Genomic DNA, 121896 nt, shown 5'->3' with positions numbered 1-121896 from the left:
CACAAAACAATAAAAGTGGATTCAACCATATGGGACCTTAAATTAATGACCAGATATATTTGCTATATGTTTGCTGCAGTGTTCTAGGTTCTCCACAGTAAATTATTATTTAATGTAATCCACGGCTTCAATGGCCAGGAGAAAATTTCATGCAACCTGCACACAGTCAACATTAATAAGATGGATGATTGGAGATTTTCAGTGTGCACTGCAGCATCCCAGTCCCAAACATTCTTCTGCTCTGCAGCTGCTCTCAGAATGAACCCTTCAAGAAGTACTTCTACTGCAATAATGACACGACTCAATCAATAACAAGGCAGTGAAACAACCTGTGTAGAACTATGCTTTACTGAAAAAAAATGCTTTAAAAACAATCATTTTTCTCACAGGTTATTACCAACATTGTGCAATGCAACAACATTTCTTTGCTATTAGTTTAAATACAATAAGCAGTCACCTTAAAGTTCCATCTATAATGTCTATTCTAAGGAAGAACCCAAAAGCTCAGAAAGCTACCCAGATATATTGTTAACTTCTACTAGTATCAAAATCACCAGATATACATTTATGTTATTTGCTATTATACCTTTCATAATAAACACGTTTTTCTCTATCAGGACACATGGATGATAAGTCTGTGTTTGAACCTTATTTAACGTCTATCACTCTCTACAGCGTTAGTCTAAAAAAGCTATTCCAAAATGTAATGCTCAGTCAGAGGAGCTAGAAGTTGATGCAAAGTGAAACAGACATTAACATAAACACATTATTTTCCACCCGTCCTAAAATACGATCACAGCCCTACTGGAGGTGTCGGGGCAATCAAAGCAGCATCAATCCATCGCTCTCATCAAACTCAATCACGCTCCCAGCCGAGCCCTGGCAATCTTCATGGAAAGTGGCAAGAAGCAGCGGGGAGGGCACAACAATGCTTAATAATAATTCAGCTGTCTTCTGCTCTCAATGGGACATGCGGTTTCATTTAGGAAACAACAGGACAGGGGAGGCAAAGATCAGTCTCTTGATTTGTGTAATTATGTTCTCAGGAAATGGAAACGGCTGCTTCAGTGAACCAGGTCGAACCGAGTGTTCCCATCAGCTACACCACAATGGATCTGTACAGGACCTTATTTAAGAGTCTTGACATCTGAGATCGGAGTTTTCTTTTCGTGTCTAAGATTTATTTTTTCTCCAAAAGTTGCCAGCACCCAAAAAAGATTGCCAAGGCTGCCTGACGCTTTGCTTGACTCCTTTAAACGAACATGACTGAGGTCTATTGCCTCGTCCAGTGTTCACATGTAAAGCTGAGCTGTTGAAAATATGGTTCAAATAAATACACGGCTTTCGACTGCTCCAGGCAGGTGCTAGGTGGCGCTAACATTCACAGGAATGTGTAGTCTACCCTTTCAGCCTCTTTGGTTCCATTGTAGGATCCAACAACTATGGACATGATGTTAACTCTGAGTGCACCCAGACAGAAACAAACAGCAGTTAGCCCAGTTGATCTACGTCCTACATGCTCATCGATCAATAGAGGTTTATTATGTTAGCTTATATAGTTCATTTTATTGCTGATGGCGATGTTAAAGGAGAGAAGACTGCTGCTGGGTGAGGACATCGACAGGTCAGAAAAATGGCACTCGTCCTCTCTGAATATTAACAATCAGCATTTCTCTTCTCCAGACTTAACCAATCAGCAATGAGACCCTCACAGCAGTTCAGAAGTACCTAGCCCAGAGTGGGGCGTGTTCTTCTCCTAGAAGAGGTTCTGCAGGGGCGGTTCTTGCGGTCAGGACAATCGCTAAAGTTTAGGCTGCACTAAAAGGGCCGAATGCAAATGCTGACTGTGTAGAGTGCAACATGCAACCTGTAACTAATGATGCATGGATCAGTACAGCCTTAGACATCTTAGATCCTTCGCCTGCAGCCTGACTACATCCAATTAAGGAGACAGTTCACTTCAATCACCACTGGAGCTCCTCAGAACTTAGCCACAACCAAATCCACATCTAACAATTATATAAATGTTAACAATGTGGTAATCGGTCAAATCAAAAAGCTGCTCAGTGGTTCGGCCTTCACTCAAACGCACAGCAGCAGAAGAGTCTTGTAGGATTAGTGGAGCTGAGCAGTGAGCTTCCTGCTGTCTTTGTTTCTGTCCATCAGCCACAGCACTGCAAATCAATAGTCATTAACACCCAGCACTGTTACAGACTAATACACCTTAAACAATGCTCCCTGTCTAGTACACACACATATACAAGTTGAAATATTCATACACAGTATATTGCTACAGGAGTAAGATTGTGGGAGAGTGGGTGATGCTGTAACATATGGACGTGAATGTACAACACTTTGAAGGTCAGATCTACCTTGAAGAGGTCACTGCACACAAAAGATAGCAACGATCTCATAGAATAAACCCAAGCAGTCAGGATATAATGCACAACCAAAGGGAAACAGAACCTTAAAAAGCCCTATGCTTAAACAGACATTACATTAACTCTGACATTATGTTATAGAAACAATCTAATGAGCAGGACTTTCCATGTTTTACAAGATTAATATCAAATACTGTAAAAGCCAGAATCTGAATAATGTCTCAAGTAAGAGCTGGAAGTGTCCAGCATAGACGGTTAAAGGCTGCATGAAAAACTGAGGAGAGGTGGAATTACTTGTTCTAGATCACAGAATAAACTCAGCATCAGATACATTTCCACAGCACTGACTCACATCATTACCACTCCTACTGCTTAGTCGTTTTTATGAGTGAATTTAAGTTGGAATGAGTTTTACTCAACACACCCAACAAGAGGCTTTACACACTTTGAGCTTTGGAGAATCTTTTTGTGACTTTACACATTCAGAAAAAAAAAAAAAAACAGAACAATGGAAACTACCAGTAAACAGTAAATCAAAATGGTGTGCAGTATAAAGTACATTATGTCTTATTTATCATAATGACAGGAAAAATTGCAGAAAGTTTTGAGTTTACATGAACAGCATAGCTAAAAAAATACAAAGGTAACTGAGAAAACGGGGGGACTTCGGATAAAAGATCCCCTTACAAATAATTACCTGTTTCTCTCTGCTGTTCAGGTAATTTAAGGACCCAGACAGTTTACAGTCTGGATAAATGGTTCAAACCCTTAGCAATTAAAGTAGCAATCATTTTGAGAAAGCTAGCATTTTTAATCCATACTACAGCAGGACCTTTGCTGTTCTGGTGGTTGTAGCAAATTATCATAATTACTGTGACATTTTCTGTGTTGAGGCGCAGAGATAAGTTAACAGCACTGTTAACACAGACAGAAAACAGAAATCACAGTAACACATAAATATGGAAGAAGACTGCATCCACTAAAGAAACCGACTTTGAAGACTTTATCTCCCCCTAACGATGATTTATCATCTCATTAGAATGAGAACAGATCTCAAAATCAGGAAATCTGAATGTCTGCGTTATGATAATCAACTCTAGAGTAAGAAAATATCTTTATCTTTGTTGTTCATTTCAAACAAGCATCCATAAACCGGCTTAAAACTCCTAGAAGAAGACAGTGAAGAACTGGCCTGAGAATCACCTTTTCTTTAGCATCACAGTCATTCAGGGAGAGTTCTCAGTATAATGGAAGAACTGCTAAAAACAACTTCCACAGGCGTAATCTGTCAGACTGTGAACACATATAGGCTACAGGAACAAGGCAGTAACATACACTATGGTGCTTAATTCATGTCCAGACCTGTGTACATAAAAACATGCACAAGAGAGGAGTCCACAGAGCAGGTCTTCCTCACAAGGAAGCATTTCTGCTCAGGTGTACAAATGTCCTGTCTGATGGGATGTCAGTCAAGTCAAGTTGTCGAGTTGATTTCTGAGACTTTGGAGGCAGAACGGTGGCTGATAATTGGTCTGTCTCTCTGACAGACGTGGAACAAGGACTCAGATTTTACACTCTGATAAAAGTAGTAATATCACAGTGTCTACACTGATTTCAATGCATCCATTTTCACTTAATTAAAAGTGTAAGAGTATCAAAAGCAAAAATGCTCATTGTGCAGAATGGTCCTTTTCAGAATAATGTACACTACCGTTCAAAAGTTTAACGTCATCCAGACGATTTCATGATTTCCATGAAAACTCCCGCTTTTATCCACATGCTAACATAACTGCACAAGGGTTTTCTAATCATCAATTAGCCTTTCAACACCATTAGCTAACACAATGTAGCATTAGAACACAGGAGTGATGGTTGCTGGAAATGTTCCTCTGTACCCCTATGGAGATATTCCATTAAAAATCAGCTGTTTCCAGCTACAATAGTCATTTACCACATTAACAATGTCTACACTGGATTTATCATTCATTTAATGGTATCTTAATTGAAAAAAAAAGCTTTTCTTTCAAAAATGAGGACATTTCTAAGTGACCCCAGACTTTTGAACAGTAGTGTATATTATATTAATTCATGTGTTCATTATTTTATTACAGCTAATGAAGGTGAAGTTAATTTTAATATCTGTTACTGGCTAGTTTGGGTAATTTTATATACATATAGTATTGTATTGTTAGTGTAACTAGTAAAGTTATCGAATGAATGTAGAGTAAAAGTACAATATTTGCCTCTGAACTGTAGAGCTCCTGCAGTAATAAAGCAAGACTCATATTTAATAACTCAAATAATACATCAAAGGATACGCCTGTGTTTTTTATGTGCACAGGTTTGAAACTAATTGAACACCACAAAAGTTTACATCTGTTCACACATGTGAAGACTTTTAACATCTAATGTAACATTTTCCAAAGGACTTTGTTGAAATTTAACATTTCAACCCAGAGAGCTCAACCTTTTATAGTAAAAATGGCATCTAAATGTCGTACTTATCAGAAAGGAATTCATATTTATGAGGTTTTTTCTTCCGTGAATGCTGAGCACTTCTGTACAGATACACGTTAAAAACAGGGAAAACACACATCTGCCCATTCTCATAACTGGAACCAGATAATGCAAACAGTGTTAGTGCTGCTGAGTGAAATCAGATGTAACTCATGTGTTCTCCATCCACTTAAAGGGCTTCAATCCAAAAACCAGTCCAGCCGTGTTGGATCAAAACACACAATCTCTCATTTGACACGCTTCCTCTGATTATTGCCCTCAGTTTAAAAAAAAAAAAAAAAAAAAAAAAAAGGAAACAACTGCTAGACTAGAAAACACTAAGACAGTTCTAATCTCTGACATTCTGGCTGGCTTTAATGAGATGTTACCAATGCCTTGATGTCCCTCCTTGGACTGCAGCTCCCCTTAGAGAGCCCACTGTCCTCCAGGATGCATTAAGATGAATAGTGTTGGCATTCGAATCGTCCATCTGCATCCTGCAGACTAAGAGCTACTCACAACACACCAGTGCCATGAGCACTTCTTCCAGCTCAGTTGACCTGTATGGATCAGGAAGCAGCAACAACACATGGATGTTCTGTAAATAAGCACTGAAAGCGCTCAGCCACCCATAGTCGCAACACAAACAGCGAACATGTGCAGAGAGGCCTGCATATAGGAAGCATGTATGGATGAATAACATCTGTTGTGTTACTGTCCCATATAGAAATCCCTCTCCTGAATCATTCCTTAACTTTCATCTGAATTCAGACATCCAGACTACAATGAAGAGCAAACACAGGCTTCACTTTCTCCTCATTCTTTCATATCTCTGTGAGAACATTTGGTCTGAAGCTGCATCTTTGCAGAGAGGAGGAGGAGGAGGAGGAGGGTGTATGATGAAGAGCACGGCCACCTCAGCACAAGCTGCAGATAAAGCGATGTAGATGTCACTCATCCTGTCTGACTTTACACTTATTCACTGCCGACGTTCCAAATTAGATACAAGTTTTAACACGGTACTCTACCCTAAGCATTTACTGTTAGTTGTGTTAGTTATTTAGTGTGTAGCTCTGCAGTACACCAGGGTGAGCCCTTGCTTTAAAAAAATAGAACAGCTTTTTCAGAAATTCTGCTAAAATGGGTTGTAATAGCCAATATATCCGTAACATCCTGTACAGACTGAAGCCTGCTGGAAACCGGACTTTACTGCGGCGGTATTTGGTGTTCATGATTCACTATTTATTTGTGAAAAGACATTCTAATTAAAAGACACAATCAAGCTGCATGTTGGGAAATGTAGGATCTTGTGTTTTTGGACACTGATCCAAACTACAACAATCAACATGATGTTGCATGACTTCGTTTTTGACTGCTCTTTTCTGATTTGTTTGGCTTAAATCCTTCAGTTTCAGGAAAATGCAACACTAAATCAGAGGAGTACAACTTTCAAATCCTTTCTGTTAATATCGACAAAATACATGTCACTAGCAAAACCATTCTAAAATAGATATTAATACCAGAAATATGTATGGCAAAGACAGTATTTAGTGACACCATTAAATCGTGTGGTATTCACCCAATGACAGCACTGGTTTTAAGAGTATATTAACACAGAATAGGACGTGGTGGTGAGGAGGAACTAAAAGTCAAAGGAAAGTCTCACCTCTAACACTCATTTGCTACTTAGAGTGATTCAAGTCAAGTCTTAAAAAAGAAACACTCCAAAAACACGAGTAAATCATTGAAATAACCTAAATATACATGTATGTATTCTGTCTTATATAATGTCATGGTTAAGAGTACGGTGTCATAGTCTCCACCTGCAGGGGAACTATGCACAGAAGCTATGGACACACACATGCAGTACGAACACACAAAAAGGCTGAACATTTGCTAACCAACAGCTGAAGAAAGGATAGCTAGTGTTGGCTGAAATGTACCGCTGTAATGTTATGAAACATGCACGGATACGTCTGTCTGTTCGGCTACAGCTGACTCGAAAGACTATGGAAATTCAAAAAAGCTCCGCCCTCCACACACAAGTAAGGATACGACATCCCTGACAGTCGCAACGTTCCACTGAAGATGACTCTGTGTGGACGATGAAGGCCTTTGATCCTGATCTACAGTATGTTGTACAATTCTTAGTAGAAAACAAGGGATTTAACCTGAGTTAATACAACAGTCTGTACGAAATACTAACACGTTTATCTGAAGTTTTAAAAAAGCTGTGTTAAATAGCCGACTTTAATATTAAATAAGACTAATTCGATGTCTACATTTTCACATGATAGCATGGAAAGAGATGCTGGAAATCTATTCTCTACTGCTCCTGCAAGCACTTGTTTATGTACATATGAGCTCTGATTCCTTAGTAAGTAGTTTCCACAAGTGACAAAGAAAATACCTCCGTCCTTGTTAGCCTCCATCTTTAAAGAACCGATAGGCTGGCTAAAGGCAAGGCAAAAAACAAAAAATAAACCTGTCACCCTGGAAACTCAAAAAGAGTTCTTTCTTTTCTCTGTTGTCCCTCTGCTATCCAACATCCTGTGTGACTCTAACTCTAACTCTAGTTATCGTCTTTGACACATTTAGGCTAGGATGATGAGTCACTCGCTTTCCCCCTTTTTCCCTCTCTTTTCTGGAGGAGATAGGCAGAAAGTGACAATGGATAGGGGAGAAAAGGTACACCACTGGCTGGATCTACAGGGCCACACCACGTCGCTTCAGAAGGGCTAAAAAAAACAGACCCAACTGCTGCTGCTGCTGCTCCAGCTCGGCCTCAGAGGAGGTCTAGGAGCCGCTCAGAAGGGTGGGGGCTCCGTCAACCAAACGCCCTGTCACCGTACAGCAGTAGGCTCAGACTCGCAATAACCGGCCAACAAGCCAACGGAACACGGGGTGATGTCACAAGAGGTCGTCGTAGTCCAGCAGCTTGGAGTGCTGACGGCTTTTCCACAGGCGGAACAGACGGAAGTCAAAGTACATCTCGATCATCTCTTTGCCTGCAGACAGATGCAAATGAAAGAAACACGGTTACAACAACGTACGCTGCTGGGTAAACCTCATCCAACAGATCGGACTCGTCACGTTGTATTCAGCCTGCTGCCATCATCCTGATCTCACTGCTGTGTATGAGCAGTTCGTCTTTGCATGTTGTTGGTCAAACTCTCTGCAGAGCATAATGGTGTTTAGATGTTTCAGTGAGAAACAGTGTACCGTTTGTTACTCTGCCAAGGAACGTGATGGAGTTATATGACGATTGGTGCTGGTTTGTCTCTCTGTTTGTCCATCTTTCTGTCTGTCTTTCTGTCTGTCTGTTGGGAACATTACTTTAAAATAAACAGATTTAGATGAAATTTTCAGGGAAGGTCAGAAATGACACAAGGACTAAGTGATTAGATTTTGGCAGTGATGCAGCTTATAGTCTGGATTCACGGATTTGTTAAACATTTCTGTATCACTGTGAGATAGCAGCACGCCGTCACTGTAACCATGACAACAAGTGAACACTACGTCAGCTGCCTGCTGATGATCACATGATTGTGATCCTACTACAAATCCACCACTGAGGACTTATCAGGACTAATCTGTCAGAAATGATACAAGGAACAACTGATTAAATTGTGGGGGTGTTTCTGAGTCCCATCAATTCCCGCCGCCTGCTACATATTTAGGTCACGTGATCCGGTATCTGTACATAACACACGCCTGTGCTCAGTGCAAGGTCATTTTGTTTGTGGGTACATCTATATTAAATGGACACATTCTATGTTGCTGTGATTTCTGATCATCAATAACTAATAAACAAATGCTGAATTAATTTTTTTTTAAATGCTGCATTTCTGACAGTGCCATATGGGGGAATGGACAGCCTTGACGGAGTACTGCACTCTCTGAGGGCTTTTTATTGTTCCTTTTATAATAATCTGAAAATTCTGAATTGCAAAGTCCATCCATTATCTATATACACCTTAATCCTCATCAGGGTCATGGGGGGTGGAGTCTATCCCAGCTGACTGAGGGTGAAGGCAGGGGACACCTGGACAGGTAACAGTCTATCACAGGGCTACACATAGAGACAAACAATCACACTCACATTCACACCTATGGACAATTTAGAATCACCAATTAACCTCAGCATGTTTCTGGACTGTGGGAGGAAGCTGGAGAACCTGGAGAAAACCCACACATGTACAGGAGAACATGGAGACTCCATGCAGGAAGATCCCAGGAAGGCCGGGACACGAACAGGTGATCTTCTAGCTGCAAGGCGACAGTACTAACCACTTATCCACTGTGCAGCCCAGAATCGCAAAATGAAAAAAAAAAATTCTTTCAGCATTTTTTAGGAATCCAACACACACACACACACACAACTTAGGACGCTCAGTTTCTATGCTCAAACCAAACTTGATTTTGAAATTTAATTTGTGTGAGCAGGAAGTTGCCTCATGTAAGCTGTGTGCAGCAAATATTTCAGTGTAAAAGAATGGCTGAAGTAAAAAATAAAACAGAATAAATCAAGTAATAACAAAATAACAAATAAAATTTAAAAACAGAAGAAATGATAGAGGGATTAGTGTGCATATATGCAGCTGTTATTTTCAATGCAGATAAACCTGAAACATACTGATTATAGACAGTCTGCACACTGGATTGCAGCTCCAAAAATGGATTGAACTCAAAACAAATGGAGTTATTTCCCTGTCTTTATTCAAGAGTGGAGGGTCTTTCAGTTTGAAAGCATTATATTTTCAGATTTCCCAGCTCAGGTACAAACCACTCAGACATGCTGCTGCCCAGATGTCCTGTTTGTCTCTCAGACTGCTTCTGTATGCTTGTCAAACTTTCAGATTTATGCTCTTGCTCTGTAATCTCTGTGCAGCATCTTCTCTGGAGCCTATAGGATGCCAGCAACGCACTGACCGATGAAATGATCACTGCCTCCATGTTTTACTTCTTACAGCGTTTCTGATGAGCAGCTCTGGAATAGAATAAATTAAGGACGAGACAACTATGTGCTCACAACATCAGATGTTCTTTTTCCATGGATAGACTCTGGGATGTGGCTGTGATTCTGATTATTTCACTGCGTTTGTAGCGAGTCAGCGTTGTCTGGTTAAAGCAGGTTAACCTGCAGGAGGTAGTAGTAGATCCTTTAACATGTCAAACTACGGAGGAGGAAATACATTCAACACCACTGAATAAGAGTTCATCGAGTCTCTCAACATCTTTACTGCAGAAATGACTCATGAAATCCAAGTGCCAAGATTATTTCTGCTGCTCACACACAGTCAGGGAAAAGGATTCTGAATTTCAAGAGCCTCACATTTGTTTTCCTGTGCGCTGGACGTAGCTTCAGCTGTACCTCAGGGAAAAGGATGACTGTTTTTCTGCCTGTTCAGATTTTGAGTATGCAGTATGATACCCCTCCAATCAGGCTGATGGAAACTTATTCAGTGACTGTCAGAGTATTGATGGAGGATTGACAGTCATCAGATCTAGAGACAGTTGTGGGATCACAGCAGGAAAAGGATGTGGGTCACAGAGCTGCCGTCATTGACTTTGTGTCGTGGTTTCATCAGTCACTGCTTTTCCATTAGTAGGTCCAGGGGGGGGAAAAAACAACAAAAAACCCCCCAACAAACCACTTCAGCGATTCTGCATCTGCAGTGACACTCCTCTACTTTCTGCAGGCACAACATGAAGAGTTGGATGGTGTTTGGAAGGTTTTTAATGCCAGTATAGCTTTAGAGGTCCTTTTGTTTAAAACAGACTCAGTTGTGAAGTTTGATGAAATGCTCATTTTCACTCCATAGCAACTTGTGATTTAATTTACATCTAACATTAAAATTCTAATTGAAGCTATCAGTACGTACTAGAAGTCAAACCCTGGGGCCTCGCAGCGTTTTCATCGGAAGCAGCAGTTATTTGACACTTGCTCTCTATACTGGCCTATTTTGATGAGTGTCTCCTGACTGTTCTTCTGATTGCTCTGTGTGCTGTGGGGACTGATAAGAAATATTACAATGCAGCAAGACACACAAATGTGCTGCACTTAAGACCTGCAGTCTCGATCGTGTGTCGTGTGGGGGAGTCTGAATCACTCTTATCTGGTTGCTGACTTCAGGTTCTGGCTGGAAAAGAGTTAAAGCTGTGTTCTAAGGCCGGATGGTGCATCTATAAAACAAAACCAGAATCTTTTAAGTCTTTCGAACTATTTTAATTTGTTCTTATTCTCCATATACACCTCAAAAACCTAATTAACTAATTACAAGTAAATAAGGTCATATTTGCATTGGATGCTTTTATGTTTTGACTGATTGTTGTCATTGAGGGCTGCTCGCCTTGCAGATAGAAGATCCCTGGATCTTCCTGCATGGAGTCTCCATGTTCTCCTGTACATGTGTGGCTTTTCTCCAGGTTCTCCAGCTTCCTCCCACAGTCCAGAAACATGCTGAGGTTAATTGGTGATTCTAAATTGTCTGTAGGTGTGAATGTGAGTGTGATTGTTTGTCTCTATGTGTAGTCCTGTGATAGACCCCAGCCCCCCACCACCCTAATGAGGACTAAGCAGTGCATAGATAATGGATGATGGATGGCTGGATGGATGGAGGGATAGATGGATGGCTGGATGGATGGCTGGCTGGCTGGATGGCTGGATGGATGGATGCTGTCAGTGATATTCTGGCTTTTCTCGCTGTTCAAACAGGTACCATGACTTTCCTGATATAAAAAGCCAACACTTCTGTAATTTCCTTCACTGGTGCTCTGTCTCATCATACAGGGTCACGTTCTGTTTTCAGTTTTCCATTCCACTGCTGCTTTGGTCTCCAGTGTTGAAACCAGTTTGTTGTGCCGCCACGTTCAGCCAAACTAAGTTTTTACCCATTTTACAAAACACAATTTTATGTTATTTCAATGTCAGGCCTTACAAAATAATAAAAAAAGAACCCTTTTCTCATTACTGGAGTAAAAATACTGCCTGTCTTGGTTCCATTTCATGGTCGTCTGCAGCTGCTGAGTGTGTCTGACTAGTGAAGCTCACAGCAGCAGCTCAGGCTACTGTCGTGACTCTAGAGGACACTTTCTGCTCACGCTGCTGTTGTTTGAGAAGAAGCGCTGAGGAGGAGGCATTTTTCACACCGTGTCTAATGATAGATTCTGATTAAACCATGAAATTACATGTATCACACACCTGTGAAAACAAGCTCATGTTGTCCGTTGTTCAAATGTTTATCATGCATTCATGGTGAGTTACTTTTAGACTTTTACTCATTTTTAGAGAAATTAAACTTTTTTGTATTTTGGTTTAAAGCTGACTGCTGCTCCTGTTCACGTGTGTGTCTGTGTGTGTGTGTGTGTGTGTGTGTGTGTGTGTGTGTGTGTTATAAACACAAGGTCAAAAACAGAAACCATAGGCCCTTATGAGGAATGGGCCTCCAGTATAAGCCCCATTCCTTGCTTTGTCAACATATGGAAAGTAGACCTCATGTTTCTCAGTTGCAAAGTAAAATTACATCAGTTAAACCTGCTGAACCATTCCAAACAAGGCAATGGTTCAGAGTTTTGTACCATAAATAAGCTGTCACTCTTGTGCTTTTCAGAAAAAATCTGTACAAATTTCTATCATTTACCAATGACCAGCAAAATGTTTCTTTTATTTTTTTGAAGCTCATAAGAGTCACAGAGTTCTACCAGTCTATTTAAATGGTCAAAAAGCACTGGGAGGACTGGGAGGACTGGGATTGCTGGGAGTGCTGTGATCCTCTGGCTGCAGAGGTAATATTCCTTCAGGGACAAAAGATGGATCTCAGCTGAGAGAAACAATGCTGTGAAGTTTAAGTGGATGCAACTATGCATTAAGAAATCATTAAAAAAAAGATTGAAAATCATAACATTACACACCTCACATGTACAATGATTTAGGAGCCTTCACTGTAATGAATTCTAATCCAATACCTCTGGATCAACGACCTAGAAAACACAAACGCTTAGCTGTGCTCGAGGCAGCGCATGTGCACTTAGCTAACCATTCAATATGCAGAACACAATCTGCACTTTCAAAGCTGACCTGAAAATGCAGTGAATAAACTTAAAAGAGGAGGGCAGATTGGAACTGTGCAGCTGCTGCCTCTAATCAGGTTTAAGAGCTCACCTCTGACCTGCCAGTTCTCTTTTTGTTTGTCTTTTTCCTTGTCTGCATCATATTATTCCTAGACAATGTGCTGAATCCTCTTCCCAGCGGAGTGTGGTGGATCAATAGAGGATGGGAAAACACACGGAGGCCATAATGACGTTTTAATAGAAAATAATTAGCATGGCATCAATAGATGTCGGGAAAATGACTGATGAGGGATGTGTTCAGAGCTCAGTAGAGTTCACACCTGTATGTTTGCTCACACTCCCTAATATGCTCCCTGGCATTGATTAATGGACACGATTAACATTCAGCTGGAGTACTGCTGAGTCCCATAGCTGTGAATCAATACCAACACTTTATATGTGTTTTTTTTTCATGTGTGTGCATGTTGTGGGGCGCAAATCCTCTGTAGCACAGGTGGAATAAGTGTGTGTTATCTGTGAAGAGGCAGCAGAAAACCATTATCAGAGCCCAAGTGGAACTATGACTAAATATGCATGCGGCGCTCTCACCTTGTGCCGACAGCTCTAGTGGGGACTTGAATTCGACTGAGGAGGGTCTCATCAGCCTCTTCAGAGTCTGAATAAGCTGCAGGGAAAGAGGGAGAGAGAGGGAGAAACAGTTACAGAGAGAGAGAGAAGACTTGGTTCCAAATGCCACCAGGCATTGTGAAAGGAAAACAAACAGAGCAGAGATGATGCAGAGATGGGTCTGTGTGCAGAGCTGGAGGAGGCCCGACACAACCTTGATTCTGTTCATGCAGCACAGTGTGTGTGCAAAAGGTCAACGTGCCACTTACACAGCAACAGCAGAATGAAAGAGAGAGGCACTTATGGTAATGTTTTCCACCCATATAGACACATCTGTCTCGATGAGTGGATCTATACTGAACCATAGGCCACAAGAGCTGGATCACATGCAGGGAAGAAGTGAAGGGCAAACCCATCTAAATGCACTGAACCTGCCTTTAATCGCTGGCCCAGACCTCTGTGTTGTAAATTACCAAGATGCATATATAAAACTGATATCTTTTCTCTGAGAGTCTGCATTTAAGGAATGAAAAGTGTTCATTAAAAGGTGTTGGTACCACAAAGCCCCACAAGCCAGATGGTTTGTTACAGAGAACCATTCGAGAAGGCGTCGCTGGAAATGGTTTGGAAAAGAGCAGACACTTTCAACAACTACTTGGCAGGTAGATGGATGAATCATCTGTCAATCACCATCTATTACCTATAAGACACCCAAAGCTGCCAGCAGCTCCTCTATGGTGATGAGGGTCCAACCAACGGTGCATCGGACACAAGTGCATCGCTGAAAGTCTGGAGAATGGAACTCTCCCATGATCATGATATTGTGAATCCCATAAGAATCCAGCTGCTTTGCAACTTGAAGTAAAAGATGAGCTTCTCTGGAGACAGAACAGGGATGAGTTGCTTCTGGAATGTTTGCTATGAGACACCCTCTGATCCAAACAAAGCCAGTTTCCCATTACTGCAATTTTCAGTAAGAAAAAGCGTTGCTAGTAGCATTTTTTTTTAAGCTGGGCTGATGTATGATTTTTTTTTCAAACCTTGTACGATGTGCTAAATCGTACTACATGTTTTAATTGGCCTTCCTGCAACAAGGACCTGTGGATTTCACACTGAACATACAGTACCAATCAAAAGTATCGGGTCACCCAGACAATTTCAATTCAATTCAATTGAAACTCTCGAGATCTGTCTCAATTTGAAAAGTCAGCTTTTTAAAAAGCCAACATGGTTCAGTTCAGCATCTGTTGGTTTGTTATTGCTGTGTTTCCTAGAGATCCTTATCTGTTCAGGATTTAAATTAATGCCTCTGTAGTAAACAAAATAAAACAGTGTCCGGGTTCTAACTTCTGTCATTTAAGGAATGTATAAAAATAAGATGATTTATAGAGAAATCTGTAGCTTTGTGTGATACATCTCACCGTTTGGAGGGTTTCTTTTCTTTTCGTTCTTCTCATAAACATGCTCAAATTTTCAAATAACTTGCCCTAAAAGCTAAAACAGTGCTGCTTTATAAAACCATGCAATTCATGTGCATATTTTCACAAGGGTTTTCTAATCATCAATGAGCCTTTCAACACAATTAGCTAACACAATGTAGCATTAGAACACAGGAGTGATGGTTGCTGGAAATGTTCCTCTGTATCCCTATGGAGATATTCCATTAAAAATCAGCTGTTTCCAGCTACAATAGTCATTTACCACATTAACAATGTCTAGACTGGATTTATCATTCATTTACTGTGATCTTCATTGGAAAAAAATGCTTTTCTTTCAAAAATGAGGACATTTCTAAGTGACCCCAGACTTTGAACAGTAGTGTATAACTCCTTGTTAATCTTCTGTAAATCCTTCTTAGAGCACCCGTTACTTGGTACAGCAAATAACATATAAATGGCCCAGCCACAATATCGCTCAGAACATCCACATGTAGCTGTGTGCTTTTCAGCGGTGACAGACTTCAAAGGATGTGGCCTTCAGGGATGTAGCAGACTGTCTGAGCCACCAGCATAAATAAGAATAAGGATAAAAACGAGAGTAAATCTGCAGAGGATTCATTGTAGCATCATTGCTAGCTCCCACAAACCTCAGAGTCAAAAGTATTTTCACTTTGGAGATTGTTTCGAGATTGAAAGAACTTATGTTGGCTGCAATTGAAGAGCCTTTGAAATTACTTATCAGCAGGATGTGACATATGTCAGCACTGGAAACTGGATACAACACACATGTATGTGTCCTTTCCCAAGTCCAGTATTGTGCGCCTATAGCATATTGTTGGAAAAAACTAAGATGAACACATCTGCTGTTCCCATCCTTTATCCGCTGTACATTTCCATGGTACGCATCATCTGGAGGCCTGTCACTGTCGATGATACTCCTGCCTCTGGCCTTTGTCCACAGTTCCTCCACCTCCTCCTCCCTCTAGTTCCACCTTATTGTCCCTGATCCTCCTACACTCCCTGGGGTTTGGTCCAGTGCCAGCTGGTGTGCCATCACACATAGAGGCCAGCAGTCAAAAGACATTTGCAGGTTTCATCTCCAGAAGACTGTGCTGGACTTGCATCATTTAAAAGAGGATTAGGGTTAGTGAGCGCCGCTACTAGCTGTTCAGTGAAAAATAATACAAAAACATGCTGCTGCCATGACCATTTTAAAAGAAGAGCTAAACCTACTGTATGATTGCAACTAGTTTTGTCTTTCATCGGTTTTTCTACTAATGTTTCTATGTATGTACATATATTTTAACAATGTCACTCAGTAATTTATAAGCTTGATAATTATGCTGTCATGTGTCAAACATTATGGCATTACCTTGGTACCTATGATTAAGTTTTTTTTTTTTTTAAATCTGAGAATTGAAAAACAAAGAAAGTAGCTTGAAAGACGAAGTCCTTGGAAAGCAATTTATGTTTCCAATAAATGAAAAACCAACTTCAGTGCAGACAGTTTTATTACCCAGTGTCTTTGGTATCTTGAAAACATAATACTTGAGATTTTTTGATCAGCTCTTCCAAACTTTTCTTGTCCGATGTGCCCTTTAGCATCCCATCATATGAGCTCCTTTATAGTCTCTCATGATCCAAATGGTTTTAGTTCAATACTTGAAGTAGATCTTATACATTACAATACAGTAAACAACACTTGAACTCTCAGGGTCAGTTCTGTCAAGCGATCGACTGTACTATCACTAGCACAAGCTGAACCTTTAAACTAGTTATCCATCACTGCTACCTCTTTTGCTTATATGCTACTTTCAGCTATTTAACCACTTATCCATTGATTTCAACTAAATGTTCTTGATTGTTGCTTTGATTGATTATTCATTACCTCTGTGTAACTATTTAAATTAATTAACCATTACTTTGGCTGTTTAATTAATTTCAAATGGGTATTCATTACTTTCATCTAACTCTCTGAAGCATTCATCTATTAGGCTACTTAATGCACTGGTTCAGCAAAGTATTCATGACTTTAGACTATTTCAAGTGTTTATCAATTCTTTTTAGATAGCTGTTTTATAATAATGACATTTCAGTCAACAATTTAACCATTTATCTACTACATTTAGCCAACATCTTTACCTCTCCTCGAATTAATTCTAATGTTTTGTTTGTTTGTTGTTTTTTTTCTTCTAAATGAGCTTCTCCATAGTCTTCTAACGTTACTACCCCCACTGGTTGATAATCATTGCTCTATAACAGAGCATGCTACTTGGCCATTTTTTGAAAAGAAGAAAAACTCAGACATTTCAATTATTCCTTGATCAATTATCACAGCTCTTACATTTAGAGAAATTAATTCTAGAGAGGGACTCAGCTTTTTTCTATAAATTACAGGCCCTTTCTCTCTGTCAATAGCATTATTATGATGACCAGGTATGCAGCAGGCAGGCAAACGGTCAGCAGATAACAGTGGTGTACTGAACACAAAGAAGCAGGGAGCAGACGTGGACACGGTTAGAGAGGTGAAAGGTAACACAAGCTGCCATACACTACTTAAACAGCTAATGCAGCCTGCTCTGGTGCTTAACCCTGACATTTCCTGGAGGCGTTACAGTGGCAGGCCATCAATAGACCATGACTTCTCAAGGTGGAGGTCAGTGTAGCTAATGTAGGGAAGCTGTTCGCAAGAAAATGCTTTACAAGAGCCGTGAACCTGAAGGAATCGAATTAATCCTTCTATTGTTAATCAAACAGCGCACCAACAGAGAAAGCACCTTTATGTGTTTGTGGTCAGGCTGGCTTATAGGTGTTAACAAAAATGTAATCCAGTATAAAAGCCCTACTTTGTTTTGTGGATAGTTTTACAGTTTTACAATTACGCTACACTCACACATATACACTCACCAGCCACTTTATTAGGTACACCTGTTCAATTGCTTGTTAATACAACTAATCAGCCAATCACAGAGCTGCAACTCACTCCATTTATTCATGTAGACATGGTCCAGACAACTTTCTGAAGTTCAAACTGAGCATCAGAATGGGGAAGAAAGGGGATTTAAGATACTTTGAATGTGGCATGGTTGTTGTTTGTTGGTCTGAGTATTTCAGAAACTGCTGATCTACTGGCATTTTCACACACAATTATCTCTAGAGTTTACAGAGAATGGTCTGAAAAAGAGAAATAACCAGTGATCAGTTGGTTGGACCAAAACGTCTTGTTGATGTGAGAGGTCAGAGGAGAATGGACAGACTGGTTGGAGATGATAGAAAGGAAACAGTAACTCAAATAACCACTGGATACAACCAAGGAATCCAGAGGATCTCTGAAACACAATACGTTGAACCTTGAATGAGATGTTCTACAGCAGCAGAAGACCACACCAGGGGCCACTCCTCAGCTAAGAACAGGAAACTGAGGCTACAATTCACACAGATTCACCAAAACTGGACAATAGAAGATTGGAAAAACATTGCTGCTCTGATGAGTCTCCATTTCAGCTGCAACATTCAGATGTAGGGTCAGAACTTGGAGTAAATGACATACAGCTTGGATCCATCCTGCCTTGTATCAACAGTTCAGGCTGCTGGTGGTGTAATGGTGTGGAGGATATCTTCTTAGTACCAACTGATCATGATTTAAACTCCACAGTCTGCCTGAGTATTGTTGGTAACTATCTCCCTCCCTTTATGACCACAGTGGACCATCTTCTGATGCTACTTCCAGCAGGTTAAAAAAACATTTATATGGGGCCACAGCCTGCTTTTTCCAAAATTATTCTGGAAATTTGATGTTATTGTATATGTATATTACACTGATGAGTCAAAACATCATGACCAGTTAGACAGTTTAAGCAAATACTGTGGTGGTCAATGTCTGGGATTTATGAGACAGTAAGTGAACGGTTGGTTTTTGAAGTCAGTGTATTAAATATGAGAGAAGGTAAGAACACCTGAGAGACTGTGACAAAGACCAAACAGGCCACGGCCAGATGTCTGGGTTAGAGCATCTCCAGAAATGTTGACGCTTGTGGAGTGCTTGTGGTCAGCGGTGGATAGACCTCCTGAGGGGGAACCATTAACCAGGGTGAGGACCAGAAACAAGCCTGATACAGCTGTGTCCGTTTATGTCCCGAAAAAGTATGATCTTTATATATTCAGTTAAAAAATGACTGAGTACTGAGGAGAATGAGTATGACCTCTAAGCCCTGGGTTTTCGACCCTTAAATAAGATGGCTGCTGGTTGATAGAAGAGCTGCAGCCTAGTGAGTGGATCTATTAATAGTGGTTCTCCAGCTGAGCCTGCAGGAGCGCACACAGGCAGCAGCAGGGGGAAAATTGTTAAATGCAGCGAAAAAGCCCTTCCTTGTTCATCCCCCTCCTTGTGTGATTTGTACTGAAACCCCATGAAGGCGATGCCAAATGTCACAGTGACACTGTGTACTGCTGGGTGTTCTTTATATCCAGAACATACAAGTCTGACGCACAAGCAAACAACCAGGGTTGTAGATGTGCTACAAGCAGCATTTTGAAACATTAATGTATCATTTTCTAATTAACTCCACTACCTGGCTGTGATTCCATAAAACACATAAGGGTGGAGATTAATTGTTAGCCAGATAATAGCTTTGCTTTCTCTCACATTGTTTTCACATCAAACTGTATATTACAGACTTCTTTTACAAACTGATTCATCACGCAACTACTTCAGCTTTGTTTGTATCTGGCTAAATTTTACTGCACAAAAGAAACACAATAAGAGCAGGAGTGGAAGTTGTCTCTAAAACTCAAAGATTCAATTTCACTTCAACTCAGTTTCAATTCAGTCACCTTCTGTTTGTGAAGGAGGAAGAAATACAGTTAGATGTGGGATGCAGCCTCAATGTTCATGATCTGTAACCTCAGCTTTACCATGAGATGAGCAGCAGAAGATCTGAAACGCTGACCAAATATCAGATTAAATATTATTAAAAGTATAGTCTACTAACTGTGAATCAATTTGTACTAAATCCACATGATGAATTCAAGCTATTAGGTTTAAAATATTATACTTCTAAAAGTTCATCGGGACTTTTCACTGCTGACACTCTTTTTATTCTAAATGATTTATGGCTCTCTCAGTCTTGTCAGAACTACAAAAACACATCTTGTACAGTTGTTTAGTGATGTAGGTCAGTGTTGCTTCTAATCTTATATGTACCTAAAAGGAACACTTAACCATTTCCAAAAAAGTTTTTAAACTGGTCTTGCAAAACTTTTTTAGAAAAAAGTCTGTAAGAAACAAGTCACTCAAGCTTCTACTGATGCAGATAAGAAGTATTTAAACTTCCTATCTGTGTGGAGTAATGAGGAAACTACAAGTCCCCCCCTGACATAACCACATTAAACCAACAGGACTGACAGATTCCCATCCTGTGTTTCACTTTCTGAGCTTTGACTGGAGCCCTTGTAAGGATGTCAACTTCTTCTGAAGTGGTTTTGTGGTATTTCAGTGGAGAACTAGTGCCAGCATCTGTTCATCATTTCTAAAGTGGCACTCATTTTTTCAGGAAACCTGGCATATTTCCTAAAGGGCCTGCCTCTTACTAATATTACTATGACTGAAATGGATGCAGCACAGTTGGACTTCATTTCTGTTACTGCATCAGATTTTGTAGAGTTGCAGATAAGATTTTCTAGAACAGGTTTATGACCATCAGTGTCACTGACTCATTGTTCCAAGACTGTTGCTTACTGTCTAAATTATACTTTCATGAACTCATAGTAATTTAAAAAAAAAAAATCTCACTCTGGCCTGGTGATGAGGAGACAGAGACCTATTGTTTTTCTATATTCTCCTCTATATAAGTGCCTTTTTTTCTGTAAAGCCAAGGTTGTCCATTTTGACCTCACAATTGTGGACGTGTTACTGACTGAATTTTCAGTTGAATTTCAAAGAACAGCTGAGGACTTAACTTGTAATGTAGCTTTCAGATTTTCTAGAAATTCAGTTTATATTACATTGCATTTGGCTGGAAATGTAATTAACAATGTTTGTAACAGCTAATAATCTAACAAATGTTATTCATTCTTTAACTCTGTATACTGCACTACGTGACAACAGCTGACAGGTGAGATGAAAAACACCGACCATCTCCTGGGTTCTGCTGAGAAACCTTGGTTCCTGCCGTGGATTTGTTTTTTGACTCGTGCAACCTACCTAAACCCTGCTGCAGACCAAAACCTGCTAAGGAACATCTCGAGGAACACGACAAGAGTTTAAAGCATGAACCTTAAAGCTTTCCAGATCCCAATGTGATTATCTGTGGGATGCACCAGAACAAGTGACTGATCCTGCAGCCTAAAGGACCAAAAGGATCCGCTGGAACCAGACAGCACAGGACACCCCCACAGATCCGCTATCCATGGCCCGGTGGAGAATCTACACAATATCAGGCAGGTGGTTTGAATATTGCTGCTATCAGTGTATATTGTGCTGCAACTTTATACTTTTTTCTGTAGCTTGCAACGCTACATGCTGGTACTGCATTGTCAAAGTGATGGATACCTACTGCGTTGCTATATTTACCAATGAGCAGTTTGCTGAATGCAGCGTTTGTGTATCTCTGCACTTTTGGATAAAAAAATAAAAAGAGATTAAAGAGTAAATGTGCTGAATGTGTCACAATATAGAATGTATATCTGAGGCTGCCAGTCCTCTCAATGATTGTTAGTCCGCCAAGGAACGGCGGAGTTATGTGATGATCGGCGCACTTTTGTCCGTCTGTTTGTCTGTTTGTCTGTCAGCAACATTACTCAAAAATGAAATAATGGATTTGGATGAAATTTTCAGGGAAGGTCAGAAATAACACAAGCAGCAAGTGATTAGATTCTGGCAGTGATGCGGCTTATAGTCTGGATCCACGGATTTGTTAAACATTTCTGTATCATGGCGTCACTGTAACCATGACAACAAGTGAACACTACATCAGCTGCCTGCTGATGATCACATGATTGTGATCCTACTACAAATCCACCACTGAGGACTTATCAGGACTTATCCATCAGAAATGATCTAAGGAACAACTGATTAAATTGTGGGGGTGTTTCTGAGTCCCATCAATTCCCGCCACCCGCTACATATTTAGGTCACGTGATTCAGTATCAGTACATAACATACACATGTATAACACACGCCTGTAATCAGCACAAAGTCATTTAGTTTGTGGGTACATCTATATTAAATGGACACATTCTATGCCATGATTTCTGCCACAAACTTTTTCAAGATTTTATCCATCAGAAATGATATGACTGAGCGGCCATGTAGGAGGACTGCGCTCTCTGACTGCTTTTCTTGTGAGTTTTGTTAGCTACTAAAACAATGTAATGACATTAACCAACTAAATAAGAAACTGTTTTCAGTTTTCTGACTTCTTTCTATAACTCTCATGTTTCCAGCTTCACACTGTGTTCGAGTGCTCTATCAAGGTCAAGAGGTACACACACATCCAACATGCATTAAATGGCCTTTCTGTCTCTGACATGCTGGGATTATTCTCCATGTCAAAGTGAGACTTGTGTGGCAGGAGAAGCTCTGCAGGAGTATTTCCCAGAACATCTAACACTGCGGTGAGCAATCACACAAGTCAGTAGAACAGTGTGTCTAATGTGGCTGCATTGGGCAGTATGAATATTTCAGTGTGTGGGCATGTTTCATGTGCATATGTGAGCGTGTCTGCATATAGTAAGTGTGTGTGAGTCCTGTGGGGGTGGAAGGGTCATGGCAGGCAGGCGTACCAAACGAGTGGGAGAGCAAATGTGTGAGTGTGTGATTGCAGCAGCAGCAAGTAGGTGTCTGTGTGTAGCTGGATTGAGGGGGTGTCAGAGACTGTTCTCCTGTCATTCCACAGTGCTGAGTGTGTGTGTGTGTGTGTGTGTGTGTGTGTGTGTGTGTGTGTGTGTGTGTGTGTGTGTGTGTGTGTGCGTCCTGTTCTTCATCGTCCTCCCCCCTCCCTGTGCTGTGGCGGCCTGACAGCAGGATCAGAGCTACAGCCAGGCAGCAGAAGGTGCTGGGAAAGTTGGAATTCATAAAAAAACACTTACCTTCACATTATCTTATCTTCCACATGCACAAAAAATGCTCGCCCTTTCATTATTCTACCATGCATGTACTAAAAGTATACTTCACCTCATTAGACCCAGAAAAACTCTGGAATATGAAGAGGCAGAGCCAGCAGACTGTCGAGGTGATTTATCTGCTCAGCGCTATAGAAAGCATCTGGCTCCAAGCATGTGTGCACGTTTGTGATTGTGAGTAAGCATTGCTGCACACATTCTAAGTAAACTTCTAGACTACAGTGGTGGAGATAAAGAGTGTCATTTGTTGCTGAGGCTACAAACAAAGACAGCTACCTTTTCTCCGTTAGCGCTCCCCAGCACATAGCAGCCCATGATGTGGATGAGGTTCGGCTCCGGGTTCAGCTTCGTCATCAGCCTGCTGAGCCGCCGCCAGAACCTGGTCACAGGAGAGGCGAGGGATGAAGATGATCAGGGTAACGGTGAAAACTGAACTGATGAAAGGCAGCTATAATCATAGTTCTGAATATATTTTATTCTTTATGGTTGGAAACTTCTGTCCCCTGCATCAATCACATGCAGTCCACAGATCTGTGCGTGAAAAGGTGAAGGGAAAAGCTGAGTGGAGCAGCACTGACAGAAATCTTTGTCACCTTATCATCCAAGCCTACACCACCTACATCATTGCATTTCCTCATTTCCAGAAATCAACTGTCAAACCCCATGTAGCTACAACCCAAAGAGCAGAGACTCCGTGACAGCTCAGAGCTGTGTCAGTTTCTGTTTCAGTCAGCTAATGGTCAACAGTTTATGAGTGAATGATCGTTGATGTGACTGTTCTATAGCTCTATACCTGCTGGAAGCATGAGAAAGTGTGGTTTCCATAACACTAAGAAACACAAAATCTGGACTATTTCATACTATTTAAAATGTTGCATTATTCTGTAATTTTAGGACAGTGGTTGATAAAATAGTTTGAAAATGGTGTTTAAACTGTTGTTGGCAGTAACTAACCAAACGCCTTTGGTTGGCTGCCTTTTGACGTAAAAATCTCCTTGGCAACCAGCTGTGGGATATACAAAGAAAAGCATTTTTTTTTTCAAAGAAGATAACATTAGATGACCGTCTGTGTGACTGTGTGAACATCGTCCATGTAGCCGAACGAAGCCCGATGACACGGACACGACCACTCTACTGCTTCAACCACAGACTGTCTTCCTCCAGGAAGTGAAGAAGTAAACACACAAATATCTAACACACAAAACAGGGTAAACATGAAGCAGCAGGAGTCTAGACTGTTCAGTAATACTGTGATTACTGAGCAAAGCAAACACAGCTCCTCAAACCTACTGTGCATGCAAACAGAGCTCAGGAAGCTGAGAAGAACAGGTAGGTGCTCAGGTGGATCATCACTGAAATGAAACCGTATGGAAATGCAGCACCATATGTCCATTTCTGTTTTCTTTGAATTATTTTCTGGTCGTGCATCTTTTCCACACGGACACTCAACTGTACATACAGAAAACTGATGATTACCTCATGTTTAACATATGATTTCCTCCTCCTACTGTAACTTTAAAATAGAGACTGAATAATCTATGAACCAGCTTCAGAGTGCGCTGCCCCATCTTTGCTCTGCATCACAATAATAGGCTTAAATGCTGCATTTCTTTCTCTGTAAAGACTCCAACAAATAGGCACACATTGTTCCTTCATAATGAAACAAAACTTACTGGATCATGTCTTCCTCTTTCTCCACCTTGGCAAACGTGGCCACTTTGTTCTTCAGCAGGTACAGATGTCCCGGACCTCCCTGGAGAAATGAGTTTGTGTTATGATGGGTTCAGACTGCAGTGGAATTTAAAATGTTCAAGGAACTGATGATGGCAGGACTGTGGCTGGAGGTGTGTGTAATCAATTATGTCAATCACTGCCTACAGGAATAAAAATATAAATGCAACAATTTTCTGTTCCATATCTAAAACATAAAGCCTAAATATTATATTTAATATTAATAAAGCTTAATATATGCTATATAATCACGGAAGGAAATGTGTTACATTATTCAACAGGACCACAAACGCAGCATGAGGGTGGGAAATACTATCAACAGTAGCAATAAAACAACTTCATGATTTCATTATCATCTATAGTGCACATTATCAATAATAAATACATAGAAATGTAGGCAATAAATAATTAAATGAGAAAACAGCACAAAATATATAAACTAAAATAATTTCTTTCCACCATAGCAGCTTTATTGAAATTCTTTTTAATTTTATTTATTTATTTTACAAATCAGCAGTTTATCCTTATTTTCCTAATTATACTTTCTTTTCATAAAACTTCTCCCAGTAATGGTGTCATCACTAGCCTGTCATCTCTGGGTTTAGAAAATGAAACCAACATGTTGTAAGGTTGTCCCTAAAACCACGTCTACACGACCAAACCAGTCTGAGTGACACAATTACTCTCAGCCAGAGGTAAAGCAGAAGTAATGCTTGTGAGAGTTCTGTACCTTATTTTACGGGCGTTTAGAAGGAATCCATGCAGCAGACGTGTGAATATTCAGAGTGAGTCATTTAGAAAGTAGTTTAACAAAATCTAACACTGTGTTGTGCCTTACAGAGACTAACATATCTGAAAAGTATCTCATTCTGTGACTTTGTGTGGTGTGAAATTGTGTAATTTTTTTGTCTCGTTTTTGGCCATGTGTCGCTATTTGTCTAATTTTGTGTCTCTTTTTTTGTTTCGTGTTTTGTCTCATTTTTTGCCATTTCGTGTGTCATTTTTGTCGTTTTGTGTCTCGTTTTTGTAATATTTTGTCTTCTTTTTGTAGTTTTTTTGTCTTTTTTTGTCTGACTTTTGGCGTTTTGATCATAAAGTAAAATACTATATCACTCAGTTCCAGATAGCTGTGACTAAATGTTGTGTTCCTTTGTAGACACTCTGTGATCTGGAAGTTGTAATGTGGAAATGATAAACTGAGGCTGAATGTTGATGAAACTGAACCTATTTTTCTTCAGAAATTTCAGTTTGTTCATAATGTTTTATAAAAAGATAATTCCTTAAATGTGAACATTATGAAAATTAACTTTTTTTTCCACTAAAACAAAGGAAAAATCTGCAGTTGTGGCTATTTATAGGTTATTATGCTGTGATTTTACTACTTGAGATCAAATTGGGCTGAATGTGGAACCTGAACTAGAATGAGTTTAAAGGCTGAAATAAGTTGCTGTTTCTGTAATCTATGCTGCCAAAAGTGAATAATTGTCACAAAATATAAGATATAAGAGACAATTTAAAACATTTCACTTTTTTCAGAGAATAAGAAATAAACATATGAGCTGATATCAGCTGTTTTCCAGTTTCTAATTGCTGGTTAGAAACTGCTGACTCAATTACTGTATCACCACTTCAAAAATGGGACCCAATAACGTCAAAATATTTCTTAAATGTGTCTGTGCTGTCACTGACCTGACAGAAAATGAGCATGTTCCAGATTCTACAGCCTTTTCTGTAGGCAGTCAGCTTTTTCTCGATCTCCTCTGGGGTGAGAGACAGTCAGAGAGAGAGAGAGAGAGAGAGAGGTGTCACTTTTCCCACTCAGCCATAATGGTGAGACACATAAATTGGCCGTCCCTCGAGAGAAACACAAGCACGAGTAGAAAAACAATGAGTCATCTCTGCACTCCAGCAAGCTCCAACTTATTCCACCCTCATCTTTTCCACATTTACACAAGAGCCGTTTTCACATGAGGGCTTAAAAAAACAGAAAGGAAGCCTTGCACTCACCGAGGATGTCATCGAACGTGGCGTGTTCGTGGTCCTTTAAATGGAATATTAAAACAGAATCATTAGTTCATTAAACACTGAACCAACTGATTTTCTACACACAATGTTCATTTACAGTCATTAATGGAAATATTGTTTAGGAATTACTGCAAGAGAGCTGAGTTGGTTCACATTTACAGCTCATAAATCCAGTGTAGACATTGTTAATGTGGTAAATGACTATTCTAGCTGGAAACGGCTGATTTTTAATGGAATATCTCCATAGAGGTACAGAGGAACATTTCCAGCAACCATCACTCCTGTGTTCTAATGCTACATTGTGTTAGCTAATGGTGTTGAAAGGCTAACTGATGATTAGAAAACCCTTGTGCAGTTATGTTAGCACATGGATAAAAGTGGGAGTTTTCATGGAAAACATGGAATTGTCTGGGTGACCCCAGACTTTTGAACGGTAGTGTATGTATAGTCACACAATGCAGGCTATTCCATGCACCTCTAGATCTTAATACCAGATACTTAAACTAAGTGGAGTGCTCATTTTTAGCACAGAGAAACCAGAGAAGTCAACCCATGAACTCATTGGCTCCTACCATTTGTGTTTCAGCCTGATTACTGATGATTAGCTTGAATCTGGCTACATGCCAAGGACAGAAAAATTGAAATCTGTACACTTTTCTGTTGACTTCTGTGGCACCTCATCAAGAAACACAAATGGATGAGTGTGCAGTATTTTTTCTTGAGACTGCTCACCTTTTACATCCAGATATCCAGAGCTATCTAGCCACTCTCTGAAACCATAATGTTTTGTTTTTTAATGCCGAATTTATACCATTTATCAGTGCCAGACACTGTAAAGATAGGAAGAGCTGTTGGATTTTCAACTTCCTGAAGGTCCTTGAACCAATCATGTGTCCTGTGCAGCTCAATGAAATCTGTGCTTAAAATCATGACGTCTTCAAAATCACTTTACTCTACGTGTCACATTTTACAATTTGCCAAAAACAACCGTTCGAGCCAGATCCTGCAAAAACAGTCTGAACTACTTAGCACAGTGAGATTCCATGATTTGCTCAGCTGGGACCAACAGTTGTCTAACAAAAACTCAGAGAAGATTTGGCTGAACTGCAGGCTGTGTTTACACAGAGAGAAAGGAGACAAATATAGGAACAAACTAGAGGGATTGAAAGTAAAATAAAATACACTTGAGCAATAAAATAAATGCAGCATGGCTCAAAAATAGCACACGGGCAAAAGACAGAAAGTTCTTAGAAGATTCATGCAACATGGTGATATATGCTTCTAGGGTTGAAGTGCAGAATTCTGTGAAAAGCACCTGGTTATAAAACCTAAATAGTAAAATTTCAGTAACATGTAGAGACACATTTTCTTCCAGAATTTGTTATGGCTATTGCCACAATGTTGTAGATTTCATTCCATTTTTGTTTTTATTTTTCTAAAATTTAAATATACATTTATCTGATATATATTCAGTGGTTACCTTAAAAACTCTAAAACACTGAAGACAGTTTGCTGGACTGTTTAATTCTATATGTATTCAGTCTTCAGTTTTGTTCTTCACTGTAGTTAAAAAAAAAAATTCAATCAAAAGTTGTGTTGAAACGTAATTTTTCATATGTCAGCTATTTAACTGATGCCCAATTACACTAATACGCTCAACAAATGATTTTAACTATTTACTTTTGGTTGACTAGAATACATAAATAATAAATAAAGTGCTTTATTCACGATGGAGAATGGCTGTTAAGTTTTATAGTCTTTATGTTGGCAGTTTTTGTTTTACAAGGAGAAACGACAGGTGTTGTAAATCATGCAGGATGCAGGAAGGCAGTTAATAACACAAAACCAAGCAGTCAATCAAAACCTCTATACAACGGTGTAAAGCTGTCAGCGGCTGCTACTCACATAAAGAATAGGAATGATGGAGGGGTCGTCCCTACGGATGATGTTGGGAACATATTCAGCCTTCGGTACCTTGGAGGATATCAGCTGTGGAGAACAGGGGAACATGTGGTGAAATGGACGAATGTATGGACGCACAGTCGATGTGGAAGCTGATTGCCAGGATCCTCACCATGATTTTCGGTGGGATGAAGTCCTCTCCTTCGCAGGCCGCTCTCTCCATCTCCCTCTCCTCCTCCCAGTCGGCATCCTCATCCAGCCCTTCATCCAGAGTCCCTGAGGAGGTCTGAAGCTCGCCACCTGGCTCACACACAGGAACAAAGGCTGAGATGAAAGGACAACAAACAAACCACATTAGACATGAGGGTGCTCCATTTAAAAGCAGTGCACCTGGTATTTTATTTTTCCAGGGCAGAGCGGAGCAACGGAAGAGTTAAAATCAAACGGCAGACGACACAAAGCAACACAATAACTGTCTCCTTATGCAACAGACAGATAGGACACAAAGCAACAGGCAGGTGGACAACAGGCTCAGAGATGAGGACGGATGGCAACAGCCGAGTTCACAAAGTAGCACATACCGTCAACAGACAAACCTTAGACACACAGTGACAGGTCAAAAACGACAAAAAGACATAGCCTTTGAGTGTCAGAGTGCATCTGTCAGTGTGTGTCCCTCTGCTTTAAAGCTGTGCATTTTGTGTTTCAGCTCCGATGTGTCTGAGTGTTTGGATCATACGTGCAGGTGTGTATGCAGCATGTTTATTCTGACACGTTTGAAAGTGTTCAGGTATACATAATGACGCATGTGAAAGTGTTTGTGTTTCTGTGCATGTGTGTGAGCAGCTGAAAGACATGGACTCACTGTCTCTGGAGTCATGCAGGGACTCAGGCTTGACAGGGGTGGGGTCACTCCACGAGCGGCTGAAGCTCTTGGCTCGGCGGTCGGCGAAGGCTGATGGAGTCGGGATGGGGGGAAGAGAATCACTCACACACACATACGCACCGGATAATCAACCCCAATAATCAACGGCTCTGTGTATCTGACCCAGCACGGTTGAAGAACATGCACTGATTAAAGAGTCCCTGTCAGAACACTGACCTGGTTGCTTTAGCTGCTGGTAATACAGTGGGGCTTTTTTAGCATTGTATCATGTGAATTGATATTTTACCTATCTACAACATTCTATTGTCCAAATTACGTGTTTCAGGCAAATTCTAATCTCGTGAAAGTCCTTAAAGAGCAGCTGAAATGGTTGCAGTGATATCAGTGTACTGCAGGGTGCATTTTGTCATCACTGTTACAGGTCCAAGAGTAAAAATGGCCAAAGCACAAGCTGATGTCTCTGAACCAACAGACCACAAATACAAAGGACAAACTCAAGACATAAAGCGTCAGAATTCTGAATCTGGAAGCAAAACATGTTTGGCACTGACTGATTATTATCACTTCGCCAAGGAGTGACGGTCGGCGTATGTTTGTCTGTCTGTCTGTCTGTCTGTCTGCCTGTCTGTTTGTCTGTCTGTCCGTCCGTCCATCCGTCCGTCTGTCTGTCTGCTAGCAACATTACTCAAAAATGGACTAGATGAAATTTTCAGGGAAATCCTGCTATAAATCCACCGCTGTGGACTTATCAAGACTTATCCATCGGAATTCATACAACGGCTGAGCAGTCTTCGTAGAGTACTGCACTCTCTGACTGTTTTTCTTGTTAAATTATAGTATTATGAAGTAATTCAAAAGAAAATTTGTGAGAAAAAGAAGCATTACTTGTTCTGGTGAAAGACACCTATAATGAGGTTCCTGTAGTGGAACTATCAGTTACAGTCATTGTTTATGAAACTCCTATTATACAGGTTAAGAAACTGAGATGAGGCAGCTCAAAATTGTAAAAGATTTCACTGGGGTTGGCTCCGTTTTCTACCATAAAAGAGCAAAAAAGAAACATTCTACCCTTTTGCTACAGTGTATGTAATGAATACTGCAACAGAAATGACGATGTGTTTCAGGATTGTTGTTGTTATCCACCAAGTGTGACCTGTCCACAATGAGTACAGTTTTGTTTTTCAAAGTCGAGCATGGTGTCTAAATCAGCTTTTTCAGTCAGTCACTTGGTTATGAAGAAATGATGATCTGGCCCTTAATTTAAAAGAGGCAAACTATTCATTCTGAATAGCAAGGGACTGTCAGCCAAACTTGATTTATAAACGGCAGAATTACCCCACATATTCCTACAAACATGCACAGTACTGTTGGTCCATGCAAAAAGCATGACTCAGGTCTGGTGAACATCACTTGTAATGTCATGGTACACGCTGTAGAGCATGAATGCACGGAAATGTACTGACATTAACCAACACACATGCAGACAGGTTCACTGAAACACTTACTCTGGGCCTTCATCCTGCGGCTGCCAACCATCCTAAGGTGTTTGCGGAAATTTCTACCGTTTTAGGGAAGAGGAGAATGAGAAGAGACACATCAGAAATCTGGATCAGCACCAGAAAGTGAGAATGTCTTAAGTTTAGAGACACAGATGAATACAAGACATACAGAAAACCAGTCTAAATCTGAATCAGAGCTGTCAGGGAGTGCTTTGTTTTAATAGAGGACCAGTTGTTGCAAGTTTTGGCCACTAGGCAATTCATCCAACACTTGACAAATGACTGGTACCTAAATCACCTCTGAGACTCCAGTAAATAGTTGTGCAAGAGCTAATTCATTAGCATATAATATACTAAGAAGTAATTCACTACCTGCCCCAGTTTATGCTTCTCATTTATTAATATTAAGCAACCATTTATCAGCATATCTACTTGCGGAGCCGAACAAAGACTGGAGCTGAAAACACATAGCTACAGTCGACAACCAAAGTTTACGTATGTATTTCATAGCAGTCTTGAGTTTCCAGTGACTCCTACAGCTTTTAATTTTCTATGATGGAATCATTGAAAAGTGCGGATATTTGTCATGAAAACAATCATGCATTTTAATTCTTTCACGGATTCATTGCTGGTCTTCTGGAAATATGGCAAAATCTTCTGAGTCAAACATATACGTGCAGAATGCTAATATTTGGTTATTGGCCATTTCCACCTCAACTAGACACATCTGGCAGCTGTCCACAAGCTTCTGGTGTATCTTTGACCCTCCTCTTGACAGAATTGGTGCAGTTTAACTACATTTGCTGGCTTTTTGACACAAACTTGTTTCTTCATCACAGTCAATATATATTGTAATACCCTCAGAAATTACTTGGTTTGTAAAAATAAAGCAAAGAAAGCTGCCGTTTTAAGAATATACTGAGTTGTACAAACTGGAGCAACCTCACCACTACAGGATGATGGACAGCATGTTTTTAGTACATTTTTTATGTTGGATAGTTTAAGGAACCGTCACAGACATTTGCTCAGGTATGCTTCTTTAGCTTGGTAACTGACAGTTAAGGTAGTAAATGAGCTACTGTGACCAGAACTGTGTTTGTCCAATGCAGTGTTTGCTCCATAGAAGACTCAGGAGGGGTTAAGGACAGGCAGCTGCTGATCATTTTTAGATGCTATTTAGATGTAATGCTGCTACATAATTACGTACCAGCTACTCAGAATTATCTCTAATGTCTGAATATCTGGATCACATCTGGCCAGGCCATAGGCACTACAACATTGCTCTTTTTGATTAGGTACACTCGGTAATTGACATATCTCTCCACAACATTCAAATAAAACTCAATCCTAAATTGTACACATGTACCTTCACATTATACTTAATCTGTACTTTTTCCACCTACACAAGCACGATGCAGCAGTTTCGAAGGAACGTTGCTCATTGGACACTTCAAATGGCCAAGTCGAGTGTTATACTTTACACTCGGTAAGTGTACAACAGTCATGTGGCTTTAAAACTTGAACAACTGAGGAGCTCTATTTCTTGAATAATGAATGATCATTATTATCTCCGATGGCGATGCCCAAGCAGCCGGTGCAGTGCTCTTAAGGCTGCTTGAAGTGACTTAGACGTGCCTTATTAAACTTTTATAAACAATAAGATGAAGTCAAGTATGACCAAATTAAACTGCACAGTGACACAATGAAACACATGGTCCTTCACTGGAAGTCTTAGACTGAATTCTTGTCTTCTAGTTGACTCTCCTTCCTCTTTATCCTTCCTCTGTTTCTGTGATCAGTTGGATGTCTGCCTGGCATTAATTCCATCTGGTGTTATATCCCTTACCGCCTGCTAACAAACGCCTGGATTTTATTATATTTTTCTCAATCAAAGACATTGTATGATTCAGGATTTGTACCACGGGGGGAAGGAGTGGGGCAGAGAGAGAATAAGAAAAGAGGAGTAGAGTGAAGGGAGGGAAAAAACAGAATAAAGGAGCAGCCCTAAGTGGCAACTAGTGGAACAAAACCCAAGCTCTTTAGAATTTACCCAGGCTTGTCTGACAGCCTCTCACTCTAACTCACTTTCATTTTTGTCACTTGTCGTCAGATTTGTTACTTTTTAAATAAAGATGTGAAATCAAGAGCCCAGAGAACGTTGGCACTGCCTCAGCTGAAAGAGGTGCAGAATGGCTGAAGAGCTACTAGGAGAACTAATCAACTGTGAAATCAATGCATAATGGCTTTGAAGGTTTCTATATCAGACAAAATAAAAATGCGCTCGAGCACACCAGCTCTCTCTACTCCAACACTGTAAAATCACAACAATCAAGAAAGCTGAGTCATTAGCTGAGTCAGTAGTGGCTTCTTGGTTGTACTGAGGAGTGCAGAATAGTCATTTTTTAAATGAGCGGTGTAGAACAAAGCAACATTTTTGAAATATCATGATCTAGATTTACTGATGGGTGGTACACCCATCAGTAAACTTTTGGGGAATTAATTAGGACTTTTGGGGAATTAAAAATCAGTTTTTCTCTTTTTACAGTTTCTGACTCTAATAAATGGTGTGATTTTGGCTAACTTTTAATTGCAACATGACTGTTAAACTCACCAGCAGGTTTTCAGGTTCAGAGGATTAACTGACTTTAGTTACAACCATTCCATCAACTGTCTGAACTGAACTGAATAGTTTCGTTATTCACTATCAGGTCGCTGTTCTCTTGACTGTCGTGGTTGTAGATGGCTGATTCTAGCTGTCCCAACAGATTTGTGCTCTTCATATCAACTGGACTTCTCTTGTAGCTTGTTTGAAGACATTTCATCTTCATCCAAGGGGCTTCTTCAGTTCTAACTGACCAATGGGGAGTTACAGAATTTATAGTCACTCCAGGTCACATGGCTAATGGCCCATTAATGACCAGGACTCACCTGCCTCCAGGTGTGATTGTTGTGAAATCAGGTGGTCCACCAACAACGGCAGCAATCATGGTGATGGGGCGTGGCGGTTCACACAACAAAGAATGTGAATCTGCCAAGTCAGGAGTGACTCGAGATGTTAACGATGGTGAAACTTTCTGGGGACACCACCCCCTAACTAACTCCCCGTTAGTCGGTTAGAACTGATGAAGTCTATTGGATGAGAGGTGAAACGTCTTCAAAAACCTACCAGAGAAGTCCAGACGATTTTTACTGAAGCTCCTACGATTACCATGACCTGCAAGACTGAGAATCTTCACAGACCTTTGTGCTCTTGGCTGGCTTTCATTAACAAGATGTTATCTGTGGTTACCAGGGGTGAAGCCACAGAATCTGCTTTGCTCAGTCTGTCCTGGCTACAGTCAAATCAAGTCAATGTAAAAGAATTAAAACAGGAACAACCAATGAATCAGTATGGTTATCAGCTGACATGTTTTGCTGTTTTTGTGCTGAAGGTGATCATCAGATTGGATGCTTTATTTAGTTGAAGCATCTGGCGCTGTGATGAGGTTCGTGACAACTGATAGTCCACTACCCCACCACTCATTATTTTTAATGAGTCCCACCACCTCTCTAGCCTGTTATTCTAGCTTTTATCATAAAGACGCTGTCGTTTCACTCCATAACACTGAAGGACATCCCCCATCAAACAAAAGGACTTTGTCTCATTTTAAAAAAAAACTTACATCAACACAATATCCCAGCGTACCCCTAACTAAACAGTGTCAAAGCAAAATGCATCCTTTAAATCTCAAGATATCTTTTATCCAGGGTGAAGCTACAATCTAAAAAACATGGTTGACATGTCAGTGTTGATTGCAGGCGTCGTGAAGGCAAAGCCTAAAATAGACGGATGACTCAGAAGAGAGGAGGATCCATCAGTCAGGCGCTGTTGTATTTTAATACTGAGTGACAGCAGCTTTTAAAATCACTACCACCCGCACACCAAGACTTTCAGGGCAAATTTCTGTCACGGTGTGTTCATGACTACGTGTGGGTCTGGTTAGCCCTAACCCTCATTACGAAGCACTGACCTTTCCACACACGATGGCAAAAAACAAACAAAAAAACCTTGCTTATTCAAACATGCATAACTCCATTTGTGAAATGAAACTAACTGTGAGATGTACTTTTCTATTAAAAGCTTTGGATTCTCAGAGCCTTGTGTATGCATGCACACAAAGAAAAATAACTTGCATCACACACAAACACACACACAGGGTCAAACAGCGTATGGTGTGTCTCAGCCTTGGTGGATGGGAGGTCTACTGCCAAATATTCATCGATTTGTTCGCTTTGAGTGCCAGCCGCGGAGCACAGAGCTGCTGCACTGTATTGATAGACCCCGCTTTTACACTTCAGTGTTCAGTGAAAAACACTGATTGAACCTGCCACCCACAGCCTCAAGGATTCACGACACACACACATGTACCACAATTTACTGCTATGAGATTTGCGAGTGTCCTGAAACAGCAGCCGAGGACAGGGAGTGCAAAAAAAATGTATTTCCTATGTGGAAAAAAAATGTTCAGAGCAAATGTGTAGTAAATAACAAAAGGTATGGTGGAAATGAAACTGTACTTTAAAATTCTGTCTTCAGGATAACCTATTCTCACTTAATTTTATATAAATTTTAAATCAAGGTCACTGAGGAATATGTCATCACATCAGCTGGGTTATTCAGCAAGCCTGAATTTATATTTTAGTCACATTTCTATTAATAATAATCTTGTTCTTTGTGGATTTATGTAAAACTAGGTAGTAGCTATTTACAGGTAGTTGCTTAGTTAAATGAGAGATATTTATATTGTTTATATTGTGTGTCTGCACGACTTGAAAGATCTAAAAAAAAAATCATTTAATTTACTAAAGTTTGATAGACTTTACATAAGAGAGAGAATTTTGAGGAAAATATCATAAGGAAATGTGAATCTTGCATGCCATCAATTTAATCCCTATGTTTGTTTCTGTTGCACTTTCTTCCAGGGCTTTTTTTTTATATCCCAATTTTCCCACTTCACAAAAGCATTTCCTCTCACAATTTTTATGCAAAAATTGAAAATGCAGACAAAAAAAGGAAGCCAGGCAGAGCTTGGCTCCATTTAGCAAGACACAAGCTCATAAGAAAACATGATGTGTAAAAATTAAGGAAGTGACTGAGGGTGGGAGGGATCTCTAAAAAAATGACAATATGCTGTTTTTTTCCGTTGAATTCTATTGTGGTGTATTTTCAGCATCATGGCTGTTGATTAAAATTAGAACATTGGTGATTGTATGATTCATTCATGATGGTGATTCATCTCGAATTCATTTGCCATCGATGCCATGAAAGTGTGGCACTGCACGGCAACAGCAAACTTTCCCACTTAGTCCGCATGCTGAGTTGCCGTTATTTCAAAAAGGTCATTGGAACACACCAGTTGGAAGAATGGATTAAAATGGATGTAAGCAGCCGTGCACAGAACCAGCAGCACAAAAATGCAACGACATGATGAGCACACACAAGGGTGCAGCAATCAAGCAATATCTACAAGAAGAAGAGGAGGAAGATGTACAATCTCACGAGGTTGAAGAGCCAGCGTGCCTTCCTGACAACCAAAAACTCATGAAAGGTGTGGATTTGCTGGAAGAGATTGCTGTATATTCTACTATTGTTTCCCCCCACCCCCTCACTCTAAACGGTCAGGTCAGACGGCCGCCCTCCCTGAGTCTAGTCCTGCCAGCTCCTCAACTTACGATGTGAAGTGCCCTGAGATGATTAAGCTGTGAATTAGTTCTATGCAAACAAAACTGAACTCATTTTAATTCTTTGCTTTGCTCTTGAATGCCATAACGTATACATAGCTGCAATGTGTGCATGGGGAAGAATATTCATAGCCAAGTACAAGACTGTCTACAAAGAATGGCTGGAGCATTTGACTCTAGACCTTGTTACCCCAGTGACGGGGGGTAATAATGGAGCCAAATGCAACTTCTATCTCCTTACTACCTGAAAAAGCATATAGACCAGCATTTCCACTTCTGTTTCTATGGGCAAATGTAATTATTTACAATAAAAGAAAAGGGCTTAGGCTCTTAAATGTTTTTATTGCATGGATCTATCTGCTTCAGAAGCTGAGAAATAGCTAGAAATGCAAGGTGTGAGTGTACACTGACAATTCTGTCAATTTTATTGCAAAACTCTCAGGATTTCTATGATTATCTTCAAGCATTGCTTAGGTTTTGGAATGGTTTTAAAGAGGATGCTTTAGGTCTTAATGGGCTAACTATTGCATGAACCGTAGCAGGAATAAACAGATGTACTTCCAGACAGGAGGAATAAGGTGTCCTCTTACTGAAATAAGCAGCATCTCTCTCCAGGATTCCTTGCTGCTTTACTCGACTCCTAGCTGCTGAAAGATGCACAGCCGAATCACACATTTCCATTTGTTTTCTTATTCTTATTATTCATATTCTGTTTAAACGGTTTTAACATTTGTTAAAAAGTTGAAAAAGTTGGTGGAAGTGGAGGCCTGTCTCAGCAAACAGATGTCTCCATGCTGCTGAACTGCATTTCGAAGCAAGCTTATTTTCTGAAATGTTAAATAGATTGCTAATCAACATATCTTTAACGTTTATTATATTCCTTTCTGAGTGTATTTAAACCATCCATCTATTATCTATATGCTGCTTAATCCTTATTTTGATCGCGAGGACATGGAGACAAACAATCACACTCACAGACAATTTAGAATCACCAGTTAACCTCAGCATGTTTTCAGACTGTGGGAGGAAGCTGGAGAACCTGGAGAGAACCCACATATGTACAGGGAGAACATGGAGACTCCATGCAGAAAGATCCCAGGAAGGCCGGGACGTGAACCGGGGATCTTCTAGCTGCAAGGCGACAGTGCTAACCACTGGGCCACCGTACAGCCCAACCCAGACCACGATTTTTCTAACATCGTGGTTTTGGTGACTACATCTACCCAAACAGTGAGTGTAAATGAAACTTTAGCCTGACATTTAACTTCCCACACAGAGCTCAAGCTCCAGTCTCCTGGGTGGTGGTCCTGTTGCCATCCTCGCCTCCAATCTGCTTCGGTCGACTTTCTGGCTTCTACGGTTAAATAAATAATGACGTGCATGTAAGCGTGCAAGTTCAGTCACTAGAAGGAAATTCTGGTCAGCTGGAGAAACAAAAAATCGGAAACTGTAACCTTTCTGTCAGCACGACATGAAACAAAGTGGGTTGCTGTATTTCCATCGCATTTTCTACATTCTGAGATTTTACCAGCCGTCTTTCAAATACAGCTGTTCTTCGCCAGCTGTTTATTGGCATCTGACTGGAGAATCTGCACATGTTAGATGAGCCAATTCGTACTAGACAGTTTCAAATGAGAGCTTGGGTCTGTCTGTAATCGATGTAAAGAAAGGTTCAAGTCAGCATTTGAAAATGTAGTGCAAACAGAACCTAGGGTAAGATGACAAAAGAGACTTTAAGATGAGATAAGACACTGATGATGTGTCTTGTCCAGAAGGGCACTGCTTTGCTGAGCAGTAGAGGAACTGTAACACCACACAGGACAGGACAGGACAGCCAGGACACGGTACCTCTCCATCATGGTGGCTGCCTCCTGCTCTCTTTTCCGTCTCTTTCTTTCAGCAATGCCTCGGAAAGCCCTGCCAGGATGTCAAAGTGTTAAGTGGTTTTGTTTTGAAATAATGTTTTAGCTGCGCCTGACCTAATTCTTGTCTGAACCCAATCTGACCCAAGGGGTAGATAATCTTTACAGAGCTTATCTGATATTGCTCAGAAATGGTTGTAGTTTTCAAGCTTTACACCTGACAGAAATGCAACAATGGATGTGAGAAACTGACTCGACTAGAACCCTTTGGGTCTATTTGGGTTCGGGCATAAGATGTAGTCAGGGTGGGATGGGGCAACAGCAAAGGTGTTCAGGGTGAGGGTTTTAGATCCATATGGGTTAGTGGGTGTTTGGTTAGCTTTGATTAGGGTTAGCAGCACAGAGACGTTTGATCCACCAGAGGCAGAAAACATTGTGGATATTCTCACACACACACTGGGAAGTTAGGGGTCTACAAGAAGAGACACTGAGGGAGAAACCAAAAAACTGCACATCCTGGTTTAACTATACAGATGAAGTCACCAGCATTAACCACAGAGTTCCTGCTGGTCTTTCATATAATTTCATTTAGATAGGATTTTTAAACCACTACTCATGGTGTGTGTCTGCCTTTATGTTCATTGTTTCCCATTCTGCCAAGTGTGTTAGTTGGTGAACGTGGTGAGCCTTTCGCAGAGGGGACAGTAATGGCTCTGACAGGATGTCAGACATAATGAGAATCATCTGTGACACCATATGTCAGAAATGAAATCATGTCCTGCAGTCTGGTTGCGACTGATGGACAGATAGACAGCTGATGAGCTCTGGGATGAGGGAACAATGGGCTGAAGTCAGTGGAGCCTGAACACAGCTTATTATCCTTCATAGCTCAGCCTGTGCATTGCTATTACATCATTTTTCCCCTTCATTGAGCCCCTTTCTGGTCCCTGTCCCTGGAAAAACAAACATGTTGGAAGTGACTCTTCCTTCAGCCTGTCGCTCCTTTCACCATCTGCCGTCAGCAGAAACTCTGAAAGCTGACAGCCCTTTCCCTCTTTTGTGCCATAAAGCAATCCAGCACATTTCCCGCCAAATTCAACCAAGTTGTTGGAGGGAGAATGAGTGAAAACATTCCAGTGTCAGCTGGTAAAACTTTTGGAAATAGACTCTCTAATTTGCAATTAGCTTGGCAACAGCAACAAGTTGTATCTTCTGTTATAGTCGTTTAAAGCTATCACTAAATATATAATAGGTAATCTGACTTTTTTGGCTAATTTTGTAATTGTAAATTAAAATTACAATCAGTATTTTCTGCAAATACATAGCGGAGCCTATTTGGTGATCTGCATGATATTTTCAGTGTTATTTTACAATGTCAAGGATCTGATATTTAACTAATGCAACCGTTTGCCCCTGGAGTTGCATGAGCTAACGCTACATACTGACAAAGGCTAACTCAGGGGAAGGATTCAGCAGTTTCAGAGTAGCGGCTAAGCTATGCTACTACAATTTTTGCATTTACTATATGAACTGCAAAATTTGATCAAGTTGGTCCAATAATACAAATTTGTAGAGAAGGAATCAACAGGATGCGAGCTAGCTTCATGGTGGTAAGATGCTAATGTGCATGCTCTTTGCACCCAGGAATAGTTTTATGGCATATGTGCCACTGAGCAACCATCTTCGAAAAGCAGTATCCAGTATTCCTTAACAGATGCATGTGTTGCTAGCCAGAACTATCAAGCTACCGGCTAAGCACAACGTAGCCCACTGAAGAGTTGAAGTCGTTCTGTTCAACAATACCCTACTGTCCACAATCTGCTCATGCAAAATCATAAATGATACAAAATGGTGTTTTTTTCTGTCTTAAAGTGACATCAGTACCAACATGAAGAGAACCAAGAATTTCAGACAACGAATGTTAATAAGCTACAGGTGATCACAACTGAAGTTCACAACTACTAGCTAAAAGTTTCGCCTACTCCAGCTTAAGATAATAACCATGTAAAGCCCCTTTTGGACCTGCACCCCTTTAAATTAATCTGACAGCATGTGAACACGTCGACTTCAGGTCTGAATGTGCACCGTGGTTACTTCACTGTAAAGGTTCTGATAGCAGTTTGACTCTGTCAGACCCAGTAACACTATAATCAACATTTAACTAGTCCCACATAACGGACAGGCGCGTACTAGATCACGACATGTCTGTTTGAAGGGATTCCTCACTCACTTTTCTCTACATTATCCAATATTTTACAAACTAAAATGTCCATCAAAATACATTTTTACTGTCCTGGAGACAGAGACTAACGGGTCAGACTGAGACTCATCAATAATTTATGTAATCCAAGTTTTGACAAAATTTTAAAAGGGCCTTAAGTTTAGTTTGTTGCTTCCAGCTGTTTGTAGAAGTCTTTCCTCTGAGTTTATCCATCACAGATTTTTTTTTTTCACACTTGGAGAGAATTTTCTGTATTTAGGAAATTATAGCTAAACTAGGCTATTAATTTTTAGTTTTATTAGCGGCTGTTAATTTAGATTTAGTATTTTGTTTATTAGTGCATTATTTTGTGTTACATATCACCTGATGTACCGTCCAAACTCATGAGTACAGCAAATATCACATGGATGCCGTGGATTTCTGTCACTGTAGCTGGTACATCTGAATGAAGCCATAAGGAGCATTAAGGTGAAAGTCATGTGTGTCTGTGTTTGTGTGACTAAGCTCAGCGCTGTTTCTAAATATATGAATACACAGCTTTGCTTGATGTGATGCATTGCACGGATTAATATGTTTTTCATGCTGGTTGAGGAGGCTTTTGATTCTAGGCTTCAGGCAGACGTTACGGAAGAAATAAGTCCTCACTGTTGCATTATGATAATGAATACGTCGAAGGGGACTTAAAATAAGCAACTGTCACTATTTAGACAAAACTGCAATACCTAGCATGACCTACTGTGGTGTAACTCATGAATACTTGGTGAATTCAGTATCACTGTTTCTCACTACTGTACAGTACCTTCCCTGCACTCCAGCTGACTATTGATCAAATCTATAACTTCAAACAACCAGTGCAGCAGACACTGAGGTTGTGGGGGTTAAGGACACGGCAGACTGAATAGCACAAAACCACACAAGGAAAAGGGTTCAAGACATGTTATCTAACTGACACAGTGAGAAAAAAGGAAGAGCAGCGAGGACGAACAGTGGGGGCGTTTGAAAGAGTTACTCACGATATTCTACAGTCGTGGTTTGGAAAGTCGCCACACAGAGGAAGAGGAGAAGATAAAAAAGAAAGAGAAGTTAGCAGCAGGGCCAGCCAAATGCTCCACACACACATACACACACACACACACACACACATACACACACACACACGCCAGAGGCTTCTTTATGTTACAGTAAGAGGAAACATTGAGCATAAAGAAAACAAAAGAAGACAAAAAACTCACCTTGAATATAATCGTCCTAGCTATAAACTCAAATTATCAGAGGACAGACGTCTGCATAATCACGACATGCACCCTGAAAGAAGTGAGCGGCAGCAGAGGAGGCATGATGATGAATCTGATCAAAATGTCTCATTAGAATTAGTCCACATTAAGGACTGTCTACAGACAAATAGTTTGATCAATTGGACAGCTACTGTGAAATCAATCAAACTGCAACTTGCTCATCATGATAGAGGTGACAGACACTGATTGGCTGGTCATTTGAATCAAAGACGAGTCAGACACATACATCAGTCTGACCCCAATAGGGACACCAGCAGATGGAAAGAGATGGAAAAGGAGAGAGGAGACGCTGACATATGAACAGAGAAGAGGGAGCGTGGGAGAGAAGAGGAGAGAGATCGTGGTGGGTGAGCTTTGTCTGTTTGAGAGTCATAATTATAAGGTCAGGGTGATAGGTGATAATTAGTCAGTCAAGAGGACTGGAAGGAACTTTGGTGTGTGTGTGTTGGTATGTATACATGAGCTGTACAATCCAACACACAATCTCTACTTTCTAGATGCATTCAGTTGGAAGATTCTTGGTGGTTCAGTCTGAAAAAGGTGTAATTCACATCATTAAAAACAGCTGCATTCTGTTACGCTGAGTGAGTTCGAAGTTCTTGAACAGTGTGACGCACTGTCTCGACTTAATGGGATGAAACTGAGGTTCTGTTATGAAGCAGGTGCAATATGTGTTTAACTTGTACGTCCAACAATGGACGATGCATCACCACTTTCCTCCATCTATATACTAAAGTAAAGCCAAAATATCTCAGAAGCAGGCGCTGCCATCTGGAGCTGGCGACGTCATGGTGTCCATGTCCCGCCTTTCTCAGTGAAAGTTCTTCAAGCCTAATGGTTCGTGTCTACAGGAGCCGCATCTGAAAACCACCCGCTTTGTGGGCGTGTCACTAGGTGGTCACATGACAGCGTTTGAGCTTCAGTCGGGTAGGTGCATCGGACCAACATGACGGCTCGGTCGCAAGCTTTCTCTTTTATTACGAAAACAGTTAAGCAAAAAGTATTTCTGAACGCATTTGAGGTGAGAAATAACCTGTGCAGTTGCTGAATCTGTCCTCATTTTAGTTCGACGGTTAGTGTGGATGTTTGACGAAAGTTTCGAGATGCGTCGGACCTCCATTCACCACACCGAATTTGCATAAAGTAGAGGTCAAGTCTACTTTATGCAACTGAGCTGCAGGTAGTTCCAGGGAAATGCACTGGAATCAGCGTGCAACACGGTGCATTTCAAACAGACAATGAATGGGATGTGTGAAATTGACAAATCCTGTGGACACATATCTTGATTCACATTTATAGCTAATCATTTTCTAGGTGTCAATGATTAGAAACTGCTTGTTGTCTTGTTTAGCTATCTAACTGCAGAACACAAACTTGGTCCGCTGAAAAGAGTACAAACGTTCCCGATGCCTCAGAATATCTGTGTTTTAGTTACTGCAAAAGATCTCATTCTGCGGTTTAAGCAAAGACCTCAGATAAGGTGTATGTTATGATTGACATCCTGTTAATTGTGGTTGTCAATCATAACGTACACTGCCATATTATTAAATAACTAATCAAAATCAAACTTACCAGAAAAATGATCACTTGAAAAAACTTCAACATAATACGGTGGATATGACAGAAGTGATATTTGGGAAATATTTCACTGATTTGGTTCATGTACCCTTCTGCTAACATGTTCTATACTGCAACCAGCCACCAGGGGGATCTAAGATGTTTTGGCTTCACTTCTCGGGCGATGTCATGCCATCTTTATATACAATCTAAAGTTTAACTGTATGAATGTACAGTTGACTAGAAAAGAAAAGATTTGTACGTTATGTTTGTTATCAAATCACCTCTTGTACGGTGGATTGTCCTCTGATAATTTGTGTTTGGTACTGGCATTCCTGGTACTAACACTGGTGAAGAACATGCACTAATGTGACAGTGGATTGGACAATGAATAAAGTTTTATTTGATATCAGACTGAAGACATCAGTGATTCAGTATGGAATTCTTTGGCTGCCAAAAAAACCCCAAAATTAGCAATTTTAAATTTTTCTGTTTCATTTGTGAGCACATGATCAGGTAAAAAACAACGAATAGATCAAACAGCATTCATGAAATGCTCCAAAAAATGGCTTAACGAAAAAAAAATGCAATAAAGTACTGTACATAGCAAAGCAGTGAAAGTGATTGTTCTGAAAACGACACTGGAAAGGAGACTTTCATTTTAATATTTAAATATTAATAATAATATTTTTAGATTTTAAAATTAGGTTAAATATTTTCTGCCATTTAGGACTGAAAATGGACAGACTCTTCAACCTCGAATACATTTTTTATATGATTTTCATTTAGACTTTCTGTAATTTTGCATTTTCAAACATGAAAATTTGATTTAAATGTGTTATTTATTTTATTATATTGACATAATGTTTTGCAATATATTATCATATTCAATGCATTGATTCAAATTGAAAACTAAACAACAATTTGGTACAAAAAACAAACAAAAAAAAAATATTGGCAGCCATTGACTTCCATTTCTCAGAAAGGAACTAAAAACTCTGACCAACGATGTCCAACTTTAGTCAAAGGTGAGAAGCAGCGAGTGAGAAATGTGTGAAAGCTCATTAAGACTTTGTAGTAGAATGCTACATTTGTAAGTCTTGGAAGGGAAAGGCTGAGCCACATCCTGCCAACATGGTGGTGCTGCAGTAGGACACTATGATGCTGAGTGGGAGTGAAGGCGGATTTCCATGCCATACTCACGCCTGCATGGTGGTGGTGGCTGTCTGAAAGCTGAACATATTCTCTTTGGGGAACCAGCTATTAGGATTGTCCTCTGCAAACACAGAAAACAAAAGGAAGGCGTGACGTCAGAGAGCAGAACGATGAACCACAGGTCGCACAATTAGCGGAGGAGACCAGTGAATGCATGATGAGAGTGAAATACAACATCTGAGGCTGATTGGGGAACAATGCATCTTGTTTCATTCGCTTAAAATATTTAGTGTTCACACCTGTTCTTTTGCACATATGATGCACATGCTATTGGTAAACGTGTACACTACAGCTCAAACATTTGGGGTCATCCAGGCAATTTCATGTTTTCCATGAAAACTCCCACTTTTATTCATGTGCTAACAGAACTGCACAAGGATTTTCTAATCATCAATTAGCCTTTCAACACCATTAGCTAACACAATGTAGCATTAGAACACAGGAGTGATGGTTGCTGGAAATGTTCCTCTGTACCCCTATAGAGATATTCCATTAAAAATCAACTGTTTCCAGCTAGAATAGTCATTTACCACATTAACAATGTCTACATTGGATTTATCATTCATTTAATGTTATCTTCATTGAAAAAAACTGCTTTACTTTTAAAAATAAGGACGTTTCTAAGTGACCTCAAACTTTTGGACGGTAGTGTAGATGTTTACATTTCCCTTCCTGTCCCCGCCTGTCTTTCACTTCATCTGTGTTTACCCCTGTCGTCAGCAGACGCTCTGTCCTCGCTGTACATCCTCTCCAGCTTCTTGCGGTGCTTCCCTCCATCTCGCGGTGAGGTATCCAGGTCCAGGGACCGCTGGCTTTGACACGGAGCCCGAATGCAGGCCACACAGTCTGGGGTGTAGTCGTCCCGCGACCCCCCTCTCCTCACCCCCCAGTCCCGGATGTTGCTGGCACTCCCCGAGTTCTGCAGCGGCTGTGACGATGACTGCGGGCCTCCGTGGTGCTGCTGAGCATGGTGATGGTTGCTGCGGTGATGGCTACTACGGTGGTGGCTACCGCGGGCAGCTGAGGGTTGGCTGGTGCAGGACTGGGTGTGGGTGGCAGAGGCAGGGGTCGGGGCCAGAGGCTGCTCCCTGGAGCTCTTCAGCACCTCCAGCTCCAGGCTCTCCTCGCTGCCACGAACCCCCAGAGTCATCCCTCCTTCCCTGGTGATTGTGTACACTCTGGCTGGCTTCACAGCAACGCTCCCCTCTGTGACCCTGGGACCTGGCGGGTCCTCTGTGGAGAGGCTGCGTTCAGCGGAGAGGCGACGTTTGGAGGGACCCGCCGCGGCCTGAGCCTGGATGGTGTTGACCTGAGGCTGAGACTGTGGGCGAGCGCTGGGATTGGACTGGCTGGGCTGGTTGGGTTTAGCTATGGGTAAACGACGACTCTGCGGTGGCAGATTGTTGTTATGCAAGCGGCTAACGTCTGGAGAGTCGCAGTCCTGGCCGGGGAAAGTGTCAGACAATAGATGATCTGGAGATAAAAGAAAAGAGAAGGAGAGAATTCTCAAAAAAGTTAAAGCAAGTGACACATTATTTTTGTTGTTGGTACTTTATAGAGCTTCTGTAAATGAATATCAGATAAATGTCTTAAAAGGAGATGAACATGGAAATTGTTTGCCTCTCTTTGGGATTTGTAGCTTTGGCAGCAGAGTGGCAAACATTTACAAGCCCGCAAAGCTTTCAAGAGGCCGAGAAGAAAAAGGAGAATGATGGCTAAGTGATGGAATGATGAAAGATTTGAAAATGGATGAGCTGGTCTGGGACATGAAGGGCTTTTGGCCCAGTGGTCCTGCAGGGTGGTGGAGGATGGATGCTCCTTCTCAGAGTTAGCAGCTGCAGTGCTGCAGGCTTGTAAATAAGTGTTAGCTCATGGGAATGGCTGAGTTCTTCTGTCTGCTGTAGATAAACAAGTATGGGACATGTCTCTTGCACACTGATCTTGATAAAAACTGAGCAGAAAGCAAACTTTTTCTTCTGTTTACTTCACCTACTTTTACTTTCTGTTTTTAGAATTGTTTTTGTGATCTTTTATTTACTCTAGTTTCATTGCAGGCTTACTATTCTCAGTGAGATTTATTTTTTAAGCGTCTAAAGCTCAGATCACCTAAGAGCACAGTGATTTTTATCTGTGTGTACTAATGGTGAACTTCTGTAGATGTAGAGCTCACTTCTACATCCTCATTAGTTGGGGACATGCTAATGCTAACAATCTGCCAAGAGATAGAGCCACAACTTATACACATCATGCAAGATTTTGATTCATAGTGAATTTTTATTTGACCAATATTTTTTTTTTTCTGGCTGGTAATGACAAACAAGCGGAAACAGCAACAGAAACAGTAATACATTGTGTTGAATATCATACACATCATATCCAAAGCCTTTACTTGTTACCACATCAGTCAAATACTCTGTGTAATAATAATAACTTTATTTATATAGCAGTCTTAAGAACAGCGCTCACACAGTGCTTTGACAGTTAAAACATGCAAAACAGACGATCAAGCAAAACATAAGGAGACGAGGCAGAGCAGTCAATTAAAATAAATAGTAGAAATGATAAGTTAAATGAATGATCGGCTACATTAACACACATATTAAACAAAGGAACTATGGAAAATGAAAGAATTGAGGGTTAAAAGTTAGGAATTAAAAATCTAAAAATTTGAGAATTAGAGAATATAATTGCGAACAAACGTTCAGCATGTTTTGACTGGGATTTTGTTTCACTCCTCTTTGTGACTAAGTCCTATTACCAGCAGGTTCTGGTCAGGTGGAAAATTAGAAAGTGTCAGACTTGTTTGCTTCTTTTGGATGTTTTAATGGAAGAAATCTCAAAACCAAGCACCAGGGAATAACATTCAAAAGTGAGAAGTTATCTTACAATAAGTAACTGTACATCAAAACAGCTAACTTTACTCTAAAAAAGATAAAGGAACTGCTGCCACTTCAACATAGAACCCCTGTTTGAGCAATCAGAGTTAAGATAAGGGTTGTTTTTTGGTGTACTGTGGCATCAAGACAGATGAATAGAAGTTTGTCACAGAAGAAGCCGATATTAGCTGGTGTAGGACAATGTTAGTATGTGTTTGTGTCACTTACCTGCTCCGTTGCGGTTCTCTGGATTGGTGTTGGACAGGTATTCTCCAAATGCTCTGGCTGCTCTGTAGAGACACAGGAGATTAAACAGTTCAAGCTGAGGTCAGCAAAACTCAAATGGCAAAAAACAAAAAAATGACTGAATTTGAAAATATTCAGTTCTCCTGCAGCTCTTCCCTGTTTTAGCTCTCTCAACCAGATGAGTACGCACTTCAAATCCACAAAAGTAGCCATTTTATGACTGGCGTGCGTTTGTCTGTCTGTCTGTGTGCAACATTACTCAAAAACAGTCCAACAGATTTGGATGAAATTTTCAGGGAAGGTCAGAAATGCCACAAGAACCAAGTGATTAAATTTTGGCAGTGATGCAGCTTATAGTGTGGATTCATGGATTTGTTAAAGATTTCTGTATCATTGCCAGATGGCAGCACAGCATCACTGTAACCACATGTGAACACTGCATCAGCTGCCTGCTGATGATCACATGATTATGATCCTACTACAAATCCACCACTGAGGATTTATCGGGATTTATCCATCAGAAATGATCCAGGGAACAATTGATTAAATTGTGGGGGTGTTTCTGAGTCCCATCAGTTCCCGCCACCCGCTACATACTTAGGTCACGTGATTCGGTATCCGTACATAACGTGAACATGCATAACACACGCCTGTGCTCAGCGCAAGGTCATTTTGTTTGTGGGTACATCTATATTAAATGGTCACTTTCTATGGTGCTGTGATTTCTGACAAATTTTTTTCAAGATTTCATCCGTCAGAAATCATACGACAGCTGAGCAGCCTTGGAGGAGGACTGAGCTCTCAGTACTGTTCTTGTTTATTTTTGCTATTGACTTTGTTGCTATTTAAAATATCTCACCTGCTCTGTGGGAAAAGATATGTGATTGGCTAAAATCTCCCATCACAGGCTGGATTTTGTAAGTCTCTAAACAGAGCCAAGATGTTTTGCAAACGTCCACTTGAATTCCAAAGGTTAGTTTCGATTTTTTGCCCAGTAATGTCACAAATATACTGCTTATCCCGGCTTTAACCCTGGGCCCTGCTGCACGACTACTGCTGTCAAACACAGAGTAGTGACTCACAAAGAGTCAAGGTTTCACTGGATTCTCTTCACATAAATAGCTTGTCTGAGATTTTCTCTCTCCGAGGCCTCTTCATTGCAAGGAGATTACACCACCACAGCAGTCAGCATTTAAGCAGCATCTCCTACCACAGTCACAGTTTGGGAAACAGCTTGGAGGCTATGGTTTGCCTGAACTGCACAGCTGATAGGCTCTATAAGGGTCCGCACATCGCTTGTGCCAGCCAGGAGGCCAGTAAATAAATGCAGTCACGTTCACATGTGATGCATACTGGCAGGAACAGTGAGGAATTGGCATAGTGTGCAACGTGGCAGACTGTCTGTAGAATACAAAACATAACGTCCTCTCTTCCATGTGATTCTCCTCAGATAAATCTCCCAGCACTGCTGCTGACAGGCAGACATGATTCCACATTTCTGACACAAAACAACCTTTTTTTTTTTGGACTAAACCATAAAAGATTTAATGGATTTTTTTTCTAAAGCACCTTCACAACCATGAGTGAATTCATTGTCAACACTGGTGGACACAGAACGCCATGTATGGCTCACTGCCTCAGGGCCCGATCTGTATCCTGTAAGTTCAATGTAAAACCTCTGAAACGGCGTACAGCCTTGAATAACGATGATTAGCTCATGAACACAGTATGTGTGATTCTGAAGCCACAAGACCTCCATACCTCACTCCATTTACAAGAAACATCTAGTCCAGTGCATGATGGGGTCAATCAACACTATTGTAACCTTTGCACAGCATTAGGCATGCTGTCTGCCCATTGGACCTTCTGTAAACTGGGATGAAGGATCAATCAGTGCAGTCATTTGTGGATGCAATTGAAATTACACTTTTAAAACGGATAAAAAGACCCAAAGTAGATACTGAAGTTAAAAGAAATGAGTAGAATTGCTTAGACTTTTTCCAGCCTGGTCATTTTTCACCACCATAACTGGACCTATGGGACAGACAAAGCAAGAGACATCATCTTCTTTATATAAGACAGGACGAATATAGACTTCACTTCAACTTTAACTCATCTTTGAATAAAAATATAGTGCTGCAAGTAGCTGAGACAGACTCTTAACTGTTCAGTAAACCTGGCACAAGACAAACAGCAAAATCAGCAGTTGTGATGTGGTGTGAAACAGTTCAGACACACATTACTCCTGCTAAAAAAAAAAAAAAAAAAAGTTACATAGCAGCTAAAACGTCCATGAGGGGACATACAGAGGCAGCAAGTGAACATTTGAAGTTGATGTGTTGGAAGAAAGAAAAATGGGCAGCATAGGAATCTGAGTGACTCTAACAGGAGAAGACTGGGATAATGACTGGGTCAGAGCATCTCCAGAACAGCAGGTCTGAAAACCTTAATCCTGCCATGACAGAGAGATGTTTGACCACACAGAGGATCACAGATGGTTGCATTAGGTGCTGTGTAACTGCAGACTGGCTTTGTCCATCAGTAAAAGCACCTACACTGGGTATGTGAGCACCAGAAATGGACCACAGAGTGAAGGAAGAAGGTGGCTGTTTTATTTTCCAACATGTGGACAGTTGGCTGTGTGTGTGTGTGTGTGTGTGTGTGTGTGTGTGTGTGTGTGTGTGTTGTTTACGAGGGGATGGCAGCAGGATGGGAAGAAGTGAGGCATGCAGAAGCAGTGTGATGCTGAGAAACCTTCAGTCCTGCATTCATGTGGATGTTATTTTACATCTACTACCAACCGAAGCACTGTAATACCACGTACTCCCTGTATACAAACATTCCCAGATGGCAGTTCCTTCTTTCAGCATCACAATGCTCCCTACCACACTGCAAACATCGTTCAGGATCGGCTGGAGTTCAAAGCACTGACTCCGAATTCAGCAGATCTCAGTCTGATCAGGCCTCTGTTGGGTGTACTGGATAACAAGTCCAATCCATGGGGGCTCCACCTCATGCCGATGAGCCGATGAGAGCTGCTCTGGTGCCAGGCTGCTGGTTTTAATGTTCTGGCTAATCAGTTAACTCACAGTACACATGATATTAAGGATATAGGCCACACACAAGCACACGTATAGGGAAACGGTACAGCCTGTAATCATTCTCCTCCCACTCACTCCAACTTGGCAAATACACACTCAGACACCCACATCCTCAGATTGTGCACATGAAACAGCGTGCAAGAAAAAAAAACAGGCTAGGCACAAGCACGACACTTCTTCTAGATGCACACGGGGCTAAAATCTCATGGGGGCTGCAGTGAAATGGAATTGCTGTGTTGTTGCTGCAGCCTATATGCCTTCGTGCTACGGCACTCTAAGTAATTAAATATGAGGCGGCACGTGCACTGCCGTCGCTCCCCGTGAAAACTCTCCTCCCAGCCTGGATGATGGGGAGGAGGAGGAGGAGATAGTGCACGAGGAAGAAAATGCAATCATCTCTGATCTATCTGCTTGACTCTGTGCACTCCTCCCAGTAAAAAATTCCATGTGCCGCACTGAGAGAAGGGGGATGTCAAAATATGCTCCAGCTGCACAGGACAAATCACTGCAGTGAATAAACCAAAAACACGCCGGAGCGCTGTGGGTCGACCTCACGGTTGTTATCGGCAGCTTGCTCAGGATCAGCTCCCTCCATTTTGGTCGGCTCATAGGTCGCTACTGTACAAACAGCTCGCTATTCAGTTGAAACCACTCAAGATGATTTTAAGATGGAAAAAAAATTTGCATAATTACAATTCCCACATGAGCAAATATTCTGATTGCTCCGATTCCACTGCTGTGTAAATGTGTTTCTGTGCAGAAAAACAGCCTCTTATTGGGAGTCCATATCTAAGGCACGGTGCATGGCAGCATGACTGAAACACTGGAACTGTTCGCTAGACCACCGATGCTTCTTTAACTGTTTTCAGGCTGAACTAACTTCATCAAGAAGAACAGAACTTTAAAGCTGTTCTGTATTCTGAAGCTCTTTAGTTGTCGTTAAAGGTTCATCATACGTGCATAAAAGTTCCCTCTTAACATTTGACCTGCTCTGCCTAACAGAGATGGCTGAATATGTGTGAAAGCATTGTTTTTCCTTCTGGAATATAATTGTAGTGATTCTGTATGCTGGTGTGAAATGACACAACTTTAAAGATTTTGAACACGTACGATTAATGTGAGGGGAGTTATCAACCAACCGCGTCGTTCTCCTGAGCTCTACCGAGACTTAAACCATCTTACGGCGCCTTGCTTTGCTTTTATGGCAAACAGATTTACCCCAATAGGTCCACACTGAGAAGAAACAGAACATGTGCAGATGAATATGCCTGTGATCAGATGAGCTGGCAAATGTCCCCAGATGGAAATCATTAATTCATTTACCAAAATGGCCATTCCAATTGCCTAATCCCTGGGTTAACGTTTGGTCATACTTCAAATCAAATCAAAGCCTTTATTGTCATTGTATGACAGTGCGTACAATCAAACTGGAAACGCTGCTCCATCTGGTGCATCACAAAACAACTGAAGGAATAAAACAGAAGCAAGAAAGTGTCAACATAAATATAATGTCTTCTTTATTGGAATTAGTTTGATTCCAAAGTTTTGTCCTTATACTCAACATAATCACAAGCATAATTTCAAAGTTGTAACAGAATCTGAGACAATCAGCACAATATATCCTCAGTGAGAGCTTCCTTATTTTCCTGTCTGTGTGTGATGATTCCTCACAGAGATAGGAGTCCAGGCACACACACATATTCACCTTCCTTCCGGCTCTGGTGGAGTTTGTTCATCGCCACAGCGAAGCCTCGACGTGCTCCTCAGGCCAGAGTGGTTGTTTGACAAGCTTTGTCACAGTCGCTTCTAAATGCATTAATTTTTATATATAGTTTAGCCCAGAGGTCCCTGAAACACAAAACATGTAACACTTTTGTGTCAGAGAGTTTTAATGCATGAATTATACATGACAGAAGGACTCGTCTGGCCGCGGCCCGACACAGCGGCAGCTACACGAGCAGCTCCGCTCTCTGCTTTTGGAGGTTTTTTTCCCCCTTACTGCATGTTTTCAGCCATGTGACATGAGGGAGGGGAGGAGGAAGAAGAAACACAGTGACAAGAGGGAGACGTGTTTGTAAGACCAAAATAGAAAGTAAGGAGGGAGTGGGAAGCGGGATGAAGAAGGCAGGCATAATAGGTAAGGAAAAAGCATTAAATAAGGAGCAGAGGTGGGGGACAGACAGGAGACAGATGACCCACAAATGAGATGATATTCTGCTCTCAGGAGCTGGTCATATGCCAGGCCTCCTCCCTCCTCACGATGTGTGAAGGAACAGGAGGACTGTATATATGAGGAATGGCAGAGCTTATGGACGCCTGGGGAAACGTTTACATCAAATGGCACAGTGGTGAAAGCCACCGAGAAGAGCTTCGGGAGTACAGAAGCAAGATGGAAGCCAGCTGGTCTGAGTGGTTTTGCTTGGTCTGTGTGTGACGGAGTGTTCTGTACACACAGTACATACCGCTGGATGTACAATGGTGCACAAGAATAGCAGTAAGCAAACAGTCTGGAGATAGATGGAGAGAAGCTCTGACAGCCTGTAGGGTAAAACCGGTCAGTTCTGCTTTGGCTGGTGTCTGCACAGACCAACAAATTAAATGTTACGCCTTTTGAGCGCTACATAAAATGCAATTTCATAACAATTTCACTGCATGATTGTATTCATTCAAAAATTGATGCAAAATCAGTAACTAAATATACAAGAAGTCCATAAATGTTCAGTTCAGGCCAGCTTCAGTTGTTGCCGACTGTGTGATAGAAGATCAGCTAGGTTTTATAGATACTGGTAGACAGGTGTCTCCACCATCTCTTCAGTTTCTCTAGGTTTGCTGCTTTGTCATTTTTTGACTCCCTTGTGTAGTTTGGAGCACCAAACTGCTTGGTCAGTGCAGGTGGACGTCCACGATGAAGGCTCCATGTTGAGGTCTTTAAGGTCCCTCTTCAGAACGTCCCTGTACCTGAGACGAGGTCTGCCGACGGTCCTCGTACCCTCTCTCAGAACACTGAAGGATCTGTCGAGTCAGGTGGAATTTAGGCATTCACTGTACGTGCCCAGACCACCGGAGACGGTTGGATTTCAGTTGTGATGACAAGGGATGGTGATGTCAAATAACGCCTCATTTGTCATTTTGTCTTTCCATGTCACACTAAGGATAGCTCTCAGATTCCTTGTGTGAAAGGCATTCAGTCGGTCTTCTTGGTGTCAGTAATGTTGTCCATCAGTACATTCACGAAAGGTGCACCCCAGTAAGCCTTCTACAATGATTGGCAATGAACCGGATCAGTTTTTCACGGTGTTTTGCATGTACTTCTATCATAAATCGATCGCACATTTTGTATGGGCTTGGGAAGGTGACTGAGAAACTGGGACTCGAGGTTCTTCCAGTTGAGAATTTGACTCTACTACTCTGTGAGAATCTGGAGTTTATTTTAGTGTCCCAAAACTTAGCTCCTGCATTTTGTCTCCGAAGTGGACAAAAGAAAGACACAACAGCAGCTCTGAGTTCAGATAGAGGCCAGTTTGTTCCCACAGGCCTTCAAGATGCAGGAATTCATTTTGCTGAACCACTTTCTGGTGTGATCAGGTCTTAAGCAGCTCCTTCTAATCTCCAACCAGTCAGCATTACTCAGATCCCCACATGCTGACCTCCTTCTGCTCATCTCCTCCCAACCGACCCCCATGATGCTCCTCTCACATCTCTTCTTTTACCTTCTCAACATGTGTAGCGCTGCTTCTCCCTGCTTCTTGTTGTTTTTTCTTCTTCTCTTTCTTCTCCCTCTAATCCTTCAGCTTTTCTCAAGTCCAGCAAATACAGAAAAATGACTGGTTGGCACTTCAAAACCTCCAGTTAAACAATTATCCTCTTCTCTCTCTGTCTTCCTGCTGTGGCCTCGTTGCAGAGCCATAACCGGAAAAAGAATTGGACCTGGCAGGATGCCTTTGCTCCGTAGCAACAAAGTTCCTCCCTCATACACGATGAATAAACAGCTGTTTTATGCTGTTAAGGTAGCAGGAAGGCTGCTGGCAGGGCAACATGTCGAACAATGAAGCTGTTTAACTGTCGGATGCAAACTCTTCTTAAGAGTCCATTAAACTAATCTACATCCGTTATATTTCATCAGTGAAACAGCATAAATCCTTTTACAGGACACCAGCAACAGAGCGAAAACTGAACTTGTCTCAGGTACATTACCAGATTTCAGTGACCTATCCCAAAAGGACGAGACCGAAAGTGGAAACCGATTCAAACGTCACTGTATGCATCATTTTCTTTGCCCTGTTCACAAAATGACATTCCTCTATGGTGAAACAGTGGCCTACAAAGTGGATACTGCAAACATGTAGGTCCAATATTCAGTCTTCTTTGAGCTCTGTTTTGGGTTTTGAAAGGTAATGGGATTTAGATGGATGATCCGAGACAGGTTATAGCCAAACGTTAGTATGCAAACCGGTACCAACTACTGGAGACATCACTGGAGGGAAAATGATCCAGAACTGTACATTAAGGGGACAAATAAATAGCCAACGATATTTAAGTCCATTTTAATGCAGTGGAACCACAGTTCTCTGTAAGGTTTGTCACTACAAGCTACCCACTCAGAATACATGTATACTTCTGGCACCTTGTTAAGATGAAAATCACGTGTATAGCAGTGACATGCTGTGGAACATGCACTGTGTGAAGCTGCACAGTGCAAACAGTGCATGCTGATTTGCAATTCAAAGCATAATGCTGTTCATATAATGTATGTAATGAATTGTGCACTGTAGCTCAACCCAGTGAGAGGTTCTGAGGTCCATGTGCTTGCATTTTAAGGAACCTGGAGAGGGGCATTTAAATAAATGATTACTTTAAAAAATATATATTAGTCAGCAGGTGAATGCACAGTCAAAATGTGCAAAGAAAGCTAAATTTGATGAGAGGTTTTCTACACTGAAAAATATGATTCTAGAAGTAGTTGATACCGATGAGCTTATGTTCAATAAAAAGCAGCCAAACTTCATCTTCAAAACAACGTATTGTAGTCACCCATTCAGCAGTTACTCTGCTAAAAGTGAGGCTGTTTCGTGATACGATCGGTGCGTCTGTTTGTCATTGACAGGCTGGAAGATCAGCGCAGCCTCAGTTCCTGCTGACAGAGGAGGTTTGTTTGAGTTTTGACCCCGCTGTGCCCTCCATGCTCCATCCGCTCGCTGAGAGGCGATCAGTTATACAGACCATAATTAGTCAGATCAATGAGAGGACTGCCAGCCATCTTACTGCTCATCTACCTGCTGCTATAACTAACAGGACATCATGGTAGCCCTCTTACTAAAGCACACTGAACTGTTCAACAAAAGCAAATGTAAAGGGGAAGAATAAACTTGAAGAAAATGACAGTGGACAGAAAGTCAAATAAAGTATGGTACTGGTCCTTTACATACCCCTGGATCAGGTCCAACAGTGAGCCTGACTGTTGGAACCTTGTAGTATCTGGCACCAATAAGGCTCCTTTTGTCTTGTACCATAACTTAAAAGTGTCCGTTTCCCATGAAATGTCTCAACAAAATAGTCAGAAATGTTAGCGGTTAAGTTTTGAAGTGTTCATGTTTGCTGGCTCTCACCAGCCAGTCAACTGCTGAGCGGCTTCACGTCCATTTACAATTAAACTGAAGCTATATTTTTACTCACGTTGCATTTTAAATACATTTAGCTCCTCTTCATCCACTGATGCTTCCACTGTTTATCTGCTTCTAGAGTTTACGCCTCAGTGGACAACTTCAAACTCTGTTCAACCACCTTGACAAGTTCAAATCTTTTGCTTCGACATCACTCAGGGCTCCCACTTAAATCAAATCAAATCAAATCAAATCAAATCAAATCAAATCAAATCAAATCAAACTTTATTTATAGAGCACTTTTCATACAGTTAAAAATGCAACGCAAAGTGCTTTACAACATTAAAAACATTAAAAACAAGAAAACCTGTCCCTCCCTCCCTCCATATATACATATATGCACACAACTGCAGAAGCACGCACACGTACACACGTCCACACACACACACACACACACGGCCACAGACACACACTCCCACCACTGACAGTAGGGAGACATGGCATGGCACTGACAATTGTGGAAAACGCCTCCAATTGGGGTCGTCCACACTGGGAGGAGTCGCAGGCCATGACCACTGGGGGCGCCGGCACCCAGACCCCCAGACTCCCAGACCCCGACAGACAGGGGGACCCCCACACCGAGGTGGGGAGCCCCCCCAACCAGCTGGGCCGAAGGGACCCATGGACAGCACCCCCAGTGGGAGACCGGATACAGCCCCCAGTGTGGAGGACCCCCCTGAGGAGAACACTGGAGTTAAATAACTAAAAATTTTAAAACTACAAGATAGAATAAAAGACCTATAACATAAGTAAAAAGGTGAAAGGTTAAAAAAAAAAAGTAAAAATACATACGAAAATAAATACAGAATGATAAGAACATAAAGATTTAAAAGGTTAGTTAAAAGCCTGATTAAAAAGGTGAGTCTTTAACCTTCTTTTAAAAATATCGACAGTCTCTGCAGTCCTGAGGTTCTCCAGCAGGCTGTTCCACAGGCGGGGGCCATAGTGGCTAAATGCCGCCTCACCGTGAGTTTTTGTCCTGGCTTGTGGTATGGATAAAAGGCCACTGCCAGAGGACCTCAGGATCCGCGAGGGTCGATATGTTAAAAGGAGATCAGATAAATAAGAAGGCGCAAGGCCGTTAAGACATTTAAAAACTAATAAAAGAACACTTCACCTACATTCAGCTCTTCTGCCTAACCTGAAAACACAACTTGTTCATTTTAGCTGTCAACTCAACCACATGCACTGATTATATTTTAACTCCCACTGCTAATTTTCAGATGCTTGAATTTTCTTTATATATTCCAGATCCTCCACTACTCTACAGCTGTGATTTATGGATTTTGTTGTAGACATGAATGTCTAAAAATCTGATTAATTTGTTCACAATGGGTTGATCTATTGATTCCTCATAAGGAAGCATTTAGATTGATGCAGCAGCAGTCAGGCCTGTGCTGATCGTTGTCTCCTCGTGTCAGTGTTAACCCTGTCTCTCTGCATACACTGGGAAGGTTGGCCAGTAAAAGGCTGATGACTTCATTAAGGGAGACTTGCTTTGCTACACTCCACTGACAACAAAGGCCACGAATCAGGCAATTACCCACATCTCCCAGGAGGCTGTGAGCGGGTTCATCAATAGGCACTGGAGGGAAAAAAACTGAAATGTAAAGTATTTCATCTAAAGCAGCAGTGTCAAACTCATTCTAGTTCAGGTTCCACATTCAGCCCAGTCTGATCTCCAGTGGACTGGACCAGTAAAATCACAGCATAATAACCTATAAATAACCACAACTCCACAGTTTTCATTTGTTTTAGAGCAAAAAAGTACATTCTGAAAATGTTCACATTTAATGAATTATCTTTTTACAATGATATGAACAATCTGAAATTTCTTAAGAAAAATAAGTGCAATTTCATCTAAAACTGAATGATATAGTATTTACTTTATGATCAAAACGACAAAAGTCAGACAAAAAGAAAAGAAGACAAAATATTACAAAAATGAGACACAAAGAATAACCCATGACAAAAATGTCATGGGACAAAAATGAAACAAATAACATGAAACAAAACAAAAAAAGACAAAAAATAGACAGAAAAGTTACAAAGGGACAAAAAATGCACACAAATGAGACAAAAAATGACAAAAAGAACAAAGCGACAAAATAGACAAAAAACATGAGACAAAAAAGAAACACAAAATGACAAAAACGACACACAAAGCAACAAATAAAGCAAAACACAAAATGACAAAAATAAGATAAAAAACACAAGCGAGACAAAAAGGACACAAAATGACAAAAGAAGAATGAGCAATGTGGTATTTAACTTTATGATCAAAACAACTTGTCATCATCTAGAAATTATTTTCAATTTATAGTTTTCTAAGTTTACAATTTACAGTTTATGTCTTCTCTTTAATCTTTACACTTTAAGAAGTTGTCCTGCGGGCCGGATTGCACCCTCTGGAGGGCCGGTTTTGGCCCACGGGCCGCATGTTTGACACCCTGATCTAAAGGGACACGAGGCAGAATAGCAGCTCAAACATGCTGGGCTTGTATTGGCTTTTATTAGAGGGGAATCAGGTAAAAGGTTTATTAAATGACCATAATCAATTTCCCAGGAAGATGTTCAAGTTATGAATTCTGCAGCTTTAAACAATCACTTCCCAGCCAGTTCTCCCCAACCTCCATGTTCAGGCTGCTCTCAAAACATCCAAACAGAACACACAAAATATTAGCACCCTGGAATTATGGGTGTTGCACTACATTGAAAAAGCTTCTATTTGACCGCTTCTCTAATTAGGTTCTCCTGAAAAATGTGAGAATAATTACTTTGTCACTTATCGGTCAGGAACCATTTCTGTGGCTGAAGGAGACGTTGGGGGGGCAGGGGGCTTCATTGATGTCGCAGTTCTTTCTGGTTGTTGAAGGTCAGCAAAGGTCAGCGATGACTTAATGACCATCTACAAAGCAGGCAGTTAGCGGCATCCATCTATGATCTCTGAGGTTTTTCCCTGAAAGCGTCATGTTTGACCAACAAAGTTAAAAACTTTGTTAAGGTTAAGACAAGATAGTGCTGTAAGAGAGTGCTATAAATAATCAACTAACCGATTAGAAATATATTAACACATGAGGCAGTAGATGGACGACATGCCTCTCACAAAATGTATTTACAATAGTAGTAGTAGTACCTGGTAGCAACAAGCCTCATAAAAGTAGCTCTATCATGAGTAGCTGTCCGCTGTGCTCAGTTCAGTTAGCCATTAAACAACTGATAAAGCTGCAGTAGTAGCAAATACTATTCAAAATTTGCTTCTCTAATTGAAATATTTCCAAAATCACAACATTCAAAGTCCAAATCACAGGTGCTGAAAAGAGCATAACATTCCATTCTAAATGAAACTCATCATCTTCTCCAATCAAAGCTGAAATCATATCAGCTTCTTTTTTCCCACTAAAGCTGGGACTCATATTACTACAATATTACAATCACCAGAACTCCTGAGAAGCTGGAAAATGGGCAGGCAGATAAACTGTCCTCACCTGACTGAGTAACAGCAGACTAGATGGGAAGTATCAGCAAATAAAGGGCACATTAAATGTGACTTTTATAATACTTTCCCTCCAAAGCTTGATGGGCTTGCAGTGAAATGAAAAACCCTGGCATCTTGGTGATGTGTACTTTAAACCGTAACATTCTCTTTTCACATCCAGCTACTGATCTTTGTTGCAAATCATTCCCTATCTACTGTCAGCTGTCCAATAAAGGTACCTGGTATCGTGCACTGAGGCTGGTGCACTGCAGAGTGGAGGCAAAGCTACATAGTGAATGCCTTTACAGTGTTCAGTGCAATGACCCCAAAAACTGTGTTTTCAGGATGGTTACACTGAGCTAAAACTAAGGTTTTAAAAGCCTTTGTGAAGCTCTGAACACAACAAATATCAGTGAAAGTAAAAACATGCCATTTCATTGACTAGCTCTATGGTTCTACTGTGAAGCTGCTAATAAAGCCAACACACCATGACAGTATTAAAGATACTAAACAATCTATTACCACTGCTGGTTAAAAACGTCTCATGTCACATTTGGCTCTCTCAGCCTCAGATATATGCCCTTCCACCAGTGATTCTGACAGGTTTATGTTTTAGAGAGGGGGCCCAGGTGTTCCATAGCTAACAGGCACTTTGGACCATGGCTGGAGCTAATCTGTGCAGCAGTGAGGACAGAGTCGCTGCTGGTCACACAGTCCTGTGGGAAAGAGGCCATGAAATCACATTTTCACCGTAGTGGAAACTATTACTGCCTGACAACTGTTGTGCTGTGCAATTCCTTTCAAAGGTGACTCAAACATTCTTGAAATATTAAAGACGACTTGAGCTTTAAAGTGCTCGTAATCTTCCCCATCGAGTGGCTGATCAAAGCAGACGGCCTGGTTTTGGTCTGCTCTTCTATTTGTCATGAACAGGCCAGGGAGGCAGTTTGGAGCATCATCACTAAGGGCTGCGGGCACAGAGCATAAAACAAGACTAATTTTTCCCCACTTCCACTTAAAAAATGAGACATTAAACACGCATTAAGTGCTCAGTAAAGGAAAGAAAGATCCTGCAAGCCCATAAGCCTTTCACCAACCTCTTTAACCTTTTCCTTCTTTCTTCACACAGTCCTCTTGGTGTATTAAAACAGAAACAGCACTGAGACGCCAGCATTACAAAGGACCACAACGCAAAAGAGACTATCGACTCCAGATGAGCCAAAAGAACATTTATATTGTCATTGTTCCTGTTTCCATCCCATTTTCTGTTCCATATTATAAGAATCTCCTCCCCACTCTCCTGACAAACCCAGCTCTGCCAACAAGACACCAAGCATGCAGACAAAACTAATGTCTTGCACGTTGGAAATTAGGTGACTAGACCAAAAATAATGAAGTCCATATCAGGCTGTTTCAAAACACAGATCCACAACACAACTCCAAACTAGAATATCATAACCAAACTCCAAAATCCTGCAAGGTGTTGTCAACAAACTCTTCACAGCACACTCATGTTTGCCAACCAGTCTCACTCAGTCTACGGAAGAACAGCACAGAGACGAGGGAGGAAACAAACAAGGCATGAGCCCAGCTCTCTAACGACAGAGGACTTCTGAGGAGATGATCCAACACTGCTGATGACAACTGGAAAAAAAAATAAAAATATATATATATATATATATATATATATATATATATATATATATGTTTTGTTTCATTTTGTTTCGTTTTTTGTTTTTCGTTGAGGGCTGCACAGTGGGGTAGTGGTTAGCACTTTCGCCTTTCAGTAACAAGATCCCTGGTTCGCATCCCGGTCTTCCTGGGATCTTTCTGCATGGAGTCTCCATGTTCTCCTGAACATGTGTGGCTTTTCTCCAGGTTCTCCATCTTCCTCCCACAGTCCAAAAATATGCTGAGGTTAATTGGTGATTCTAAATAGTCCGTAGGTGTGAATGTGAGTGTGATTGTTTGTCTCTATGTGTAGCCCTGTGATAGACTGTTACCTGTCCAGGTGTCTCCTGCCTTCACCCTCAGTCAGCTGGGATAGACTCCAGCCCCCCATGGCCCTGATGAGGATTAAGATGTGTATAGATAATGGATGGATGGATGTTTCTGGACTGTGGGAGGAAGCCAGAGTACCCGGAGAAAACCCACGCAGGGAGAACATGCAAACTCCATGCAGAAAGGTCCCAGGCCAGTACCCAGAACCTTCTAGCTGTGAGGCGACAGTGCTAACCACTGATCACTGATTGTATGTTTACCCCTTACATATAATACTGAATACTGCGAGTAAAGTCTGCTTCTATATTTTGAATGCCATTGATAAACGATACACTGTTTGAAAGCAAAGGTCTCGTGATTCAAACATGATTTGAAGATGCCAACACAACAGCACCAGTTCCTTACTCTGTTACAGGGGGTTCTTAACTTTTCTGCCATCTATAAGGACACATATTTGTTGAATCACTGAATGCTGCACGTGTTTTTCACTTTAACAGCACAGTGAACAAATTGCTTCCAAGCTTTACATCTATTTCAATTTAAAAAAAAGAACTTGAAAAATGAAAATTCAGAGAATATGTAGCTGTTTTGAACAATGCCTGAAATGAAATGTATCACTGTTTTGCCTGATGGTGAATAATTGGTGCTTGTGCAGGTAGCACAGATCCCGGTAATGGATAATGTAGGTTTGGAAACCTGACAGTACATGCAGTAAACCATATTCTGTTTACTGTATGGGGTTTATTTGTGTAAACCAGACAAATTCCTCTGCCTTCTTCCCATTTGTATGGATCCATTTTTTGGTTTTGCTCACTTAAAACTCCCACAACCCACATTAGCAGGCCGAGCTTAAATAATTTTTATTCCTTACTGTCTGACTAATATGAGGTGTGATGAAGAAATCTCTGGACTATAAAAAGCAGAAACTGCACCTGATTTAAATTCAGTTGCCATCCCCTTGAATTAGTCACCCTGTGCGGTGACACACTGCTTCCAGAGCTCCTGGAAAAATCTCTGACCACTTCCAAGTACGCATATTTAAAGTCTTTGTCAAACTGGCCCAGCTTTTATGTCAGGGATCAGAGTTACATCTATGGCTACGACCCAGACACTGAAGAAACCTGCAGTGTCCATGACTGAAGAGAGCACAACAGTTCAGCAGCACAAACGAGGGTTCTGTAATGTGAATCTGTCACCCAGCATCAGGCTAGAGTTCGACTGTAACGTCGTGAGGGAGGACGTTTTGCACAAATTACCTCATTTATGGCATGTGGCACTGTGCGAGCAACTCTTCATTAGGTATCATTAGCTAAATGGCTGCTTCTTTTCCTCATACCTTCCTGTTCCAAGGCCTACAATCCAACCTACAATCGTTCTTTAGTGACTTTAAAACACTGGTCTACTTTAACCAAAGAGGCTGCATTGAACAATGTACAACACTCCTTCCCCCTAAAGCTTTCCTTCACTGGAGTTGGCGAGCTTTATGCAACAGCTGCCAACAGTTAGAGGAGACTGTAAGCAGTATTTAAATCTGTAGGTCGCCCCACAACAATACTTGCAAGGATAAATGGTTTGTACAGTTATTTCAAGCTGACTATCACATTTCATCCCTCTCCGTGTGGGAAAAAATGATTTTAAACCGTCTTTTCTGTTCCAGGCCCAGTTTTCAGTTCTTCAATATGATAATCAATGAACATTCCAAACAGATAATCTGATCAGTGACATTAATTCAAGATCTGACCAATGCGCCCTCATTCAACGTGAACCAACTCCACTGAGATCTCTGCAACACGCTCCAGCAAAATAGTGAAAAGATGTGGGACTTGGAGACACAGACGTTGAGAGGTCAAAAGGAGAAGAAGAAGATGATCCTATTAAACACACTTAGTTCCAGAATAATCCCTCCACTGCATTGCTTTTCACACTCACCCCAAGACAAGGATGTAGGATCGGATTTGCAAAACGGAGAGGTGAAACGCTTTGCCCTGCTCATTAACCGCAACGGCAGATAAACTCAGATCATCCAGCGGAGTCGAGACTAATCCCGACTCGGCTTGGACTCAGGGGGAAGAGCTATTGTTCGCTAAGAGCCATTAAACTCCTCGTCAACTGGAAGTATGTCCTGCTCGAGCCTTGGCTGTGATCCATACGCGTGCCTGAGATGCTGGCTGCAATCGCTGTGATTTATGGAGAGTTAAAGCACGAGGTGTGAGAAAGCGAGCGAGGCGGAGAGGGCGGCGATAAACAGACAAACAGTGAAGGGAAGACAGAGACAGATAGACCGGGAGGATGTTTACAAAAAGGAGCATGGGAGGGAATGTTGAAGTGGATGGGAAAGTCACGTGTTGTGTGTTTCAGCATGTGTTGGCTTTCTTAACTGCAGAGAAGCTGTGCACATGATCTGGTACTTTATGGAAGAAAGCAGCTACACAAAAGCACACACATCTAAGAACAGAAGTGCTTCATTTTGCTGCTTCGGAGGTCAGCAAGTGGGCGACTGGGGCGCAATCTCCCAGCACTAAACGTTAGTCATCCTGCAACCTTCACACCAAGAACAAAGCGATCTGACACCCATGACACAAAGATCGTTGGCTTGACTCATACAGTCAAAGCTAAATGTCGTTAGAATTAGTCACAAGTCCAGTGAATCCAGCGGGACGTTTAGGGACGACCACGTCACTAAAGCAAAGGCTGGAGGTCCAGCATGCAATAAAAGGACACAGCAACAAAACTGAAGACTTTCCTTATGTCTTTAAGGTATACCATGGAGTTCACAGCATTTCAACTGTACCTTCTTTCTGTAGAAAGACGTGAATAACAAGACAGCTAAATAAATCAAATAAGACAGCATGAAAATCAAACAAAGGACAGTGTTTTAATGCTGCATAGTCAAACAGTAATATCAGAAACCAGTTTAAGTTCAGAAGTTAATTATTTTCACTGTCAGTTAATATAATAATGTCACTGTTTTGCCTACAGAATGTCACAAGTTATTTAAAATTGTCCAGAAGACTTGCCCAGTTTCCCAGGTGTCATATTTGAAGGCTTAGTCTGACAGCAACTACATGTTCAGTTTTCAATAATCAAACAGAGAAAACCGGATGAAACAACGAAACCTTATAACTGTAGCTCAGGTTTTCCCAGGTCATAAATATGTATGCTACAGTCAGAAGCATTTTTACTGGAAAACCTTCATATTAGGGTCTTAATGAGAAGAATTACATGGACTAAAGCAACCCAAATGAAAGTCTGGAATGAGCCACACTGCAAGAAAACCTCTCCAAATAGAAAGCTGTTTTATGAACTTATTTTCTCCAGCTGCATTTACGTAGTGAGCCTGTTCAGGATGTTTTGCATTTATGATAAGAGCTGCAGTATAAACACACCCTGATCCACCCCAAAACAAAAAGCTTATTAAAGGTTATGAAATATGAACAGCGCAAAAGCTTCAAAAACATTTATAATCAGGGGAGATGCATGTACTTTATTCACGGTTGAGTTTAAACAGAGAATATTACTGAGATAAAATAAGTCAGCAACAGAAAGCGACAAACCGAAGCGAAACTTCCAGAAGAGTCAAACTTAACAGGAGCAGTTTGTTCCTGCTTATGGGATTAGGAGCTAATCAGAACGTATTGGTTTGTCATTTCTGTCTGCCGGAAGCTACCTCTAATAAATTTACATCCAACTTTAATCAGTCTGAACATACAACCGTGTGAAAGTGTCGGTTTTGAGGGCAGCTGGCCGCTCCGCGCTGCGCTCCGGTTCCAGGCAGCAGAGCGCACATCCAGCGGACACACTCACCGAACTTTTGCGGCCACGGAAGAAATCGCATCACTCCTCAGATTCTTCCTTTTGGACACCGCAGTTCCCATGCTGAAGTGGACACGACTCAGGGGAGAAAACGCAGACCATTCCACAGACTGATCGGCGAGGGAAACAGAGAAGAGAGAAAACCACCGGAAGACGGCAGAATCATCCGCATCCAGCGAGCCACGACTTTAATTATCTCATATTTGTTTTGCGTTTGGATTGAGAAAGACGGAGTGTTCCGGAGAGCTGCGGGCTCGGAGCGCAGCTGGAGGATGGAGGATGGAGGATGGAGGCTGCGCTGCGCTGCGCTCTGCTCGGCTCTCCTCATCCAAATGAGCTGCTGAAGGAAGCGACACCATAAAAGGAAGAGCAGCCCGCCCTGCTGCACGGCCCGGACAGGTGGGGGACGAGGGGGGACGCAGGGGGGAGACACCGGCTTCATTACACAGGTCTAAGTGTGAGATGAGGAGAGGTGTGGACGCTTGAGTCCACAAGTAATCTAGCTGCTTATTATCACTTCTCATGCAGGGAGTTTATCTGGACACCGTGTGCCTGAAAAACACGAGGGTAAGCAATATTTGATTTGAAAGTTATTTAACATTTTAAAACTTTTTTAAATAGTTTTAAACATTTGGTGCAATATTCACTAATACCTTTAGGGTGTGTAGATCTCTCTGTATTGAGTCCTGCCTACCTAAGCAGAGCTGTTACCTGAGCAACATTAATGATCTCATTTACAGTATGTCACTTAGGTAGAGCACAGTTCATACACAAGGCAATCCAAGGTGCTTTACAGGTGCAAAGAAATACATTCAGACAAATACTTTGTGGAGAGCCAGGATTCTGGCCTCAGGCTGCTCCGACATGTCGGTGAAACACCTGGTCAGATACAGGTATGGCTGCAGTGACAGTATGTTTGAAATGCAACCAGCTCCTGCCTTCAACCGGCTTCTGCTGTAAGTACAGATATCTGCCAGTTCAGTTCAAAACTCTAATTCAAGATGTCTGTCATTAGGATTGTTTGAGCAGGTTTGAGTTTTAGATCTACAGTCTCAGTCAACTTTCAGATTTCAGGACAACAGTGTGGACGATGTCGATACCTTAAGCCACGGTTCAACAACAATATCCTGAACAAGAATTAAGACTAGCCAGAATTAAACTGTAGCTATCTGACACTGGAGTTCAGCTAGTCATAATTTAGCTGCAGATATCCATGAAACACACTGCAGATATGTGTACCTCAATAATAGATATCTGTATGCACATGAATGGTGAAAGTGACATTTGTCCTGAAATGACAATTGCGGATCTGAAATGTTCTTTTTCCCTCGGAAGAACTGAATTATGGATATGTAAAATACATATCCTTTCTAGTTAAATATTGTGTGATGGAACTAGAAGGAGCAGTTAGGGCTTCCACTCCTCATACAACAAACCAGCTTAATGCTTCCTGTTGTGTAAAAAAACATCCTTGTGCTGTCATGAAGTCAGATTGCACTGTATTATTTCTGACCAGAATTGGATAATTGAAGAAACTGAAATGTAGGCCTTGTGATGGCAAGACATGTAAAGTTGTGGGATCACAAAAGTGATGAGGGTTTCACCTCTGGAAAATATGAATATCTGTAAAAATAAATAAATAAATAAGTGTAAAAAATCTTTTGGCAAAAGAGATCATCACGTCACACACTGCTCAGCTCATCTTGATGCTCTTAAAGCAATAAAGTCACACCATCAGTGCATGTAAGGCCGATGTGGGTTTCTTATCCGCAGTTTAGTTTGGTAGATAAATTAGAATTTTCTTTCAGTTCAACGGCTGCACCAAGCTGAAACTCTGCGGTTCCACTTGAACTGGCCTCTCCTGCAGTATGTGTCAATTAACAAGCTGCTGAGTGGAGCCAGAGTCTGCACCATGGATGTGTTGAGGAGCACTGGATGCTGGACCCGAGACAGAAATGTTTTCTCCTACTGCACTGTGCAGCCTATTGCACGTGTGCATTCATGTTTCATACGCAGCCTACAGACCTTACATTGCAAAGACATCACAAAAATAAAACTCAGAGTTTTTACAAATATGGATACAAACTGAAAGATTGAAAGATTGAAACAGACTTGGTTAACAGTTGGAGGTGTCTTGTCAGCAGTTTTACAGACGTCTCTTTTATTTGTGGTCCATAAGGAAAATGTGTCATTGCATAAATACAGGTGACCACTGGGAAAAATTCTCTAAAGCCTTGATTATGCTCGCTTGTAGATGAGCCACAAACATGTAGTTGTTGTCGTATATGCTACTCTGTAGTCCAACAAATCAAGTTTTCCACCATCTAAAGGGATGTGCACATGCATTTACATTATAGCCAATAGGAACAATGCCCTCGCTCTGAAAACAGCTGATTATCCAAAGTGTCCCATCGCTGGACAGATTTTTTAAAGCCTGCAAACTGATGAAGAAATCTAGTTTCCACTCAGACTATGTAATGTAATATTTTTTGGGTACGATATGCTAAAAATAAGAGATGATATAATTATGGTAAATGCTATTTGACTGAAGACCACAAGTAAAACATATGTACTCAAAACACAATGGTGTAAACTTAAGGTATTATAACTTTTAACATATTTTGGAATAATATGCATAAATCTATCACAAAATAATAAGGGTAAGATGTGGAGCAAAAAATCTGAACATGCCTGGACATGTTCTCTGTAAAAGATGACCTAATGATAACTTAATGCGCATGTCTTCTGTAAAGTGATCTAGGGGTGAAACATGATAACCTGACGTCATGATCTGACCAATAGATGTAGAAAAGTATAACGGTGTCAGAATTGTCACTCCCACCATACGCCCTATAGACGTGGAAAATGACCAACACTCACAGCATAAAAGACGGTGCACGGCTTTTTGGGGTGTTATCAGTGCTAAGAATTACTCCCGGACTTTTTGTTGACAAATAAATCCTGCTGCCCTCCGAATGCTGACTTCTCCTGGTGATTTTTTGAAGATCTGGACACGGTCAAGTCATAGACTCTGGTCTTGGTTTGTAACTTAATTTACACTTCAACTACTGTGATTAGAACATGCTGAAAGGTTAGTGTGGAATGTCCAACTAATGACACCAAACAATACAACCTACCCCCATGTTAATGGTGGGTGTGGATAAGGCAATAAATGAAAAATAAAAGCAATACTAACATGTTACTAATCAGAGAGGGAGTGTCCAGTCTGATGCAGCCAATCAGAGGACAGTCTCAGGTCATCTGCTGCCAATAGTTGAAGGACTGAAACACAATGAATTCTAGAGAGTCGGTTCCTGCAATCAAAACACACTCCAGAAACTGGACGACCCTTAAAGGACCTGCAAGTTCCTGCAGTGGGAAACAGCCTAAAGAAATCCTCCTCCATCTTTTAATTAACAAGGTTTGTGTTAAAACACTGTGAAACAACAATCCACTATAAAGTGTAATTAATTTCAATGGGAATATGATCACATTAGAAACGGGGACAAATGTTTTATCAAACTATAGGCAATTGCTCTTATTTTTTATTCCAGTAACTAAATTTACCTCCTAAAATGATTAAATCCCTTCAAGTTTGTGCTCATACTAATGACAGGTAACATACAACAGAACAATGCCATCTGTGTTGTTCATTCACATCAAACTGCCTGCACACACTGTAGATCAGGGCTATTCAATTAAAAACTGACTCGGGCCGGATTTTCAGACTAAGAACATGAGCTGGGCCGGATGTTTTTAGCAGACAGTGAGCAAAGTTAACCATTTAAAATAAACACAAACAGATCAGATAACAAACACACTGGATGTTTATAAACGTATTGCCACATCCAAAAGGACATAAACACAATAGAAGAGCAGTACTTAAACTAAACCTGTGCTGAAATACTGCTTCTTTAAATTTTACATTTCAAACACACAACTTCAACACATTTTGATAGGTAAATATAAGCACAGGTTAAGGTGCATATGAACATAAAAACTAAGTGCAGATTAGAAACACCATCTTTTGTTTTGGTCACATCTCAAAGTGCATTAAAAAGTAACTTGGTTAACATTAACTTTTCAGAACTTGAGACATTTTTCTTCTTTTGAAATAACAAAAAACAGAGTTTGTCCCTGTCCATATTTGGTCTCATCTGAGACAGTCGCATCTTCAGTGCATATAACAAAAAAATAAACAGTGGGCACAGTGATAGTTACTATCCCTTTGAAACGAAATAAAGCTGACATCAAAGTGCATAATAAAGTGCAACTAAGTGAAATAACTGTCAAAACAAAATGTCTTTCTTAAATATTAAACTTCTAATAAGTGAACATAAAATAGTCACATAAATACATAAAACTACCTTTAGTGTCTGCTACAGCACGCTGCTTTGTTGCACTTACCATGTCTCGAAGACATCTGTGGCCAGAATGTTTGACGTGTCAGAGCTGTTTGATAGCAGATGTCACACTCGTCTTAACTTTATCGTCCGTTAAAACTTCATCCACGACAGCCAACATGCAGTCCTTCACAGTTTCTGAGTCTGTGAACAGCCTCTTTTTCGTGATCCTTTCCTGAGCTGTGCAGGTCCGCTTCATTGTAGTACAGCTCCGGTTGTAAGATGCAGTCAAACTTTGAATTATAGCCGCTCTCTCATGACATCCCTCGGGAAAGTTTGTCCGAAACGCAGCATGTTTTTCCAACGTGGTGTCTTCGGACATTATAATCTTTCAGCGCTGCAACGCACTCGTTGCAGAGTAAACACATTGGTTTGGCGTTCGGACCTGGTGGTAAATAAATAAATACTTGTCAGTCCACGCAGGATTAAACCGACGGTTTTCCTCGCCGATTTGTCGTTTCAGGATAGAAAAAGACATGCTGCCATTTTCTCCTGTATAGAACTGCTTAACTTGTCAAACGCGTCTCCTCAACACAATGCATTGTGGGTTAGTTGCTAGGTTACGGTAAGTGTTGCATTCAATGTTTGCAATAATGTTGGAATTTTTGTAAGAACTTGCCAGTGTTACTGAAAGATGTTTTTCTGTTTTTCTCGGACCCAAGTCCCAATCACTCGGCAGTTGCTTTAGGGCCACTCGAGGGTTGCTTTCGGGCCGCATGTGGCCCGCGGGCCGCTAATTGAATAGGGCTGCTGTAGATTAACAAATAAAGAGTGGTAAACAATAGCAGCTCATTCTACTTTCATTTCCACTCCCATCCAAGTGTCTATTGACCTGAGAGTCATGCTGAATATGTTTTGCTCTCTGGGGAAATGAAATAAATTCCACATCAATATTCAATCAGTGTGAAAAAGGGCCCCTCATTGCCTTGTTGTGATTATGAAAGCATGTTATGTGTATTATACACTGTAGAGGCAACATCGTATCCTGTACACAACGCTCATCACCACATCTCCACATTTCAGAAATATCGCCGCTGTCAGTGCAGTAACAAGTATTCAGACATTACAGTGATGCACAGCGTGGAGCTCCACTCTGACACTGGGCATGTCATCAACACCCCAAGTCCAACACTGAGAATCTCTGACTTCACTGTGAACAAAATGTCCCTGCTGATCGAGTGTGAGGGCACAGTGGACTTGGCCAAGAGTAGGAACGTGAAACCTTCGCTCGTGATCACATTTTATTGCTTGCATATTTCTAATTTCAGGACATATTGACAGGATCGGTGAAGATATGAGTGACTGGCTCAGGCATCAGGAAAACATCCACAAAAAGATACACAGTGTACATCAGCTGGCCCTCGTCAAGATCTGAAAAATGTTAACTCTAAATGGTCTCATCTTGTAGTAACCGTATTGTTTTTGAGTTTCAGTGTAATCAGCTGGACAAAAGGCACCCTGGACTGTACCATCCATCCATCCATTATCTATACACCGCTTAATCCTCACTAGGGTCGCGGGGGGGTGCTGGAGCCTATCCCAGCTGACTCGGGTGAAGGCAGGGGACACCCTAGACAGGTCGCCAGTCTGTCGCAGGGCTACATATACAGACAAACAAGCACTCTCACATTCACACCTACGGGCAATTTAGAGTAATCAATTAACCTCAGCATATTTTTGGACTGTGGGAGGAAGCCGGAGTACCCGGAGAAAACCCACGCATGCACAGGGAGAACATGCAAACTCCATGCAGAAAGATCCGGGAAAGCCGGGACGCGAACCAGGGATCTTCTTGCTGCAAGGCGAAAGTGCTAACCACTACTCCACTGTGCAGCCCCTGGACTGTACCATCCACGGCAAATTTAGAACTGTGATTTCAATTCAGAGTAATAACATGAAAAACAAGAAAATGACAGGAAAAAAACTAAAGTGTGCACTGAAAAACAGACAATCAGTGCTTTTGACTGGCAAAAGATTATCTCCAGACACTAGTGATGCTCAGACAGCATGACTGATGTTACTTGAAGTCAGCCTCTATGGATGGAGGATGTCCAAGAAGAAAACCTTTGCTCACAACACAGCACAAAACTGCAACATGAAAGGATTCTGATGAATATTGGCAGTGCATTCTTTGATCTGATGACAATAAATTGGTTTGGGTCAGAAAAGATCCATGACTGACCAGAACTACCACAGTGACTGACAGTAGAATGTAGGGGTGGGAGTGAGCTGACACGGTGCTGCAAAGGAAATTACATTTATAGTTGAAGTAAAACTCCTCTTTATATCAAAATAGTAAACTAGAAAAGTATTCAGAGAGCGCAGTACTCCCCCAAGGCTGCTCATTACCCCATATGTCAGAAATGCAACATTTGTTTATTAGTTATTGATGATTAGAAATCACGGCACCATAGAATGTGTCCACTTAATATAGATGAAACCACAAACAAGACCTTGAGCTGAGCACAGGTGTGTGTTATGCATGTGTACGTTATGTACGGATACCGAATCCATGACCTAAATATGTAGCCGGCGGCGGGAATTGATGGGACTCAGAAACATCCTCACAATTTAATCAATTGTTCCTTGGATCATTTCCGATGGATAAGTCCTGATAAGTCCTCAGTAGTGGATTTGTAGTAGGATCACAATCATGTGATCGTCAGCAGGCAGGTGATGTAGTGTTCACTTGTTGTCATGGTTACAGTGACGCCGTGCCGCTATCTCACAGTGATACAGAAATCTTTAACAAATCCGTGGATCCAGACTATAAGCTGCATCACTGCCAAAATCTAATCACTTGGTCCTTGTGTCATTTCTGACCTTCCCTGTAAATTTCATCCAAATCCGTTAGTCTGTTTTTGCATAATGTTGCTAACAGACAGACAAATGTATGCCGACTGTCACACAACTCCACCGCATTCCTTGGCAGAATAATAAAATGTAAACTGACAATGCATAAAATAGATCATTCATACAGCATACTGAAGTATGTTTCCCTTTCCAACAATGCATCAATTTTTCCCTCTTTTTTAAATTTTTTGTTGGTTTTCAGCAAAACATCATGGAGCTTTCAGGCAAATCTGTATGGAAGTAAAATTTCAGCTTCATATTGCGGGTCAGAACCTCATTAGACCCACATAGCATCTCCTCAGTACTGTAGAACAGCCTGATTCCACTTCACCATCATCCTGCTATAGAGGAACAAAACCATCCTGCTTGTCTTTATTTCTCTAAACCAATCACAGTCATCTTGGGTGGTGCTGAGAACAGGATGCTACGGTGGAATATTTTCACACAGGGAGGCAGGCCCTGCCATTACCAGAGATAATTCACTAAAAGATGGCAACTTATTGTATGATGATTCTGAGAAACGTTTTAAAAATCACTAAAAGCATACCATTGGAACATGTAGGTTGTTGTTGGTGGACAGAAAACAGTACTACACAGATAGCAGCAAGCTGTGTGAATGGGAGGAATGGGACGTTTATACCTGAAGTCTACATCCGGTGAGTCAGACCTGGCCTCTGAAATAATGTTTGAGAGACTTAGAGATGCTCATGCCACTTCTGCTGAAACACAGAGGTCCTAATTAACACATAATGAACACGTTAATTAACACATACTTCACACGGCATTGATTCAGAAAGTCTGCAGGGGTAGATCACACCATAAATCTGTCCCATCACTAAAAGCATCAAGCCCGTGGTGAAAGATCCGTTCTTTTTATTTATTACTGCCTCAGTTCTGAACTTCAATGTTAAATTCCAAAAGCTTGTCCGGTGTTGCAGTCTTTGAGGAGGGAGCAGTTTTATGACAGTGCAGAGGTTGTCCTACATGTTTCACTGCTGCAACGAGCTTCTGTCAGATGTAAATCAGAAAACAGGCACCAACTAATAAAGCAGGCAGCTGCTAGATCTTAACAAAAAATGGCAAAAGAAATCACATTATGCCACCAGATGTTTCTTTTCTTTTGATTGATTTGAAGAATTGCTTAGTTACTTGTGAAACACCTTAAAAAATAAGGATGGCAGTGAAAAAAAACAGTGCTACGCTAAAAACATCTTGCATTTGTGTCAAGGGTCTGAGTGACTTTGAGAGCTGCTGCATATAAGTTAACCTTTCGTGTTTTATTTGACCAATAAATCACTGTAGACTGGAACTTTCTTCATGTAGATTCAGACTCCAAACCCACAAGCTCAGGGGTGTCAAATATGCGGTCCATGGGCCAAAAGCGGTTCTCCACAGGGTCCAATCCGGCCCTCAAAGTGTAAAAATTACAGAGAAGACATCAAATTGTAAATTAGTAAACAATTTCTAGACCATGAAAAGTTATTTTGATCATAAAGTAAAATACTAGATTGCTCATTGTTCTTTTGTCATTTCTTGTCTTATTTTTGTCATTTGTCCATTTTTGTCACTTTTGTGGCTTTATTGTCTATTTGTTTGTCTTTTTTGTTTTGCTTTGTGTCATTTGTCTTGTTTTTGTCATTTTGTGTCTCATTTTTGTAGTATTTTGTCTGACTTGATGTTTTTTGTCTGGCTTTTGTCTGATTTATCGTTTGTGTCATGTTTTTGTCGTTTTGCTCATCCCTTTTGTCATTTTTTGTCTCATTTGTGTCATTTGTGTAATTTTTTTGTCTCGTTGTTGTTTGTCCATTTTTTATGGTTTTGCAACTTTATTATCTAATTTTTTGTCTCTTCTTTGTTTTGTTTCATGTCATTCTGCCTCATTTTTTTCTCGTTTTGTGTCTCGTTTTTGTAATATTTTGTCTTGTTCTTGTTGTTTTTGTCTCTTATTGTCTGACTTTTGTCATCTTGATCATAAAGTAAAACACTATATTTTTCAGTTTCAGATGCCTGTGACTAAATGTTGTGTTCCTTTGTAGACACTCTGTGATCTGGAAGTTGTAATGTGGAAATGATAAACTGAGGCTGAATGTTGATGAAACTGAACTTATTTTTATTCAGAAATTTCAGGTTGTTCATAATGATTTGTGAAAAGATAATTCCTTAAAAGTGAACATTTTCAGAATGTATTTTTTTTTGCACTAAAACAAAGGAAACATTAGGAATTGTGGTTATTTATAGGTTATTATGCTGTGATTTTACTGGTCCGGTCTGCTGGAGATCAGACTGGGCTGAATGTGGAACCTGGACTAAGATGAGTTTGACAGCCCTGCACAAGCTCTCTGATGAGCACACAAAGTAAACGGCTGTTTGTGGATTCACTTCAGAGCTGCGTACCTGCGCAGCGTTGGCCGTGCTGACTCGGCTCGGTTTGGTGTCAAGATTAAATGCATGAATTTCTTTAATGAGCTCCGAGCAGCACAGAGAACCAGCCCAGGAGGAGGGATCGGACCAAGCAGCTGATCTGACCTCTCCAAGGCAGGGTTACACCTCACTGCACCGATGTAGGCCGCTGAGACACCACAACCCTCAATCTTCCATCCATCATTCCACCCTGTCCTCCCCCTGAGTTATCTCACCATCTTCCTCCCCATTGCTCTGCCTCCTCCTCCTCCTCCACCGTCTGCAGCACGTGAGCAGAGCAGGTTAACAAATCGACAGTATGAATATTTAATCAGTCAACAGTGACAGTTCTCCACTACCAAGGCAACAATCACACACAAGGAATGTGCGCTTCTGCAGAGACAGTAAAAGATTCAGCTTGTGTGGCTGTCACCAAAATCCTACACGCTCTGCAGAAACAGTGTTTATAGAACAGCGAGAACCATGCATGTAGTTTCCTTCAGACTAAACTGACAAAGAAACGGTGCTCCTTTGAAACCCGTTATCAAAAAGCGAGCTGTTTTTTTTTTTTTTTAAGTCTGTGAGGATGATAATGAGTGGCAGTCATGATTTAGCTGTGGATAAATGGCAGCATGATACTGCTGATCAGCTGTTACTGATGTAGTCCACACCACCCATGTGCAGGAGACGCCTTATGCAGAGCCGAGCAGACACCCAGGGATGGAGGAAGAGAAAACATTGCCAGAAGCACATCTTTACCTGAGGTTGAACCTCCCAAGATGGCTGCATACTTTCAGTCTCAACTGGCAAGACCCTCATCCAAGCCTCTACCACTGAAAGTGACTGATTAGGAGAGAGTTTCTGGAGGCAGCAGATGGTCATAGGAAAGTTCAGGAGTAAAAAGACAGTGTAGCCTGAAGCCAGGTCTCATTATCAGTGTTTCTCACACTAATTCATGCCTTCTCGTGAATCCAGCCAGTCACTGTCGATCAATGGCACCATAAATATGAAATGAAATCATGCATTCAATATCCATACTTTCAGCTCAATTTTCTCAGCAGGTTTTGCTGCTTAACTCCATTAAGGCTGCGTAGCAATAAATGATTCATTTAGAGCAATTAGTCTGTTCGTCTTGAAATGCAAGCACCAATTATCTACAGCAATTAATTAATAAATTGAGCATTTTAGGAATAATTGGTCATAGCTGATTTCAACAGAAGCTCTGTGTTCCTGGAGTCGAATAGTAATCAGTACATATTAATGCAACATGAAATTTTTTCATATGTGGAATAGGCTAAGGTCAGTCACAGCATGCAAACATTAGGCTACAGGGGTGTCCAATCAGTAACAGGACTGTTGACTGAACACACTGTCCTCCAAGTAAATCTAACAGGAAAGTGGAATTTGATATTTTTGATACTTTAGGCATTTGAATTTGAGTCCACTTCTTTAGATGTGGACAAATCAGAATGTTAAAAGGAACAAAAAGTGGTGTAATATTTAGTTCAAGTCTACAAGTCACCGACACAACTAAATGTTCAATATCTTCTTTGAAACACTTTTCCAGTCTTCAAAGCAGCTGTCTTCAGTTGATGTTATGTGGGTTTGCTGTCTAGAATGTCTGGACTGCTCGTTTCGGGATTCTTTTTCACAACTCCAAGGATTTTCTGTCATTGTTTTTCATGGGAAGCTTATCCTGTGTTTATGTCTCAGTCCAAGTCGGTGGTTTCTTTTTCTTCAGAACTTCCCACACTGCTCTACTTGATGTATCCATTTCCTGCTCTGGGGTCCTCAGTCACTTCTGTTATTTCTTCTTACAAACTGTTTTTTGTTCTGTATTGGTTCACTGCTAACTCTAGCTGTAATCTTAAGAGATGAAAAGACAAAGAAATGAAGCTGGGCTCCCACTGCTCTGTCATGAGTGAAAAATCCACACCAAAGGAAATACCTGGGCACAAGTTACACCAGTCCTTAAATTACTTTTCTTCATATGAAAAGAGGCTCTTACAAGAAAATGTGCACATAAACAGAGCAAAATAAAAGCCTGAAGTCTTTCTCTATTTTTGGCTAATTGTCGCATTTTGATTTTAAATTCAAATAAAACACCAAGTTTCACTCTACTGTTAACATAAATTTGGAGGTCATTGTACTTTACTAATAGCAAAAATCATACAGTCATGTCATGCATGAAAACTGTGCATGAAATATCAAAAAAATTCAGTATGTCTTTTTAGCTTGGTGTCTGCATTTGTCATTAGCCAGGTGAAAGAAAGCTGAACTAATACTCTGCAACACCAGCAGCAGCACAGAGATAGTATGGATTGTGTTACATTTATTGAACGGTAATGCTGTGGTCATCATTTAGGGACATTTTCCCATTCATTAGATGAATAGACTCAATTTAATACAAATTACAAATTTTATCATTCAGTTGAACAGACGAACCAAGAAATCCAACTAGCAGCTCCACATTTTCAGTACAATTACATAAATTACTAAAACCAGGGCTCCACTGTGGCTCAGTGGTTAGTACTGTCTCTGCACAGCTAGAAAATCCCAGGTTCATGTCCTGACCTTCCTGGGATCTTCCTGCATGGAGTCTCCATGTTCTCCTGTACATGTGTGGCTTTTCTCCAGGTTCTCCAGCTTCCTCCCACAGTCCACAAACATGCTGAGGTTAACTGGTGATTCTAAATTGTCTGTAGGTGTGAATGTGAGTGTGATTGTTTGTCTCTATGTGTAGCCCTGTGATAGACTGTTACCTGTCCAGGTGTCCCCTGTCTTCACCCTCAGTCAGCTGGGATAGACTCCAGCCCCCCATGACCCTGATGAGGATTAATCGTTGTATAGACGATGGATGGATGGACATTAAAACCACCTGCCTAATCTGGCTTAAGTCCCTTTTGTGCTGCTGGTGTTCTGCTGTGTCTGACACCAGGATGTTGTTCGTGAATCTTTGTGTCTTGTTGGTTGTAGGATGTGGCCTCTATGGACTTGTGTCAGTGCATCCCATAACTGCTTGGTTAGATTGGGATCATGTTCCTTAAGCCATTTCTGAGCAGTTATGATATGGTGGCCTGCATTGTCCTGTTGGGGAAGGCACGCTATAAACACTATTTATCCAGGGACCAAGGTTTCCCATCAGAGCTTTGAAATGTACGACATGATCAAAGTTCTGTCCTTCACCTGTCCGTGGTTTTAATGTTGAGATTGATATGTATATAACATGTAAGAATTTTGTTTTAATTTTCCAGTAAAGATACAAAAATATGCTTCCCACAGCCTTCCATTATCAGCTCCAAGCAGTAGAGGAGTTTCTGTCCCAGGCAGTGATGTGTGTCCATACCTGATAAGCTTCTCCATTACAACAGTCCAACACTCAGCGGGATCCTGCTGACTCTCCCCTCCACTGTATTTTAAGTAGAGTTAAAGTAATTCCTCTTAGCTGACCTGTGGAATATAAAAGAGCTGCTGTCCTGGTGTAGATGTTGTTCCACAGACTCACACAAGGAACCTTGACGTTATGATTATGAACATATCTTGCTTTAGCCTTTAAAATTTCAACAAATTCACCTCCATTGACTTGGGGTGATAATAGTTGTTTCGCAGGTGTTTACCTCCAAACCCAAACACATAAAAAGGAAACACAAGTGTGTTGCTGTCAGTGTGGTTGGGCAGCAACATTTTTCAAAGGACCTTTTAAAACGACAAGCTGCTCTGGAGACTTACTGCCTAGGAGAGGAGCAGATAGTTATTTAGTTTAGAGCAGAAAACTGGTGTCATGTTTTAGCCTCTGAGGGAGGATGATAAGAAGTGGGTGAGGGAGAGTAATCCTGGCATCCCCTCCACTTGCCACCACTCCCTCTCACTCTCCCTTTCTCTCTCTGTGTTCCTGTCTTGTGTGTGCTTGTTTGCAGGAGTGGAGATAGAGTACTCCAGCTACTCCTCGCCTTCCTGCTCTGTTATAAATACCTGCTTCCAACCTCAGCATTTGTTCATTATGCAATCAGTCATTGTACAGCCATTTATGTATATCAGCAGTTCCCTACCATCAGCCTTTTACACACTGTACAGGAGGTCCTCGGTTTACGACACCCTCGATTTACGTCATTTTGCCCTTACGCCAGAACTGATTACGCGCCGGTCCTCGGTTTAATGTACACCGTTTCGTTGTTACATTGGAACTTGTTCAGTGGAACTAGTTAGCGTGCGGAGCGGATGAATACATCGTCATGTGGCGAGCGGATTTTTACCGGTATTTTCCTACAGAGTTGTGTTTCAGTGTGAGCTAATGACTGTTTGTCATTACTGTAGTTGCACAAGTAAACTAATCAATATTGTGATGCACATAATGGCTTTGTTTACATTTTCACCGGAGTTCCGACTTACAGTGAAAATCGACTTACGTCACGTCATTCCCCCTGTGTACTCAAAACTGGACCCCACTAGGCCATTTTGTACATCTCACAATGCCATTTGGCTTAGCTAAAGCTCCTGCTGTGTCCCAGGCTCTTGTTAGCATTGTCCTCCATGATATGAACCATTGCTTTGTCAGTGTCTACCTGGACGACATTGTGATTTACTTGTGCCCCCCTCTGAACATGAGCTCCACACTGCAGGTACTCCAATATCTACTGAGGAATAAACTGTATCTAAAAGCTGAAAAATGTGAATTCCTGGTCTCCACTGTGTCATTACTGAGTTATGTCATTGCACGAGGACAGGTGAAAATGGATCCAGGCCATGTTACCGTCATGATGGAGTTGCCAACATCCACCAACATTTAGCAGTTGGAACCATTCAATGCTCATGGTTCAAGAATTAAAGACAGTAGCACGAGCCACAGAGGTCTGTTAGACTCTTTGTTGTTATGATAGACCATATGAACTTTTCACACATTCAGTCAGCTCAGTAGCTAAATTGAAACTAAGCTTGGTTGGTTCTGTTTTTTGACAAGTTTATTTTAAGTACAATGTATAAACTAAACTATTGCTCGACTCTCATCCCACTACCTGTCAACTGGCGCTGATACCATCCAACCTCTTACAAACCATTTCTCCATCACTTAACCCTGCAGTAACACACATTGTCAGTTCTCCATTTGCTACGAGTGTGTTCCCTGCTGCACTTAAGCTCAAGTCACTCCAGTACTCAGAAAATCTACACTCAATCCAGTCTAGATCCTTGTTTGTGTTGGATCTACTCTTAGATTGCTTTGGATAAAAGCATCTACTAAATGAAATTGTAGAATTGTAGAATATGAGCCATAGGTTGTCCTCTGGATACCACTCCCAGACTGTGTCCACCTAGAGCACTTAGCCACCCTGGGTGGAACATGTCTACAACAGCCTACCCAATGCCTGCTTAAGTATGTCCATTTTTTTTTTATTTGCTCCTTTGGTTATCTATCTCCTTCATTCCCAGCACAGGAGCAATAATTACTTGTATTCTCAGCCCAGGCCCACATGTGCCCCTTCCACTGAACCTGGAGACGAGCCCACACTGCCTTGCTTTGCTTCCCAACCAGAACCAGGGTGACCACAACCACATCCCTGCTCCCAGTTATTTTTATTGTCAAAATCTATGGTTCAGTTCCAGGTGTCTCCCTCTTAAAGTGGAGTCCAAAAAGCTGCCCCACTGTTATGTGGGTCCAATTGAATTCTTTATCAGTTTCTGTGCTGTCCATGTCATTTCCCTGCCTCTCTCCAAGATAAATCTGTCTCTATCAGTTATTATCCCATTCTAAACCTCTCCTTCCTGAGCTCTGGTTGATCAACGATCATCTTGTGTTCTCTGGGTGTTAGATGCTTGATGTGTGCTATTGGGGCAGTGGGGACAGAGATGTTATGGATCTGTGGAGAACTGTTGAATTCAAAGTTGTCAGATTATGCACCCAGTTCTCATCTAGGACTTCCATCGATGGCCTCCAGACCAGCCCAGTCACGTTTTACCCATTCTTGTATTTCTGCAGTCCTTTGGCATTACTCTTAGCTAATACTCATCTCTCCTTGCCTACATCATCCCTAGCTTGACTTTTGCACCCATCTTCCTCCTGCCTTGCCTGAATTATTCACTTTGCCTCACATTCTCTGGACTTACTCTGCCTGGTTTCTCCTCTGTAAAAAGCCTTGTCAGCTCAAGTCCCTGCCCTAACTTTGCCCTTTCAGGCTTTCTTTTTCCTTTGCAGTGTAGGATCCAACAATTTTGACCACAATGCTAACTTCAAGTGCACCACATCAACAACAAATAGTAGTTACTAAGTGTAACTCTGGTTCTCTGAGCATGTAGGGCATGGAATATTGGTGAGATTGTTATGTTAACTAGTGTGATGAATTTTGACGTCAGGGAGGTAAAGAGCTGCTACTCAACATGGACATTGAGAGTGCGGAAACAACCAATCAGCATGTGTATTTTGTAAGCTTAACTAATCAGGATTGAGATCCACATAGATGTTTTTCAAGGCTGCTCAAAGGTACCTATCCTGCAGCAGGTACTTTATTCTCCTGTGAAAACAGCTCTGGAAGAGGTTATACTGTGGCAGGTCATGTGGTCAGAACCAGCACAAAGATTTGCACATTCCTGCAGTGAAAAATAAGTGATTGGTACCGATACCATCTCTCCACCCCACAGTGAATACTGCAAATACTGCAAGTGATGTCAGCAGGGAAGGATGGCCGCACCTGTTTCTGCAGAATTTTGGCTTCGTGTTTAAACAATGGGGTGAAAGTATTGCTATATCGCCCATCTTCATTTACAGTCTATGGTTCCCAAAGTGTCTGCTGCTCAGTCACATAGACTCACTAAGAAATAAAGTGAGCATTGGTTTGAAGTGTTCTGGTGTCAGCTTTAGAAAATAATGTGAGAAATCTGAGGCTATGCCTCTCTGCCATCACATGGTACAGACCATAATTCCAAGCTACCAGGTCAGAATCAATGTTGAGCTGTCTGTCTGTAATTCCAACACAGTTGTAATGGGATGTTTTCCACTGGATGAAACAGACACAGAAATGCTAGAAAGTTAATGGCAAAATGGCTGCAAATTCCTGTTCATTGACATTTACAGTAAAATAAAATGAAATATAAAACAAATGCTGTCTCCTTAGCTACACTAAAAGGACCTATACAAACACTCCAGATCCATACAATAGCACTGTAACAGTAGCAACAATTATTTTGAATATTTAAATGATAGGTCTACAAGGCTGGCTGCAGTTGTGATAGAAAAGGGTGACATGCATCAGAGAAGAATCTAAAGAATAACATCAGGTTTCCTGTTCTCCCCATTGTATTGACAATCTAAAGTCCCATAGAGGCCATAACAACACTGATTAATCCTGGCAAAACCGTAATATACATTGAAAATGTGTGCATGCGTGTAGCCTGGAGGAGCAATAACGTTGTGGCATGTGGTCACGAACAACTCCCTCCCATGACAAAACAAGTTTATAGCTGTGATATACCATGCTGCTGTGGAAGGTATACAGGGCTGTAAAATGCTATGCTCACAGGAGAGAGGACACTAATGTAAAGTGCTTGTGGATGGATGGGCTGTGTACATGCCAGATCAGAGCAGAACATGTTGGAGAAAAAATCCAGGAGACATTCTGTCCTACAAAAACACAGTATGAAGTCAGCAAACCAAATACTGGAAATAAAAAGCAAATATTCCTGAGAGTAAAACCGCCTGTTTCTAATGCAGATCAGCGAGCTTTAAATGTAACAGAAACCATGTTAGATAGTGAAGTGATCATCTCTCTCAATCAGCCACAACATTGTGACCACTGACAGGTGAAGTGAAGAACATCCATCATCTTGTTCTAATCCAACGTTCTGCTGGGAAACCTCAAGTCCTGACATTCATGTGGATGTTTGACATGTACCACCACCTAAACACTGCAGGTCAGCAACCCCCAACCACAGTCCTTGATGCCAGTTTCCACCCTCAGCAGGACAATGCACACACCACAAAAACTGCTCAGTAGAACCCAAGGAACATGACAGAGCTTAGGTGTTCACCTGGGTTCCAGATTCCCCAGATCCTGATCTTACTGAGCATTTGTGGGATGGTCCAGGATCAGCCTGAGCTAGGTAGGTCCCACCTGAAACTCACAGGACCCACAGAATCCACAGCCACCATCCCAGCACCACAGGACATCCCCAGAGGTCCTGAGTCCATGAACCACTGGGTCAGAGGAGTTTTAGCAGCATGAAGGGACCAACACAATATTAGACAGGTGGTCAGAGTGTTGTCACTGTATATACCCCTCCTGTACTGACAGTTAAATCCTCATATACATTAAATCTCATGTTAATCTCTTCTACATCTACTACACTAACAGTGCGTATCATCCACCCACAAAGTGAATTACACGCCTGTTCCCTGAAGCTGTCATTTAGAGAGCATGAGTGTAGCTGCAGCTCTGTGCGACTGTGTTAAGGAAAGGTACAACATCATCAGTTCTGCATGTAAGACACATGATTTCCATTAGTAAAGCTGTGGCTACACAAGAACTGTCCCAGATTTGACCTTTAATTGGTATGTGTGTCGTTTTACATCTATTTGATACTCTAAGTATCTCAAGAATCATGTCCGTTGTCCTCATAGTTTATAACCAATCTAATAAACTGGCCTAGGTAACCTCTCACCTTGATATAATACTCTCTGCTAGCGTGTAGTCACATCTCTGTCAGAGTGCATTTGGTAGCATTGTCCATGTGGGCTTGTCATACTGCGGTCACAGCTAGCCCCAAAGGGAGTGACAGCAGAAGCAGTGGCTGTCACACTGAGATTGTATTGGCCAGCAGGAGATATAGAAGAGGCACTCGAGTAAAATGTAAGGTCTTGGATGACTGTAATGTAATTCAAAACATGAAATGTCCATTTTGCCAGGAACAATGGAAATGACAGAGTTACTGAGCCCAAGTGATCCAGCATCTCTCATAGAAAATGACATAGTTCCAGTCTGAGACATGAGGCAGTGTGGATGAATTCTGATTGGGTTAAATGCTTCAATGTTAGACCCCTACTGTGAGGGAAGCCAAAAGCTCTGCAATGCTGTGGGTGAAAATCACAGCATAATAACCTGTAAATAACCACAACTCCAAAATTTTCCTTTGTTTTAGTGCAAGAAAGCACATTCTGAAAATGTTCACATTTAAGGAATTATCTTTTTACAAAACATTATGAACAACCTGAAAAATAAGTTCAGTTTCAACAGTATTATTCCTCAGTTTATCATTTACACATTACAACCTACAGATCACAGAATGTCTACAAAGGAACACAACATTTAGTCACAGCTATCTGGAACTGAGCGATGTAGTATTTTACTTTATGATCACGACAAAAGTCAGACCAAAAAAAGACAAAAAACCAACAAAAGAAAGACAAAATATTACAAAAATGACACACAAAATGACAAAACGAGAAACAAAATGGCAACAAATGACACAACACGAAATGAAACAAGAAAGAGACAAAACATTAGACAATAAAGTTTTGTGACAAAAACAAGACAAAACAATGACACAAATGAGAAAAAATGACAAAGGTGAGAAACAAAGAGACAAAAAAATAAACAAAAACAAAAAATAAAGCAAAACAAGATGACAAAAATGAGAAAAAAAAACACAAGCGAGACAAAAAGGAAGCACAAAATGACAAAAACCAGAAACAAAATGACAAAAACATGAGACAAACGATAAAAGTCAGACAAAAAAAGACAAAAAACAACAAAACAAGACAAAATATTACAAAAACAAGCCACAAAATAACAAAAGAACAATGAGCAACCTAGTATTTTACTTTGGGATCAAAACAACTTGTCATGGTCTAGAAATTATTTTAAATTTATAGTTTTACTGATTTACAATCTGCAGTTAATGTCTTCTCTGGAATTTTTACACTTTGAGGGCTGGATTGGACCCTCGGATGGCCGCTTTTGGCCCATGGGCCGCATGTTGGACACCCCTGGTTTAGAAGGAAGGATTGCTGAAAATCAATAGAGTTCTGAGTGATCGGCTTTATCCCATAATAAACCATTTCTATCCTGATGGGAGTGGTCTGTTCCAGGATGACAGTGCCTTCATCTAAAGGACACGAGGGCTCAGCTCGTGGATTGATGAAAATGATGTGAATCACATGTTATGACCTTCAGCCACCAGATCTCAACCCAGCTGAACACCTTTGATATCTGTCAAGATTGTCAGCTCTAGTCTCAGAGAGCCTTTACTGCACCGGTGCTCGTGTGAGAAAAATCGATTTTCAAATTCAACAAATACCATACTGATGAATCGAGACAAAAATAAAGCCCAGAGTGTTCCTTTAACCTTCTGAATCCCAACACCCACCAGTGGGGTTAAAAGGCATGCTATTTTTTAAATAATCACCAAAATGACACCATTTGTAGGAGCCAGAAACTGGAAAAACAAAGAATCATCACATTTTCAACTTTTTAGTGAACTAGTCGTTGGGAAACTTGATGAAATCGAAGCTTAAAATTGTGATATTTCATCAAAATTCCTTCTTTAGTTTTTTATAATTTATGGCATCATAACTTGTCTCTCTTCTTCTAGGTGTGGTTGTGCAGTTTCTATAAAGATGCAGGACTGAAAAATGAACCCACAGTGAGTAAAATGTGACAGAAAAAAAAAAACAGCCAGAAACTGCTTAGGCTTGAGAGGGTTAATGCTGTTTTCTAGAGGAGTTTCAACTGTTTAAATGCATTCAGCTAGCATTTATACTGAGGCATTCCACTTTAGTAATTCGTCTTTTAAGTATTATTGAATACTTAATTTGTAAGACATTCCTTATAATCATTCAACAGACTCTCTACATCCTCCATTCTTGTTCTGGGATACAAACTAGATTGGTACATTATCTTCTTCTATATTTTTCTATCTAGCAGTTCAAGTGGAGATCTTCTAGTCACAAATCACTGCTACCCATTTGATCCCACTAACACTATTTTCTTCAGGCCACATCATTTATCTTGTGGAGGGAAAAAAGGAGAGGAAAAAGTGTCTCCACGCCATGCAGAAGGATCCTTGTTTCTACTGCCCTGCTGTCTTGTGATCTTCGCATTACGGCTGCTTTTAAATCCGGGCTCATTCTGATTCTGACCTTGCTCAAGGATACGCTGTCCAATCCAATCTCCATAAGTCAGCTGCTTGGAGGTGAACGTTATGGGCTTCCATTTAAATACCTCCCCGTCCCTGTTCCTCATCAAGCCCCTCCTCCACCACCAGAAACATCTCCAGGTGATGAATTGTGCCCCACCGACTTCCACTACGCTGCCGATACTTTGTTGCCGTTCTACAGTGGTGTCGAGCGACTGGATTGGAGGATGGGATGGCGAGATGGGGAGGACAGTTGGGGGAGGAATCATGAGCATGAAAGCAAGGCACGTGCACAGACTGAGGGGAGAGACACAGGATGCTGCCCTGCCAGTTGGCGCTGATCATGTTTGGTGTAGTTTGGATAATTGGATAAGCCTCGAGGCAGCCTGGGAGTGGGTGAGCCATCAATGTCAGCGCTCCAATCAAATCTCTCTGTTTCACACTGTAATTCTAAGGACTTCTCTCACTCATCATCTCTTTTCCCTTGCTCCCTGTGTTCTCACTCTGGCTCTTTCTCCTATTTTCTTTTCCTCTCTCCTGCTCACTCTACAATCATACCAACACACTGACGGGCAGCTCTTCTCTCTCCCTCTCATGCCCCGGGCTAAATTCACATTGTAGCTACAAAATTGGGGAAGTTTAAACTGCCTACAACAGCGGTGTGAAACTAATTTTAGTTCAGGGGCCACATTCAGCCCAGTGTGATCTCCAGTGGACCGGACCAGTAAAAAAAACAACATAATAATCTATAAATAACCACAATTTCAAATCTTTCCTTTGTTTTCATGCAAAAAAGTATGTTCTGTTTACCATTCACACATTACAACTTCCAGATCACAGTTTGTCTACAAATGAACACCACATTTAGTCACAGGTATCTGGAACTGATGATATAGTATTTCACGCTATGATCAAAACGACAAAAGTCAGACAAAAAAGACAACAAAAGTAAGACAAAATGTTACAAAAACGAGACACAAAATGACAAAAGCGAGACACAAAATGACAAAAAATTAGACAAACGACACGAAACAAAAAAAAGAGACAAAATTTGACTAAAAAGTTACAAAGTGACAAAAAACGGACAAAAAATGATAGTGGAACTGCAAACAACAGCAGAAAAAAGCAACAATCAATCATATGCATCCAAAAACACAGCATCCAGCACAAAACAAACCATCCTCTGTCCACTCCTATTCTTTTTACATCAAGCCTACAGTTTGGAATACATGTCTTTCTGCAGAAAGAAAAAAGTCTAACTGCTTATCTGCAACTTAATATAATCCTCTAAATCCAAGCCAACATAATTTACTGCACTATTTTTAAAGATCACCTACAGGAACTCTTAACAGAGGACGAACCTTCAGGGCCAGAGTTGTGACAACATGTCAGCATTAATCCGTTCTGTACAGGCATAGAAATGATTAAAGCCAGCCAGAGATGTAGAAAAAATGTGATGCATTTTGGATTTTCTATTTCACAATTTATTTCCAGTGACAATGAATGGCAGCTTATCAGTTAATGAGTTTCCATAGTGGTTCTAAACACCTCTCAGTTACATGGTTTGAATAATGTATTTTAATAAAATATTTTTAGGATATATCTTGTTGCTCTTCCCACTCTTTCAATGAATACCACTGTAAATGTTTTTTTTTTTTTTTTAATTTAAACGTTTTTTAATTGGACTTATTTCACACAAATATATGCAGAGTTAAATTATCACTCCTTTTATGTCCAGTTATACAAAGAATGAATCAACCATCACATCATCAGATTAAAATTTAGTAGTCCTGCCATCAGCAGCAGTAGAGCTCTAATCCTGGCTGGATGTTCTCCACCAGCCTTTCACACTGTTGAAGGATCATCTGCTCCCATTCTTCTTAAATTACTGCTTTTACTTCTTCTAAACTCTGTGGTTTACGTTTTGAAACAGACCATTTGATAATCCACCACAGCTCTTAAATCACTCTAAGACCTGGATACTGAGCTCCTGCAGCCAACTTCTACTGGTCCTGGATGAGTTCAAGGAGCGTCATCTGGTAGAAACATCCAGTTTGACCTCCACGGAACAGCGCACGTGTAGAAGGGGGCATGTGGGTTTGGAGAATGGAACAATAGTTAGCAGAGTTCAATCTGAGATGACCAACACCAGCAGCACTCATGCATCTCCAAACCGTGCTACTGCCTCCACCATGCTTGACAGTAGGTCCTGTCCATGCTGGAGATAATGCTTTTCCTGGTCTTCAGCGTACTCTCACATTAGCAGGAGGAAAATAAAGCTGGAAACTGGAATCATCTGACCACAGAATCTTCTTCCACTTCCTGTCTGTCCAGTTCTTGGGGCTAACCTCTGTCTCTCATTGGTCAGGAGCTTCTTGACAGCCTTGTAGGACCTTCAGCCATGATCTAAAAGTTGGATGGAACACTGGACACCAGTTTGCTTTGACCACTGCTGCTGAAGCTGTCAGTCGGTGGTTTTCCTGTGGATCAGGATGAGGTCATTTCTTGCTGAAGAAACCTTTGGACACCCAGATCTTGGTTTGTCTTCCAAGCTGCTGATTGGTCTGTATTTCTGCAGAGTGGATCCAACAGCTGAAGGACTGCATCTGCACTTCCTGGATATCTGGTGGCAGCTGGACCTTTCTTGGCTGAGAATCTTGATCTTCAGGTGTGTTTCCTGCATTTTTTTTCAATGAAGATAACGTTAAATGAATGATAAATCCAGTGTAGACATTGTTAATGTGGTAAATGACTATTCTAGTTGGAAACGCTTGGTTCAATTTGCTACTATAGTCGTTACAATGCAGGTAGTTTTATCCTCTGTTGTTTGCTTTTACTGGTCACATACAGTATCTAGTAACTGTTTAAAACACATAGGTTAAATCTATCTCTACTCATTGCACTTAGCGTTTCTGTGGTTATTAGAATGTTATTACTAATGGTAATATGGTTAGCGCAGTGCTTCAAGGTGGATGGTAACATAGAATCTGGCCCGGCTGCTTTGCGAAGGTTCTGTCTCTTGAAGAGTCTGTTGATGTCTCTCTAAAGGATGGTGGGAGGAGTCTCCTGGTGGTGGAGGAAAGGGCCCTGATGGTTGAGATCACTGGGGATGGGTTCAGGACTGTCCCATTGCCTTTCAAAGCGACAGTAGATCTCATTCAGGTCGTTGGCCAGGCGCAGGTCATTATTGGAGGACGGGGCTAACTCTCATTTGTCATGATACAATCCAGACAGAACCCGTTTCGGTTCCATTGCCTTTGTATTCTGGCAGCCAGTGGAATATTTAGGTCAGGATGATCTAGTGTGTGTCTCTGGAGGCATTCAGAAGGAGTTTCAACACTTGCTAATGGGAGGCCTGCCTAATTCTCCTGGCAAACATTCGTCAAAAGAGAGATTGACTGATGGAGACTGCAGGCATACTGCAGGAAATAGCCAAGAAAAGTCTCAAAGTTGACTCTAAAACATTACAGTTTAGCCCACTCAGATAAGAGAAAAATGGGAAATTGAAAAGAAGGATATTTTGAATCTTTAATCTAATTATGATTTAAATTCAGTGAGAGATTTATGTCTTAACTTTGTATGTCAGTAGGTTTAGATCTAAATGCATTAAGAGAGGCTCATATTTGTAGGTTTTTCTGCCCCAAACTGCATCTTACTCCCAGTAACGACCAGTCAATTGTGTACTTTTGTCCTTTGTGTGGGTTCAGTCAAACACAAGTCAAATCAAGTTAAATTTATAACAAAGAACATTTAAGACAACAGGAATTATACCAAAATGATATACAATTATGAATAGCACCTCATAAGACATAAACACGAAAGAAAAAATCTGAATTCTGAATAAAAGCACAATAAAATGAAGAAATATTAAAGATACAACACAATGAAAGATAAAGTCAGGGGGTCAAGCTCTATTTGGATGGAATGTCAAAGAGACGAGGTGTGTTTTCAGCAAAGTCTCAGCAGTTCCTACATAAAGAGTCAAGCTGTTCCTCCGATCAGGTGCAACTACTGCTAAGGCTTGATCGCCACTCTTATTGGAATGGGTCTCAGTCCACGAATCTCCACAGGATGAAGCAGGAGTCTTCATTTATCTTCTTTGCAAAAGACTAGTCTCACGACTGATTAGGTGTAGAGTCTAATAATCTGGTTTAAATCATTTTAAACTAGACTTTGTAACCCCAGCTTGCTTCTACACAGGCTGAAATCTGGCGACGCTACAGAGGATAAAGTGGTCTGTAGATAATGAATGGATGGAGATTTTCGTGCTAGTTTTAAAACGGCTTATCAAGTCCTCTTTGCTCACCTCATTAAGAAATTATTAGTCACAATTTATTGAGATTTTATGTTGTTTCACGTGTTTTTGTCTAATTTTAAAAGGCTGCAGCTTGTTTGAAATAGAGTACAATAAAAATCCAAGTCTTAGTTCAAGGTTATATTGTAGTTCTATATATATACAGTGGTGAAAAAAGTTTTCAGGCACCCCATGCATTTGTGAAATATTTCATTAGAATCACTCTTATGTCTACAGGTGCAGTTTGTTTTAGTTCAGTCACAGCCAAAATACTAAACAAATCCTTAAAAAGTCATTAAAAACTTAAAACTGATTGATTCCATAAAAATACATAAGAAATTTTGAGTATTGGGTCATTTTGGTTCCAGTGATCCACTATTGAAGATCGTGCTTTTTATTAAAAGACATAGTTTCTGTTGCCGTGCTTTGTGTCTGTATAAAACCAGCACATTTGAAAGTTCTTCAGAGACAAAAATAGATACAGATTCTCAGCCAGGAAGGGTCCAGCTGCCTCCAGCTAGCCAGGAAGTGCAGATGCAGCCCTTCAGCGGTTGGACTGTGCTGCAGGGGCAACCTCAGTCCTGCATGGAATAGAGTGTTACCACCAATAGGTGGGGCTACTATAAATGCTGGAGATGACCAAGGGCAAACGTGGGCGGACCCAATCAGAAGTTAAGAAATGTACATATTAGGGCTGGGACTTTGATGCATTCAATTAATTATAGAAACAAAATAATGTGGTAAAAAAATAACACATTTAATCACACTTTTCTCAGTTCCCTAATTTCTGGCACACCAGTAATACTGATGCACACTAAGTGATGTCAGAAAGTTTGGTGAACAGTGAAGGAAGACGAGACCGAGGAGACCGAGCTCCTGATGGCAGTTTGGATAAAAGCCTGGTTGTTTTCTGATCACCGCAATGTAAAACATGTTGCTGTTGGCACCAGAGCTAACGTTAGCTACCACAGTCCAGCTACCGGCTAACGGTGGAGCCATCCCATAATAGACCACTATTCAAGACATTGAAGGTGCTTGAGTTTACAAAAAGTCTTAAAATGTTGAATATAATCGTTATAATGTCACTTTGAGTTTGCAGTAATCTGTGAATGTAGCAGACAGATGAAAAATGTAGATAAATAGAAATGAAACAAACATTTTTATTGTTTAAGTTCACGTATATGTCTATTCATCCATTCAGTCGCCAACCAACATTTACTTAAAATGAAAAACTTTGCTTATTGTGCCAAATAATGCCATTTGACAAAAACATGATTAACCACAATGAATTAATTACGACGCCTCTAATTAATTAGATAATTTTTAATCATGTCTCACCACTAGTATATATACAGTTTAGTTAACTAATGGTACATATGAGTGCTGCTTATAAGCGACTTTAGAATTGGGCTGTACGTCAACCTACCACCTGCCATCCCTCTCTTCTTACTGTACTTACTCAGGCACAAATCTCAAACTGTAAAGAGCCACAAACACTCACTACAGCAGACCCATCCACTGAGGGGGAGGGGTGTTGCTATGACAACTATTACTCTGATGACTCACATTGCACATAAACTGTCCCAGCGCTCGTGAAGGATCACACACTAAACACATAACCTATTCTAACTTGTACATGGACTGGAACTAATTAGTGTTTAGTGTTTAACTTTAGTTAAAGTTGGGTTTATCAGGCTTATCTTTGATGGAGATCCTGTAGAAAAACAGCATCTCAGAGAGAACAGACACCAGCATCTGGCGAGGGATTCAAACCTCTGGGGTACCTACTACCAAGCTGCCCAACTGGTATTTCTACCAGTACACCTTAATACATCAGACTAAAGCCAGCCCTGACTACTGAACACAAACACATTGAAAAAATACAGCAGCAAACAACAATAATTAGTATAAAAAGCTGATTTTAGTTCATAAAAATCACCGCTTTAACAATGACTGAGAGGAGAGTCATAGCAGCAGAGCAGTAACAATGACACAAAAATCATTACAAGGAGGGTAATTAAAAAGACAAAAACAGGAACAATACTCTCAGAAATTATACATGAAGGAACATTTTCATAATTTATGCACAATCACAGTTGCTCTAAGGACCAATGTAGATTGACAGGAGTACTGAGATTTATTTCCGCTCCACAGAATTCAAAGGAAAACTGACTATCAGTGAGGTGCACTGATATCACAGCACTTTGTGGTGTAACACAATAAATACAGAGGATTCAGTGGAGCACTGATGATATGTAGGACATCATACATTAATGTTTCTGCAGCAGGACCAGATTAAATCTAATATATTTAATAACAGCCTCTGTGTGGTCTGTATGCAGCTGTAAATAAGGCTCAGTAGTGGTACGATTTGTGGGAAGGGTCATGAAAACAATTGAGATTGTTCTGTTTCTTTAACACGAGTGACTCCACAGATATTGATGTATCTGAAAAGAAACCATCAGCATCTGGAATGACAGACAAAAGAGTTTTAAAAGCATATGGGAACATGAACATAGTGTTCCAAACCCTCCAGCTGTTTCAGTCTGACCTTCCACACAGCTGATTACAGCTGACTAACCAATCCTCCAGTATTTCCCAGAAGACTCCACATTTTTCTTCCTCACTTCCTCCTCTCATCTGACCAACATTTACAGCAACACTGCTGCTTCTCAACAGGCCACAAATCAATTTCCCACAAATGGGACTGGAATGACACCACATGAGAATAAAAGGTCCAGTACACCCTCACTAGGGAGTCATCTGAGTTTAAGGATAAAGAACAATTACAAGAGGCTGCTTTTTTCAAACAACTATTGAGTCCACAGTGAAATATCTTTACAAGAACTGAATGGATTGGCCATAAAATTTTGTGCACACAGAGTCACGCTGTCCATCTCCAGATGGAGGTGAGCATGGTTTGTAGCGTGCAGACAGGTGCTGCCAGTCTTTATTTTTCTGACCAGATCACTAGAAGGTTGGAGTGATCAGATGCATCTACTCTCCATCATGAAAGGCAGATGCTGATCACAAGTGGACGCTGGACCGTTGATTAGTCTCATTCTGGATCCCCACCTGCCTGCTACTCCCTCACCTGGATCCTCTGCTCTCTGCCTTCATATTGCATCTTCAAAAGTTTGTTTTATTGACCATCAGTACACCCCAACTTCATCCCTTTGTGTGCTGTGCTATTTTGTCAACATTATTAGTAAAGTTGCTAGAAAGCTTTGTCATTTGGATTTAAATATATTTGGGTCACTTAATGAAACAAAGCATGCTTTAATCTTGGGAAGACATTCTCATTCACCCTTAATGACTCTGACACAATTTAATCCAATAAATTACAAAAACCTGCAAGACATACTTCAACATTTGAAATCTTCATCCTGCTGCCTCGATATTCTACTGTCACCATTTTCCCAAAAGGTTTCAGACTGCATGACCTCAGATCTGCTACAAATTGTCAACATGTCTCTGCTGTCAGATGTCTTCCTCCAGGCCATGAAAACAGCAGTAATTTAACCACCTCTGAAGAAGGACAATGTAGATCCATCAGAAATGAACAACTATAGGCCGATATCAGACCTTCTTTTTTTAAGTGACATTATTAAAAGAGCTGTTTTTCAACAATTGAACAACTACCTAAAGATAAATGACAAATATTTTGAAGTCTTCCAATCAGGATTCCGATCACATCACAGCACAGAGACTGCTCTTGTCAAGGTCCTCAATGGCATTCATTTAAACACAGTCAGTGGCAAAATTTCAGTTTTGGTGTAACTTGATCTCAGTGCTGCATTTGACATGGTTAACCACAAGATTCTAATGGACAGACTTGAAAACTGGGTGGGACTCTCCTGCACAGTTCTAAATTGGCTTAAGTCCTATTTAAATGAATTGTGTCTATCGGTAATTACCCATCTGAGCAGATGAAAATGGTATGTGGAGTACCTCAGGGATCCATTCTGGGGCCTCTGCTGTTCAACATCTACATGCTCCCCTTGGGTCAAATAATAGAAAATAACAAAAGAAATTACCACCCAAATGCAGATGACACACAAATTTACATCACCATATCACCAGGGGATTATAGTCCCATACAAACACTGAGTAGAGGCATCAAACATATCAATGAGTGGATGTGCCAGAATTTTCTTCAGTTAAACAAAGAAAAACTGAAATAGCTGTTTTTGGAGCCAAGAAAGAAAGGTAAAGGTTACTGCTCAGCTCCAATCTCTTACAATGACATGTCCAAACCAAGCCAGAAACCTTGGTGTAGTCATTGACTCACACCTCAGTTTCAGCAGCCACATTAAGACAATCACAAAATCAGCCTACTATCACCTTTAGACTATATCAAGGATTAAAGGACTAATGTCTCAGAAGGGTCTACAAAAAATGGTTCATGCATTTATCTTTAGCAGACTAGACTACAATAACGGTGTCTTTACAGGACTCTCTAAAAAGTCCATCAGATGACTGCAGCTCATACAGAGTGCTGCTGCTCCAGTCCTAACAAGGACCAAAAAAGATCACACCACTCCAGTTCTTAGATCTCTACACTGGCTTCCTGTCTGCCAGAGAATAGATTTTAAAATCCTGCTGATGGTTTATAAAGCATTGAATGGTTTATAGCTGATGTGCTGTCACTTTACCAACCATCTGGACCTCTGAGGTCTTCAGGTCCTGGTCTGCTTTCATCCCTAGACTTAGAACTAAACATGGTGAAGCAGCGTTTACTCTTTATGCTCCACATATCTGGAACTCCCTGAAAGCTGTAGGTCTGCTCCAACTCTCACTTCTTTTAAATCACAGCTCAAGACTTTTCTGTTTGCCACTGCTTTCCTATTATAGCTTATTTTAAACTGTTTTAAATGCAAATTGTAATTTTATTTTTAAAATATATTTCTAATTTTCCTGTTCTTTTCTATGTTTTATTATATTTAACATTTTAATTGTGCTTTTAATGCTTGTCTGAATGTTTCCAATGCCTTTAATGTTTTAATGTAAAGCACATTGAGTTGCCCTTGTGTATGAAATGTTCTATACAAATACAGCTGCCTTGCCCTGCCTGGCCTCATAGAGTCACAAGCATGGATGTAGATTTTGTCTTGCTCCCCAATAAATGTAAGATCGATCCATCCATCCATTATCTATATACATCTTAATCCTCATCAGGGTCATGGGGGGTGGAGTCTATCCCAGCTGACTGAGGGTGAAGGCAGGGGACACCTGGACAGGTAACAGTCTATCACAGGGCTACACATAGAGACAAACAATCACACTCACATTCACACCTACAGACAATTTAGAATCACCAGTTAACCTCAGCATGTTTCTGGACTGTGGGAGGAAGCTGGAGAACCTGGAGAAAACCCACACATGTACAGGAGAACATGGAGACTCCATGCAGAAAGATCCCAGGGAGGCCGGGATGTGAACCGGGGATCTTCTAGCTGCAAGGCAACAGTACTAACCACTGAGCCACTGTGCAGCAACTAAATATAAAATGACTGCAAAATCCCTCCTTGTGTTTCAATTTTATGGCTGTTCCAGCACATCTAAGTTTTGCTGCTTGTAGTGCTAGAAATGTGCTCACAAGTGCATCCACATTTTGTTAAAATGTTGAGCACAGACTGAGAACTCTGCTAAGAGAAAGCAAACAATGAAGCAAAAAAAAAAAAAAAAGCTACATTAAAATATGTAAATGATCTGTTTTTGCTGGAAGAAAATGCAATGAACAGACTTGTAGGAGCAAAATAATGTGAAGGAGATATAATGAATGTTAACTGAGAATCTCAGTGGGGCAGTTTGGATCAGTGCCTTGCTTTTATGCAGTGTGTTCAAATTCTGTGCACAGTAGGTCACATGTAAATCAATATATGAATATAGAAGAAATGCAGTTGTAAATCTAGTGTACTGTTCTGTAGGATGGATTTTCAGTCTGTCTTCTGCATGCAACAGTGATGAACAATCTGTTATTCTTCATATTCATCTTCATATTTTGCCAAATAAACCTTTTTCTTTCATAAAAAAAACTAAATACAAATGTGTTTATGTTCTTTTTTTCATTTTATTCTAGGATAAATACATTATAGAAAGTGAGGACTGATAGCTTCTAATAAATGAAGGAAATACTAGCCTTCCTGTCCTGTCAAACACCCTGATCTAAAGATGTATACTGATGAAGTGCTGAACACTGCTGAAGGAATGAGTGCAGGTGAAGAGGACTTCTGAAAATGTTCCAGACTAAATTAGCACTGAGTGGTTATTCAGTATTACCCACCTTTAGTCTTTGGATAATGTTATTTGCCATGATTTAGATACTAGAATCTATTTGCCCTTTACTGATTTAAAAGGGAAATTCTAACCTTGGTTCTTCTTATTCTAATGCATTTATATATCATCGGTCTGAAAGCATACCAGGGATGACTTGTGTGATTAAGCTTTTAAATTTATGCTTCTGATGATGTGTCCTTGAACAGCCTCCTACATTTCAGATATTTTGCACTACAACTTCAGACCACCTCCAACAGGCTGTGGAGAAGTTTTTCACTTTAAAAGTTCACTGTTCCTTCAGTAAAACCTAATTCATGCTGGGTGTTTTGTGGATAATGATCTCTGAAATGTTCAAATCAGTGTCTGTTGTTCTTCCTCAGAAAGCAGAAATATTCAACCTGTGGTTTTTAGCTAAATATCCTCACACCTACACAACAGGCCAGTTAGCATTAGCATCCAAACAAGACTAAAGACCAGTTCATGGTGTCAGGGAAGCAAGTCAGGAATGCTGGTAGAAAACTATTCAATGTGAGTAATATATTATTATTTCTGACAGCTGAACAATTAAAGCTCATTAACTCTAAACTTCCTATATTTAAACATGTTAATGTACTGAAGTGCTTTTAGGTCTGACACCATCCCATAATGAAGGAAATCACTTTAATTTATGGCCAAATCAAATTGAAAATAATGTTGCTGACTGAATATTCTCTGTAAACTGATCAATGTTCTAATCTGTGTTCTATCAGCTGCAGAACCAGCAGTTTAAACGGACCAAACATAAAAATATATTTATACGATTTCTGCATCACCAGCTGAATACATGTTGGGTTACCATGACAACGTGATCCATACAGTGTGTGATACTGTAACTGCACAGCTTCATTCAGTGGTTTTAGTAAATGTACAGCTCAAGGAATTCACAGATGAAAGATTTCCCCTCTATGGCTCATAAATAACTATCAGGAAACATTTTGTCTAAAGGGAGACGCTTGTTGCAGCTGATTTAAATCAGAAAGTCTGAACATAACCTGCTCCACAGCATCAGTTACCATGGTGATCTAACCAGATAAAAACAGAACTGAAAACTCTGACTTTCGGCTGCTAACCCATTAATCTGGCTTCGTAGTTCAGCCCTCAGGACCGTGTGACATAAAACTTTTTATCCACCTAGAGGTGCATGCTAGTCTGCAGGTATCCTCAGACACAGAAACCATGGACTGGCCTTAAGAACAGCTCTGTAAGGGTGTATGTAGGCACAGCAGTGCTTTGCTTTTGAAATGTTGCAGAACTAAAAATAAAAGTGAATTACGTGCTAAAGTTAAGTGCTTATTTTCATTAACTGTTGTGAAGCGGACAAACTAGAATGCACAGTGCTGTCAGAAGGTGTCATTATCAGCTACACTACAATAAACAGACCAGAGGAACCATTAAACAAAACCAGTTCGTCGACTGCTACAAAACCTTAAAGAAAATGAAGACAAAATAGATTATTGGCCATCTATAAGGAAAAACATTGAGGTAAGTCATCAGAAATAGTTTTCAAAGTCAGCTGTTTTATGTTTCATGCTTACAGAAGGCAGCAGGAGAAACATGTTAGATTTTGTGTTTTGGTTTCCCTGCTCCTCTCCCTTCCTTCCTTCTTTCAGTTGTCATCTCACCTCAGCAGCAGCTCCATATAACCCTGGATGTTCCTGCAGTCCAGTGTCAGGTTGTTCAGCCTCCTAGATCCTCCTGTCTGCCAGTTGCTCATTCTGTCAGCTGTGCTCCAGCGTTCCACTCAGCCTTCAGTTCACCGTTAGACACTCAACACGGTTCTCCAGCCATTCATCTCCAGCCAGCCAACCTTCAGCTGCCAGCGCTTCCCTTCAAAGATTTTGGTGAAAAAATTTGCCTTTGGGTCAAAAACCAAACCTAAACACAACAACACGACCTGGCCAGAATGGACCCAGCAGGAACTGATCACATCAGTCCAACCCCCTCCACTCAAGGCCCCTCCTCAGGCAGCACCAGGTGATGGAAGCCCTGCATGGATTGAATGCCAGTTTGTCGCAGCTCGTTGGACTCCTGGCTCACATGGCCTCTCAGCTCACCTCTAGGGCTCCTGCCCCCAGCGTCGCTTCGTTTTGCTCTTCTGAAACTCCAGTCTTCACCTCCAACGTTCCCCGATAGATATACATCCCCACTCCAGCATCATATTCAGGTTGCACAGGGACTTGTAATCAGTTTCTACACCGGTGTAGCTTAGTGTTTGACCACCAGCCTTTAACTTATTCATCAGATAAAGCAAAGATTCGCCTTCATCAAGGGTTTCCTGTCTGGAAAAACATCTTCAGTAAATCAGTCTCTGGAGTCTTTCACTACTCACATGCAGAATGTTGTTGATCACCCACTTCAAGGACAGGAAGCAGCTAAACAGCTTCTTTTTCTCCACCAGGGCTACATCTTTGTTGCCCTGTGCATTGAGAGGCATTTAACTATGAGGTGTCCTGGAAGTCCACAGTAGATACAAAGCCCCTGGTGGACTCTCCACTGACACTAGCAGCATGGGTTCATTGGAGGAAGGGTTGGATGAGGGTACAGGAACTGAAACAGGAGGTGAAGAGGTGTCTGGTAGTTGAGGAGAGATGGGTTGCTGGGAAAGCTTGGTAAGGAAGGAAGTGTGTCAGTGGGACTGTCTAAGCTCTCCCCACGTCTCTCCCTGTTATCTGAAGGGATTCCTAGAGAAATTATGTCATCTAAGGAAGTAGCTTCATCTCAAGCGACCAGTTCATCTTAAATATTCTCAGCTAAACCGAAAACAAATGCGCCTCACAACACTGCATCATACTAGCAGCTATCAGAGGTTGATCCTGTACAGTGAAAAGACCAGTTACCACGTAGGTGTTGATAAGCCAGGACTTCCTGCTCTTCTCTCTCACCTCACACCCTTCTCCCAGGATCAGTTAAAACAGTCTAAAAACTCTCCCAGGGCAAGTTCTGGTCGACTCTGGTGCTGATTTGAATTTGTTCTTCAACCCTGTGAGGTGACGGTGCTAACCACCGGCCCACCATGCCGCCGCTGCGTCTTTAAATGTTTAACTTCTGTCATTTTAGTACCAAATAGAGCTTTAATTTGACCGACTTCTGAATTGAATTAGGCCATTTCAAATTCCATGAAGACTCTAAAGTTGATGATGAAATAATTCTTTTTTTAAGAGTCATTTAACTGATGAGATAAAGTCATGAAGTCAGATGAACTGTATGTGTGTGAATTAATGTGGCATGATTAATCAAGATGCATTCAGTTTTTGTGTTTCTAATGTTCACAGACTGCTTTCATGTGATGCTTTGTGCGTCTATGTATAGTTATTGTACTTAGATTAGTGATTCTTAAAGACCAGCTGCAGTGTATAACCTGACTGCATTCAGGTCAGCAGCCTCTCTTCCATCCCATCAACACCCTCCCACAGCGTTTTTTACAACACAGTAAAAAGATATAGTTATGAAATAGGTCTAAATTTCTGAGCAAGTCCAATTGAACTTTTCTTCTTCCCATGCAATATATAAAATACGTAGCGTCTCTCACTCTCTGTCTCCTCCTGAAGTGGTGTGTGCTTCTGACAGGTTTTTAATGACCAGTTTGTCTCCTCCAGTTCTGATCTGATCATGGAATAATCTCACAACTTCCACAGTGCTGTGTCTCCACAAACGGTGCCACGGTTTTATCTGGGACAGCAGGTCACAAAATAGAAATCTGTGTGCTTAAAAAAAAATTGGGCCACAAGTACATCATGCTTTTACAGCAAAATAACAACCAGATGGAAAAATAATTTCCATTTCCACTTATACCCACACAGCTCGATCGGTCCAAGACTGCAAAAGGCAGAATGTGATTACACTGTGATGTGCTTTTTCTTCCTTCTGCTCAGAACTGAAACACTCTAAGCTGAGGCTCTGTGGGAGACAGAAGAAGAGGGGGGTGGAGAGAGATATGTTAGTGGGAGGTAAGATTTAAATATATTATACTGCATGGCGTTGATTTGTAGTAATACAGTTGTGAACAAAAGTTTCCATACACTTCTAAAGACTGCATGTATCAGTGGCAGTCTTGAGCATCCAGTGACTCCTATAGCTCTGGATTTAGTGTGATTGAAGCACTGAAACCTGTGTGTCTTTGTCACACACACACAAACAATCTTGTGTCTTGGTTCAATTGTAGATTTATTAACAGTCTTTTGGAAATATGACAAAATATACTGAGTCAAAAATATACGTACATAGATGCTAATATTTGGTTAAATGTCCTTTCTTTGTCCATTTTCACCTCAAGTATGAACTTTTTTAAGCCGTCCACAAGCTTCTGGTTGTATCCTTGCCCACTCCTCTTGGCAGAATTGGTGCAGTTGAACTAAAATTGTTGACTTTCTGACACAGACTTGTTTCTCCATCACAGTCCACAGCTGCTCGACTTTAGGAGATCAGTGTAAAACCTTCATTCTAGCCTGATTTAACCATTTCTTTACCATTTCTGATGTGTGTTTGGGCCATTGTCTGGTTGAAACATTCAACTGTGTGCAAGACCCAAGACCCTTTCCGGTTGATGATTTTAGGTTTTCTTGAAGAATGTGGAAGTGGTCCTCCTTCTTCATTACTCCATTTGCTTTATGATAGATTTTTTTTCAGTTTACTGCACTTACAGTAACCTATAAAGTATTATACTTAATTAAAATTATCACATGCATGGATTTTAGATAGTATTTTTATTTGTGTGTCTGTGTGAAAATCATTTGTACGTTCATTTTTTTTTTTCAAACTTTAAAACGCATTTTGAGAAAATCTGCAAAAGAAATTGTGAACTAATGCATGTTTCCATCCATACTATTATGTGATCATTAGATGCTGTTTAACCAAGGTAAACAGTTGGTGCTAAATCTCTAGTCAGGTGCTAATAAATCACTGCATAAGGAGAGGACTCGACGGGAGGAAATGGGAGATTAAAACTGATTACTTGGTTAAAGTGTGATGTTTTGGTGACCCATCCATCCACCCTGCTCTCCTCCCTCTGGGGACTTTGTTGCTGTAAAGTGTCTTCTTCCTTTCATCACTAACACTTCAGCTGCTTCAGGGCTTTGTCACTTGAACCTGTAAATATTTTGGTGCTTGCTGAAATCACTGATGCTGTTGATCTCCTTGGAAGGACAACCTCTCAGTGGTGCAAACATGTCTGCTGATTCTCAGTCTCTGTCAGATGAGACTTTATTTTTATAACAGTCCCTGTAAAAAAAATATAGCAACCACTACATGAAACACTATTTGTGTTTTTTTTTGAGACTTAAAAAAAAAATAAAAAATCATGATTTCCACTTGTTATTTGTGCTCAAAATGAAAAGCCACATGAAAACAGGTGGACCGTAACTCACCTGTTGTCTCATTATTACTGAATGCTGGTTTTCTACACAAACCTACAGCATTAGCAAAAAACTATAATGCTATAGTTAAGAATAGAATAGAATAGAATAGAATAGAATAGAATAGAATAGAATAGAATAGAATAGAATAGAATAGAATAGAATAGAATAGAATAGAATAGAATAGAATAGAATAGAAGGGGAAATGTGTTTGCTACAGCAGAAAGAGTACAGTTCCCACCACAATAAATACAAATAAATAAGTAAAAATGTGCAGCAAATAGAAATAATTGAACAGAGTTATTGCTTGTGGCAGGAAAGATTTCCTGGATCTGTCCTTGTTGCAGCAGAGCTGGACCAGCCTGTTGGAGAAGCTGCTGCTCTGCCTGTCCAGCAGGGGGTGAAACGGTCCAGGATGGACAACAGTTTATTTAAAGTCTTCCTTTCTACCACAGCTTCCAAACAGTCTGGTTTGCAGCCAATCACAGAGCCAGCTGTCCTGATCAGTTTGTTCAGTCTGTTCTTATCACTGGATGTGATGCTGCTCCCCCAGCAGACCACTGCAAAGTACAGGGTGCTGGCCACAGCTGACTGGTAAAGGACCTCCTGCATTCTGCTGCACACATTAAAGGATCTTAATTTCCTCAGAAAATAGACGCAGCATCAGTGTTGGTGCTCCGGTTCAGTCCACTGTCAAAGTAGACACCCAGGTACTTATATTCCTCCACCATGGAGATGTCCTCACCAAGGATGTGGAGCAGTTGTGTAGCCGTCCTGTACTTCCGGAAGTTGATCACCATCTCCCTGGTTCTGGCCACATTGAGATGCAGATGATTCCTACTGGACCACTCTACAAAATCACCCACTAGAGCCCTGCACTCCTCCTCCTGTCCATCCCTTATACACCCCACCGCTGCTGATTAAGCATCAACAGTAAATACATTTAAAAGTTAAAATGAGTTCCTTGATGAAAAAAACTTAAAATCTAACCAAAGTAAAGCTTTCATATAAGGGAGTAAAATTTGTCATTCAGAATGGTTGCTATCACTGCCCACTTGCTCAAACTCTCTATAACAACTCTAACCTACACAGCAGCAACTTGTAATATTGGAGGAATTCATGTTGTTCATTGCATAAGCCATCATCTACTAACCTTCATTTAGAGAAAAGATGAAACTAAGGATAGTGGGAGGCCTCATTCCTACGTTTGTGAAGGAAACTGCAAAAGCTAAAGCAATAATAAGGTTAGCAATAATTAACTTTACAGGAGGATCATGTGAGGGAAATGAGCTAGAAATGCAATGGTTTTCTCTCACTACCATTGAAGTGTACATACAAATGTTAATTAGCATCGCTTTCATGGACATTTGGGCCTAGTGGACAAAACTTCAACACGTTTTTGAGCTGTGTTAATATAAAGGGACTCTAATGGCCGAGTACCAAACCCAGAGTTCAATAGATGGACAGAATGGAGCACACCTGGACACTCCTCAGTTTGTGTGTGTGTGTGTGTGTGTGTGCGTGTGTGTGTGTGTATACAACATCCCAGCAACAGTTGCTATCACTGATCATCGTGAATCAAAACAGAATTCATCACAGCAGCTGCCTGTAGCTCTTCATCACAAACAGCTTCCAGCTCTGAGGCTTTCATCCTGAGGCCTTTCTGTGAAATTTGGCAGTAATACTGAGTCAAGATGTTTCACCATCATTAGCTGGGCTGCTGCAGGATTCACATTTCCCACTCGGTGCATTAGGTGTGAAAACTGTCTGTGGTGGTCATGAGGGTCGTTCATGTGTTCAGGATGCTGTTTTTAGATGTCTGATGAGAAGGTGACGCACGACTCTAGGCACCGCCAACCTCACCCCCACCCGCCAAACTCCTAAGTGAACTGAAATAGACACACTCAGAGCTGTGTAGCTGCTATTTATGCCAACAGCTCTGATTTATTTCAGATGTTCTCCTTTTTCTTGACAGAAAAGGCAACACATAGCCCACCTGTGGCTTCAAAGACCTTGACTTTCAGTGAATGCAAGTACAGTCAAACTACGGAAGTATTTTATTCCTTGGAAGTCTGTGAGAAATGCGATTTAAACCATTCGGGATAGTTGACTTAATGTTGTAGCTGTATAGGACTGGTTAAAGTTGGTGTGGGCCCACATTTCATTTTAATTTTACTAGCTGGATGTAATACTTCTTTAAATAATGGTTCCAAAGAATGAAATAACTGATAAAAAGGATGAGACAAACTGAAATAAAACCTAAAACCTACTTTTTGCTAAATGTTGAAGACATGAAGTCAATAAATAAAACCATTGTTTAATTCTTGGACATTTGTTTATGGACAGACATGTTTGGATCTGCTTGTTCCTTCTTCCTCAAACTGATGACGTTATGAGAAGAAACGTTAAGCCTCACAGCACTAGTGTTACTGTTCTTTCTGAAACAGACCTAGATAAAAATAACATGATGTACTACTTCTGTCTGACCTCCAGAGCTTATATTTAAAGATCACAGGTAGTTACTGTCATGAGGAAACAAAATGATTGAAATAAATGGAACATTATTTACGTCCCAGTGCTCCCTTCGATGCATATAAGTGCTTTGTTGATAGTGTGTTTTTTTATGGTCATACATATCATAGAAATGATACAGTTACAGTGTGTTTACAGAGGAGCAAACTGCAGTCCTCAGTCTAGGTCTACATAGGATTCTTTCAGCTGATGTGCATTTTGGCACACAGTCGCTCTACTTTTGCATTTAAGATGGGATAAAATTAATCCATTGGGTTGCAATTAACAATGGGTAAAATGTAAGCAGCTAGATGGCCTGTGCAGGCAGCTGGGTTCAGTCCAGCCAGGTTCAGACGAGGCAACATTTACGTCTGATAAGATGGCCACTATGATGTCAGGATCAGGGATTATACAGTCAAAACCTCCTGCTGTGACTTTACTTGCTGAGACATAGCAGACTGATCCTGACCAATCATAACACTGTTTTCCACTGTAGGAACTTGCAAGCCATTTTCGGGTGCCTTGAACCGCCTTCAGCTGCGTTAGCCACCCTTGGAGAACCTCTCTGAGGAAGGAAAAAGGATCTTCTGAGTGGCCCTGAAAGACTGCAGTGCCGACCTGACACTATTTGGGTAAAGTTAGAGAGGACAAGACACTGGTGAGACTATTTAGGGCAATCAAAAGGGAGGGAAACGGAGGCAAAGGGACAAAGTAAAACAAGAGCAGAAGCACAAGATACACCCACTGATGACATTGCTCTGGTTTGTACTCCTGGTCCTACTATCTCATGGTGCCCTGGCAGAACTAACTTTCAAATTTGTCATATTTTTATTTCCTTTTTTGTTGTAGTTTTCGTTGGAAACAAATAGAGCAGCTAAACCTTAGATTTGGAGGATATGCCAAAACTTGAGACAGTCAGAATCCACAGAAGAAGTGCAGAAAGTTCTCCAAGATGTTTGAAACAACCTAATGCTGAGGGCCTTGAAAAATGGGGTGTCTTGAGAAAAACTGCTGCTGTTTTGCTCACACCAAATATTCATTTGTTTTGTTCTTATTATTACACTTTAAATTAAGCTCATTGACAGAACCATGGGCTGCACGGTGGCTTGGTGGTCAGCACCGTCGCCTCACAGCTAGTAGATCCCCGGTTCACATCCCAGCCTTCCTGGGATCTTCCTGCATGGAGTCTCCATGTTCTCCTGTACATGTGTGGCTTTTCTCCAGGTTCTCCAGCTTCCTCCCACAGTCCAGAAACATGCTGAGGTTAATTGATGATTCTAAATTGTCCGTAGGTGTGAATGTGAGTGTGATTGTTTGTCTCTATGTGTAGCCCTGTGATAGACTGTTACCTGTCCAGGTGTCCCCTGCCTTCACCCTCAGTCAGCTGGGATACACTCCAGCCCCCAATGACCCTAATGAAGACTAAGATGTATATAGATAATGGATGGATGAATGAGATAAAACCATTTACATCAATATTTTAAATTTAAAGCATTGCTTTTGCAGACATTTTTTTTAGTTTTTGCATTTTACTGAATGTAGAGTTGAGTTGGTCTGATTTTCTCCGTTCTTTGCCTCATCCATGGCCTGCTATGACCTTGGCATTCCAACACCTTCATTTAGTTGTATGTCTTGCTGCAGAATAGAGTTACCTGATGGGTTTGGAAACATACAAATGCACTTTGACTTAAAGTAAATGTGTCAGGAGGAATCCAGAACAGTTCTGGTTGTAAAAAAAAAAAAAAAAAAAAAGTAAGATAAAACTCAAATGATTTAAGTGACAGCATTTGGGTCAACTTCAAACAAAATGCAAATCTGCCAAGCCATGCTGATGTCCTCTGCACATTAATTATCCATAGTTTAGCTATAATTAGCAGAGGGTTCATTTGTGGAAAAACCAACTTGTATTTCTCTCATCATTATTTCCTCTGGACATGAAACCTGTTCCACATATTGTCAGATTTGAAGCCTATCATTTGATTTGGTTCGCTGCACAACAAAGCTCATCAGGGACCACATAAGGGACTGCTACAATAAAAAGAAGAAAAAAAGATCTCCTGGACGGTTTACTTGTTTACCGTCCAGCTGTCAATCAAATGATGCCTCTGCTAAACTGTCCCCAGGTCTAGAGAGTGAGTCGGCCTATTACTATGGAAATCCTGCCAAATTAGCATCCACTCTCATCAGTTCTGTCCAGCTGGAACCTGCACCAATAACACACTTTAGTATTCCACTGCTGCCTTTGCAGTATATTATCTCTGCTTTTTAAATATGTATGTGACTTCTTGGCCGAGCACTCAGTCCATCCTCCAGTTGGCTCCACATCAGGATGGTGGTTCAGTGATTCTGAGGAGCGCTGCAGCTCCTGGTAAGTAAAAGTTTAATTCACTGCCAGAATGCTTTTTTATCGATGCTGGATTTATCTGTTTGACCTTTTTGACTAATGATAATCAGGAACACATTACATTCAGGAACATTGTGTGTCTATCAGTGATGTTCTCTTGAACTTGTTTTTGCTCAGTTTTTCAAATCAGCATTGGATTAGATCACCTCCATCAAACTAAAGACTTCTCAAGGTCACAGAATCTGGACTAGCAGGGCTTTAAATGGGAGTACACATCATCATATAGGCTGCTGAGCTTCATGAAGAACAATTGAGGGAACAGCCAGTATGGACCAACAACTAAAGTTTTTATGTGAATAGACAGAAAACAGCACAATCCAACAACACAAACATCCCCTTCCATTTCCAATTCCTTTTAAACAGCCAGACTCCTCATCTGACCTATACCAAGCAAACAAACACACATATACTAGTGCTTTATTCAGAAATACAATGTGGATATTTAAACTCATATAGAAGGATAAATGTCCAATAGGTTACCTCAATAAATAAGATTCAGTGAACTTCCTGTGAGGAGAGCTGCTTTCTCAAACTTGACTTTTCAGGGGCAGTTGATATAGTGATGAATAACTGGTGACAGTAGAAGTATCATCTCTGTTAGATATTCATGGCTGTTTGTAGGTTATTTTATGGGGAGAAAATCCTTTTTCCTTTTCTTTACTGTACTTAAAAGTTTAATAGGTTGTCTGACATCCATTTAATCTACTTTGTCATAGTTAAACAAGTTAAGTGGAAAATATAGATTCATGTATGCACAGTACAATGTTCTATCATTTGACCAGTTAGAAAGTTTTATTACATTCAGTTCCAGTGATCTATCCTAATTTAGAGTTTGTTTGTTTTTTACTTATCCCGTTTCAAAATCCCACTTCAAAAAAACAAAAAAACAAAGCAAACCGTTTTTTAAAGATCCAGTAGCCAAAATCCAAACAGATAACTTCTGAACAGCTGGTCCCAGGTGATTTCTAATGCTAATGTAAATTTCATGTTGCTGTCAGATTGAATGAGTCAGTTCCAGGATTAAAGATGGCGTGTCTGTCTAAAACGTCCCCAGATGTTCACCAAAGAAATATCATTGTATTAATGTTCTCCATATATACCCTGACAGGAAACAGAAGGTTGATGAGGTAATGTTGATGCTAATCCTCGGTGAGTCTATTGATGCTAACTCTAACTGGATTTACTGAAGAGAGTCCGTGTGTCACTGCAGAGCAGAGGGACATGGATGCAAAAGTATCTTAATTCTACATTAACTTCACTATTAACATCTATAACCATGGTAACTATACACAAACACAGCATCAAAATGCTTATAAGATATGAATAAAAATTACAAACCAAACATCAGTCTAAAATGGCTTTAGCTTTGGATGATCACAATAATAAAATGACTAACATTTGACTTAAATGAAAGTAGATTGTTTTCAAAGTAAAACTAAAAGCCTAACAGTGGACCGATTTAGGAGCAAACTCAAGTCTTAAATCAATTCAAAATTCAAATTCTGAACAAGTCATAATGTTGGACAAAATAGTTTCCATTCACTTGTTAGCTTTTTTCCCCTTCACTTATCAATAAAACTGTCTCCATCCTCCTGACCCTCTTGGTTCTCCCAGAATGAGTTGTGGATTTTCCTGACTTATGCTCTCGTGTCACCAACAGGTTGACATTTCTGACTTTTTGGGAAATATCTTGACTACCGGATGGAATGCAGTGAACCCATGATGCCCAGAGGCTGCATCTTACTGTCTTTGGTGAACCCCTAATCTTTCCTCTATCACCATTATGAGACTGACACTTCTGGTTATGTTTTCGAGGGATATGTCGTAATAACTGTTAGCTGAAATCCTGTTACACACCTTCATGTTCCCTTTAGGATGTTCTATGAATGGCACAATGTCTTCACTTTTCATCTGGTATAATCATTAGTTCAAATGTATTTCCTAGTACACGTCCAGTACTTGTTTATGCACATTTCCATCAGCCTCAGCTGTACTTTGTGTTCAGTATCAAATGCTAGCAGTGCTAACATGCTAAACTAAGATGGTGAGCATGGTAAAAACTCTACATGCTAAACATCTACATACTTGTTTATCAAAGCTTTCAGTCATTTAAGTCACCATACATCTACAGACTAGCTTCATCTGAGTGTGTTTGTATGCTCAGGTTAGATTGGGATCCCTTAACTGTTGATCTAGCACCATCTAAAGACGTAGTTGCTGTGACTTCCATTGGTTTGTGGACTGCTGTTGAGAAGCCTTAAGTTTGGAAGTTTGGCCATCAGCATCTTGATCTTGTGAATCCAGATAAAATGAGCGAACAGTGAGTGTAACTTTTGAATTTGAGGACATGAAACACCATAATACGGTGGTTACCTTTCAGTACCAAGTTAGCCATGCCTTCAAACTTCTGCTCTATCGTCTGTTTTACTCTAAATGGGTTCATAACTTAGAAAATTTACATAATACTGCATTAGAAGATATCATAAGAGTCCTGAAACTGGACACCAAGTGGATAAATTCATGAGGAAAATGTTTACTGAGGTATCAGATAAAGGGAGAAATAGGGTCATTTTCTCATGGACTTCTATACAATTAGACTCTGTTTTACAACCAGAGGAGTTGTCCATTGGTCGCTGTTTAAAATAATAGAGGTGTGACACCTTTCTACATTGGCTTCACTTTTCAAAAATGGAGGCTGTGTCCATCTTTTATATACAATCTGTATGGTACTGTAGGTTCAAATTTCCTTGGTTTGCGTTCAAATATTGTACTTTTGTGTTTAGCAAATGTTAGCATGCTAACCTGCTAAACTAAGGTGGTGAACATTAAACATTAGTGACAGTAACAATGTTTGCATTTTGCTGTCCATCAACAGTGTCACCAGTCATTATGGAGCAACCTATTAATAACAGAACAGTGGACAATGTCAGTACAATTGAGTAAAACACGGGTTTTACTGTATGAATGTGTTGGATAAAATACAACCATGGGGGTGATTTCTACACTACATGAGGTTCCCTGGAGATACTTGTTCTGTGTGAATAGAGCTTTTGTCTTGGCGTTTTGTGGTTTTGGCAGTAGCTGAGAGCAGAGCTAATCTATTCAAACTTTTAACTATTCCATCAAGTATGAAAAGCAAATAGCTCTATGCTGAACATTCAATGCTGTCTCAAATAAAAACATAACCATGGCACAGTTTAGTCATTTTATTAATATTTTGCACAGATGTAGAAGGGCTACATTCGGACAAAATAGCCCAACAGTTGTATCATGACAATCGACAGCCAGCATTAGTTGAGTATATCAGGCTAATGGTTGGAGCAGGTAGAAGTGGAATAAATCATCCTGGTCAACATTAGGTTCATTCTGTGAGCTCAGTACCCCACTCAGGATCTATGTTTGACAGCAGGTTATTATGAATACTCCTCAGGGAGCACAGACCGCTGTAAAGGAAACTCAATGGGCTCCTTACATTCAAAAGGCCATCTGATGTCACAGATGTGTGTCACCGCTGTGTGCCCTGTGTCGTTCAGCAGGGTTTAATCACAGGCCTGGGTGCATGTGTGTAATTATTTGGTTCAACAAGAATGCACTGTGGAAGAGACAAGGTTAGGAAACCTCTAAATTATCGGGGTCTCAGTCATTTTCTGATGTAGGCAGCTAGAGAGTTCTGTATGCAAAATTCAGAACAACTGGATGATGATTAGATCAGCAATTTAGACTGAATCAAATGAGCATGTCGACCATACTCAGCTTCTTTCCTTTCTCTTTCCTTCAGAGAAGTTTATTCTTTTTCAGTTCCCAGAAAGTTCTACTCAGTGGTTGATTGACACACTCTAAAGACACTGCCAAAACCTAATCACTTGGTCCTTGTGTCATTTCTGACCTTCCCTGAAAATTTTATCCAAATCCGTTTTATTAACAGAAGGACAAACGTACACAGATCATCACATTTCTCCACCGCCTTCCTTGGCAGAGTAATAAAAAGCTCTAAAAACATTTCCCAAATGTTTTGTGGTAACACTCTTAAAGAGCACAGATTATATGCACACAGAGATCTTTTATGTTGTTTCTGGGGACTGCTAGAATATGTCTACATGCTTTAATGTTCAGTAAACATTATTTTTCTCAAACTGCCCACTGCTGCAGCACCTCTTCTTCAAGGCCCTCCTCCTGAACAGCTCAGTCTGGTCTGATTGGTCAGCTAACCCGACCAAAGTGAGCCACGGTTGGTACAGTTCCTCTTCTGGGTGTATGAATGTAGACCTCTTTAACGAGGAAACAATGATAAGCTGAGGAAGCTGATGATTCTTTGTTCGAAGGTCAGACTAGCTGCATTATGAATTATGTGTTACATGGTGATGTAAATAAGTCATGAAAGAAAGTTCTGGGCTTCAAATAAGACTTTCCAGGCAGGTAAGGCACAGTGTTTTTAGTGGGAGAGAAAGAAATCCTTTTGCATGCACAAAAAAGCTTCAGCACACGGAAAATAGGGGATAATCCCAAAAGAAGGATAGATACTGTTTAAGATGCAGTTAGCTTCACCTCTCTCCTTCCTGTCCTCCACTGAAGCTCGTCACATATTCAGTGCAAAAACATACACGTTGTAAATGATGCAGTATCTGCAGTTTGTTTACCACCATGTGAGTTTAGTAGGAGACCTGAGTACAGGTGGGATGCAGGTGGAGCTCTGACTCTGTCTCCCCTCTCACACCCCCACACACAAGGAGGGGGAGGGAGAGAAAAAGGATGAAGGCTGGGTGGAAGAAGACGCAGGGATGGAGAGTGTGATCAAGTTTCACTGCTGTTTCTCTGCAATTATTGAATTATTGAAATGTTTGTTTTTCGACTACAGTTTATTTGTGAAATCGTGCTGGCTATCTGACCTTCTCCACAGGCTGATGAAACAGGCCCAATGCAAGTGTAACATTCATAGCAAGCACTAAAAACAGAAACTAAAATGCCATGATCCTATAAACTGATGATTCTGTAAATGTACAATGTGAGCTTGACACTGCTTTACTTATTAGTGAAAGTGTTTTAGTGGTCTAATGATTGTTCATTATATGGATCAATGGGATTGACTGTAAACCAACTCCTGCTGTTATCAGTGGACAAAATGCTATGCTAACAAAATACTAAAGCATAAAATAATTTAAAAAAAAATAATCCTCATGGAAGCCAAAAAACTAAAACATGATATGTTCCAGATTATCTGTAGGATGTATCTGGAGACAAAAATGAAATGAAAAACATTGATTCCACTGTGTCTGAAGCCTTTTCACATAGCAGATCACCATTTCACACTTCAGCCTTCCTAAAACCTTGTTAACCAAAACAATCTGGATTAGTGTATTTATACTGACAAAATACTGTACCTGTATAACTGTAACATGTATAACAAGCACTGAAAATAGAAACTAAAAATCCCTTTCCAGTTATTTATAAACCCGCTCTAAACTCATCTCTGTTTTTCACATAAACTGTAAATACACCACCTGTCCAAACAAAAAGTCACCATCTGGATTTAACCAAGCCAATAGGTAAGAGCCTTCCATTGGATAATTACTGCAGTGATGAATATGTTTCAGCTGCAACAACTTATTAAACCATAGCTGATGCAGTGAGGAGCTTCTCATTTCTTAAACAACCATTTAGGAAGACATATAACAGCTGTAGCTCTAAGAAAGCCACTGATCAGTGAGGGTTATCAAAAAAAAAAAAAAAAAAAACTTCAGTTTGCTACGAAGGATAAAGATTGGACTCTGGAGCAATGGAAGAAGGTCATGTGGTCTGATGAGCCCAGATTTACCCTGTTCCAGAGTGATGGGGGCATCAGGGTAAGAAGAGAGGCAGATGAAGTGATGAACTCATCCTGGCTAGTGTCTACCAGCCTGTGGGGGTTAGAGTTATGATCCCCCAGATTGGTCAGGTTCAGCAACGTTATGTTCCCAAAGAATGAGGTCAGCTGACTACCTGAAGATACTGAATGATCAGGTCTTTCCATCAATGGAGGTTTTCTTCATGTTCCAAGATGACGATGCCAGGATTCATGGGGTCACATAGATAATGAGTGGATCAGGGAGCATGAGATGGATTTTCCTCCACAGAGTCCAGACCTCAGCCCCACTGAGGATCTCTGGGATGTTCTGGAGAAGACTTTTGCCTACTCTCCCATCATCAGTAGATGATCTTGGTAGAAAATGAATGCATCTCTGGACAGAAATAAATGCTGTGAGGCTTATTGAAATGATGCCACAGTGAAGGTGTGTCGTTCTAAGAGCTAAAGACGGTGCAATGAAATATTAGAGTGTGCGACTTTTTTTGGACGGGCAGTGTATATATTACATATTTAGAAAAATAATCCTTCCCTGCCTTAAAATGACTGAGATGTAATTCTTCACCATTATTTCCTCAACAACGTCCCCATCTCTGTCTTCACCCATGCTTTCCTACTCACTACAACTGATGACTCTGCTCACACTCTGTAGAACTACTCTATGCAACACAATTGCAAGCTGTAATGTTAGAACAAGCCACCGTATGTGTGTGAAGTGGAAGATGATTCTGAAGAACAATACTGGTACACAAAGCTTCACCTGGCAAGCTGACAGGATTGGTTCTTATAGATTTGTTACATATGAGACCCTGGAAGACTGGATCTGTGTTTTTAAAACTAGAAATGCTAGAATGACTGCTTATTTCACTCATGATGGTCATATAAAAACATAAACATAGTCATATAAAAACATAATATGGACATGTAAACTAGCTAGAAAACATGATTTTTACTAGAGGGGAGTCTTTAAAAGCAGTTCAGTACTGACTAGTGGCCCAAACCAGAGTAACTAGTCCATGCAGAGAATCAGTGGCATAATGAGCACAGCTTTAGACTTGATATTTGTCCTGTTTCTAATAGCTCTTAAGAAGTTTGACTTAAGTTTAGCACAGCTTTATGCTAAAAATCAGTCTCTCTCAGTTAGAGAATGACATTTTTGACACGTGAGGCACCTGTGAATTTCTTCAGTGTAACTTCAAATCGTTTCTAATCTCATTTTTATCCTGTTTTTATTATTCCAGAACTAAAAAGTTGTCTGTAAATGCTTCATGAAACACTAGTGTTTTTCTTTTTCATGGTTTTAATGAGCTTTCCTCAGTGACAGAAAGCCATTTCTGAAATAGAATCTCCTGTGAATTTCCTCAGACAAAAATACTTCACAAAGCTTTTAACCCATTTGTAACAATTCTAAAGCAAAAATTCATCTGTCAAAGTCAAAATGAACAACCTTAGGCTCTACTGACAGCAACTCTTTACTGCTTGTCTTTATCACAAGGTCAGATTTAGGTGTGAAAAACATTATTAAACTTGCTCTAAAATTTGCCATCAACAAACCTAATCCAACAGAAATGAAGAGTAATAGTGCTACTAAGGTCTGGAAAAAATCTGGTGAATGTCTGTACAAACTGAATAGATATGTAGATACTATATTTCTCTGGATAAGTCAAAACGTTGACCTTGTGGCACTAATTGAAATTTCAGAGGACCAATAATCATCATATAGTCCCTACAAAAAGGATTCACACACCTTTGAAGTTTTAAATTTTTTTCAATATTTAGGCATAGTCAATATATTTTGGCTTTTTTGTGTCTAAATGATACCTGATTTCTACAAAGTAATGTCAGTTAATTAAAAATACTTAATGTCAAACAGGTCATTGCATAAGTATTGACCTCCTTTAAAGTGACTCACCTAATTCAACACAGGTTCATTTAATTGGTAACAGCAGATCATCTGAGTGCACTAAATGGGTCTTAAGTGACTGCAGTTAAAGACACCAGCACTTGGAAGGTCCAGTCATTGGAGAAATTAGTACTCCTGGTCATGACTACACCATGAAGAGAAAAGAATACACCGAGCAATCCAGTGATGTCGAAGACTCTGAAGTCAGATGAAAGATGGTTCTTTAGCCTAATGAGACCAAAATGGAGCTGTTGGGTCATCAGACTTGATGCTGTGTTTGGCAGACACCAAACACTGCACATCATCACAAACATACCATCCACACCATTAAGCATGGTGATGGCAGCATCATATTGTTGAAATGCTTCTCTTGTCAAATTAGAGGGTTAAATGAATGCAGCAAATTATATAGAAATACGGAGAAATGGTCTGAAGACAACAACATGAATGTTCTGAAGTGGCTGAGTGAGAGTCCAGGTCTTAATTCTACTGAGATATTGTAGCTGGTCTTAATAGAGGCAAAGATGGATCCATCCATCCAGCTATCCATCCATTATCTATACACCGCTTAATCCTCAGTAGGGTCTCAGGGGGCTGGAATCTATCCCAACTGACAGCTGTCTTGCCCCTACAGTAAAGCATGGGGGTGGATCAGTAACAATCTGGGATAGTTTCAGTCTGGGTGGAACAGGGCCAATCAACCAGGTCATGTTTGGGGCTACTCTGGAAAACAGTCTTCTTCCATCAGCTGGAAAACTCTTTCCTGCCTCCAATGACTGGATTTTCCAACAAGACAATGCCTCTTACCACACGGCAAGGTCAGTTAAAGCCTGGATGGAGAACCAGAATATTGGAACCATGCCTTGGCTGCTCAATCACCAGATCTAAATCCAACTGAAAACCTGTGGAAAATCATCAAACACTAAATGGAGAACCACAAGCCCAAAAACAAAGCAGGTTAGTTAGAATTAGTGCAACAGGAATGGGCTGCTGTGACAGCAGAACAATGTCAGAAGCTGGTGGAGAGCAGCCAAGACACATGACTGCAGTCATCAGAAACAATGGTTATGAATCACTACTAACTCCTGTGTGGATCATGGGACTAAAACAGACAGAAAAGAAAACATGGAATCCTAAAAGCTGTTTTTGGCAGAACAATGCCATAGCTATTGATGGAAGAACTGAAGTGATTTTGGATATTATCAAGAAAACCATGAAAACTATCTGATATCAGCTCTGAAATTAAACTCTTAGGGGCTATTTTTGTTGTTATCATTATATTTGTTCAGACAAATGTACCTTTAGTTGTACCAGGCATTAAAATGAACAAGAAATGGAAGAAAACAAGGGTGGTCTAATAATTTTTTCCATGATTGTATATGGGGGAAAAAAACACAATGTATAATTGTGAGAGTGCAGTTCACATTGGGGAATTGTAATATTTCACTGAAACAAAGATAAGTCTGAAATAACAGACAAAAAACTTGCATAACTGCAGCATGAGAACAAAACAAGAGATCTAATTCATGTTTTTCAAGTGACAATTCACTGGAGGCAGGACCTGCTGGTGTCAGAGAAGGAACAGGTCACTTTGCACATTGATTGAGTTCCTGCAGAGAAACGTGCCTTGTTTCCACATGTCTGATGTCTGAGGGGAGCAGTTGGCAGAGTGGCAACATGTACAGTACATAACCATGTGCTGAAGCCAGAGGGATTCACAACTTCAGCTGCGCAGTGACCTACTTACCTGTGTGACCCGCTTTGTTTTCCGTTAAAAATGGATGACACACAATCCTAGAGAAAGCTGAAGGAGAGGGGGAGGAGGAGGGAGTGTGTTATGAAGGAGGTGAAAAACAGCATTTGCAAACAAAAGGAGGCAGACCACTAACACAGATTAAATCAATAATTTCTCCAAGGGGAGGAGGTGTATGTGTGAAGGGATAGCTGCAATGCTACGCATCTGGCTTTCATGTGTCTTCATTTGTACTTAAAAGGGTGCAATGCTGTGAATGTACTGGACAGCTGCTTGCAGTGAATGTGTGAAACACTTTAGATAGAATAATAACAATAACAATACATTATTATTGAATACCAATTCAGTCATTTTCACTTGATAAGATGTCTTAGAATAATAATAAGTGGTATATCCAGGTAGTTACATTTCAAAGAATAGTGATAACAATTTAATATGTCTGAATAATTACCCTAATTCTTTTTCATAATGGGAAATATATATTATAGAACATTTCTGTTTCCCTTTCAATGTGAAACATTTGTGAAGTTATGCTGACAGGTACTGCAGACATGAACAAGATTACAACATATTTATAGAGAAGACTTTGACATATAGTGTGCCTACTGATCACAACAGCCGAGGAAGTGAAATTTCAAAGCTACAACCTACTTCTAGACATCCCGCGAAGCAGCAGTTTGACTGCAAAGAACCAAAAATAGTCAGCAAACATGGTTGGAAATTGGTCCAAAACCAAGATCAGATAGCTGCTCTGCCTTCATGTTGAGGATAAGATAACGTGGCACCTTAGTGAGACCATAACAGTTTCATACATTATGCAGTCATAATCAAAAGTTTACATACAGTTGTAAAGACCATGTACATCACGGTAGTCTTGAGTTTCAAACAAGTCCTATAACTGATATTTTTTTTAGGATAGAATGATTAAAACACATTCATCTTTGTGAAGATGAGGGAGAATGAGAAGAAGAAAAGTAGACAACTATTATGACCTAGAAACACAAGGAATTGGCATAAGACCAGCAGAAATCTGGACTATGTTGTGACGAGTCCTAATGTGAGATTTCTGACTGCAGCGGCCTCATCTTTGCGAAACATGGTGCCACATCCTCCTTTGCTCTTAGCACATGTTTCATTTATTTCCTGTTTCATTTTGACACTTCCTGCCACATGTTTGTACACTCTGGTTTGTTGCAGGTGTTTTTACGTAACAGCTTTTGATGAAACTAAGCCTTTTGTTCATTTAATACTTGTTGTGTCTGCATTTGGGTCCTTAACTCGCTGTTCCCAAACACACAGGGGAAGATTTAGTTATTTATTTATTTATTTTTTTTATTAAAGCAGAACAATGAACCAGAACACAGCTCCTGGTTCTGTCAGGCACTTTGACCAAAAGGTAGAGGGGAGTGATGGAGTGCCATGGCCTGGCATCCACAATCACCAGTCTACACCAAAATGAAATGGCGTAGGATGAGTTGTAGTCCAAAGTGAAGGGAAAGCAGCCAACAAAACACACATGTGAACTTTTTAAAGACTGAAAAGCTCCAGGTGACGTGAAGCTGGATGAGAGAATCCCAAGAGAGTCAGGTTTTCAAAGTAACTTTCATGAACCGAAAATCTAAAACCTGTTTATCTTTGTTTCTTTATTGCCCCAGGATCCCCCCAGGAGGAGTTGGAAAACACTGCTGGACAGAGGGAGATCTGGAATGCCCTGATTAGCCTGATGCTACCATGACCCAACTCTAGAGAAGCAGTAGAAAATGGATGGTGTTTTAAGTTTAAGGTGTTTAAAATATTAAAATTTTTGTTCATCCTAATCTGATGCCTTAACCACCTCCCTGAAGAATTATCTTAGTTCCATGAAGGGGTTTATGTGTCCCTGTAATCCTGGGAGCTTTGATGTTGGGGGCAATAGCAACTGGTAGGGCCTCCCAAGGCAAACTGGTCCTTTGGGAGGGATCAGACAAGCAGTGGCACCACCTTGGCTGGAACAGGAAAACCCAGGTCCCCTTCTGGACCCAGGCTTGGGAGGAGAACTGAGTGACTGGTGGCTGAGCCTTGGTCCAAGGGGCTCAGTCAGGCACAACCCAAAAGGACGACACTGGGGCCCAGTGTCCACCCTCAGGGCTTAGTGCTGACTGGGCGGCAGGCAGGTGGGTGTCTAGGTGTGTTGACCCCTGGAGGCACAGACTGGTTGTTGACATTAGATGAAGAATACTGTCTAATACTATTATATCTTTATATGATTCCAAACACCGGCTTCTGCATGTTAAAGCAATAATAAAATTCTGTCATTAAACTTCTACTCTCCTTGTCAGGTCTTGATTTGTAATTTGACAGACCTGCTTGAACTTCAGCTGAGACTCAGTCTGATCATCCTCCAATTAGAGTAAACTGCCACCAGGCTGAACATGTGCAACTGTTCTCCTGGAATCGTGCACAATGCTCCCACCTTGTGGATCTATACATGATCTGCAATTTTAGGAAAGTTCATAAACCTATCAGCCGCAACATTCTGGCCACTGACAGATGAAGTGAAGAACATCCATCATCTTGTTATAATGCAATGTTCTGCTGGGAAACTTTGAGTCCTTACATTCATGTGGATGTTTGACATGTACCCCCCACCACCCAACAGCAGTCCTTGATGCCAGTTTCCACCCTCAGCAGGACAATGAACCCCAACACACCACAAAACCTGCTCAGAAGAACCCAGGGAACACGACAGAGCTAAGGTGTTCACCCAGGTTCCACACTCCCCAGATCCAGATCTTACTGAGCATCTGTGGGATGGTCCAGGATCAGCCTGATCTAGGTAGGTCCCCCTTGGAACCCACAGAATCCACAGCCAAAAACCCAGCACCACAGGACATCCCCAGAGGTCTTGAGTCCATGAACCACTGGGTCAGAGGAGTTTTAGCAGCATGAAGGGACCAACACAATATTAGGCAGGTGCTCATAATGTTATGCCTGATGGGTGTATGTAAGGCTATTTTCATGCTTACAGTGTAAACTTATTTTTGTTGAGAACTCTGCACAAAATCGTATCGGTTGCTCCGTTAAACAGCTATCAGTATTGGTGTTCTTAGCTTATATACCGCTATAACTAGAATTACTAGCTTGCAGTTGTTTGCATACATCTAGGAGTCAAAGTGGGGATTTCCATCCATGTATGTAGACAAGACATTGAAATGTGTACGTTCATTGAGGAAAACCATCCATCCATCATCTATACACCGCTTGATCCTCATTAGGGTCATGGGGGCTGGAGTCTATCACAGCTGACTTAAGGTGAAGGCAGGGGACACCTGGACAGGAAACAGTCTATCACAGGGCTACACATAGAGACAATCACACTCACATTCACACCTACAGACAATTTAGAATCACCAGTTAACCTCAGCATGTTTCTGAACTGTGGGAGGAAGCTGGAGAACCTGGAGAAAAGCCTCACATGTACAGGAGAACATGGAGACTCTGTGATGAAAGATTCAGGCCCAGATCGGAACACAAACCAGGGATCCTCTAGCTACAAGGCAACACTGCTAACCACTGAGCCACTGTGCAGCCCTGATGGAAAACCAGAAACATGATATAAGTCCTTGTATGTGTTCACATTTTGGGCCAATAAAGCAGATTCTGATAGAACTACAGTTGTGGCCTAGCGGTGATAGTGTTTAAAATATAAATGTTGCCTGAAACAAGCTATAAATTCTTAAACACGGATACAGAAGCTCTACACAATCACCACAGTTTCAGGGTGCCAGCAATTCAGTATGTGACCAAATGTGAAATATGGTACCAAATTGTGACCGTATTCTACAAATTGTGGCTCATTCTGAAGTAGACGTTGTTTATTATTATTAACAGAGGCCATCAAAGAGGGACACTGCTTGAGCACGTCCAGAAGTCATTAAACATTGTTCAGTTTCTGATGCAGCTTTTTCTGTCTTTGTTCCTTCAGCTCATCAGTCCAGCAAACACATGATGTGTCTTCAGACAGTCCATTGTTTGACCACATTCAAAGAGCAGCCAACAATCATGGCGGCACAGCCTATGGAAAATAAATAATTGCCCTATCTGAAGGTGTCTCACAATTATTTCTCAGCCGTTCTGCTGTTTCCGGTGTCCCTCTCCTCAGAACAAACTGTTTGTGTCCCAGCTGTTTAAGATTAAGAGACAAGCGGATCAGATATTGAATATGTCACCTCACGACAACGCACTCTGAGAAGGCCCCAAGCTGACGGAAGCAAGGGGCTGTGAAAACATCTCAGGAGAAATAAACAGAGACATCAATCAGGCCCAGCATCACACCACAAGAGGATGTTAACAGAGATTTCTCACCATGTCAGACTGATAAACCTTCAATCCAGCCAGAAGCCGCCTATCTGGGGCTGCCAGAGCCGAGGTGCTTTTAAATAATCATCATTCTCATTATCAAACCCTCCACACAGCCACAGGCGTTAAGATACTACCTGTCATGTGCGATAAAAGAGATGCAGTAATCCAGATTGACGGCTCATAACGCAGCAAGACAGCATCTA

The 121896-nt window shown here is 40.8% G+C and overlaps 1 protein-coding gene across 1 annotated transcript; it reads right to left on the bottom strand.

Moving 5' to 3' along the window:
- Nucleotides 1–330: 330 nt before the first annotated feature.
- Nucleotides 331–66548, bottom strand: nsmfb (NMDA receptor synaptonuclear signaling and neuronal migration factor b). The gene is made up of 14 exons (XM_055011669.1): nucleotides 66197–66548; nucleotides 48135–48196; nucleotides 45739–46503; nucleotides 45019–45091; nucleotides 31166–31218; nucleotides 29640–29729; nucleotides 28947–29074; nucleotides 28778–28861; nucleotides 26855–26888; nucleotides 26537–26607; nucleotides 24790–24869; nucleotides 23393–23495; nucleotides 13539–13614; nucleotides 331–7885 (listed from the first exon to the last, which is right to left on the bottom strand). Exons 1-14 carry the CDS (start codon nucleotides 66265–66267, stop codon nucleotides 7788–7790), a joined length of 1788 nt encoding a protein of 595 aa, XP_054867644.1. The 5' UTR covers nucleotides 66268–66548; the 3' UTR covers nucleotides 331–7787.
- Between the last annotated feature and the right edge of the window lie 55348 nt (nucleotides 66549–121896).

This window comes from Amphiprion ocellaris, chromosome 6 (genome assembly GCF_022539595.1).
Source record: "Amphiprion ocellaris isolate individual 3 ecotype Okinawa chromosome 6, ASM2253959v1, whole genome shotgun sequence".
NCBI lineage: Eukaryota > Metazoa > Chordata > Actinopteri > Pomacentridae > Amphiprion > Amphiprion ocellaris.
The sequence above is the reverse complement of the archived record's forward strand: the minus strand, read 5'-3'. Positions and strand labels throughout refer to the sequence as shown.

What these genes read in the sequence shown, in the direction of transcription:
- nsmfb (XM_055011669.1), bottom strand. Translation starts at nt 66,267, where the DNA reads ATGGGAACTGCGGTGTCCAAAAGGAAGAATCTGAGGAGTGATGCGATT. An exon ending in GCCACCACCACCATGCAGGC is followed by an intron (nt 31,219 to 45,018) that starts GTGAGTATGGCA and finishes CTAAAACGGTAG; the next exon opens with AAATTTCCGCAAACACCTTA. An exon ending in CCATCATTCCTATTCTTTAT is followed by an intron (nt 26,889 to 28,777) that starts GTGAGTAGCAGC and finishes TTCCATTTAAAG; the next exon opens with GACCACGAACACGCCACGTT.